This window comes from Thamnophis sirtalis, unplaced genomic scaffold, assembly GCF_051295495.1.
Source record: "Thamnophis sirtalis isolate CommonGarterSnake01/CBP01778 unplaced genomic scaffold, rThaSir2_p1.2 scaffold_10, whole genome shotgun sequence".
Classification (NCBI taxonomy): Eukaryota; Metazoa; Chordata; class Lepidosauria; order Squamata; family Natricidae; genus Thamnophis; species Thamnophis sirtalis.
Window position 1 is genome coordinate 36,786,974 of NW_028261390.1, and position 144,179 is coordinate 36,931,152.

The window sequence follows — 144,179 nt, forward strand, 5'->3', positions numbered from 1 at the left end:
TTCCTGGGTGGCCTTTAGGCTCCACGGGTGGTAACGGCCCAAAATCAATGATCAATTTTCTAACACTGTCCTCCCATTTTATAGTAGGTGCCCACTTGTCCAGCCATGCAAGTCTCAAGATAATTGACTCCTGCATTCTAGGAGCCACAATGAATCTGAGGAACTCATAGTGGCGGCCTATCTTCAACTTTACTAATTTGGTGATCTTTGTGGCCGGAGTGCCCCCAATTAGGGTTCCATCTACTTGCTCAAACCGAGTAGGTGGGTTAGGGGTCTTGTGCGTATACCTAGCTGCTCCACTATTGACATGCTGATTAAGCATCTAGCACAGCCGGTGTCTATGATCACCCCAACTTCCCCTTCCATCCCCATTCTTGGCACTTGGAGTTTGTATTTTATCATAAAGGAGGGAATAGGTGCACTCACCATTGGGTCATCTTTGGCATTTTCAGCCTCCTCCTCCTCCTCCAAGGTGCCAGAGGCTTCTCCAATAGCAGGGCTCTCCGCCTCCATTGGCTGGTGTAGTAAACGGCTCTTTTCTGGTGGCTTTCTGGGTTTTTTCTTCATTGCACTGGCAGTTGGTTGGCGCTGTTGTGGAACAGGAGCTGGAGCCAGGCATTCTGTTGCTCTGTGCCCCATCTGCGGTAACACTTTATAAAGGCCCCACGAGGGGTTGGTGGAGGCTTTTCAGCTCGCTGCCTCTGCGTACGTTGGCCCAAAGATTTTTTGGCAGGGGTTCTGGTACCAGGCTTTTGATAGGTGTTAATCTCGTGGTCTAGTATGATTGCAGTGGTGTACCAATCTTGGAGACGTTCTGGGATCCCCCTTATGGCAAAAGCTTCTTTCAGTTTGGAATCTAAGGCCTTGTAGTCCAAAAGGCATGACTTTGTACTGGAAGCTTCCCAGGGGAGTGTTAAATGCGGTTTTCCACTCATCCCCTTTTCAGATTCGTATGCGGTAATATGCCTCCAGAATTGGGATAATGTTCCAAGTATCCAGGGTTCCAAGTATCATGTAGAATTAAATCAGAGTCCAAAGCAAAACAATCGTTAAAGTTCCAATTTAATAAATCAGACATCTTGGTATATTGCTATGAAATCCCAATTTTAGAAATTACATCAGAATCCCACCCAGTTAAAAGTTCATGATCTTGTCCCCACACCCACAATCCATCACATGGTCCAATCTTCTTGTTTCACGCTAGCACCTACGCCCAACTGCTTCCGATCAGGTGCAAAGGTGTGGAGATAAAAGATGACAAAGCTAAATAAAAGTTAACAAGCTTGTACTCAATCCGGATAAGACCGAGTGGCTGGTGTGTTTCCCTCCTACTAATTGGCCAAGTTTTCCATCTCTCAGGCTGGGGGGTCAAAGTACGCCCCTCAGACAGGGTTCGCAATTTGGGAGTCCTCCTGGACCCACAGCTGACTTTCGAACACCACTTGTCGGCTGTGACCAGGGGGGCATTTGCCCAGGTTCGCCTGGTGCACCAGTTGCGTCCCTACCTGAACCGGGAGGCCATCACAACAGTCACTCGTGCCCTTGTGACCTCTAGACTGGACTACTGCAATGTGCTCTACATGAGGCAGCCCTTGAAGAGCATTCGGAGACTTCAGCTTGTCCAGAATGCAGCCGCGCGAGCGATCGTGGGTGCACCTCAGTTCACCCACGTAACACCTATCCTCCGCGAGCTGCACTGGCTGCCTATTGGTCTTCGGATACGCTTCAAGGTGCTAGTCGTCACTTATAAAGCCCTTCATGGTATTGGACCTGGGTACTTGAGAGACCGCCTGCTGCCAATTACCTCCAATAGACCGATCAGATCCCACAGATTAGGCCTCCTCCGAATTCCATCCCCCGGCCAATGCCGACTGGTGACTACCCGGAGGAGAGCCTTCTCTGTGGCTGCTCCGACCCTCTGGAACGAGCTCCCCATGGAGATTCGAACCCTCACCACCCTCCAGGTCTTCCGCAAAGCCCTTAAAACCTGGCTGTTCCGACAGGCCTGGGGCTAAAGAGCTTTTGCCCCCCTCCTCGAATGGTATGGTTGTTGTGTGTTTTTAAATTGTGTATTGTTATGTTCGTCTTTTTATCTCCTGTCTGTACCCCCTTCCCTGACTGAATTGTGAGCCGCCCTGAGTCCCCTTCGGGGAAAAGGGCGGCATATAAATGTAATAAATCCAAATCCAATCCAAATCCAATGACCTTGAGCTTCTAGAAAGGAATTTTTTATTTTGAAAACAACACATTCTACCCCTTGCTATCCCCCCCCCTTATTGAGAGTGTGGCAGGCCAAATATTATTAAAGGAACCACTGCAAGCCTGACAGTAGATAGGCTAGACTTATATTAACAATATTGCTACATACATCCAACCTTTATTGCTTTATGTATGTATGTCATACAAAAAGTTTGACCCTTACATTCCACTTTATTTAATCCTATCTGTAGTCAATTGATTTTTATTTAGTATGAAGTGTGTACTATTTCCTCCTATAAATATAGAGACAGTTACATCTTCAAACTGAGTAAAAATCAATTTATCTGATCTAATCAGGGAAAAAATATGTTTTATGTTGCAAAGATTATGGTTTCTTTCTTTTTAATTCTATGTTCAGCTAGTATTACAAACTGGCATAAAACTATTCTAAAACAATAATTGATGCATGTCATATACGGTATCTCCAGGGGTGGTTTCAAAACTTTTTACTACCTTTTTACTACTGTGGACATGGCTTGTTTGGTGGGCTTGTTAGTCATGTGACAGTGGTGTGGCTTGTTGGTCATGTGATTGGGCAGGTGTAGCTTCATGGTCATGTGATTGGTTGGTCATATGACTGGATAGGCATAGCTGGTTGGTCATGAGACTGGGTCGACATGGCCAACTTGATATCACTCACGTCAAGGGGCACATTGCCTGGCCTGTTCTCGCCTCAAAGGGCTCAATCAGATACAATTCCTCTGAACAAAATATACTATTTAATCCTATGTATATATGTCATATGTGTACATACCATATTTTTCGGAATATAAGAGGCACATTTTTTCCTCCTAAAAGAGGGTGAAAATTATACACTGAATGTAGTCCACCCACCCACCAGCCCCAACCCTTTGGACTCTGCCTCCCAGCAATTTACCTCCTTGCAGCAAACGGAGGCTTGTGGAAGCTGCAATAGGCTGTAATAATCCCTGCAACGTGAAACAGTTGATGATCAGGATAAATTGAAAGTGAAACTTGCTGTTTGCTCCACATGGCAAATTGCTGAGAGGCAGAGGCAGACTGTTTTTCTTGTGCTAATCAGGCTGTTTGCTGCAAGGAGGTAAGTCAATATCATAGAATACCTATAGAATGCCTATAGAAGCACTTCAAAGTGCATGCCGACTTGGCCCACCATACAGCGAAACATGTCCTGGTTTGTGGCTGGGAGGCATGCTGGCCCTTTAAAGTGCGCCACCCCGGCCATACAGCAGGGCGGCGGCATGCACTTTAAAGTGCCAGCGTGCCTCCCGGCCACAAACCAGGACATGTTTCGCTCTATGGCGGGCTGAGGGGCATGCCTGCCATACAGTGAAACATGTCCTGGTTTGTGGCCGGGAGGCACGCTGGCACTTTAAAGTGCATGCCGCCACCCAGGGCCAGCCATACTCATGAGCGCGGCTTGGAACGGCGAGCTCTCCGGTGGTGCCGGTGGCGGCGGCAGCAGCAGCAGCAGCAGCAGCAGCAATGGCAAGAACCCCACCGCCAGCAGGATTCACCAAAAGCGGCGCAGGCGGCAATGGGACATGCTCGGGGAAGGGAGAGCCAGAGCCGCCTATCCGGATTTGCGCTCCAGCCGCTGCCACTGCTTCTGCTGCTGCTGCAGCAGCAGCCACCAGAGACTCCTTCCCCTCTGCCACCCACATGGGGTGGGGAGTAAGCACACGAAAGGAGGAAAAGGAAAGAGCGATGGCTCCAGGACCCAGTGACCCACAGGAGTGCCGGAGGAACCGGCCAGAGGTAGGAGTGGAAAGGATTTCTTCACCTCCGTACCACCCTCCAGCGGCTTAAAGGGGCAGGACCTGGTTACCAGGCAGCCAGCGCTGCAGTGGCAACCACGTTACCAGGGGCTTTGTTGCAGACACAGCTGGGCTCGGCCTGAGAAGCGATGCCTCCAAAGTGCTGTCACCTGAGGCTGCCTCGCCTTGTTTCCTCTGCCCTGCCAGGTTGCGGAAAAATGAGCAGCTTGATTCTCCGCTCTTATTTTCCTCAGCCTCCACTATTGGTGTGTGTGTGTGGGGGGGGGGGTTAAACCATCGCCTTGCACCAGAATTGATAGGAAATAAAAGGCTGAATTGTTTTTAGCCTACTTACCTCCCCAATATGCAAAACATCACTTGGAGTTAAGTAAGACCTTTAAATGATATTTGCTTCAAAACACTTAAGAAACTTGGTTTCCCTACCTTTCAAGGAAGGCTTGACTTTCCCTTTTAGCGAGTTTTTTCCTCTGCCTGCCCTCGCTGTTGTGGGGCCTCCTCCTGCTTCTCCTGCTTAACATCTGGCTTTCCTCTATCTCGGCCTCTGAACACCTGGCCTCTTCCAACTGCAACCTCGGGGCTCCTGGACTCGCCACCTCAGCCCCATTTGCTCCGACCATTGCCACCCGCCACTGCCCCTGGAATACCATCTCAGATAGCGTCCGCTTAATCCACCTTATTACGGCGCCTTGGACTTTGGATGGGTGGGGGCACTTACAGTGTGTGGGGAAGCCCTCTGACATGTCGGTGACACCCACAGTTTACCCCGTGGTGTATTTGTGGTGCATTTGTTCTGTGGAAGGAGTGACGGAAGATGGCAGGTGGGGACTTAACGTTTCTTCAACCGATGCACCCCCCCCTCTTCTTCGATCTGCCTCAGCCACCCTGGACTTTGGACCTTTCCAGGCCTACAGGAGAGGGGGAAGACGAGACATTCTTCTGTATACCATCTGTAGACCACCGCTGGTTCTCAACCATTTCGAACTCTAAGAGTCATCTGCACAACTATTAAGACCTGCGCAAACCTTTTGTATGTGGAATGTGTGTTGTATGTATGCTAGTGAATGATCCCACTTTTTAAAATTAATTTTAACTTTTATGCCTTGTTTTATTGTACCTATCTTTTTAATGTTATAGTGGGGTATGCATGTTGAGAATGGCTGCTTGGTATATATGAGGGGATCGAGAGTGCGGCCTGGAGCCCCCTCCACTGAATGCAGAAGCAGAAGTGGATGGGGGCCCGGACCCGCCTCTCATCCTGGAGTGCATGGGGTAAATGGCCTGCCAAGGAGAGCGGGGGCCGTGGGAGGGGAGGAGGGGTCTACGGGGATTGGGACGGGCTGAAGCATTCCAGTTACGTTTGGGAGAGGCAGGTATGATGGGAACTTCAGGGCTGGCCCCTACCGTGGAAGGAGAGTTCACTACGTCACAGCTTCCATGATAACCATGGACTTGACCCAGGTAATTCAGGGTCCAACCGATATAGCGGGACATACGCTCGACCTCGTGTTTTTCTCGGGGCAGTGGAGATGTGATCTGGAACTGAAGGGCATGGTCAGATCACTTCCTACTGAGGCTTGACTTTCAGAAACTATTCCCCCACTGCAGGGAGGTGGAGCCGATTAAGTGGTTCCACCCCAGGCGCCTGATGGACCCATTGGGATTTCAGACGGAGCTTGGAGAGATACCTGACTCCCTTGCCCACAATCTGACAGAGTCCTTGGTTGCTGCTTGGAATACAGCAGCAGCTGGGGCTCTTGACTGGATTGCGCCTTTGCAGCCTCTCCACAGCAGTGGATCCAGGAGGGCTCCTTGGTTTACCAAGAAACTCTGGGAGATGAAGCACCAAAAGAGACGCCTAGAGTGACGTTGGAGGGCCAGTAACTCCGAATCTGACTAAATACAACTAAGAGCCTTTATTAGGACCTATTTAGTGGCAATACGGGCAGCAAAATGTACTCATTTTTCCGCTCTTATTGGGTCCGCAGAATCTCACCCGGCCGCCCTGTTTAGGATAACCCACTCCCTCCTGAAAGGGAGGGATGCGGGGGAACCCTTACAGGGAAGAGCTGAGCAATTTGTTCAGTTTCTGTTGGACAAATTCGCTCAGATTCGGACAGACCTGGACTCCACTTGGACAGTACCAGCAGAGATGCCGAGGGTGGGCCTTGATCTGATTTTTTGGAGCGAGTTCCAGCTTGTCACTCCTGATGAAGTGGACAAGGCTATGGGAGCGGTGAGTGCCTCCACCTGTTTACTGGACCCGTGCCCCTCCTGGCTGGTTTCGACCATCAGGGAGGTTACACGAGGCTGGCTCCAGAGGATTGTTAACACCTTTCTACAGGAGGGATCTTTCCCGCAGCCTTTAAAGGATGCGGTGGTAAGACCCCTTCTTAAGAAGCCTTCTCTGGACCCAGCTATCCTTAAAAACTACTGTCCAGTCTCCAACCTCCCTTTTGTAGGGAAGGTTGTTGAGAAGGTGGTGGCCTTTCGACTCCGACGGACCTTGGAGGAAGCAGATTATCTAGATCCCTTTCAGTTGGGTTTCAGGCCTGGTTACTCCACCGAAACTGCTTTGGTCGCGCTGACCGATGATCTCTGGTTGGCCAGAGATAGAGGACATTCCTCTATCCTGGTGCTTCTTGACCTCTTCTTGACCTTCGATACCATCAACCATGGTATTCTTCTGCGATGACTGGGGGAGGTGGGAGTGGGAGGCACCGTTTTACGGTGGTTCTCCTCTTACCTCTCAGACAGGTCACAGTCGGTGTTGGTTGGAGGACAGAGGTCGACCCCTAGCCCCTTAAATATGGGATGCCGCAGGGCTCGGTCCTGTCCCCCCTCCTATTTAAGATCTACATGAAGCCGCTGGGTGAGATCATTCGCCGGCACGGGATTAAACACCACCAATATGCGGACAATACCCAGTTGTATCTGTCCGCCCCGTGCCAACTCAGCGAAGTGGTGGAAGTGATGTGCCAGTGCCTGGAGGCTGTCAGGGTCTGGATGGGAGTAAACAAGCTTGCACTCAATCCATACAAGACCGAGTGGCTATTGATGTTCTTCATGGGGTTGCCCTTAAAGTGCATCCGGCGACTGCAGTTAGTCCAGAATGCAGCCGCGCGAGTGATAGTGGGAGCACCGCGGTTCGCCCACGTTACACCCATCCTCCGCGAGCTGCACTGGCTACCTGTCGATCTCCGGGTGCGCTTCAGGGTATTGATGATCACCTTTAAAGAACTCCATGGTAGTGGATCTGGGTACTTGAGAGACCGCCTTCTGCCGATCACTTCCCTCCGACTGATTAGATCGCACAGACTGGGCCTCCTCCGAACTCCATCCGCCAGTCAATGTCGACTGGCGACTACACGGAGGAGAGCCTTTTCTGTTGCAGCTCCGACCCTGTGGAACGACCTCCCCGTCGAGATCCGTACCCTCACCACCATCCAGACCTTCCGCGCAGCCCTCAAGACCTGGCTCTCCCATCAGGCCTGGGGATAGGTTCCCAATTTACCCGCCCGAGTGTTGACTGTTGAATGCAAGTTGTGTTTTATTATTTTCTTTCTTTTGTTCACATATTGTTTGTCCTTGATATTGCACCCCCTTCCCTGTGATTGTAAGCCGCCCTGAGTCCCCTCAGGGAAAAGGGCGGCCTATAAATCTTAATAAAATGAAATGAAATGAAATGATGTTGCCCCCCAAGGATAGTCCAGATATTCCATCCCTTAGCCTGTGGGATGAAATTTTACACCACTCAGAGAGGGTCCACAACTTGGGTGTCCTCCTGGATTCGCAGCTGACATTAGAACACCATCTGTCGGCTGTGACCAGGGGGGCTTTTGCCCAGGTTTGCCTGGTGCACCAGTTGCGACCCTACCTGGACCGGGAGGCACTTTGAATGGTCACTCATGCCCTCATCACCTCAAGGCTTGATTACTGCAATGCGCTCTACATGGGGCTTCCCCTGAAAAGTTTTCGGAGACTACAGTTGATCCAGAGTGCAGCCACGCAAGCGATATCGGGTGTACCTAGATACACCCATGTTACACCTATCCTCCACGAGCTGCACTGGCTTCCTATCGGTCTCCGGACGTGCTTCAAGGTGCTGGTTATTACCTTTAAAGCCCTACATGGCCTAGGACCTGGCTATCTGAGAGACCGCCTCCTGCCACATACCTCCCAACAGCCGATAAGATCTCACAGGCTGGGCCTCCTCCGGGTGCCGTCGACCAGGCAATGCTGGCTGGCGACCCCCCCGGGGGAGGGCCTTCTCTGTAGCTGCTCCGGCCCTGTGGAACGATCTGCCCGCAGAGATCCGGACCCTTCCCACTCTCTCGGCCTTCCAAAAAGCCACTAAAACCTGGCTGTTTTGGCAGGCCTGGGGCTGTTGACCCCATAAATGGGGTCCAGCCCCATCTAGGTTTGAGTGTATGGTGTGTTGTTTTTAAATCTGTTTTTCTCCTCTCCCTATATTTTAGTTTTTTATTTTATTCTTGTATTTGTAATTTGTAAGGAGTCCTACGGGATTGGGCGGCATATAAATTTATTAAATTACAATTACAATTACAACTAGTTCTAGTCCATCTCAGTAACAGATGATATTTCTTCAGGCAACCGGCAAACTATGATTGAGGTTTAAGGATTAGATTCTGAAACGTTTTGCTAAGATGGCAAATCATGCCCCCTCCCCCAAACAATTTTGTCCTGTTTAGTTTTGTACTGTTCTTGGTTATTTCCTGTGAGTTTGTATTTTATCCCTTGAATAAAAAAAATGGAAAAAATATGTGAAGTTACTTAGCCTAATATACTAAGGTAACACATCTTGTTTACACATCATGATCAGTTCTAAACTATGGATTTATAGATCACAATTGCTGTGTTCATACAATAGGTTAAGCCAAAAACAAATCATAGATTATTTGATTGAGCCAAACCAATATGTCCCTTGATTTATACTTTATAACAAAATGAAGCCCCTTTGCCTTAGTACATGTTCATACATCTTATTCAGCCCTAGGCAAATGAAAGATTATTTCACTACTTGATATATGGAAAAAAGGAAGTCGCCATGAAGTTTTAAGACACATTAACTTGCTGTCAGGAATCTTTCCAATATCCCACAAAGAAGACATGATTTTTTGTTAATTTGTTTAAGCAAACAGTTGAAGTTCCTTCAAGTGTTTTGGAATAGATTCTTCTACATATAGCTCCCATTTCTTATTTAGTTGATGATACTTCTGTTAACATTAACCCATTGTAAAAATAACACCAATTGAATGTTTTACCACAATCAACGCATTACATGACTGGAGTGACGTTAGCAGCAGGGCGGCTTTTGCCTCTTGAAAGCAGGCAAAAGCTGCCCTGCCACCCCGGCGCTATGTCCGACATAGAGGCGGGATGCCTCTATGTTGGACATGGCGTCCTGCCTCTATGTCGGACATAGCGCCGGGGGGCAGGGCGGCTTTTGCTCGCTTGCCTCACCAGCCATAAACCTCACTGCACGTCACTGTGATTGAGGTTTTCTATGTTTTTTGCCAGCTTCCAACAATTCCTTCTTCTGGTTTTTGGTTAAAAATGCCCATTGGGGAAAATGGACGTCTTTAACAATCACAGTGATCACTTAATGACCACAAGGTTCAGTTAAACAGGTCTCTCTCTTTCTCGCTTTCATCTCTTTCTTTGTCTCTCTCACTTTCTTTCTCGTCTCTCTCTTTCTCCCACCCTCTCTCTGTCTCTCATCTCCCTCTACCGGTTTCTCATCTCTCTTTCTACCTCCTCTTTCTCTCTCTCATCTTTTTCTCCCTCTCTCTTTCTCATCCATCTCTCTTTCTCCATCTTTCTTTCTCTCATCTCTCTCTCTCCCTGTGTTTCTCATCTTTCTCATTCTCCCCCCCTCTCTTGTGTGTGTGTGCACGCGTGTGTGCGTACAAGCCTGATAGAGGACAGAGCCATCCACTTCCTTGGCACAGAAAGGGGTTTGAGACTGCATCATGGCCCTGAGTGCCAACATCACAACTACCCCTTCCTGTCAGCCTCTATTTTGCTGCTTGCTTTTCAGCTGCCATTGAAACAGGGAGGGGGGCATGGTATTTGGGTGTGGGAAATATTCTGTACAGGAGAGACTGTAAGAAGGGAGTTGTTCTCACCATCTACTGTGTATGTAGTGGGGAGGGGAGTTTCCCGCCAAGGCCAACTGTCCGGCATACGAATCTGATGATGGTTTCTGAAGATGTCTCCCACATGACACCTGTGGAGTAATTGGATTGGACTATGGGCTGGGGTTACCAAGGGGAGGGGAATGGATCATACATTGATATCTATGCTTGCACGCGCTTTTCTCTCAGATCCAGCTTTGCTTAGCTTCTATTTACTTATAATCAGTAAAAGTACTCTTAATTCTGCAAAATGGAGTTGAGTGGTTTCTTTCTTGGTTATTAAGTGAAGCAGCCTCTACATTAAGCTGGATCTCATCTCGCACCCATCCCGGAGCTGACAAAACCTAAAAGATGTCCCACCGGGGCAGCAATCAAGAAAAAGATATGGGAGCAGCTGCATCCTCCTGCCCTTGAGAGATGGAGCAAATGGCTGGCCTGCATTTGGAAGAACGATCCGTTCGGCCCAGGTGGACATGGGGAGTGGGACAGAAAGATGACCCCGAAGAACCTCTGGCTGGAATTACTATGAGGAGACCGAGACGACCAGTGGCTGACTGGCGTGACCCCAAAGAGGAGAACCTTATGATTTTTTAATTTTTTGTTTGTATCCTCCTTCCCTGGTTGAGTTGTGAGCCGCCCTGAGTCCCCTTCAGGGGAAAAGGGTGGCATATAAATAAAATCAACATTCAACATGTCCCAGGCGATGAAACTCTTTAAAGGGGCTTGGGAGAGGTGCCGGGCCCGTGAGAGTGGACTAGAGAGAGAAGCCGATCTCCATGAAACAGAGGAGAAGTATACAGAGGCTTTGTTCGACCCGAGAGAAGCCAGGGGGGCAAGGGTGGAACTGAGCAAGATGACCCAGCTTCGACCCCAGTCACTGCAGTTAGAAACATCCCTAGAGGAGCGGGGGGGGCACAGATGCCAGATAGCTAAAGTTCCTGCTTTAAGTGTGAAATTTGGGGGGAATCAAAGGATCTAGGATTTTTCGTCGTTCAAGTATGGAATTATATGCAAATGTACGGGGACGAACTGCCTAATGATGAAGCCAAGGTAAGAGTGATTACTATGACTTTGGAGAATAAGGCTCCGGCATGGATGGTGGGCTTGTATAATGCTGATTCCCCCCTACTGAGAGACTATAATAGATTTATGGCCGCCCTGAGAAAGCGCTTTGATGATCCACTCACAGAGCGTAAAGCAAGAATCAAATTTAAAACTCTTACTCAGGGGAAGAGACCAGTAGCTGAATATATACAAGAATTTCGTGAGATATTAGCCTTTATGAGGGGTTGGTCCGAAGAAGCATTGTTAGACCATTTCACTGATGGGTTAAACAAAGAAATATTTCACTGCGTGAACCCGTGGACTGCAATCCTGGTATGAGGTGGCTGCTGATGTGGAGATTGACTTAGCCAGAGAGAATTACCAGGAAGATAGTGAAAGCGAGAAAATTCTGCCTGCCAACACCCCCCCCCCAGGAGCCCCAAAAGGAGGGAAAAGTGGGTCTGCAAGCAAACCAAAACCTTTGTGTGTTTCTGCTGTGGGAAGGAGGGGCATCGTGCCACAAATTGCCTCATCAAGATGACCCAAAAGCCCCCTCCTTAGAGAGAGAAAAAACTGGAAAAACCTCCCAGCAAGAGAAAAGAACCTGCCATGAAGGGGGAGGAACCTTCTCAGCGATTCCGCCCTGTTGAGAGGGAGGAGGATTCACCCTGCTCTTCAGAGGAAAGCGAAACCGATTCTGATGATGGATGCCTGGTAAGTTCCCGATCAGGACCCATGACTATTCCAGTTGAGCTAAGGGTGCCCTCTTCTGGTGCACAAGAAAAAATTCTGGCCCTTTTAGATTCCGGATGCGCACGCTGCATTGTAAGCCCAGAAATAGAAAAACTGGATTTGAAACTTAAAACTCTGAAAATCCCAATTGCTTTTTGCCAGCTGAATGGGTCAATTGCGGGAGGGAGCCCTGCTCATTTTGTAACTGAACCTATTGATATGTGGATGGGAACAAACCAAGAGACAATAAGTTTTATTGTGGCCCCAGGAATGGACCGGCCCCTTATATTAGGATTGCCCTGGCTTCGTAAATGGAACCCACACATAAATTGGAGGAAAGGTTGGTTACGCATCCAGTCTGCTACGCCCCCTGAGAGAGAAGGAGGGGCTTCCAAACTGAATAATGCAGACCCCAACCTGGCAGCCAGAGGGCAAGAAAAAATTGAGGGGGAGGAGGAAATCCCGAAGGAGTATTGGGACCTGAAAGAGGTTTTCAGTGAAAAGTCTTCTGATAAATTACCCTCACACCGTGCCACTGACTGCAGCATTGATATTCTCCCCAGAGTGAAACTCCCTAAACCTCAGATTTATTCAATGACCCCCTAGGGAAATGGACGAATTGAGGAAATTTATTGACAAATATTTGAAGAGGGGATTCATTGAACATGCTAGGCCCTGAGTTGCTTCTCCTGTCTTGTTCAGAGAAAAGAAAGATGGATCCTTTCATTTATGTGTTAAGTACAAGAACTTGAACAGGTTATGTGTCCAGAACCTCTACCCGCTCCTGTTAATGAAGGACATGTTGGCTCAGCTGGGTAAAGGAAATTTTTTCACAAAATTAGATCTATGAGAGGCCTATTACAGAGTCAGAATTAAAGAAAGGGATGAATGGAAAACTGTGTTCAACTGCCTCCTTGGCTGTTTTCAATTCCACGTGCTGCCATTTGGGCTATAGGGGGTGCCAGCCATTTTCATGCAATTAATTAATGAGGTTTTGCATGACCACCTTTACAAAGGCATGATGGTCTATCTTGATGATATCCTTATTTACATGGAAACACGTGAAGAACACGTGAAGCTTGTCCATTCAGTGCTAAAAAAAACTCCGAGCGGCAGAACTATATGCTAAATTGTCTAAATGCAAATTTCATCAGGAGAAGGTGGATTATCTGGGATATCGCATCTCCCACAATGGCATAGAGATAGACCCAGCAAAAGTCCAAGCGGTCACTGAATGGGTGGCCCCATGCACCTGCAAACAATTGCAAAGTTTCTTGGGTTTTGCTAATTTCTATCATCAATTTATTCCTTCGTTTGCCAGAATTGCCCTCCCAATTACGAACCTCCTAAAATCAAAGGGGGAGGCCAAACCTAGACCAGGCAAATCCTTGAATTGGTCTATGGAATGTCAAGCTGTGTTCGAGAAATTAAAACAACTTTTTGCAGCTGAACCAGTTTTAAAACACCCAGACATGGATTCGCCATTTGTGGTCCAGGCAGATGCTAGTGATGTTGCAGTGGGGGCGGTCTTGCTACAAGCAAATGCTGATGGAAAACTACTACCTTGCACCTACATTTCTCAAAAGCTAACTGAAACAGAGAGGTGATGGGCTATATGGGAAAAGGAGGCTTTTGCAGTCAGGTGGGCCTTAATGACATGGTGACATTTCTTGGACGGAGCCAAATATCCATTTGAAGTGTGGACTGATCATAAAAATTTGGAGGTGTTAAAGACTCCCCAGAAATTATCTCCCAAACAAATGAGATGGGCACAACATTTCAATAGGTTCAATTTCACTTTGAAGTATATCCCAGGAGGGAAAAACTTCATGGCTGATGCTTTGTCCCTGCTTCCACAATATAACAGCTCAAAACTTAGTGTGGTCTTCCCAGTCATCCTGGCGAAAAGCCTCGCTGCTCCGGTTGTTACCCGAAGCCAGAACAGTTTTGATTTGGAGATCACAAAGGACCTTGTTTCTAAACTCAAGGGGGGCCTTGAGTCTGATGAATGGTTTAACCAACATTCGGATGTGTGTACCATAAAAGATGGTCTAGCTTGGATTGGGGCTAAATTGTATGTTCCCGCGACCATTAGGAGTCTGGTTCTTCAACGTGCCCACGATTCACGCATGGCTGGTCACTTTGGTTTTGTGAAAACCCTGCATCTCATTAAAAGACAGTTTTGGTGGCCCTCATTAAAGAAGGACATTGAGTTTTATGTGGCCAGTTGCCCCACATGTGCTGCCGCAAAATGACCACTGGGAAAACCCCAGGGTTTGCTCCAAGGTGTGGCCCGTCCTGAGGCACTTTGGAAGGAAATATCTATGGACTTCATTGTTGAATTACCGGAGAGTCAAGGAAATACTCTAATTTGGGTCGTTACAGACTTGTTTTCCAAACAGGTTCATTTTATTCCTTGTTCCAAGATCCCATCTGTTAAATCCTTGGCTAAATTGTTCATTACACATGTATATCGTCTACATGGTGTGCCGGACCACATCATCTCTGATAGAGGGGTCCAATTTACCTCCTTGTTTTGGAAGGAATTTTTGAAGTTGATAGGCTCCGCCCACCATCCTCAAACTAACAGAGCTTGTGAAAGGACTAATTCCATTTTGGAGCAGTACCTCCAATGTTTCATCAATTACCAGCAAGATAATTGGGTGGAGTTGTTGCCTCATCCTAAGGTAGCTTATAACTCAGTGCACAGCAGCACGGGATTTACTCCATTCAAAATAGTGTTCGGTCATGATTTTGTACCCATCCCCAAGGGAAAAACCACAAGTTCTGTCCCTCTCCGAGTGGAGTGACCAACTCCAAGAAATCATGGTGTACCGAGCGCTGGATGCGGCTCACTGGACACATAGGAAACAGGCAGATAAGAAGAGAATGAAGCCGAGGGACTATAAAGTTTGAGTGATCAAGTGTAATTGTCTACCAAATTTCTCCAAACCTCGCAGAAATCTAAGAAACTGGGTCCCAAGTATGTTGGCCCATTCCCGATTGTGAAGGTCATAAACCCTGTGTCGGTACGTCTGGAGTGGCCTAAGTATCCAAACCGTGTCTACCCGGTGTTTCATGTCAACCTTCTGCAACCGGAACACACTTTTCCGTTGCATGCCCCTTTGGCAGCTCCACCTGCCCCTCTTCTGATTGAGGGAGAGCAACATTCTGAGATTAAAGAAATTTTGGACTCTAGGAAACAGAGAAACCACATTCAGTATCATGTTTCATGGAAGCATTTTCCTCCCTCGCATGCTGAATGGGTTGATAAGTGAGGGCTCCTCGGCTTCTATGCAAATTCTACTCTACCTACCCGACAAGCCTTGGCCTCGATTGATTTTGTCCTTTTTTCCCTTTTCCCCTTTATCTTGTGTTATGTTGTTTGTATGTTTGTCTGTTTTCTTTTGTTTCTGCAGGGATAATTCCTTTTCCTGAAGGAGGGCTGGATGTCAGCCTATGTTTTGCTGCTTGCTTTTTGGCTGCCATTGAAATGGGGGGGGGCTTGGTATTTGGGTGTGGGAAATATTCTGTACAGGAGAGACTGTAGGAAGGGAGTTCTCACCATCGTAAGCGCATTTAGCGGGGAGAGGAGTTTCCCACCAAGGCCAACTGTCCGGCATACCAACCTGATGATGTTTTTTGAAGGTGTCTCCCACATGACACCTGTGAAGTAATTGGATTGGACTATGGGCTGGGGTTACCAAGGGGAGGGGAATGGGTCATACATTGATATTTATGCTTGTGCACGCTTTTCTCTCAGATCCAGCTTTGCTTCTATTTACTTATAATCAGTAAAAGTTCTCTTAATTCTGCAAAATGGAGTTGAGTGGTTTCTTTCTTGGTTATTAAGTGAAGCAGCCTTGACATTTCCTCTCCAACCTACTCTTGTTGTGGTCACATTGTCTTCTTCTTCCCCCCTCTTCCACGAGCTTGTCATTCCCCTTGCGGTGCCTGCAGGGCTTGAGACTTTCCTTTCTTCTCTTTCCTAAGGTGCGGGCTTTAACAGAGGAGAAGCAAAAGTGACCAAATGGTGCAGGTTCTCCCAGAGCAACAGCTGCTTGGTTTGCCCTGACAGATTGCCTTTTTATTCCTCCCCTCACCTCATTTTTTTAACTTTAGAGGCAGCATATACAGGCAAAGCCTGAGAGGCACACATGCATGGATCACCCTGCCCCCTCCCCTCTGCTTTGCTTTTCTGTCCTCCTTTTCACTTGACAGCCTTTGAACACATGTTTACTGTTTACTGTTTATTAGGATTTGTATGCTGCCCACTCTCGAGAGACATGCTGAGGAGGAGCAATTTGTCCAGCCCTTTTTCTTGCCAATGTTAGCGCCATGTAGAAACAACCGCTGCCACTGCCCTTCCCTCAACCTGCTGCTCAACCTCCCTCCTGCCTTCACCCAAAGCCTTGCACCACACCAGGAGACTGAAGTTGGAATTTCTTTTTCCCCTATTGCCCCCTTGGCACAGGACTGTTTCTCTCTGCCCCCTTTTCCAGCCAAAAAAACATGCCAGCAACAGCAGCAGTGACTGGGGAAACTAGTTCAGGGGCATGGTCAGCCTGAGTGGCTGCTGGTTCTGTGATCGGCTGAACTGGGTTGAACTGGTAGGAACCCAACTCTGGGTATCTCCATTGCTAGTATTGATGAAGCATTTATGAAAAATGGTTAAATGTACATCCCAATCGATGTGCCTTCTCTAAGATGTCCATGGTTTTGTTAGTTCTTTGGTAATGTTTTAGATTCGGGTCCCTGGTAATGATACAGTTGGACAAAGAGGCATTTGGGGCTTGAGTGTCCCTAGAAGTATAGAGGTTTCACCCATCACTGTTTTTCTTTTGTTGTTTGACCTTTGTTAGTTAGATCATTGAGAATTTGGTTTATGAGGTTGTGGGCCATAGTTTCTGTATTGGATTGGAGTTGAGATGTAGGTTTTGTCTTCCAATAATTAGTTGGCATTTTATTGTGTTCTATTCATAATAACTATGGTTTGGCCTCTGATCAAATACCTTCACTGAGTGAAAATCTATCATGATTAACTACTACCATTTCCCATATTTTATAATTCATTAATATTAGTTCTCCTTTTGAGGTACTATAAAATTTCTTTCCACATAGTGAAAAATGTGAATATGTCTATTCCTACTCACTGTCTAATTCTGGTTTATCTCGTAAGTGTTGAATGATAACAATAATAAAAATACTTTTGATTTTGGTTTTTGCATTTATAAAGCTTTAGTTATCATCAGTCACATCTTCCATGACTTCATGACTGAGAAGTCCATTAGATTTCCCATATGTCAAATGATTTATCTAGTGCTCATTGTCTGAGTGCTCCATATTACAAAAAGTGATTATTTGGTACTGAATGGGTAGGATAGCCATAGAAAACTAGATATCTTATCCTTATCATCATACTGAATTTTGAACAAAGGTTTTCATAATGAACAGAGAACAGCCAACCTAGCTAGTAGCACATATTTTATTCTACACAAATATGCTTATATAAAGCAGACTCATAATCAAATACTGTGACTAGCCCAGAGCAGAGTTTTGGCAACATAGAAGAAAGCTTGTATGTATCGTATGTATATCTAGCTTTATATAGATTATTCAGAGAATTATTATCTTATAAGCATACCAAAACCCTATTACATGAATTTCTGCATAGAATACAGTTTATTTCATAACTATTCAACTAAGGCTTCATAACAATAAAGTTTATGAATTAATTCTAGTTTTGCACAGTCATAAGCTAATTTAGCTCACTTTTTCAAATTATAATAAATAAGTTATTTGGTAATATTGTTTTTATTTAAACAATGATAAACCAAGATAATTAGAAAATTATCTTGGTTTACCATTGTTCAAATAAAAACAATATTATCTACACTGCTTGCACAGAATCTCAAGGAAACATAGATTTTGCAATGAAACTGATAACTATATTACTCAGATACATGTAATACTGATTGCAGCCAATAACTGATCATTATGGATGTATTTGTGCAAGTATTAATCGTCTAAAAATGACACTGAAATCTATCTTCTAGTCCTAGTGCTAGGTTTAACAGATGATCTTGGATGAAAGCAACTTTTGTGTTAGTACAAGGGGTGAACACCCTTTTTGCATACTTTGATGGCACATTAGGAAAATTTAAATAAAAAGTTATCCAAGAGAAGGGGTAACATAATGAAGAGAGCTATTGTGGGTTTCTTTATAGTTCCAGTAGCATTTGATTGGCCTTCTATCACTTCCTGACTTTTAATATCAGTATTACAGGATATTGTAAGTATATGCATTTCCCCAACTATCTGTTTCTCCTTCCACTGATTCTCATCACAGAAACCAATATGTGTGCTAGCAGTTTTGCTCCATGGTAGGTAGGCCCTTCAAACTTCTGATTAGTCTTTGATATCTTTAAAGCAGTTTCCAGTGAACAGAACATACCTTCTAGCAGATGGGCCCATGAACTTTCAAGTTAATAAAGGCAACATTGCGAAAATAAAAACTATAACGTTTGTTCTCTCACATTGGTTTCACAGAAAGTGTGGTTGTACTGATTCCTTGACCCTAGTAGAATCTGGCCTTTTGCCAAAAACAATACAAACCAGCATGTTCAACAAATTTGTTTATGAAACCTGAAAATACCCATAAACAGCTTAATAACATAAAACAAGTTTTTACTGTTAATCTCATTATGTATCTTCAAGGTACATTGCATTCACACATTGAGTGAGTAATTTTTTATTTGAAATATTTTCCATTTTTAGAAAGAAATGAAACATTTACTTCCTGCTGAGATAATGTTAAATATCTCACTGAGACTATTCTGAATGATGGAATGAACCTTGAAGTAATAACTTAATACAACAGCTGTGTAATCAAATATACATTTGTTTTTGAAGGGAAAGGGATGGGCTTAATGACCACCAGAAAGCATGTTAAAAGTAACTTGATTTCCTGACACCAGTTTCTTTTTTTACAAAGAATAAGATCAGCAAGCCAGTCAAGGAAGCAAAAGTAACATTTTTACAGTTGAATAACCATGTAAATGTATTTATTTTGTTTATGTTATTTTCCTGGTTAGGCTGTTTCTAAAGTTATAAGTGGCAAATTGTAGGCTTAAGCCTACAATTCTCAAGACAGAATTATTCTACAACTAATTTTAACTTGCATATATTGTATGACAATATTTGTTGCTTGGAAGAATGGTTGCAGTGAATTTGATTTTTTTTCTTGTTATTTTTTCTGCATTTTTTTCTTTTTTATAATTGTAAATGTTTCTGGATTCTAACAGTACTTTAACTAACTAAATAAAATTCCTTGCTTATGCAAGGAACCAGAAAAATTCATAGCAGGAGAGGTGGCCTTCATAAACATCTTTAGGATTTAAATACTAATAATTTCAATTGTACCCAGTAGGGAGCTGAGAATCAGTCGAGATATATCATTATAGGCTTATGAGATCTGTGTAGCCTGCACTAGTTAGCAAACTGGCTCTTGTGTATTGCACCAATTGCAATTTCCAATGGATGGTAATTCATAAATAAAACACATCACAATGATTAATATGGTATGTAACTAAGGCACATATAATTGTTACTAAGTGCAACTGCAGTTTTTCAAAACACATTTTGCCTAATATGAGCCTCTTTTATGAAATGGAATGTAATCATATATATATAGCAGCATCACCTCTATTCCAGAATCTAGATTTTTCTATCAAAACAGCACCCCCATCTTGTTTTGATTTAATTTTAGCTTATTCTTTGTCATTCAGACCATTATTCAAGGATGCTAATTGTTTCCCTGGAATTAGACAGCAAGAAGCAATAAGATATGTGATCAGTATACTAATTCAAAACTCAGACAAAATACAGCCTGGTGAGATATTGAATCCTGATGTAGCCTGATGAGATATTGTATGTCAGTTAATTAATATCTGAACAATTGTCTTCTAGCATCATTTTCTGGGTGCATCCCAACAAAAAAGATTAGAACCACTGCAGGACAGTGACCTCAGGTCTAAACCCTAGTTGATTTCCAAGAAGGATACCATGACTGATAATACCAAATGCTGCCAAGATATTCAGAAGAACCAGCAGGATTGCACTTTTCTCATCAAACATATATCATCCATCAAAGCAACTAATACAGTTTCATATCCTGGACAAAATACTGATTGAAATGGGTTCAAGTAATAAAATTGGAATTCCATATTAGCTACTTTCTTAATTGTATGATCTAAGAATGACAAATAATAAATATTCTTATGTCTCTACCAGATCCTTTTCAAGTTTTTTTTTGTCATGAAAACTTTTTCCATAAGTCCTGTTATATCTTTGCCTTTAGCTAACTTTAAGTACTATGTGTTCCTTACCACATTTTTATATTGTCTTCATTTCGTTCTATCTTTTTTCTGTATGCTTCATAGTGCCTCCAGCAGAGTAGATATGTGATTACTCTCTCTCACATAAAGCCAAGATTTGCAATGCATAAACTCAGTTGTTTTGGTGCAGAAGGAGAAAATAAATGTAAAATTGTTTTCATAAGCAATTAAAAAATAATATTCTGCATTTTCTGAAAAATTCTGCACACCAATAGTATTATAGTGATAATACTAATGCAAACATATTTTGAAACATTTTCAGTAAGTAAAAGAAAATACAAAAGTGTTGCTGATTGCTTAAAAATGTATTTATAATTTTTATGCTTATGGAAGGGATGTTGCTGTGATGAATCTTAAAGAAAAAAACTTAACTGAAGAGTTTTTAATCTGCAGGTTTTGATCAGTATTTTTTTCTTGTCTGGTTACACAAATCTAATTTGCAAAAAAATAATAATCATTAAATGTTTATTGTTGGTTCTCCTTCATCAAATAAATGTTTGACAAGAAACATGTTTCAGAACACAAGCTAAATTATTTGGAAGTTGCAATGTCTCCATGTGAAAAGGTTCTCATGAACCATGAAATGTTCTTTGTTGCATTATTTAGTAGTTATAAATGTCAGGTTAGTGCTCAGAAAGCATCATGAATGCTACAAATGGCATTTCAGAATTGCATCTGCCAGAGTTCACGTCAGTACTCCTGTCAATGTCGTCTTAAGTAAAACAAGTCTTTGAAATAGGCAATGGGAAAAATGTGCAAAGATAAATTTTGTAGAAAGAAAAATCTTATCAATAAATTTTACATGAAACTCATGATCCAAGTCAATTATTTTAACAACAGAAGATACAGTAGAACCACTCATCAATATATTATAAAACACAAACCACACTACATGTTGTTGAAGAATTGCAATCTTCCTTCTCTATATTATTGTGAATCTTTTAGGCAAAACTGAGGAAATTGTTTGATATGTCTTTTAGTGCCAATGGTCTTTGGTCTATTTTGTATATAATATAAGAATATTAGGAATTAAGAACACTGGAAACCCAAACTTCTATTTAGTCCAGAATTTCTCCATTATTCTGTTTCTTATGATATAACCTAAAATCAATAACATTTTACCTCATATGAAATGAGAAGATCCAGACCTCAAATATTTAAGAGAGATTTGGATGGATTTTTAGTTTAGATTTTCACTTGAGTTCATGTATTGGATGACAATGATAGGTTTTTAATTATTTTCTCTAAATCAATACCATTTGTCCCTTGTCAACCACTGACATTATTTACAATTACAACAAATATTGGCATCTTGATTTGGACCAGCAGCATTTTCAGGTTCAAAGACACAAATTTATTAGAAATTATCACTAAATCTAATTAAAAAAGAGTCCAGAATTAATATTTATAAATACCAAATAAATAAAGTTGACATGCAACTTTAAAGATTAAATTAATCAGGAATGGAAATTCACATATCTAAGTCTTTTTATAGTCCTGATCAAAATTGCCAATAGTTATTGTATTTTGACATTCAATAAAAATAATTTTGTGGATATTTTATACTCCATGCATTTATATAAAAAATAATTAATAAACCATTGTGATGGGTATCACATTAATTGAATGATTGATTGATTATGTACCTTCATTAAAGCATCTGTTTGTGTTGTCAATTTATTTTGTACTAAGTATAAATTATATACTTAGGGGCAATATGCTGACTCTGTAAACCGCTTAGAGAGGGCTGAAAGCCCTATGAAGCGGTATATAAGTCTAACTGCTATTGCTATTGCTATATTAATTTGACTTTAATTTGAGTTTAATATATGCAGATATTGAGATTCTTTTATACTATATATCTATTATATGGGAATGGATAGTTTAACAATGAAAATGGATTGGCCACACCATTCTTAATCTTAGAATATATTGCTTCAAAGATATACTCAATTGTTCAGTGGATTGTTCAGCTCGATCTTACATGCAATGTATCTATTATAGGTGTGTGTGTGTGTTTGTGTGTGTGTGTGAGAGAGAGAGAGAGACAATAAAATAAAACCATCATTTATTGAATCTGATGTGTAAAACTGCAAGTATGAAGGTATAAGGGTATGAGAAGCTCTTTGTTTGTTTACAATTTTGATTTAAAAGGCCAGATAAGACATAGCAATTATGGGAAGCATATAGAAAACAGAATCCATTTTAAATATGTATTGAAATTATTTTCTATAAAAACGTAAATAGGTTGGGAAGAAGGAGTATTTTTTAAAAATATATAAAAATGTTCCTAGGCCCTATAAAATAAGATTGCTTAACAGATGCAACCTGGAATATTCTATACTGGTGGATCTCAAGAGATAGACAGAAATAATGGAGGAAATGTGGCTCCTTAAATAGTCATGACCAATGCCAAAAAAAAGGCTTGATAGAAAGAATAGCATTTTGAACGGAACTTGCTTTATGTATTTTGTTGAAGTAGCTTCCTTGACTTGGTTGTGCAACAGGTCAAAAGCTTCCAAAACTCCTAAGTACGTTTACCCTTTTTCTGGTATTACTGCTTTTATCAGCTCTTTATTATCAAGTTTGAATATATCATCTTCAACCATTTTTCCTGCCTTAACAACAATTGTACATTTCTCAATGCCAAATTGCATCTCAATCTCTCTACTAAACTACTCAGTGTTTTTCAGCAATGATTCTATTCAGCTGTTGTTATTCCAAACAATTTTAAATTATCCATGTAGAGAAAATGGGAAGTTATCAACCCTTTTTAGCCAATTCACAGCCACAGTTTGTTTGGTTAAAAATGTTTGTGAGTGGCATCATCGAAAGTAAAAATAACAGAAGTGACAATGACTCACCTTGGAAGATTTCTCATTTGATTTCAACTTCACCAACTTCTTCTCCACAGGCCATCAAGAGTTGAAAAGGCTTCATGGAAGTCTTCAGTAATTTCTCGATGGTGCTGTTAATTCCAAAAATGTATAACAATTTCTCAATCCAGCTCTGTGGAACAGAATCAAAAACTTTTCTTTGAACTCTTCAAAATCAGTTTATCAATCATCAGTTGGTCTTTGTTCTTCTTGAATTTTTTCAGCACACTTTAGTTCTACATGCCACATATCCTTGTTTTCCAAATATGCATAAATTTAGTTTGCAATAATAACTGTAAGTAATTTGTATGTTATCAGCAGGCAAGTTAGATGCCTGTAATTTTTAGATTTATTTCCCTTTTCTGCAACCTTCTCAATCAAGAATTTCTTCCAGTTAGCCATTTTTTGCTTTCTGATGTTTCCAGAACCTGATTCATCTTGTTTGTTAATCTTGCATGCAGACTTGTTAGTGATTTGAGTCAGAATCCATGCAGCATATCTAAACCAGGAGCACTCCAGTTCTTGCCTTTTTTTGCTTGTTTTTTCACATTTCTGTTTTTATTTGAACATCTTTCATTCTAATCATTTTTACAGTGTCTTCAAACTGCTTGATTCACTTTGCATTACCATTTGATTCTTGTTTCCCACAAGTTCATCCCAAAATTTAGGTATTTTCTTTATTAGAGTTTTCAGTTGTGGTAGCCTTATGTCCACTTTCAAGGGTGTTATCGAAATAAATTGGAATTGGAATAGGAAAAGAAAAGAAAAATCATGCCATGATTTATTGATAAAATTTCACTTCTAAAAATACTCCTTTTTTATATAATCCTAGCATGGTGGGGGGAAAATCCTGTTATTCTAGCATGGAGAAAAATCATCAAAATACAGCCATGAGAAAGAGGGAGAGAGAGGGAGGGAGGGAGGGAGAGAGGGAAAGAGAGAGATCACATCCACAACAATAAACTACTATAAAATAATTTTAAAAGCAGCAATAAAACACTTTTTATATGTAAAAACTATTATAGTAAAAATATCCCAAAAGATCTATGATAACTATTCAGGAAGAAAACAGTTTTAAAACACAATTTAAAATATATTATAGTTAATAAAATAATGCATTAGAAGCCTGACAGAATTAAGAGGTTATAGCTTGTGTACTTTTTCATTAAAATGAAGTATGTAATATATCTTATAGGATGACAACTTTTTAAAAAACTGTTAGAATCATCAGCTAAATGTCATCTGGGTAATTCTGTGTGAAACAATGAATATGTGCTAATGTTTCATTAGCTATACTAGTAGTTTCTTCAAAGTAACTCTAAAACTAAATTGGGTAACAAATGCGCTGTCCTTATTTTAACATGTAGTTTTTTGTCTGACAAATTGTGGATCTTTCAAAAAATGTTTGATCATTGCACAAATTCAGAAATACACACACACACAAAACTAAAACTCTGACCTTGGGTTGATAAAACTAAAAATAATAGACTAGAATATCAGAGTTGCAAGGGAAGGTCTTGAAGGTCTTCTAGTTCTCTGCTTAGGCAGGAAACCTACACCACTTCAGACAAATGGCTATCCAACATCTTCTTAAAAACTTCCAGTGTTGGAGCATTTACAACTTCTGGATGCAAGTAGTTCCACTAATTAATTGTTCTAACTGTCAGGAAATGTCTTCTTAGTTCTAAGTTGGTTCTCTCCTTGATTAGTTTCCACCCATTGCTACTTGTCCTACCCTCAGGCTCTTTGGAGAATAGTTTGACACCCTCTTCTTTGTGGCAGTGCCTGAGATATTGGGACACTTTTATCACATCACCCCTAGTCCTTTTTTTAATCAGACTAGACACACCCAGTTCCAGCAATAGTTCTTTATATGTTTAGCCTCCAGTTCCCTAACCATCTTTGTTGCTCTTCTCTACATTCTTTCTAGAGTCTCAAGATCTTTTTTACACTGTGGCAACCAAAACTGGATGCAATATTCCAAGTGTGGCCTTACCAAGGCATTGTAAAGTGGTATTACTACTTGACGTGATCTTGATTATATCCCTCTGTTTATGCAGCGTAGAAATGTTTTGGCTTTTTTGGCTGCTGCAGCACACTACTGGCTCATATTAATATTTATTATTTTAAAATATTATGAATAATTTAAGCACAGCCTCAAGTTGGGCTGAAGAATGAATAAGGAGTCAGAGCTTTGTTTAGGATGCCCTATATTCACCTTTGGACTGAGAAGCATGACCTACATGTGTTTCTTTTGTTTATTTTTCTATAAATATCATTCCTTTTTTAAAAAAATTCCTATTCAAAATCTATAAGCAAGCACACCTGCATATTTAACAAAAGAAAAAACAAATGAAGGAAAAATAAACTCTTCAGTTGATTCCGCACTCAACTAGCTTTTGGCTTAAAAGAAAGTACTGTTCAGGTGTTACCTGAACTTGAGATGAGTGGTAAGCAGCTCCCTTTCCTATCACAGAGCTGTTACATTTAATGAATATGACTCCAAATGCCAATAAAGATTCCAAGGATCTTCAAAAATGTATTAGGCAACAAAAACTCTATATTACATACATTTATAATTATATTAGAAATAATGCACTATACTCACAACAAATATGTATTTGTAACTCCATGTTTGACAAATTAATGGCATTCCTAATATGCTTAATGTCTCTTTACTTACATCAACCCATTCCACCTGGTCAAGGAGGGAGGGAATAGCATATCCCATTGGTCAAGGAGTTTTGATTGATGGGATTTAAGAAGAGGGCCTACTCAGCTTCTTATTAGATCCCAACAGGTGAGGGAGCCCCACCTAATACTTAGCTTTGCCAAGTAACATGGGGATCTAAAAGTACAACACAAGTGGCCATGGCTGGTGACCTGAGTTAACCTCCTTGTTAACTGCCTTGTTAACCTCCTAGCCATTTGAATTTTGTACCTTTATTTTTATCTTTACTCTGAAGTTTTTGAATCTGCTTTCAAAATTTATGCATTTATTTATGTATTTATATGGTTTTATTATGATGTTATAAACTGCCCAAAATATTTGTGGTAAGATGAGTGACATAGAAATTTGATAAAATAAATAAATGCTTATTTTAATACCAAGTCTAGGATGAAATTTGAAATTTGTTATGGAATGAAATCAGTGGTGCAACTCAGCTGGTTCTATTCGGTTCAGGTGAACCGGTAGCGGTGGCGGCGGTAGGTTCCACCCACCTGCTGGAAAATCATCACATCTCATTTTTAACACTCCGCACATGCACTGAAGTTTCTGTGCATGTGCAGAGGTGGCGCATGCGCTCACATTTGTGAACCAATAGCGAAGGTAAGTTGATTTTACCCCTGAATGAAATGATGTTGAAATATAAATATGAATTTCTTTGCCACCATAGTTCTTTGTGGTAGGGCAGTGTTTTTCAACACCAGCAACTTTAAGATGTGTATACTTCAAATCCTAAAATTCCCCAGCCAGCATAGCTGGGGAATCCTGGGAGTTAAAGACCACACATCTTAAAGTTGCCAAGGTTGAGAAACACTGTAGTAAGCCATTTCAGTAAATATGCCTTCAGTTACATTTATCTGCAAGCTTGACAGAGTATCAGTGATGTTAAATTAGTGTATTGAATGGACCATTTATATTACTTTGAAAACCTATGTCAGTCTATATTTTTCCTAAAGCAATATATGCTACGCAACAAAACTATATGGTATCAAGAGGATAAAACTTTTTGGGAACATTGGCTCTGTCAAAAATACATTTCAATATATGTAAGTTTTAGAACTGCCTCCACTTTATTTTACTGCTACAGCTTGGCCTGTTGGGAATTATTTATACAATGTGGTGACAATTGGTTCAACATTTTAGCATTCACCTTAAAATGTTAAATCAAAGCAGTGAAATACAATACAGTTACCAGACTCCAATTCACATTTGAATGCACGTGGTAGTACATATCCAGTTTGAACTAATAGATTCTGATCCAACAATTGATCTATGTGCTTTCAGCATGAACCTCATTCTCTGCCTATTCCCAAGAATCAGTATTTATATATTATACATTATTATAAGTGCAATCAAGCTGTGATATATGAAAAAGTTTCAAATACCTTATCGATTGGAAAAAATCTGTGAATGTGAAATGAATCTTCTCCATAAAAGAAATATTAAGAGGATGAAAAATTATTAGTATTATTATACAGTTCTCCATTGTTTCATCACCTTTTCAGTAAAGGATGTAATATTTTTGCTAATGCCAGTTGTTTCTAAGCATTTTATGACCCAACTATGTGGCAGTGAGTCAAATGCCTTTTGGTAATCAATCCAGACCATATTCAAGTTTGTTTTTCTGTTCTTACAATTTTCTAATATCATTTTATCAATTAGGAGCTGATCTTTTGTGCCCCTGCTCCTTCTTTTGTTGCCTTTTTGCTCTATTGGCAAGATGTTGTTTGTTTGCAAAGATTATTATTATTATACAATTGTATCACAGCGGCCAGTTGTTTCGCCGGATTTGGCATTGGTTACTAGTCGGGCCCCACCCAGGGGCCTAGGACGTCATAACGTATTTTCGTAATATGCGTGCAGATCCAAGCAGTGCGGCTTTTTGCATTTGACTGATGGTGATTTTGTCAATTTTTAACTGTTTTAAATGTAATTCCAGTGCTTTTGGAATAGCACCCAGTGTGCCAATTACCACTGGAATTACCACTGCTGGTTTGTGCCATAGTCGTTGAATTTCGATTTTTAAGTCCTGGTATCTTGCGATTTTTTCATGTTCCTTCTCGGCGACCCTGCTATCACCTAGTATTGCGATGTCTATGATTGTGACCTTATTTTTCTCAACCAGTGTGATGTCTGGTGTATTATGCGCCAGTATTTTGTCGGTTTGTATACGGAAATCCCACAAGATCTTGACCATCTGATTTTCGGTGACTTTTTCAGGCTGATGTTCCCACCAGTTTGTTGCTGTTTTAATATTATAATTTTTGCACAAATTCCAATGGATCATTTGTGCTACTGAATTGTGCCGCAATTTATAATCAGTCTGCGTGATTTTTTTACAGCAGCTGAGTATGTGATCAACAGTTTCATCAGCTTCTTTGCAAAGTCTGCATTTGGCATCATCAGAGGATTTTTCGATTTTGGCCTTAATGGCATTTGTGCGGATAGCTTGTTCTTGCACAGCCAGGATTAGTGACTCTGTTTCTTTCTTTAATGTACCTGTTGTTAACCATAACCAAGTTTGTTCACTTTCCACTTTATCTTTTATTTTTTCCAGAAATTGGCCATGCAGTGCTTTGTTCTGCCAACTCTCCATTCTTGATGTTATCACATCTTTTCTGTATTCTTGTTTCGTCTGTTGGGCCTTCAGTAGATTTTTGTTCTTTACTTCGATTAATAGATGTTCTTGACTTTCTTTTAAATAATCAGCCAGTGCATGTTTTTCTTCTTCAACTGTTTGCTTCACTTGTAATAATCCTCTGCCACCTGATTTTCGGGGCAGATATAGTCTATCAGTATCACCACGTGGATGTAAACTGTAGTGCATTGTCATTATTTTCCTGGTTTTTCGGTCCAAAAGGTCCAAATCAGCTTGTGTCCAGTTAACTATACCAGCTGTGTATCTTATAACTGGTATTGCCCAGGTATTTATGGCCTTGATTGTATTTCCACCATTCAATTTAGATTTCAAAATTTTCTTAACTCTGTTGGTGTACTCTCGCCTGACAACAGTTTTTATTTCTCCATGCTTGATGTTATCCAACTGCAGAATGCCTAAGTATTTGTAGGCTTCATTTTCTTTGCATTTAATTAATTGGCCATTGGGCATTTCAATTCCCTCACATGCAGTGATTTTGCCCCTTTTTATGGATACAGTGGCACATTTTTCCATGCCAAACTGCATTGAAATATCGGTGCTGAATACTCGGACTGTGTTTGTCAATGATTGGATTTCTATTTCTGACTTTTCATAGAGTTTCAAATCATCCATATATAGTAAATGCGAAATTTTTTCAGCTTCTTTGGCTGTTTGGTAGCCTAATTTCATTTTTTTTAAGATTACTGATAGTGGGATCATTGCGATGATGAAGAGAAGAGGTGAAAGTGAATCACCCTGGAAAATTCCTCGCTTGATATTAACCATTCCGTAGATCTCATTCCCTACTGCCAACTCAGTTCTCCATTGTTTCATCACCTTTTCAGTAAGCAAAAGAGAGGGGAAGGAGAGAAGGGAAAGGAGAGGAGGAAGGAAGGAGAGAAGAAAGAGAAGAAAGGGGGGTAGGAAGGAGGGAAGGAGGGAGGGAAGGAAGGAGGGAAGGAAGGAGGGAAGGAAGGAGAGAAGGAGAGAAGAAAGGAGGGAAGGAAGGAGGGAATGTAGGAGAGAAGGAAGGGGGAAGGAAGGAGGAAAGGAAGGGGGAAAGGAAGGAGAGAAGGAGAAAAGAAAGGAGGGAAGGAAGGAAGGAGGGAAGGAAGGAGGGAAGGAGAGAAGGAGGGAAGGGGAAGGAGGGAGGGAAGGAAGGGGAGTAGGAGAGAAGAAACAAGGGAAGGAAAGAGGGAGGGAGGGAAGAAGAAGTAGGACCGTTGTAAGATAAGATGGATCTATGGGATGTTAAAAAAGCAATCTTCAAGTATATTGTTAACAGTAGGGAAAATTGTTATAAATACATATTATTAATAACAGTTATGAGATCATATAATTGTGAATGTATATATGAAATTGATAAAAAAAAATAAAAAAAAAATAAAAAAATAAAAAAAAATAGTTTAAATTGTATTTCTGGGAGATTCCTGAAGACAAGTTAGGCTGCTTTAAAAGCTGAGATTTCAGCAGACTTTTGATTTCAGGTCATCTTTTGTTAATGCAATTAACCCATGCCAAGGTCTTTCATATTAACATTTTTTTAGAAAAAGGGAAGCTTTGAAGCACTTCTTTGTTCATGCCTTTCATCCTGTATCACACTATTGGACACCTCAACAATAATAGAGTGTACTATTCAAAGATGTTTCATAATTGTAAAGCAGTAATTAAGTTTTACAATAATTAATGGATGTAGCATTTGCTTGATAAAAAGGCAACCCAGAAGTAGTCTTGTGGAAAATAAAATTGTTTGCTTCATATTATTTATGTAAAAAAAGATAGAAAGAAAATCGATATTGTAAATTCTCTCTATTCCTTTTTTGCCTTTGAAATATTAATCAGCATGCATGAAGGAACAATGTTGGAACAAGAAGCAAATATTAGACCTTACAAATTTAAAGAGCATATTCAGCATAATAGGTTTGACCACATTTGCCTAATAAATATTTATATCAGTGACAGTCTCATGATAGAGTCAGTAGGGCTTTTTTTAAAAAAAGATAATATATTGATATCAGGCTAAATTATTGTCATTATCATCATCATCTCCTCACTGACTGCTAATGTGCAGCTCTTTGGATATGAAAGCAAAAGGGTAGTGTTTAGATGTTTGTTGTTTAGATGTTTATTAATATTTGTAGGCCGCCCTTTTCCCTGAGGGGACTCAGGGCGGCTCACATAAAATCAGGGAGGGGGAATACAAACAATGACGTAGACACATATAATAAAAATAATAAGCAACATACATTCATCATTCGGGAGGGGCGGCTATCCTTATCCCCAGGCCTGACGGGCTAGCCAGTTCTTGAGGGCTGTGCGGAAGGCCTGGACAGTGGTGAGGGTACGAATCTCCACGGGGAGTTCGTTCCAAAGGGTCGGGGCTACTACTGAGAAGGCCCTCCTCCTTGTAGTTGCCAGCCGGCACTGGCTGGCCGATGGAATACGGAGGAGGCCCAATCTGTGTGATCTAATTGGTCGCAGGGAGGTAATTGGCAGAAGGCGGTCTCTCAAGTATCCAGATCCACTACCATGCAGGGCTTTATGGGTGACTAATAGCAAGTGGAGAACAATGCTTACATAGCAACCACCTGTATCTCATTAAAGCAGATGCATCTTTTCTCAGGATCTCATGAACTGTAACACAAAATTATGTTATACATAAGGATTTGCATAAAAGTGCTGCATATACACCACCATGAATTCCAAAAAATCTTTTTCCCCTTCAAGAGTTGAACAATCCATTTTAACTATAGTAGGAACCCTAATTCAAATTTCAGCAATAACTTTAATGGAAATTGTATTTTAAATAGGTGAGTGTGGAAGAAAATCCATGCAGTGACCAACATGATCTTTTCCTTCCTATTTTTCCTCTTCTCTGGGATTTTAAGACAGCCTAAAGAAAGTGGCAACATCCACAATTTCCAATTATAAAAGGAAAATGCTGAAAACACAGGTACCTAGATTTGATTGGGAAAGAAATGTGGTTGGTGGCGGGAAGAGTAGAAAGAGAAAAGGTGTAACTGAGGAAGTGAACTGTCAATTCAATAGGCATCTGGTACTAAAGGCAGACTTGAACCTTACCAAATGAGCAGAAGTTAATCTGAAAGATAAGCACAGCCCAGCACAGAGGTGGGTTCCGGCCAGTTCTAACCGGTTTGGTAGAAGAGGTTCATCAAATCTGCCATACCGGTTAGAAGAAGTTCTGGAACACCTGCCCTGGCCCTGTCGCTTGCTCGCCCCACCCATTCCGTCGCAGCTCACTCGCTCCCCCGCCCGTCCGCACTAAACTAGCCCAGCCCACTGCTCACTGATTGGTTGGAGTCCAGCCAATCAGTGAGCAGGCTGGAGTCGACCCGCCCACCTCTAACACCCATTTAAAAGCATGGCGCCAATGGCCAACATCCCAAGCAGCTGTCACATCATGCTTCCTGATTGGGTTTTCCCTTCACTTCACCTTCCAGCAGCTTGCCTCACCCTTACCCTCAGGTAAGCAACTAAGCGCGAGGGCGGGGGTGGGGGCGGTGGGAGGCTAGCATATGCCAGCTTGTGGCTTTCACATGCCATGTGGCTGAAAGGGATATGGCGGTGGCGGGAAGCTAGTGTATGCCAGCCCATGGCTTTCACATGGGAAGACCTTCAGGCTGTATGGGCTAGCGTACACTGCATGGCCAAAAGGGAGTGGGCGGGTGGCGGGAGGCTAGCATACGCCAGCTCACAGTTTTCGCGAGAGAAGGGCTTTAGGTCTTCCCTCACGAAAGTCACAAGTTGGCGTATGCCGCATGGCCAAAAGGGGGTTTCCTGCTACCCCCCAGTCCCCAGCCTCACCTGGCTGGCTAAGCTGACACGGTTGTCCCTTGTCCCTTCAGTCCATCTTACCTATTGCTTCGTTGCCTGCCTGCTCCCTGCTGCATCCATCACATTGGAGAGCTGCTGATTCTGCCTGCTGGTAAGTGACCCAGATTTTTTTTTCTTTTATGCTTTTAATGATTTTTTAACCAATATTTTATTTATTGTGTATAGAATTTTTAAAAATCATTTTACTTAAAAGTATTGAGTATAGAATTTTTTAAAATAGTTTATTTTAATTTATTGTTGATAGAATCTTTTTAAAAATTGTCTTAGACTATTTTAAAAAAGATTCTATCCACAATAAATTAAGATAAACAATTTAAAAAAATTCTATACTCAATACTTTTAAATGTATTGAGTATAGAATTTTTAAAAATTGTTTATTTTAAATTATTGTGCGTGGAATACTTTAAAATGGTTTTATTCTAAATTATTGTGTGTGGAATACTTTTAAATGGTTTTATTTTAAATTATTGTGTATAGAATATTTTTAAATGGTTTTTAAGGATTTTTTTATTATTTATAGAATATCTTAAAAAACATTTTTAGGGAATTTTTATTTATTTATTGTTTATAGAATATGATTATTACAAGAAATGTTATTCCTTTTTGCAAATGTTTTATTTGTGATGTAATATGTTACTTTTAAGTGCGCAGGTTTGTGCATGGTTTATGTGTCTCAAAGTGGCTGCTTTTCTATGGGCAGTTCAGGTTGGTGCAAGGCAGCTTTGCCAGATTTTGTGTGTTTCTGTGTGATACCTGGTTGTTTAGGAAATTGTGCGATGGGTGCTGTTCTGTGAGCTTCCTGGCACTGTCCTTTATAATTTCCCACAATGCCTTGATGATTTTTATTCCAGTGGCTTTGTCTTTCCTATCCTTAGGGTTATGGAAAAAAACTGGTTTCGTCTGCAGTCTTTTGGGGGGAAATTGTTATTTTTTTGTGTTTTCCTGGCACTGTCATAGTTTGTGTGTGGGGGTGTGTAATGTCCTGCAGTTATCTACATATTAATAATGATCAAGTACTAATAATATTTCCTTATACATTTTAGTTTATAATAATTTGTTTTATCAATTGCTAACTAACAGAAAAAGAAATTAGAAATCTAAAAGTAAGAAAGAAAACACCAACTATCTACTCATCATAGGGCCTTAGTCTAACATGATGTCATGTCCTCTCCTCATCTATCCTTGAAGGCTGATAGGGATGATCTCTATTGATAGACAATTGACCTATGAATCTGGACACATAGAAACATTAGAATGTATGTTTCTGCAATGCCCATACTACAGAGGAATTCTGCTGTCATTTCACCATTATTGCATAAATATCCAGGGTGAATAGGACAATTTTACAATTTTACAGCTCCCCTGCTCTCAGTTACTATTGTTGTGTATTGAAGAAAGTCCTCGCTGTTACGAATGACAGCTCGGAAGCAGCCAGGCGCGTCTTAGCCAATCAGACGCGCCTGTCAGTTGCCGAGCTGTCATCCGCGCGAGCTGTAACACGAGCCTGCTGCCTGCTGTATAAAAGGCAAGCCGTTTCAACAGTTAACTGTCTTGTTAGAGCAATCGCCTTGCTGATTGCTACATTGTTTCAGCTGCCTCAGCTGCTGCCGCCTAGCCAGCTTTCACTTGTTACATTGTTGCGAGTTACTGTTACAAATCCTTCAGCTTCTGAATAAACGGTTACAGTGTTTCACAAGAACCTGCCTGGTTTCTTAAGTTATAATAACCATCTTGCTACAATATACAATACTACCAGGTTTATCACAAGATGACCTATGTCACAAATCAATTTTAATATGTATCTATACTGTCATAGGTGACGCGGTGGCTCAGTGGCTAAGATGCTGAGCTTGTTGATCATAAAGTTCAGCAGTTTGAATCCCTAGCACCGCGCAACAGAGTGGCCTCCCATTACTTTTCCCAACTTCTGCCAACCTAGCAGTTCAAAAGCATATAAAAATGCAAGTAGAAAAATAGGAACCACATTTGGTGGAAAGGTAAGAGCATTCCATGTGCCTTCGTCATTTAGTCATGCCAGCCACATGACTACAGAGACAGCGCACTCTTTGGCTTTGAAACAGAGATGAGTACCGTTCCTTAGAGTCGGGAATAACTAGCATGCATGTGCAAGGGAAATCATTACTTTTACCTTTATACTGTTATTTTAGAGGATTTGTATTATGATAAAGTTATTGCCCTGCTTTTTATGCCCATTTATTGTTTCTATCCTTTCTTTTAGACTTTTTGTAAATTATTTTTGGATTTATGATATTTTTAGCTTTTTGTGTAATTTAATGTTTATATTTTATATTTTTTACATTTTAAAACTTCTTGCATCCCACCTTCCTTATGCTGGTCTTTAATTGTAACAAAGATTGATTTGATTTGAACATCTTTTGAAAATTGGAAGATGTATTTTGACACACTATTAATTTTCATTAAGTGTCAGTGGGATAGCAGATCATTTCTCAGATCAGCAACTCTCCTCCCTATTCACATTCAATTTTCCACATGTCCAGTACACAGTCAGGACTGTGGAAGCAGTAGCTCTTCAGATGCTGCTGAAAATGCTTGCCATTAGTCTCAGCCAGGATAGCCATTGGCCAACAGTGAAGGCTGCTAAATTTTAGTTCAGTAACCTCTGGAAGTCCAGACCTTTTTCTTCCTTGTACATACCATGATTAGCATTGTGTCTTATGATGGGTTATATGGAAGACAATCAAGAGAATCCAGGAGTTTACCTCTAGGTTACTTTCATCTGAATAATCTGGACAAAGCCAGAATTCAAGAACTACAATATGATTTCATCCATTTTTATTTCTTAGACATTAACTTGCTCTAGACAGAGCAAATTACCATATTTTTTCAGAGTATAAGACACACCGGAGTATAAGACACACCAAGATTTTGAAGAGGCAAATTTTAAAAAAAGGTTTTGCACTCTGCAGACCTCCCAAGAACTGTCCGTTTTTTGTGAAAAAGGGCTGGTTTTTGTCAAAAAAAGGGCATGCATAGCCTTTAGGAGGCTTATAGAGTGCTCCTGAGGACTGGGGGGGCAAAAATCAGTCTCTTTTTTGCTCATTTTTGCCTTCCCCAGTCCCCAGGAGCACTCTATAAGCCTCCTAAAGGCTAGGCATGGCCATTTTGGTGATGGGTGTGGGGTTTCAGGAGGCAAAAATGTTGTATTCAGTGTATAAGATGCATCCAGATTTTCAGCCTCTTATATGGTATAACTTATATGGTATTTTAAACTAGAAGAAGGTACTAAAACATGACAAAATGCCGTAAGTTTGACCATGAGATGGCAAAAGTTAGATGGAAAAAGATACAGCTATCAAAAATGAGACTTCTATTAGAAACCGGTTTGAAGTAAAAATGTATTTACAATAAAAGAATTGCATTATTGCTTTTTATTTTTAATTAATATTTTACAAATAATAATTCTATTTATATTTATATATATTTAGTTTATAATTTATCTTATAGTTTATAATTTATCTTATATTACTTTGCTGTGTCTCAATTATCGTATAGTTTTTAACACACTATTTCTATGTACAAACTTTGCATTTTTTAAACTCTATTTTCTCTGTTCTTATGTATGTTTTGGTAAAACAAGCTCATTCACTCACTCACTCACTCACTTATTCATTCATTCATTCAATTTATATGGCTGCCAATTTCAACAAGTGACTCTGGATGGTAAACATAAAAATTAAACCAACTGGGTAGAAACAACTAGGAGAAAACAGTCTCTCTGGTAACTTTAAAGCATGAAGGGCTTTAAAGTTACCAGAGAGACTGGTAGCACCTTGAATTGCACTCTAAAATATCCTGGCAACTAATTCAGCTCACAAAGCTGTTGTATTACAAGGCCGTATTCAATACTACTCACTACTCAGATTGTTGCATTCTACACCAGTCTACACCATGCAGCTTTGATTCTTGAAGTCTTCCATATTCCACAGTCATTTTTCTAGCTTGTAAGAGAGCATTATGCTATGATAGCCAAAGATTAGGAGCAGTCTGGTAACATATTTTCAAACTAATATGCTTACTTGTTATTCAACAAAAAATTGGATAAGAATTTTAAAAGTCATATCTTAGGAAATGCTTTACTGCGGGTCTGGAAAAAATATCAATATAAATTAAATGATAAGTTACCCATGTGGGCAATTCCTAGATATGCAATTGAAAATATGAATATAGCACAAAAACAGGATAGAACCACCTACAGACAACTTCTCACTTTGGAAAAGGGGGTTCTACAACTAAAATCTTTAGAGGTATTGAAAGAGGAGAAGGTAGTTCAAACATGGTTCCAGTATGGCCAATTACAGGCCAGGTGGAAAATAGACCAAAAAACTGGTTTTATCCAAGTTGAGGATAATTTGTTTAAACAAATAAGAGATCAAAGTTTAATGCATATAAAGAGGATATATAATGTACTAATACAGATGGATTCGGAAACGGAATTGGTTAAAGATTGTATGATAAAGTGGGCTCAGAATATTGAAGAACCAATAATGTTGGACACGTGGGAAAGAATATGGGTAAGAAATGTGAAATTTACACAAGCACAAAACCTGAGAGAAAATTTTTATAAGATGTTTTATAGATGGCATTTAGATCCTAAAAAGCTGGCTTCTATGTATCCGAATGTACAGCCTAAATGTTGGAGATGTGGTTCTCTCGATGCTACATATTTTCATATATGGTGGACTTGTCAAAAGGTTAAGGCATTTTGGATAAAAATGTGGTGGATCATGCAAAATATCTTTAAAAGAAGGATAAAGTTTACTCCTCAGTTATTTTTACTAGGTATATGTACTGACTTTACAGCGGTAGAGACTAACTTGGTTCTGCACCTAATAATGGCAGCAAGACTGTTGGTGGCGCAATACTGGAAGAAGGAAGACTTGCCTACAACTCAAGAATGGACATTGAAAGTTACAAACCTAGCCGAGATGGCTAAAATATCGGCATATCTTAAAGACCATTCAAATGAGAGATATAAATGAGACTGGAAAAAATGGATTGACTATACACAAAACAAATACGGGACTAAGAAATTCCAGATAGCCTATGCTTAAGATTAGGAATAATCTAAACTGCTCAAAGTTAGTGCAACAGGAAGAAGCTGAGTTCAACGCAGAGATGTTATTGACTTCTTTTTTTATTTCCTTTGTCTTAATATATTTTAGACTGTGTTTGTTAAAAATCTATACCGTGTACTTGCTCTGGGAAGTCGGGGGGGAGGGAGGTGGGGTGTTAGGGGGAGGGGGGAGGGGGGATATTTAGTATGTGTCAGATTTCAAAGTAACGTGATTGCATTTGTATACTGTCGCTCTTTAATTCCAGTGTAAAAATAGGACAAGCTGAATATATTAATAGATAGTAGAAATACACCGAAGGGAGGAGTAGAGGGATAGAAGAAAGAAGGGTAGAGAGGGTGGGAGAGAGGATTGGAGGGAGGGTGAGAAGGAAGGGAGGGAGTGTATCGGGAGAGAGGAGTGGTAGAGGGGGAGGGGAAGTAGGGTAGAGGGGAATGATGGAGGGAAGATGTAAAGTTGGAGGGGGGCGAAAGAAAGGGTGTATGGAGGGTCGAAGAGGTACATTGGGTTTCTATTTTGGGGGGTATTATTGACAAGAGGAATGGCTGTGTTTATTGTTTAATGTTACATGGCCCCGGTTGTGCACAGTATATATGTGACTGTACGAAAATGAAAATGGAAAATAAAAACACATTTACAAGAAAAAAAAAACAAAAAACTAAGAAAAACATGTTTTATGAGCTGCACCTCACTTCAGTGGCTTATTTTTACACACACACACACACACACACACACACAGTTAGAAGCAACTACCGTATATGGGAAGAGTTTCCTTCTGTTTTTCTTATTTATAAAATGCAAGGCTAAAACATCAGTCGTAAAAGGTTTGCTCAGGAGCTCTAAATTAAAATCTAGTGTGGTAATGAAGGTCTACAAAAATAATTCAGATTATAAAAGTAAAAATGTATAACAAATGTTCACTTTAATTCCTTTAGCCAAATAGTAAGAAATTCACTATATCTTTTGAAAAATAAAGATTTGGATAATCAGAGTTGAGTCAAAGTTTTGCAAAAAAAAAAAAAAAACCTCCTTGGCAATAAAACTATTTACCATTCCTGAATCTTAAAAGTGCATTAAAGTGCTATATATTTTCACAGATTGTAAAGGCTGGACTAAGTGACTGAGATATTCTTGTATACTATTGTTCCCTGCCCAAGATATTTGGTTGGTTTTAGAGACATTTAGCTTAACTTTTAATGTCATGGTGTAGCTGCTTGGTAAATATTGCTGGAGCTATAATCTTTCTGCCATGGAGATGCCTTAATCCTGTGATCAAAGGTGAGAAAAATAATACAGACAATATTCATCAGGGATGCCAACTAGAGTGATTTTATTATTATAAAGATATTGATTCTATTTTATTACAGAGAATAACAGAGTGAATAATTTAGGATCGTTGTAAAATGCACAGGATAGCTATTCTGTGTCTCTGTGTGTGTATGTATTATTTCTTAATTCCAAGGCTAGATTGCACAAATCTATCATACATTTATCTAAAAGACTTATTTGGACATCTTTCACTGCTTTTGCACCTTTCATCTCTTATCCTTGCTCCCACATCTCCTAAACTTATTAATTGGGCTTTGCTTTTTAACCACACTTCTCAAGAGGATTTTAAAGGAGATTGTCTTTCCCTGCCTCTTTCCTCTTTATTTGATAAAAACCTTGAATGGTACAAAAATAATCGCTTCTTTTCAAGCCCTTTTGGAATCTGGAATCTAGATCACCCTTTGTTTATACTGTACATCTAACATAACATTATTTCTTAGCATTATCCAGTTCCTCTGCCAGCTACTTTCTCTCAGATTCTTCCTCCCCTATTGTTGGGCTATTGGGACTATCTATTCATATCCTTTCCTCTCTGCAGATCCTTTCTCCTTCCTCTTCTGTCTTCAGCATTTTTGTTTCTTCTTCCCAATATTACATTATAGTAAAAGAACTTCTGTAACACACGCATGACCACAAAACAAAATTTGCTTCATAAATTTTGGCTAAAAATATACTTGATCACATGTGTTTCAGGAAGTTTAGAGGTAATGAACAGTCTCTGTTAAGGTAATTTGATTTGTAATATTCCAGCAGGTGAAACGAATAGTATGACAACAATATAAGATTACCACAGCAGATACAGGGAAAAAAAATATCATAATTACATAGTCCTCCCATCTCAACCCTGTTCCTTTAAAAGGACTATTTGATGTAAATTTTTCTCTCCATGCATTTTACAATGACAAATCTGTTGTCTTGACGTGGTCTTCAGCTTGTTAGTTTTATTTTCTGTCTTTATCATATCTCACAATACAAAGAATAAAAACATTAGATAAAGCTTGCTTGCACTATATCAAGTTTTATTTCATTTAATTCTATAACTTTTATTGATAGCTCTTGCAAATTCAGATAGATTCCAAAATAGGATCTAAGAAACATAAACATTTTTCCATATCACTTATCCTAATTTGAATTCTTTCATAATTTTTCCCAAACATATACTGCCTATTGTTTTGAAAACGGAAAGTGAAATAAAATGAAATTATTTCTAATATTTCAGAATTAAATAATTTTAACAAGTCTTCTAATAATATTAATTTTCATCATATTAATTATTGCTTTTTGAATATGAAACAAAGTCCCCAGTTTAACATTGAATTTACTCACCAGAAAAGTGGTGTTGCACTTTGACTTCCAAATTCAAAAGGACTGGGGAGAAGATACAGATGCAGTTTTTGTCAGTAAATAACCCCTTTGCTGATATATTCTGGTTCTAGGCAATTAATGGCTGAAGATTTAGGATTTTTCCTCCAAGACAATTTATAAAAAATACTTGCTAACTATATGACTAAGATAGCAAGAATTAACTTCATTCTTATTCTTTGCAATGCTAGATATTAAACAGTACTATGGTTATTGCTGTATGAAATTGCATTTTACAATTCCATGAATGATCTCTACTAACATTTAGAGATCATAAGACTATGACATCATTAAGACTAACAACTTAAAAAAATAGATAATGTTAACTTTAATTACACTTTGCTTGAAAAGATAATACAATACAACACAATACGATAGCAGAGTTGGAAGAGACCTTGGAGGTCTTCTAGTCCATCCCTCTGCCTAGGCAGGAAACCCTGTACCATTTCAGACAAATGGCTATCAAACATATTCTTAAAGACTTCCAGTGTTGGGGCATTCACAACTTCTGGAGGCAAGCTGTTCCACTGATTAATTGTTCTAACTGTCAAGAAATTTCTCCTCAGTTCTAAGTTGCTTCTCTCCTTGATTAGTTTCCACCCATTGCTTCTTGTTCTGCCCTCATGTGCTTTGGAGAATAGTTTGACTCTCTCTTCTTTGTGGCAACCCCTGAGATATTGGAACACTGCTAGATAATAGGAAGAGTCCTGTCTAGATATGAGTTAAAGTTCAGAAATATTTGATATGTTAACAATCAAGCAAAATTCAAGACAATTATGCTGTCTCCCCAGATAGAAAAGTAAATTACTGTCTTTAACAGTTAACTTTAAATTGACCAATAGATAAGGTGACCAGATTTTAACATTGGTAACGAGGGACACCATTGACCGGTGGGGGGGGGGGGTTGATTAAATTTTTTTTTTCACTTAACAAATGTGGCAAGAAAAATTGTAAAATGGGGCAAAACTCAATAAATTTCCCACTTAACAACATAAATTTTGGGCTCAATTGTGGTCGTGCATTGAGGACTACCTGCACTTATCTTCAGTGTTACTTCATTCTGCTGTAGCATTAAATTTCATATAAAACAAGCTTGTTCTTTCAGAATTGTGGAATTGTTATATAACTGTCTACCTTTAGAAAAGTTTCTCTTGAGTTAAACTCAGCTCCTATAATTTTATTGATGTGTCGTAATTTTCTTAGTAGTATGGAAATTGTCATTGTTGCTTTTGGACAATTTTTAATATCCCACTATCCCCCACCTCCTCTTTCTCCTTTTTGTCCTTTCTCCTCCTTCCCCCCAAAAAGAGAAAGAGATGGGGAAAGAGGAGGTGGGGGATGGGATCCTTGCTGCTTTCTGAGCTGCATTGAGGTGCCACGAAAAGAAAGCATTCACAACCCCCCACCCCATCCCCAAAAAAGGATCATCAAGGAGTTGTGGAAATGATGTTGAGTGAACTGCACCTCAGCTGTCAAAATCAAAAATGAACCTGCGGAGTCTTTGAGAAGAGCTTTGTCAAACTTGATCATCAGAACCCGCAACTAACTAACTACATATTAACAATCCACTTAGAGATCATAGGAGGAGAAACTCATTTCGGAGCACCTGGCTTCAGCCAAAAACCCCGGATTGGGAGCAGCAAGAGCTGGGAAGTCACACTTTGCACAGCAATCCTGGCAGGTTTCCTGCTGGGCAAAAGGGCGATTTTTTTGCCTGCTCGATGCTAGCTTGCAAGTCACCCTCTCCTCCCGGATTTCTCTCTCCCTCCCGCTCCTGCTTCGCAGCATCCTCACTTCCCTTGGCTGCCACCATCCTCCCGCAGCACGCCCTTCCTGCTGCCGTCCTTGGACTGAGGCTCAAAAAGCAGCAAAGCCCAGGTGAAGCAACGCTTTGGGCCCGCCCCGCACAGCCGAGCAAAGGCGGCGGGTTCTTCAGGTTCCCCCCTTTCTCCACCCAAGGACTTCAGAGAATAGCAGGGGAGGCTTAGGAAACCTCCCACAAAAGGTCCACTTCTGATCCTTTTAAAAAACAAATATATATTATTTTTGTACACAGAAAAATGTACAGAATGTTTGAAAATCATAAAATGTGTGAGCATTGCCAAGTGGAGGGCGACAGCTGCAGGGTGTGGGAGACCGTGCCAGTGACTGCCGTGGCACAGCAGAAACATGAATGGGAAGAGGGGCTATTAGGAGGTGGGGGATAGTAGGATCTTTGCTGCTTTCTGAGTTGCACTGAGGTACCACGAAAAGAAAGCATTCACAACCCCCCACCCCACCCCCCAAAAAGGATCATCAAGGAGTTGTGGAACTGATGTTGAGTGAACTGCACCTCAGCTGTCAAAATCAAAAATGAACCTGCAGAGTCTTCGAGCAGAGCTTTGTCAAACTTGATCATCGGAAGCCGCAACTAATTAACTACATATTAACAATCCAATTAGTGATCTTAGGAGGAGAAACACATTTCAGAGCACCTGGCTTCAGCCAAAAAACCCGGATTGGGAGCAGCAAGAGCTGGGAAATCACACTTCGCATGGCAATCCTGGCAGGTTTCCAGCTGGGCAAAAGGGCGATTTTTTGCCTGCTCGATGCTAACTCGCAAGTCACCCTCTCCTCCCGGATTTCTCTCTCCCTCCCGCTCCTGCTTCACAGCATCCTCACTTCCCTTGGCCACTACCATCCTCCCACAGCATGCCCTTCCCGCTGCCGTCCTTGGACTGAGGCTTAAAAAGCAGCAAAGCCCAGGCGAAGCGACGCTTCGGGCCCGCCCTGTGCAGCCGAGCAAAGGCGGCAGGTTCTTCAGGTTCCCCCCCTTTCTCCGGCCAAGGACTTCAGAGAACGGCAGGTCCCCGAACATGTCAAAGATGCTGGGCGTGCCACGTAAGTTCCTGCCCCCGCCCTCGCGCCCGCACCTGTTCTTTTTGGAGGCCTGGCATCTTGGGCAAGTCCGGGGACCTTAGACCTTCAAAATTCTGGAAAGTAACATGTGAAAGACGCCGGCTGCACCGCATAAATTTCCACCCTCGCGCCCGCATCCGTTCTTTTTGGAGGCCCCGTATATACATGTAAAACCATGTGCAATTCAGTAAGGCTTACTCCTTAATATATTAGTTCAGGACTTAGAGCTTAATGACGTCGGTTTTTCCATATTGTATCTTTTCAATTTACTACTGTATAGCGACGTTGTGAGCTATAGTGCAGAATCCCGATGCTATCGCGAGTAGGATAAGTCTTCCCTTGAATATCTAGGCTTTCTGCTTTCCGAAAGCATCGAACTGAGAGATTAAATATTTGTCTCAACGGATTGGGATGAGTGACATTCTCATCCCTACAGAGACGGCTATTCTTTAGGCGAAGCTACAGCGCTGTTTGTCCTCCTTCGGAAGCCGGCTCTTGTGATGTTTGCGAGCCAATCAAGAGTGTGGCTTTGAAAACCTGTGGCGTGATTGTGCTGCGCGGGAGCAAGTGTCTCTCCCTGAATATGGAGGACGTAGTGTATCCTAGAAAATCAGTAAGACCTGCTGGCAGCCCGTATCTGCCACGGTCTTGCAGCCTCTTTACATTGGTAAAGATAATTTTTTTAAAAAAAAAATCAGGACTTTTTAAGAACGTTGCGGGACGCAGGACAAATTGTGCAAAATCGTGACTGTCCCGCAAAAATCGGGATGTCTGGTCACCTTACCAATAGAATATAAATATGTATGTATGTATGTATGTATGTATGTATGTATGTGTATATGTATATGTATATGTATATGTATATGTATATGTATATGTATATGTATATGTATATGTATATGTATATGTATATGTATATGTATATGTATATGTATATGTATATGTATATGTATATGTATATGTATATGTATATGTATATGTATATGTATATGTATATGTATATGTATATGTATATGTATATGTATATGTATGTATATGTATATGTATACATACATACACATACACATACACATACATACATACATACATATATATACACACACACATACATATATACATACATACATACATTTCTATTAGTATGATCAAGGGTTGTGGTGGCTCAGTGGCTAAGACACTGAGCTTGTCAATCAGAAGGTTGGCAATTCAGCGATTCGAATCCCTAGTGCCGCATAACAGAGTGAGCTTCTGTTACTTGTCCCAGCTTTTGCCAACCTAGCAGTTTGAAAGCATGTAAAAATGCAAGTAGAAAAAATAGAACTACCTTTGGTGGGAAGATAACAGTGTTCCATGCACCTTTCCGTGCACCTTTACCACGGGTGAGGGTCGGAGGGTCGGAGCATTGCGGTCATGACAGGGAGAGGCAGATACGGCGGGGACTTTAGGGCAGGCCATCATCGGGGAAGGAGGGCTCGCTGTGTCATAGAGATCCCTCCTTCCGGCCCTAGGAGTCCCACTCCAAGGCCAGATGGCGCGGGTGTTCAGGACCCTGGTCTCAGGCTGCTGTCGCTAAATGCCAGGTCTGTTGTTCATAAGGCCCCCCTCATCCGGGACTTGATAACTGATGAGGGCGCAGACCTGGCATGCATTACTGAAACATGGCTGGGCCCTGAGGGAGGAGTCCCCCTCGTCGAGATGTGCCCAGCCGGATTTCAGGTGCTACACCAGCCGAGAGCCCAGGGAAGGGGTGGCGGTGTGGCTATTGTAGTCCGGGAGTCTTTAGTACCTCGTAGGATCCCTGCTCCGGAGCTTGTCGGGTGTGAGTCCCTGCTAGTGAAGCTGGACCTCAAGGGTCAAGTGGGTTTGCTGCTTACGTACCTGCCTCCCAACTACGTTGCAGCAGCCCTCCCCTCGCTCCTCGAGTCAGTAGCCGAGCTAGCGGTTGAGTTCCCTAGACTTATAGTTCTGGGGGACTTTAACTTGCCTTCGCTCGGTGAACACTCTGATGGAGCGCAGGAGTTCATGGCTTCCATGACAGCCATGGGCTTGACTCAAGTAATTCGAGGCCCAACTCACTCAGCGGGTCACACGCTTGACCTCGTATTCCTCTCGGAGCAGTGGAGTTACGATCTTGGTCTGAGGGGTAATGAGATTATACCCCTGTCGTGGTCAGACCACTACCTACTGAGGCTAGACTTCCGGAGGCCAAACCTCCACCGTAGGGAGGAGGAACCGACCAGCTGGTTCCGCCCCAAGCGACTGATGGATCCTGTTAGGTTCCAGATGGAGCTTGGGGTTATTCCTGATACCCTCGCCCACAGTTCGGCGGAGACCCTCGTCGCTGCCTGGCACTCGGCAACCTCGGAGTCTCTCGACCGGATTGCGCCGCTACGGCCCCTCCGGGTCAGCGGCCCCCGGAGGCCTCCTTGGTTTACTGAGGAGCTCCGGGAGGTAAAGCGCCGGAGGAGACGCCTAGAGCACTCGTGGAGGTCCGATAGGTCCGAGTCGAAACGGGCACTTTTGACAGCATGCACCAAGGAGTATATTCAGACCCTAAGAACAACAAAAAGAACATACATTGCCTCCTTGGTAGCGTCCGCCGAGTCCCGCCCAGCCGCCCTGTTTAGGATAACCCGCTCCCTCCTAAATAGGAGGGAGACGGGGGACTCCTTACAGGGTAAGGCCGAGGAATATGTCCAGTTCTTGGCGGACAAAGTTGCCCGGTTTCGAGCGGACCTGGACTCCACCCCAGTAGATCCAGCCGAGACACAAGGAGAAAACTTGGCAAACCATCTCTGGGTTGAGTTTCAGGAAGTTGCCTCTGGGGATGTGGACAAGGCTATGCGAGCTGTGAGTGCCTCCACCTGCATACTGGACCCGTGTCCCTCCTGGCTGGTTGCCAACAGCAGTGAGGTGACACGAGGCTGGATCCAGGCAGTTGTTACCGCTTCTCTTCGGGAGGGGTACTTTCCCACCGCGCTTAAGACAGCGGTGGTGAGACCCCTCCTGAAGAAGCCGTCTCTGGATCCAGCTATTCTTAATAACTATCGTCCAGTCTCCAACCTTCCCTTTGTAGGGAAGGTTGTTGAGAAGGTGGTGGCTCTCCAGCTTCAGCGTACCTTGGAGGAAGCTAACTATCTTGACCCCTTCCAGTCTGGCTTCAGACCCGGTTACAGCACAGAAACCGCTTTGGTCGCATTGACTGATGATCTCTGGAGAGCTAGGGATGGAGGCCATGCTTCCATCCTAGTTCTCCTGGACCTCTCAGCGGCTTTCGATACCATCGACCATGGTATCCTTCTGCGACGACTGCGGGAGATAGGGGTGGGCGGCACTGTCTTGCAGTGGTTCTCCTCCTATCTCTCGGACAGGTCGCAGTCGGTGTTAGTGGGGGGGCAGAGATCGTCCCTGAGGCCCCTAACCTATGGGGTGCCGCAGGGGTCGGTCCTATCCCCCCTACTATTCAACATTTACATGAAACCGCTGGGCGAGATCATCCGAAGGCACGGGATAAAATATCACCAATATGCGGACGATACACAGTTGTATCTGTCCGCCCCGTGCCAACTCAATGAAGCGGTGAACGTGATGAACCGGGGACTGGAAGCCGTTAAAGACTGGATGAGAGCGAACAAGCTGATACTCAACCCAGACAAGACCGAGTGGCTGTTGTGTTTCCCTCCCAAAAATTTGACCACCATACCATCACTCAGGCTGGGGGGACAAAATTTAAACCCCTCAGAAAGGGCCCGCAACTTGGGAGTCCTCCTGGATTCACAGCTAACTTTTGACCACCATCTCTCAGCTGTGACCAGGGGGGCATTTGCCCAGGTTCGCCTGGTGCGCCAGTTGCGGCCCTACCTGAATCGGGAGGCCCTCACAACAGTCACTCGAGCCCTTGTGATCTCTAGGCTGGAATACTGTAATGTGCTCTACATGGGGCTGCCCTTGAAGAGCATCCGAAGACTTCAGCTAGTCCAGAATGCGGCCGCGCGAGTGATCGTGGGCGCACCACGGTTCGCCCACATAACACCGATCCTCCGTGAGCTGCACTGGCTACCTGTTGGTCTCCGGGTGCACTTCAAGGTCTTACTCACCACCTATAAAGCGCTCCATGGTAGTGGATCTGGCTATTTGAGAGACCGCCTTCTGCCAATTACCTCCCTGCGTCCCATCAGATCGCATAGAGTTGGCCTCCTCCGTATTCCATCCGCCAGTCAGTGCCGACTGGCGACTACTCGGAGGAGAGCCTTCTCTGTTGCGGCTCCGACACTATGGAACAATCTCCCCGTGGAGATTCGTACCCTCACCACCGTCCAGGCCTTCCGTACAGCCCTCAAGAACTGGCTAACCCGTCAGGCCTGGGGATAATCTTATTTCGCCCCTCCAGAATGCTGAGTGAATGTTGAGTTTTATTGTCTAATTTACTTTGTGCACATTTCTTTTTTTGTATTGTCCTACACTCCCTTTCCTTTTTTTGATTGTAAGCCGCCCTGAGTCCCCTCAGGGAAAAGGGCGGCCTATAAATAAACTACAAACAAACAAACAAAACAAACAAACTTTGGTATTTAGTCATGCCAGTCACGTGATCACAGAGGCATCTTTGGACAGAGCTGGCTTTTTGCCTTTGAACAGAGATGAGCCCCACCCCCTAGAGTAACAAACAATTAGCACTTATGTGTGAGGGAACCTTCACCTTTACCTTATTAGTATGATATAAAGCTTACTTTTCGGACATTGGCTATTATCTGGAATGATAAATCTATGTCATATTAATTATATTTTCAAAGCCTATTTGAAGGGGATTTATATTTTCAAAGCTTATTTGAAGGGGAAAATGTTAGTAGTTAGGCCACATATAAATTTAATACTATATTAATTTATTATGATTATTAAGAAAAAGAGTGGCAAGAACATGAATGCTCCTTAAATCAATGGAAAGGTGCTTTGAATGGGATGTCATCATGTAAACATTAAATGTTATATTAGTAGCATATAAAGATCATAACCTACATATTCAATATCTTTTAAAATTTGTAAGATTTGTTCACATTTATGTTATATTATCGATTTTAATCCCAGCAACAATCTCCAATTGTTTATAGAAATAAAGCATAGGTTTCTAATTTGAAATTTTTCTTGGATTTCTAAAGTAATGCCCCTTACAAATTTTAAACAATCTAAATTTTTGAGCATAGCCAATACTCAATTTTGAATGAGTGTTCAACAATAAAGCAATTAATGTATATCATAATAAGGATCAAATTTAAATTTACTTTCCAACATCACCAATAAATAAATATTAAAAAAACTAAAATGCTGCAAATGCCCTGACAAACTATAAACAGAATAAAGTAATAGCTTTCAAGCTGTGCTCATAAAGTCTTTCAGAAAAATCACAGCCCATGAGAAAACTATTACCCAGTTCTTCTCAGTATTTTATTAAGATATTTGAAATATCTAGCATTGCCAGGTAGCTTAACACAGGAAATCAACTAACAGTGTATATATTAATTTAAGACAGACACACAGACATGTTGAGTTCATATTTATTTTAACTACATTTCTATTTGCTATAACTCATAAAGATTTAAACCATTTATTTGTCCATATTAATCCGAATTAAGAGATAATTAAGAGATAATCTGCAGAGATTTTGAGTTGTTTTGATTCAGCAAATTTTTTAAAATACAAATAGGTAATAAACATTGTAAATTTCAAATCAAAGTTATTACAAGAAGAGATATGGGATATTCTTGATGAGTTTGCAATGATTCTGTGTCAGTGAAGAAATAGTTCCACAAATGTTGTCTCACCAAATGGATAGGAATAGCACATCTTAACATAATTTATAAAATTGAAGGAAAATATTACTTAATTAAAACACTTGAACAACACTGTTTCTTGAAATTAAAAACAGACCCTATCAAAAGCTTTCTGTACACATATCTGCTTATGAGTGTAATATATTTAAAAATAATACAATATCACCTGAAAGCTAAGGCAAAATGTTCATAGATGGACAATTGAAGATAATAAACAGTGAACGCTTTATGTCAGAGTTTCTCTCAATACGTTGCAATGTGAAATAATACATAGCGTATTTTTCGGAGTATAAGACGCACCTTTTTCCATCAAAAAAGAGGCTGAAAATCTGGGTGCATCTTATATACTGAATATGGCATTTTTTTGCCTCCTGAAACCCTACCCCTTCAACAAAATGGCTGTGCATAGCTTTTAGAAGGCTTTCGGAGAGCTCCTGGAAACTGGGGAGGGCAGAAATGAGCAGAAAACAGGTCATTTTTTGCTCAAGAGCAGTCTATAAGCCTCCTAAAGGCTATGCTTTTTTCATTAATTTAATAGTACCCAATATTTTTTGAAGTAATAATGACCTTGGGTAAACTTTATGACTGCCATGACATTTGACCATAATGGGCAGGCTCAAGAACTACCTGCATAATTTCACTAGAGAAAACATTTTTAACAGCAACCATAGATTATTATAATTTCAATTGCTAACAATAATACAACTTTAAGTTCATTGAAAATTAATAGGAAGATAGATGTAGCCATATAGTAATAATCAGAGTACCAGGCTGGAATGGGAACAAATTTGCATGTCAGGTGTAAGATTTGCAAGTATCCTGGAACCCATAAAAAATGTTCATGGATGACATTCAAGCAGAAACTTCTTTCCAATCTTGTTCACAATAGTAGTCAGTAAATAGGGAAGGCATGACAGTCTTAAAAATGAATATGTCATTTTCAAGTGACTTGACAACTCCCTTAATCATTTTTTGTTTTTATTTTTTTTTCAGGTCAAAATAATGATCAGGTCAAGAATTTATTTTATGTATACAATTTTTTCCATTCATTTCAAAGAAAGAAAAAGATGTAATCTAGGTTGGCAAATACAAATAAGTTACTATATTTTTTTCAAAAGTGAAAGGAAAAAAGTATTATTAAAGCAAGTATTTTGGTACACTATAGAAAAGTATTATATACCTATTCTTCTGAACTCTACTGTATAAAGCAAGTTTTAAAGACCACAGATGTGGGTTTTAAAAAAAATATTTTGATTTTGATATAATGGACCTGAGATCCATTATATTCTGCCCACCCAAGACTGATGTATTTGTAACCTTAAAGCTATAAACATTTTGGTTAAACTCAGTGTCACTGAAATGAAAAATAATTGTTCACTGCTAGCTATAAAGTAAATAAGCTGATTTTGCCAAGGGCAACACTTAACACAAATAGCTGGCAAGTTAAAAATCATGGATATCGTAACCTAGCTAATTAAATTCTGCATCTAATGGAGTGAAATGTATTGACAGCTCACTAAAATGAATTAAGAGAAGCAATAACTGCATGTTGTGGCATGTAATAAATGTTAGTCAGGGGGGTTATGCAATAAGAATGTCATTGTTAAATTATTCTGGGTCAATCCATTAACATATAACACCCAATTACTATTCTTTAATCACTGCAGACATTTCTGATATTGAAAAATAGTTTACTTTGGTCATTCTTTTAATTTTATCCACATCTAAGAAATTGAAAACTTATTAAATAGTGGGAAAGACAATATATTGATTTCAAATAAATAGCATTTTATATCAGTTCAGATAGAATTAATTTTGCTTTTAATCATCTAGGTTATAATTTTGTTCATAGAATAAATATATGTAGGTTTCAATAAAATAAATAAAATTCTATAAAGAACAATGAACACCTTCTTTTGAGGAGTTTTATAGAACTTTTTATAGAGAATGTGCTTAGATAGTCTAGGAATAGGCAATATATATATTCTGCTTTCTCTGCAACTATCAGTTTCTTACATATGGCTGATAACTTTGCAGGATCCCTTGACTTATCTGTTTTGTAGCTGTTGGGTAATTTTACTATAAGCACATTCACATTCACAATATGTGAAATTCCCCCTGCTCCATCACTCTTGTATCATCTACAGAAGAAAAAACACCATATTTTTCAGAGTATAAGATGCGCCGAAGTATAAGACACACCTAGCTTTTGGGGAGGAAAACAAGAAAAAATCTGCCTCCCAGCAATTTGCCTGCTTGCAGCAAACAGCAAACAGCCTGTTTCAGTTTCAGTTTAGCCTGATTAAGGGGAAAAAGCCTGCCTCTGCCTCCCAGCAATTTGCCTTCTTAGAGCAAACAGTCTGTTTCAGTTTCAATTTCAGCACAGGCTGATTAGCACAAGGAGCTGATTGTCGATTTGATTGGCCTTCCCACAATCAGCTGTTTCAGGCTGCAGGGATTGCCATAGACTCTGCATGCCCCATTTTCAGCCTCCGCATCCCATTTTCAGCCTCTGCACACACCATTTTTGACCTCCACATGCTCCATTTTCTATCCATTATGGGTGACAGGAATCATAAAATGGAGGTGCACAGAGGCAGAAATAGACTATGGCAATCCCTGCAGCCTGAAATAGCTGATGGTTGGGAGGCCAATCCAACCGATAATCAGCTGCTTGTGCTAATCAAACTGTGCTGAAACTGAAACAGCCTGTTTGCTGCAAGGAAGCAAATTGCTTGGAGGCATAGGCCAATGGGTAGGGGATGTTGGGTGGGCAGGAAATGGTGGGTGAGGGGGTGGAGAGGACTACATTCAGTGTATAAGATGCACCCAAATTTTTACCCTCTTTTAGGGGGGGAGTGTGTCTTATATTCTGAAAAATATGGTAAATGAATAGACACATTAGAATAATTTTAATTTTACCAGACTTTCACCTTGTGTTGCATGTAGTCTTGAAGAATAAAAAAACCCAAGAGTTACCCCATATAAACTCTGGGATCTAAAAATCAAACTCTCCTTTTCAAGGAAAAGGTCAAAATGTACTGTTAGGAATATATCACACTAATAGAGAAAAAACGGGCTGGGAATACAGATAAAAAAAGAATCAATGAAAATATTTCATCACAAAACAAGGAACAATATTTTCCTCTTAATTCAAAAGACACAAGCATTCATTCAAATAGCAATTAATAATACTAAACATTAAATCTTGACTTCTTGCAACATTTAACTTTCTATACGAATTTTGTTTACTGTATCTTTTTACATTAAAAATCAAGCCATTCACAGAACATAGACTGTAATGATAAAAATCCTCCATGCTGCAGTTCATGATAGGAAAAAATAACTTATTAATGCAAAGAAATGTTGCTATTGCTATTCATATATAATGCCCTCATCAGCATTATTACATCACAAGTTGTTAGTCCAGTTTTGTACTAAAAATTTGATTTGTTCAAAAATCATATTTTCCAATAGCTGTAATAAAATTATGCTGCTTAATTAGTTCCATTTTTATTTTTAAAAAGTAAAGCAACCTTGATGTTGGCAGGGCTAGTTTGTTAAGTCAAGGTTTTACCAAGGTGGTTAGGAAATAATTTCCTCTGAATGATTTGGTCTGTTTTGCTTGATAGAGCATGGAAGGTGATATGCAGGGAATAAGTAAAGGTTCTTTTTTAATTTTTATTTCAAAAAAAGGATTAAGATAGCAAATATGCTTGCCTAATAACCCTGGTCAGAATATATTTCTTAGCTCATTTCAGTGAATATTAAAGAGAATATAAAATACAAAAACACAAAGAGGCAGGAAGGGAAAACAGTTGAACTCCACTGTATAGATTGCTAAGGAAAGGCAAAGTGCACAATGTAAGAGACATTATAGTGAAGTAAAGGAACTGCGAAAGAGCAGTGTATGATGGGTATACAAAAGTATGTCCAAGTTATGAATCAGAACCTTTATACAGTATGAATCATATTTTGCAAACATGTAATGCAGTTTTGTGTAGAGTGATAATATTATATAAGAGGGAATATCGTTCACAAAAAAGTGCATTATAAGTATGCGGGACCTGGAAGCTGGAAGCTGGCTGCCTGGAGCTCTACCACCACAGGCCTTGTGAGAAAAGCCAAGTGAGAAAACTTTCTGACAATGAGAATGAGAACGACTAACCAGTGGGCCGTTGTCATGGTTGGCCCTCCCTCCTGGTCGTCGTCGTCGTCCCTGGTTGGGAAGCCGAGCCAGCTTTGCGAGGGACTGAGAGAGAGAGAGGGAGCGCCGGGACCGCGGTCGATAGTGGGCTGCCGCCACTGTTGGGTCCTAGAATGAGCCTGCCCACCACTTCGTCCCCGCTGCCGTTGTGCAGAGGGCCACCTATCTGGGCTTCCTGCGCCGCTTCCAGGCCCCCGTGGAGGAGGAGGATGAGGAGCTCGCCCCCCCAACTGCTGCTGGCTGCCCCAACTGCCTCGGACTCACGCTGAGCATCTTCCCCGCGGGGCTCAGATGAAGGCCCAGTCTCAGGCCAGGCTGTGGCAGGCAGTGGAGGAGAGCCCCATACCAGAGTTGGAGACCCGGAAAACACTGACCCGAACTCTCCCCTAATCCCACAGATTAGGCCTCCTCCGAATTCCATCTGCCAGCCAATGTCGGCTGTCGACCACTTGGAGGAGGGCCTTCTCTGTGGCTGCTCAAGCCCTTTGGAACGAGCTCCCCATGGAGATTCGGACCCTCGCCACCCTTCAGGCCTTCTGGACAGCCATTAAGACCTGGCTGTCCCAGCAAGCCTGGGGTTGAGTTCCCCCTTACTCAAATTTGCTGTGCTTGCTGTGTTTTTTAAATTGTTTGCATCACTGTCCTGTTTTTTTCTCTTATTTTTCTGTATTTGTTCCCCTTCCCTTGGCTTTTGTTCAGCCGCCCTGAGTCCCTTCGGGGAATAGGGCGGCTTACAAATCGAATAAATACCAAATACCAATACCAGTCGATAACGCCCCCTGTTTGGAGGTTCCCCTGCTGCAGTTAAGGGCCTTTTGGGGGACAAGACCGTCGGAACCGCTGAAGCCCCCCTTGAGACATCTCACCCTTCCTTCTCTTTGGAGTGTCGGAAGCCTCAGTGCTGCCTCTCAAGCTACTTTCTCCCAAGTGCCAGGCTTTGCTGATAACAATGGGGGGACTGGATAGGCACCCAGGTTACAGATCTGCCTCCATCTCAGTTCAGCTCCCCTCCCTCCTTCCTCCCTCCCCCTCCTCCTCTCCCCTCCCCCCTTTCCCTTTCGGGACATTCAATTTTTTACCATTCTTAAATTATTTTAATTGCCATCTATTTAGGAATGGCATTTTTTAGCTGGTTTGCTGGGTGTATGAGTGTATGAATGTGAGAGAAAATGTGCCCACTTTTAATTTAATTTATTGTATTTTAATAACTATTGTGGAGTGTGTCTGAAGAGGTTTGAGGTTGAGGTTTGAGGTTTATTTTATTTATATGCCGCCCTATTCCCTGAGGGACTCAGGGCGGCTCACAAACCCAAGGGGTGGGAGGTAAACACAAAGAAACTACAACAAAAATGGTAGAGGGGAATTTAAAAAACAACCAACAGTCACACGATTCGAGAGGGGAAGGGAACTCATCAACCCCAGGCCTGCCGACACAGCCAGGTTTTAACGGCTTTTCGGAAAGCCTGGAAAGCCTGGTGAGGGTCCGAATCTCTGCGGGGAGCTTGTTCCAAAGGGCCGGAGCAGGCACAGAGAAGGCCCTCCCCTGGGTAGTAGCCAGATGACATTGGCCAGTAGATGGAACCTGGAGGAGGCCTAATCTGTGGGATCCAATGGTCCTTTGGGAGGTAATTAGCAGCAGGGGGTCTCTCAAGTACCCAGGTCCAATACCATGAAGGGCTTTATAAGTGACGACTAGCACCTTGAAGCATATCTGGAGACCAATCGGTAACCAATGCAGCTTGCGAAGGATAGGTGTAACGTGGGTGTACAGAGGTGCACCCACAATCGCTCGTGCAGCTGCATTCTGGACAAGCTGAAGTCTTCGAACACTCTTCAAGGGCAGCCCCATGTAGAGCGCATTGAAGTAATCCAGTCTTGAGGTCACAAGGGCATGAGTGACTGTTGCGAGTGCCTCCCGGTTCAGGTAGGGACGCAATTGGTGCACCAGGCGAACCTGGGCAAATGCCCCCCTGGTCACAGCCGACAAATGATGTTCTAAGGTCAGCTGTGGGTCCAGGAGGACTCCCAAATTGCGAACCCTGTGAGGGGCGTAAAATTTCACCCCCCAGCCTGAGTGATGGAATGCTTAGCCAATTTTTGGGAGGGAAACACAGCAGCCACTTGGTCTTGTCTGGATTGAGCACAAGCTTGTTTACCCCCATCCAGACCCTGACAGCCTCCAGGCACTGGCACATCACGTCAACCGCTTCACTGAGTTGGCACGGTGCGGAAGATACAACTGGGTGTCATCCGCCTATTGGTGGTATTTTATCCCGTTCCGCCAAATGATCTCGCCCAACGGCTTCATGTACATGTTAAACAGGAGGGGGTACAGGACCAAACCCTGTGGAACCCCATATTTCAGGGGCCTAGGGGTCAACCTCTGCCCCCCAACCAACACCGACTGCGACCTGTCCAAGAGGTAGGAGGAGAACCACCGAAGGACGATGCCTCCCACCCCCACCTCCCATAACCGCTGCAGAAGGATACCATGGTCGATGGTATCGAAGGCCGCTGAGAGGTCAAGAAGCACTAGGACGGAGGCATGACCTCCGTCCCTGGCTCTCCAGAGATCATCGGTCAGTGTGACCAAAGCAGTTTCCATGCTGTAGCCAGACCTGAATCCAGACTGAAAGGGATCCAGATAATTGGCTTCATCCAAGGACTGTTGGAGCTGAAAGGCCACCACTTTCTCAACAACCTTCCCAACGAAGGGAAGGTTGGAGACTGGATGGTAGTTATTCAAAATGGCTGGATCTAGAGATGGCTTCTTCAGGAGGGGTCTCACCACCGCTGTCTTCAATGGTGGAGGAAAGAAGCCCTCCCGAAGGGAGGCGTTCACTATCACCTGGATCCAGCCCCACGTCACCTCCTTGCTCTTCGCGACCAGCCAGGAGGGGCACGGGTCCAGTGCACATGTAGTGGCACTCACTGCTCCCATGGCCTTGTCCACTTCATCAGGAGTAACAAGTTGAAAATCAATCCAGAGATGTCGCTCAAGACCCTCCCCCGGTACCTCGGCTGGCTCTGCGCAATTGGAGTCCAGGTCTGTCCGAAGCCGAGCAACTTTGTCCGCGAGGAACTGGACAAACTCCTCCGCTCTACCTCGTTTGGGATTATCTGCAACCCTCCCATTCAGGAGGGAGTGGGTTACCCTAAACAAGGCGGCTGGGCCCGACTCAGCAGATGCAATCAGAACGGTAATATAGGTGTTCTTAGCTGTCCGGATTGCCAGAAGGTATGCTCCAATGCAAGCTTTTAATAGTGCTCGGTCTGATTCGGATTTACTGGCTCTCCAGTGGCGCTCTAGGCGTCTCTTTTGGTGCTTCATCTCCCGGAGGTCCTCGGTGAACCAAGGAGCCCTCCTGGATCCACTGCCTCGGATCAGCCGTAAAGGCGCAATCCGGTGGAGAGCCTCAGACGCTGCTGAGTTCCAAGCAGCAACTAAGTTCTCCACCGGACTGTGGGCGAAAGTATCAGGCACAACACCAAGCACCGTCTGGAAACCCTGAGGATCCATAAGATGCCTGGGGTGGAACCACCTAATTGGCTCCTCCTCCCTACAGTGGGGGATTGGTCTCCGAAAGCCGAGCCTCCGTAGGAAGTGGTCCGACCATGACAGGGGCAAGGTCTCACTACCCCTCAAACCAAGATCACAACTCCACTGCTCCGAGAGAAATACGAGGTCGAGCGTGTGACCTGCTGAGTGAGTCGGGCCCTGAATTACTTGACTCAAGCCCATGGCTGTCATGGAAGCCATGAACTCCTGCGCTCCATCAGAGTGCTCGCTGAGCGAAGGCAAATTGAAGTCCCCCAGGATCATAAGTCTGGGGAACTCAACTGCCAGCTCAGAGAGTGTTTGATTGGTGAATATGGTAGGACCGGGAGTGTGACCTGGAGTCCCCTCCACTGAGTGCAGAAGCAGAAGTGGATGGGGTGCCAGACTCACCTCCCGTCCTGGTGTGAATGGAATACGTGGCCTGCCGGGAAGAATGGGGGCCATGGGGGAGGGTGGTCTATGGGGATGGGTGGATGTCAGAGCATTTCGGTTATGACTGGGAGGGGCAGATATGACGGGAGCTGTAGGGCTAGCCATTACTGGGGAAGAAGGACTCGCTGCATTACAGCGATTCCTTGTTCCGGCCCCTCAGGCTCAACTCAAGGACCTGCTGACAGAGGAGTACAGGGCCCTGGTCTCAGGTTGTTGTTGCTAAATGCCAGGTCGGTTGTGAACAAAGTCCGGGATTTAATATTAGACAGGGAGGCAGACCTGGCATGTATAACCGAAACCTGGCTGGGCCAAGAGGTAGGAGTCCCCCTCTCAGAAATGTGTCCAGATGGGTTTCAGGTGCTGCACCAACAACGACACTAGATAAGGGGTGGGGGAGTAGCAGTTATCGTCCGAAGGTCGTTAGTTCCTCGCAGGATCCCTGCCCCAGAGAGTGTGGGGTGTGAGTCTCTCCTCTTGAAGTTGGACCTAAGGTCTTAATTGGGCTTGCTGTTGACATACCTGCCTCCCAGCTGCATCACGACAGCCCTGCCTGTGCTGCTAGAGGCAGTAGCCGGGTTGGCGGTGGAGTTCCCCAGACTAATAGTACTGGGGGACTTTAATCCACCGTCTCTTGGTGAACACTCAGATGGGGCACAGGAGTTCATGGCTTCCATGACAACCATGGACTTGACCCAGGTAGTTCAGGGTCCGACTCATAGAGCGGGACACATGCTTGACCTTGTATTTCTCTCGGGGCAGTGGAGACGTGATCTTGAGTTAAGGGGAATAGAGACCTTGCCCTTGTCATGGTTAGATCATTCCTTGCTGAGGCTTGACTTCAGAACGCTACTCTCCCATTGCAGGGAGGTGGAGACGATTAAGTGGTTCCACCCCAGGCGCCTGATGGACCCAGAGGGATTTCAGAGGGAGCTTGGAGAGTTACCTGACTCCCTTGTCCGCAATCCAGCCGAGTCTTTGGTCGCTGCCTGGAACATTGCGGCGGCTGGAGCATTGGATCGGATTGCTCCTTTGAGGCTTCTCCGCAGCAGCGGATCCAGGAGGGCACCTTGGTTTACCGAGGAACTCCGGGAGATGAAGCGCCAAAAGAGATGCCTAGAGCGATGTTGGAGGGCTAGTAACTCTGAGTCTGATAGATCACTATTAAGAGCCTTTATTAGGACTTATCTAGTGGCGATACGGGCGGCAAAATGTACGCATTTTTCTGCTCTTATTGCGTCCGTGGAATCTTGCCCAGCCGCCCTGTTTAGGGTGACCCGCTCCCTCCTGAAAGGTGAGGAGGTGGGGGAACCCTTGCAGGGAAGAGCTGAGGAGTTCGTTCAGTTTCTGTCGGATAAAATCACTCAGATTTGGACAGACCTGGACTCCGCTTGGGCAGTACCAGCTGAAATGCTGAGGGCTAGTCTTAATCAGATTTTTTGGGATGAGTTTGAATTTGTCACCCCTGAGGAAGTGGACAAGGCCATGGGAGCGATGAATGCCTCCACCTGTTTACTGGACCCGTGCCCCTTCTGGCTGGTTTCGACCAGCAGAGAGGTGACACGAGGCTGGCTCCAGACGATTACCAACACATCTTTGCAGGAGGGGTTTTTCCTGCAACCATTAAAGGAAGCAGTGGTAAGACCCCTCCTCAAGAAGCCTTCCGTGGACCCAGCTATTTTGAAAAACTATCGTCCTGTCTCCAACCTTCCTTTTTTAGGGAAGGTTGTTGAGAAGGTGGTGGCGCTTCAACTCCAATGGACCTTGAATGAAACAGATTATCTAGACTCCTTTCAGTCTGGTTTCAGGCCTGGGTACAGCATGGAAACTGCTTTGGTCACCCTGACCAATGATCTCTGGCGGGCCAGGGATAGAGGATATTCCTCTATCCTCGTGCTTCTTGACCTCTCAGCAGCCTTCGATACCATCGACCATGGTATCCTTCTGCGGCGCCTAGGGGAGGTGGGAGTGAGAGGCACCATTTTACGGTGGTTCTCCTCTTACCTATCTGACAGGTCGCAGTCGGTGTTGGTCGGGGGGCAAAGGTCAACCCCTAGGCCCCTCAAATGTAGTGTGCCACAGGGTTTGGTTTTGTCCCCCCTCCTATTCAACATTTACATGAAGCCGCTGGGTGAGATCATGCGACAGCATGGGGTAAAGTATCATCAATTTGCGGACGATACTCAATTGTATCTTTCTGCCCCGTGCCAGCTCAGTGTAGTGGTGGACGTGGTGTGCCAATGCATGGAGGCTGTTAGGATCTGGATGGGGGTGAACAAACTTGTGCTCAATCCAGATAAGACTGAGTGGCTTTGGATGTTGCCCCCAAAAGACTGCTTGGACAGTCCATCCTTAACCCTGGGGTGTGTGAAAATTTACGCCCCTCAGAGAGGGCTCACAATTTGGGGGTCCTCCTGGATTCGCAGCTGAAACTGGAACATCATCTGTCGGCTGTGACCAGGGGGGCCTTTGCCCAAATTCGTCTGGTACACCAATTGCGGTCCTGTTTGGATCAGGAGGCACTTCAAACGGTCACTCACGCCCTTGTCACCTTGAGGCTGGATTATTGTAATGCGCTCTACATGGGGCTACCCTTGAAAAGCATTTGGAGACTGCAGTTAGTTCAGAATGCAGCCGCGTGAACAATATTGGGTGTGCCGAGGTACACCCACGTTACACCTGTCCTCTGTGAGCTGCACTGGCTCCCAATTGGTCTCCGGACTCAATTCAAGGTGTTGGTTATCACCTTTAAAGCCCTACATGGCTTAGGGCCAGAGTACCTTCGAGACCGCTTGCTGCCACATACCTCCCAGTGGCCAGTAAGATCCCACAGATTGGGCCTCCTTCAGATGCCATCAGCCAGACAGTGTCAGCTGGCGGGCCCTCGGAGGAGAGCCTTCTCTGTGGCTGCTCTGACTCTCTGGAACCGGCTACCCCCAGAGATCCAGACCATACCCACTCTCATGGCCTTCAGGTAAGCTGTAAAAACTTGGCTGTTCCGGCAGGCCTGGGCTGTTGACCTCACTGTTGAGGTCCAGCCCCGAGTAGAATGAATGTATGAGGGTTTTGCTGTTTTTAAACTGTTTCTTTTCTCGTTATGTGTTTTTTTTTCTCTTATTTTTTGTAAGCTGCCCGGAGTCCTTCGGGATTGGGCGGCATATAAATATATTTAATAAAATAAATAAATAAATAAATAAAAATAAATTACTATGAAAGGGGGCAAACTATGAGAGATAGAGGAAAACAAAAGTTGACGGTTTCTCTCTGTTGAATCTTTTCTACTTATCTAATAAAATATATTTAGTCAAGAATAGCTTTTTTGCCATTAGTGGCTTCACTCTCTCTTCTAGAAAATTTAACCCTAGTGAGTCTGCAAGAATCACACCATATACAGTTATGCCAAGGTAATCAATCCATATATATGATTATAGGGCTGCATTATATGAATAACTATAACCTAATAGATTACACACTCAACCTTTTATACTAGATGTCTATGGAGATTCGGAGTTATCTAGGTCATAGTTGTCCCTACCAAAGCATCTTTGGGACTTTTATGCTAGAAAAACTATTTATTTAAAATGAATGTGTTGTTTAACAGAAAGGGGAGTAAAGGAATGGATAAAGAAGCAGAGTACAAAAAAATATCTTTTTTAATGGTACACTGCAGTGTGGGGATAAGAACAGAGAGTACTAATTGTTCTGATAAGCTGACAGCACTATTCTTATAGCAACAGATACACCTTTATCTAGGTCATTCATTCATATAGACTTCAGATTCCTAGGTGCAGGTTCTAAAATAGAGCAATAGAGTACTCCAGGTAGGCCAATAGAAATATTTTAGGAAAGAAATTATGCACGGCTCCTGCCTAATCTTACATTTAAAATTATTTCTGCCTTCCCTGAACATTCACAAGCCTTGTACAGGTGAAAATAACTTTAAAAACACTGTTGATCAGGCAACTAGAAGCAATTGGGGTAAGCAGTGAATTTGAGTATCATTACTTTTGAAGGAGGATTGTGACTACTATTTGACTGATATTCACCAATAGGTTAGGCTGTTAAAGGGATCACAGCAGTCTGTTAAAAATGTGCATATTTGTAAAGATTAAATGTTTCATAAGTTTTGTACAATAAAATGAAGTATGTATTTCTTTTCCATTAGTGTATGCATGTGTGTGTAGCAGGGGTGGGTTTCAACCAGTTCGCGGCGGTCCCTGCGAACCGGTTGGCCGGGAACGGCAAAGGGCCCGCGCACCCGCCCACGCTCCTTACCCGGTTTTGACGAGTTCTGCGCTTCCACGCATGCGCAGGACGCATACAGCGCCTGCGCGATCCTCCAGGAGCAGCTGGAGCATCGCACAGATGCTAGTACGCATGCATGCACTGTGCGCGTGCACAAGGACACCGCCGGCCCCGTTCCAACCGAACCGGTTGGAATGGGGTGAGAAACCCACCCCTGGTGTGTAGCTATAGCTATAGCACTTAGTGCTTCACAGCCCTCTCAAAGCAGTTTACAGACTCAGTACATTGCCCCCAACAATCTGGGTCTTCAATTTACTAATCTTGGAAAGATGAAAAGCTGAGTCAACCTTGAGTTGGTAGGTGTAATCAGTATATTAGGTAGGTATGTCTTAATTTGACTCATTCCTTAAATAATACCAATTTTCAGAAAGATGTTAGTGACTGGCTGTTCTTACAGGAAGAGTGAAGTTGTTCTCAATTGGAAATAATTATTACTCCCGTCTATAGTTGGATATATTATTTCATTCACCAAGGGAGGAGAATCTCCTCTCCTATGGCACTTTGGAGGAAATGAGTTACGGTAGATGCAAAATTGCTAATAGGAGAAAAGACCACATATGTATATCATAAGAAGGAAATTATGGTATAAAAATTGTCTAGCTTTGAATAACCCAAATTATGTTCTACTGATACCTTATTTGCTCAGTTATAATGTCTTTAGTTTTTCTTGTACCTTTTTCTTGTACCATATAAAAGATTATGGAGCTTTTTCAGACGTTTCCCATCCATAAAGATTCCCCAAAACATAATGTTGAAAACATAATGCACTAGTCTATGGGTAGTTCTCCAAATTTTTAATCCTCGTTATAAATACATTTGTTCATGTGTTTGTTCACAAGTGAAACCCCTAGAACTGCCATTGTACATTTACAATTTTCTTTTCAATAACCATTAAATATTTTACAGTGAATGAAAGGTTGGGGAAAAGCTCAATTCAGTATGGCCAACGTCGTTCGATTAATTGTTCAGGTGAGAATTATTTTACAAAGCAAAAGTTTAAAAAAACTATTTCTCAAGATGAACTAAAACAACATGGATAGGCTTTAGCAATATGATAGATATATTTTCATAAAGATTGTACTTGTTTGCAAAAGTGTAGGCATTTTTGCTAAAATTGTATATTTAAATTAAAACCTCAGTGAACAGAAGTTGACATGTCCTCTTTACTGTGCAAAGTTAAACATACAGTCTGAAATTTTGAATGCATCCTTATTATTAATAGCCAGTTGTTTACCAATTCAAATTTAAAAAAGAATAATGAATACACAAGGTGCAGAAATTAACACCTTGTTTAGAAGAAATGTTTCCTGTAGCCAGCTTTCTATTTTTCTTTTGGATTCCCCCTCACCCCCTTTTCCTTGAAGAATAATTTTCAAATCTGAATATCGTGAAAGTTATTCCAAAATCTTTATATTCTTTTTTTTAAATACTTCTTGGTGAATTATTATAAGTATGTTTCAGATCATTGACTTTCTGCAATATCTAAATTCAACTCTGCTTGCAAATATTTTGCATGACAAGGTTTAATGTCTGCCTCTCTCTGCAACTATAAAGCTACTCCCGCTCCATTTCAAAAATAATGATTTGGGTAAAAAATGCTTTGTGGATAAATTTGTAACTTAAGAAGACTTTCATCCCTTTGATGTTTTTCGTTGTTAATTTCTGAGACTTCCAATCCATAATAACCCTTTTATTCTATTGTTGTATCTAACACTGTACCTCCAATACTGTACCCTGCCAGAAGATTCTTTGTCTCTAAATGCATGATCTTACTTTTAGAAACTTTGAATTGCAGTCTCCACATTTTTAACTTTACCATTTTAATTTTGATTATTTTTCAAGCAATAAATCAAAAAGGAACAACAAGTAAGATTGTTATAGTAGTGGCATCTTCTCTGTCCAATAGCCACTCCCAATATAGAATTTTAAGTACAGTGAGTTCATAGTTAAATACAAAAATATTATTATAATATTGATCATTTTATGTTTTACTTCTTTCATAATGATTCCTGATGTGTGATTTGTTTTTACAAACGCTGAGTCAGGACCCTTATTCCACTATCCTTTATAATTTCAAGGTTGCTTTCCTGATTGCGATTGCACATGTGATTATTTGAGGTGGGGGGTATATAATGTTACCACTTTATGCCTGCTAGCAGTGGTTGAATTTGTTATTTTATCACTACAATGTATTATTCTAATTGTTGGTCTTTAGGGTACTCTGCATTATCACTGTAAAGACTGGAACTTTGTTTTTCTGATTTAAACATTTGAACTGCATTGAAAAATAGATTTTTTTTCTTACCTTTATGGATATCTAAGTCTCAAACATTCAAGTGCTATGTTGTATCTCATGCCTTTTGATTTGTTCAAAAATTAACTGAGTGAATAAAATATAAGTTCCCAGCTTCACATGTTTCCAGCTGTTCTTTTATGTCTTTCTCTTTAGAAATTCTTGAAAGCCCTAAAAGTGTTTCATCCTCTACTGCTTTCCATCTTGATTCTTTATATTTCACTTTTATTTCTTAAAGAGTGAAGGAAATTTCATGTGGCTTTTCAGGGCCCAATCATTGAATAAAATAATAAATGTTGTATGAGACTTTTCAGATCTCCAGGATGCAAAAGGATTTGTGTATTTTATACTGGCTTTCAGGCGTACCAAATTTTCTATAGTAATATCTTTCACATTTATCTGGAATATAACTGAAGACTAAATTTTATTCCATGGTCTAAAAAAATATCTTTCAACACGTGCCTTCCAGATTTGCTTAACTATAATTTTCAGTAACAATTGTCTGAACATTAGCATTTCTTCAGAAATTAGCATTCCTTCAGAATCTAGAGGGTGCTAAACTGGGGAGATTGTATTATGTATATGCAAAGTGTTGGCTCGATTGGTGTGCTTCCAGTGCACTTTTGAACACTGAACATGCTGCTTGAAATACTGTGATGTCTTGGTAAAGATATTTGAAGTGCACACTGATGTATTCCGTGATATTGTGGGGATGCTTTAAAATAGCCATGTTGGACCTTCTATCTGATGTGGTGGAACTATAACCACTACTTTTAAACATCAGGTTTTAAATGACAAGGTATCTCAGTGTTTTCACTAAGCTAAGGTGACCAGATTTTCAGATTGGTAAAGAGGGACACCATTGACCGGGGGGGGGGGGGGGGGCTTGATTAAAAATTTTATATTTTGTCAAACAAAATAGGACAGGACACTGAAACCATCATAAATACGAATCTGTTGCCAAACATCAAAATTTTGATCACGTGACCATGAGGATGCTGCAACGGTCACTAAGTGTGAAAATGGTGATCAGACACTTTTTTCAATGCCATTGTAACTTTGGTCACTAAATGAACTGTTTGAGGCTTGCATTATAATGCCTTATGCCAGCTTACATTTTCAAGAGAGAGAAGCTAAACTCCTTGTTAGAATTGAAATAGAAATGAATAGAGTAGAGTAAAATAGAATAGAATAGTTTATTAGCCAAGTGTGATTGGACACACAAGGAATTTGTCTTTGGTGAATATGCTCTCAGTGTACATAAAGAAAAATAAAATAGTAAGATAGTGGGATCCTTGCTGCACCAAGCCTTCACTAATCCTCTCACTTTCATCAAAAACAGTAAAAATCAATCATGCTTTTTTATTTCTATTTATTATTTTGCTATGGCCACATATGAATATATATGCACATTCCAAACAGATTTTCTTACTAAACAGCCACCATTCTCATCCATAGGCCACTAAATGCCTCACCAACCTTTTCTGTATTCTTTCATTTCCTTCCATCCATTTTATTTATTTAATACAGACTAGATTAGGCTGTCAGCCTTAGTCATTCTTCTAACATGACAACAATTCTTACCAACAAGCATGGTATTGGCACATTTTAGCTAATGCAACCTAAACATAACCAAAGCCTATTTCACTTCAAGTATGCTAACTTTATTCTATGCCTTCCCATGCATTACATGGCTTGAACGTTCACGGATCGCCACCAAATTGCACAGGTGGTTGTTCTACCAGATGGACATCCTTACTTTTTCTTGAAAACGGGAGAGAGGCTGCCTTTCCTAGTCTAGCCTATGAGGTAGGCTGGGTTAAAAAAAAGCGAGTGTCAGGGAATTCTGCGACTGCACCACCTCTTCCCTGCTCTTGCTTCTCAGGGAGCCCCCTTTCCTCTCGCTGAGCAGCCCGTTCTCGGAACAAAACGCCTCCCCGCCACCACTGTCCTTCCACCAAAACGGAGGGAGAGAGCTTGCACGGTCCGCCGCACACCACCCTTTCCCAGCGCAACCCCCCTCGGCACTGTCCCCACCGACTGCCAGGCGTATCCGCCTCTGAGCCTGTCCGCGCAGTCACTCCCTTCCCCGTCGCGCCCCCCACCCAAAAACAAACCACCAGCGCTCCTCCCGCTCCCCCACTCCCCAGGCCTGCAGCACCCTCAAGCGCGCCTCGCTCTTCAGCTGGACGCCGCCGCGCATTTCCCCCCGAAGTTCTGCATGCGAGGGCTCCACCCAAGCTTCTAGTGCCGGAGACTGCAGGAGCCCGAGAGCTGAGAAGGAAAAGGCCAGAGGGAAGCGCGCTCCGTCTCCAAGCCCAAGACTTCTCAGCAGCTGCCCACCTCTGAGTTCTCGGCGGCAGATGGACAAGAGGAAGTGGGCAGGCTAGCTCAGAGCGCAAGAACCACCCTCCGCGCCGCAGCCATGTCTGGATCAGCCCTCTGGAATTCTGCTCACTTTCTGCCTACTTTCTCCTCCGCTGGACCCCAAAGTTCAAATCCTCCCTGCTGGAGGAATTCCACTTATGGCCTCAGGTCTATTTACCAGTTAGAGGGTCTGGAATTGACCGTTGCCAGTTGGGGGGTGCAGAGGAACCCAGCAGACAGACGGGAGACCGGGGGGGGGGAGGAACAGATCCCGTCCAGGGTAAAAAGAGGGAAAAGTGGAGAGCCTACCCTGGACGGGATCTCTTCCTCCCCCCCCCCCGGTCTCCCATCTGTCTGCTGGGTTCCTCTGCACCCTGCGATGCCTGTCTGGGTTGGCTTCCTTGGACACTCAGTCTCCATCCCCACCACCACCTTCCCTCCGACCAACTGTCAGATGGTGCAAGCTCTCTTATTCTTCGCTACAAACAAAACACAGGGAAGCCGGCATCGAGTTTTCGGTGACTCCGAGGTGTGCTAACTGAAATGTGGTCTTCCTTCAGTCTCTGCTTGGAGCCTCTGGGATGATCGTTGGCGGGTGGGGGAAGCGAGGGCGGAGCTGAGCCGGGGAGGCAGAGATGAGAAGTGAGGGCTAAATGCAAAGTGGTAGATAAGGGAGGTTCATAGCAAGGGTCCGCTGGCAGGTAGGCTTGGGCGGGGCGAATGCCTCAGGTCAGGGGAGCGAGAATTGGCGGGGAGGAAACGGAGATGGCCGAGCCCGGGGAAAGCACCGGGGAAAGAAGAGATCCCGTCCAGGGTAGGCTCTCCGCTTTCCCCTCTTTTTACCCTGGTCCCCCCCCTGGTCTCCCATCTGTCTGCTGGGTTCCTCTGCGCCCTGCGATGCCTGGCGCCTCGTGAACATGGGTGGTGGCGATGTGACGCCTTTGCAGGTGCCTCAGTTGCCCCTGATCGTGGGTGGATCTCAATTGATGAGGAACTCAATAATCCTGGCACATAAAGCTTTCCCCCCCCCCTTGGAAACTGAAGCTTGTTTAAAGAAAAAGGGAAGGGTGGGCAGCTTCACGGGAATGAGTAACTCCGGCGGTGGGAATCAGGTGGGCGGTGGCGCTTCCCTTGCAAACGGGGATCAGCGCACTCACCGCCTCCCCCTCCTCAGGGAGGAGCTCTGCAACGGGACAGACGAATGGAGGCGGAGATCGCCCCTTCCTCCTCCGAGCCCCCAAACCCCGTCTTCCCTGGCCTGCACCCCTGCGCCCAGGGTCCTTTGGGTTTGGGGGTAATCCGAATGGGTGGAGCGGGGGATCCCCGGGGCGGAGGCCTCCCGGTGCAACGGTCTTCCGCAGCTCCGGAGCGAACCTTTGCCTTCCCCACCCAGGATTGCAAGGCTGGAGGCCTCGGCAGCAGCCCCCACACCCCCAGCCAGCCAACCCTCATACCATGAGTTTACCGGCCAGGTATCCATTGAGCTGGAGGGCAGGCACTGTGGCTTCCTCGCCGCTAGTCTCGCTGCTTTCCCTGGGCTCGGCTCCATTTCCTCCCCGCCCATTCTCGCTCCCCCGACCTGAGGCCTTCGCCCCGCCCAAGCCTACCTGCCGGCGGACCCTTGCTACGAACCTCCTTTATCTACCGCAAGGAGAACCGATACACGTGGCCGCCTCTTTTCCCTTCCGTGGCCACTTCCAGCCTGCCTTCTCACATGCTGGTCAAGCGCTTCCCGCCCGTCCTTCGCTTTGGGGATGCTTCGCTTGATGAGAGCCCTCACTTCTCATCTCTGCCTCCCTGGCTCAGCTCCGCCCTCACTTCCCCCACCCGCCAACGATTATCCCAGAGGCTCCAAGCAGAGACTGAAGGAAGACCGCATTTCAGTTAGCGCACCTCGGAGTCACCGAAAAGTCGATGCCAGCTTCCCCGCTGCGACTGGCGTGGACGGCGATGAAAGCTCGGGCTCCGCTCCTCTGTCTGTGGCTGCGGCTAACAGGGGCGACCAAGCGCTTTCCTCAAAAACCCCGCCTTCCACACACACCCAGCTTCCAAAATCTGGGGAGTTGCGAGGAGGGACGATCTTCTTCCCCTCTCTCAGGTTGCCCGGTGCCTCCCCCCAGTTCCTCTCATGAGTAGCTTGCAAGGGAAGGCCTTCCCTTCCCTTGCTAAAGGCCGCCGCCGCCCACCCAAAGTGGCAAAGCCTCCCGATTCCCACCGGCACCGGAGTTACTCACCAGGGCAGTGCACCAAAAGCAAACGGCGAAGGCGAAATGAAATGGAGACTCGTGGGAGTCATGACTCGCGTGGTGTGCTTACGCGGACTCCAGCCAATCAGTGAGCTGGCTGGGATGGAAAATTTTAAACATGCCTCATGCGTGCTTAAAGTTTTCCATCCCAGCCAGCTCACTGATTGGCTGGAATCCAGGCCAATCAGTGAGCGGCAGGCTGGGCTGGCTTAGATTTTTAGTGTAGATAGAATAGATGGGGGAACGGAACGAACGAGCTAGCGGCAGCTGATGATGGGCGGGGGAGCCAGCGAGCGTCCAAAATAAAGCGGGGTTTTTTGAGAAGCGGGCGGGATGTGGGAAAAATGATGAAAAATCGTGCCTGTCCCGCCAGATGCGGGACATCTGGTCACCCTACACTAAGCATTCCTCATGTTTGATCTTATTGCACAGGTTGCATTCCATAGTAAAACTGCTAAGCCATAACCCCTGCATTTACTGACAATTCTGCAAGAAGCATTACCAGTGAATCCACAGTTATGCTTGATTTATGGGAGGAAAAGCCCTCAAAATAGATGTGCTAGCGTTCAATAGAATGAAGCTGTACAAATGTGCCTTCTTGTATAGTAATCATATGATTGTTCAATTGTCAGTACTCAATAAACTTAGAAACAATATTTCCACCCATAAAATTAAATTCTGCCTACAGACCAGTGGTGGGTTTCAAAAATTTTTGGAACCTCTTCTGTAGGTGTGGCCTGCTTTCCGGGTCCACTGGTGGAACCTCTTCTAACCGGTTCGGTACATTTGACGAACCGGTTCTACCGAATAGGTGTGAACTGGTAGGAACCCACCTCTGGTTGGAGGGGACCTTGGTTGACTTCTAGTCCAAACCCCTGCTCAAGCAGACCCTACACCATTTCAGACCAACATTTGTCTGAGCTACAGGTGTAATTGGAGTCTTTTTCCTTGTGTAGAGGACAACATTCTGTGCCTTTCTTCCATTGACAAAAACCCCCCAAAAGTCAGGTTAATTGCCACAGATGCGTGTGCCATATTTACGAGATGCACTGCTACTATAGGTAGAAAGGTCTTCCCAGTGGTGATTGGATATATGACTTTGCACATGATTTCTCATGTCTGATTGTCTTTTCTTCCATGTTGGCTACATGTCAAAGCAGCCCACAAAGAGAAACCTGATGATGGCCACTTTCCCGACAGTTTTCTTTATCTGAGCAAATATCCTTCTTCTTGCAGAAAGCTTGTAAAGGGGTTTCTGAAGCCTCAGGATGGCAAAAATATTCATTGGTAGCCTTCCTTTCCTCCTTAGCCCATGAAATACACTCAGGAGTGCTTTCAACCTTCCTGGGTCCCTCTTTGACTAGCTTCCACACACAGCTTCTCATCCTGTCCCCAGATGCTGTGAAGAATAAAGCTCTTCCCTGTAGAAAATCTTCAGGCCTGATAAGGAGGTCCTGCCAATCTAAGAAATAACTAAAATAAAATGATTTGCACCAAGCACAGGTCATTTATATCCGTGCCACATTCGTCCAACAGTGGATTTCTCAAAGCAGCCCTCTTCTGTAGTGGTTGGTTTCCTGATACAATTTGATGATATGGCTGTGCAGGATGACAGAATGGTAGAGTTGGAGGCAGTGGTGGGTTTCAAAAAATTTTGGAACCTCTTCTGTAGGTGTGGCCTGCTTTCTGGGTCCACTGGTGGAATCTCTTCTAACCGGTTCAGTAGATTTGACGAACCGGTTCTACCGAATAGGTGCGAACTGGTAGGAACCCACCTCTGGCATTGGCTCATTTCAATTGTCCCCATTTGGAAGGAGGGAAAATCTCCACTCCAGGGGTTTTCCCAAGCCTTGGCTGGGGAGAAGGAGGGGTAGGATGCACTCACACTTAGTTGTCCGGAAGGCCATCGGAGCTGACTGTGTTCATTCCTCTTTTTTCCATCAATATTAAACATGTTGTGCAAGATTGTCTATAATGTGTATTCTCTGGTTCCCTATTAGATTTTCATGAAGAAACACCATAGATGATCACTTGAACAGCTAAATTGGACAGTTGTGAGGCCACTGGGAGTTTAGAGCAAAACATAACGCCTTGGTTAATTGGATGAATGCGCATGTGCAGGACGGGAAATGGCTACCCAAGCTAAACGCTGGGCTTACAAAGAACAAAAAGAGCGAATAACCTGCGGATTGAGATCCCGGCGATCGGCGAAAAGGAGTCCTGGCAGGAGATTAACGATTGGGCAAGCCGAAGAGGCATCTGCCTACATGGGGGGCTGCTGCTGGATGCCCCCCGGACGGTTTTTGTGATCCCATTCTGGCCTCGGCGGTGTTGAACACAGCGGGTGAGCGGCGGGCGTTCTTTCTCAGCTGCGCAGCGGCGGGCGTTTTTCCCAGCTGCGCAGCACTGCCGGTGAGACCCTGGTTTCGGGGCTTGTATTTGGACTGCGCTGGGCAGTGTGCTACATGAGGCAGCTTGCGCCTCACCCTGAGGAAGGGGTGGCTGTATTCCAATGGCAGAGTGGTCGGGACTGGGCGGCTGGTTTTGCCGCCGCCGCTACAGTTTCCCCAGGCCGCCTCCCCCTCCCACCCCCCTTGTCCCTCTGGTGCGGTTCCTTCGCTGCTCGCTGTTGCCGCTGCAGGCGGTGGGCAGATGATGGCGGCGTTTCTTTCCATTCTTGGGTGCCTGCAACATCTTCCGACGGTACCCGCCTGGTTTGCTGAACCTTTGGGGACTTTCCTGGACTGCCTCCGCTCCAGAGGGGAAGAAAACAATCTGGGCGCCCGTAGAGACTGGACGAACTGGGCGACTGACTACAATTGCCACCGCCATAGCCCTTCCGGACGCCTCCCCCTCCCCTCCCCCTGTGGCTCAACCTTTGTATTATCACTGCCCTCGTTCTCTCCTAAACTCTGTTTGTTTGGACTTCTTCCCCTGGTGGACTGGGAGAGTTTCTCCTACAGCCTGTCATCAATATTGTGGAGCTTTTGTCTACTTCCCTTGCTGGTCATCTGGTCATTCTCCAGCTGTGTTTTTAAACACCAAGTTTTGCCTAACCATAGTCCCAGGGCCTCTGGACGTGCTATCTCAGCCCCAGCTGCTTTGACTATTACTAGCTGCAACCGCCCTAGGAATACCAATACCATCTTGAACAGCACTTATTTAATTTCATCTATCATAGTGCCTTGATTTTTGGACAAACGGGGATGCCCACTGCGCATAGGAAGACCTTCTGCTCCCCTCAACCACCTTAGACTCTTGGGACCTTTTCAGCCTTACCGGAGGAGTGGGCATTTAGGAATGCGGTGTGAATAGTATGTCTGATTGATGACTGTACCCACTTTTTAACTTCATCATTGTTGTATTTTTTGTGTTTTAATTGACCTATGTGGGGAATGCATGGATGAGTGGCTGTGTTTGTGTGAGAGGATGATTGATTCGAAGGACCTGTCGGGAAACGCGGCCGATCCGAGGCAGTGGATCCAGGAGGGCCCCTTGGTTTACTGAGGAACTCCGGGAGATGAAGCGTCGAAAGAGACGCCTAGAGCAACGATGGAGATCCAGTAAGTCCGAGTCAGACCGAGCACTTTTAACATCCAGCATCAGAGCTTACCTCCGGGCAATTAGGACGACTAAAAGAACACACATTGCCTCTCTGATTGCTTCCGCTGAGTCGCGCCCAGCCGCCTTGTTCAGGATAACCCGTTCCCTCCTAAATAGGAGGGATATGAGCGATCCTTTGCAAGGCAGAGCTGAGGATTACGTCCAATTCCTCGCGGATAAAGTTGCTCGGCTTCGGGCAGACCTGGACTCCAATTACGCAGAGCCAGCTGAGGCACCAGGGGAGAATCTGGCAGGACATCACTGGATTGATTTTCAAGCTGTTACCCCTGAGGACGTGGACAAGGCCATGGGAGCTGTAAGTACCTCCACATGTGTACTGGACCCGTGCCCCTCCTGGCTGGTCGCTAACAGCAGGGAGGTGACACGGGGCTGGATCCAGGCGGTTGTTACCGCCTCCCTTTGGGAGGGGTACTTGAGAGACCGCCTTCTGCCAATTACCTCCCTGCGACCAATTAGATCTCATAGATTGGGCCTCCTCCGAATTCCATCGGCCAGCCAGTGCCGGCTGGCAACTACAAGGAGGAGGGCCTTCTCAGTAGTAGCCCCGACCCTTTGGAACGAGCTCCCCGTGGAGATTCGTACCCTCACCACCGTCCAGGCCTTCCGCACAGCCCTTAAGAACTGGCTAGCCCGTCAGGCCTGGGGACAAAGATAGCCGCCCCTCCCGAATGATGAATGAATGTTGCTTATTATTTTTTTACTATATGTGTCTACGTCATTGTTTGTATTCCCCCTTCCTGATTTTTATGTGAGCCGCCCTGAGTCCCCTCAGGGAAAAGGGCGGCCTACAAATGTTAATAAACATTTAAACATTTAAACATTTAAAGGCGGCGGTGGTGAGACTCCTTCTGAAGAAGCCATCTTTGGATCCAGCCGTCTTAAACAACTATCGTCCAGTCTCCAACCTCCCCTTCGTGGGGAAGGTTGTTGAGAAGGTGGTAGCCTTTCAGCTCCGGCGGCAGCACGGAAACTGCTTTGGTCGCATTGATCGATGATCTCTGGAGAGCCAGGGATAGAGGTTATGCCTCCGTCCTAGTGCTCCTTGACCTCTCAGCGGCTTTTGACACCATCGACCATGGTATCCTTCTGCGACGACTGCGGGAGGTGGGGGTGGGAGGCACTGTCCTATGGTGGTTCTCCTCTTACCTCTCGGACAGGTCGCAGTCGGTGTTGGTCGGAGGGCAGAGATCGACCCCTAGGCCCCTGACTTATGGGGTACCGCAGGGTTCGGTCCTGTCCCCCCTCCTGTTTAATATCTACATGAAACCGCTGGGTGAGATCATTCGACGGCACGGGATAAAATACGACCAGTATGCGGACGATACGCAGCTGTATCTGTCTGCCCCGTGCCGACTTTCAGGGGAGGAGCCTGCCGCCGCCGGTGGCTCAAAGGAGCTGCCCTCAGAGTTCTGGTCTGTATATCTAAAAAATCTATAGATATCTCCCCTTTCAGGCAAGAAAGGGGCAGGGAGGAACTCAGTCGTTAGAATCTCTTTGTAGTTCACAGCCTTTTGTTTTTCGCTGTGAACGGAAAAGAGGTTCAACAAAAGCTGAGTTTTTTTTTACTCCAGCCAGATCTTCTCAGCTGTTTTTTTTTCAGCTCAAGGCAGGTTGTCTCCCCCCTCAGGACAAATCAAAGCTATTTAAAATCGATCCGAGCAGCGACCATTCCTGAGAACCTTTTTGTTTATTATTATTCAAAATACCAGCTTCAATTTTACAAAAAACTCCTTTGTTTAACTGCTTTTCAAAATGGCGATTTTATAGCTTTCGCATTTGATATATGATATACTTAACTAGCCCCGTTTCCCTGAAGACTTCTCTTTACTAACTGCCAAAAGTTTACTGAAAGTATTTTATCTTAAATCAAGGTGAGCAGAGACTTTGTTTGTTTTCTTTTTTTTTTTTTATTATGGCTCCCAAGTCAAAGCAACCGAAACGTTTTTCCAACAATACATCCCAAGCAATTGCTATAAAGCCGCAGCCTTTGCCTTTTATGCCCTCTACTGGAGATTTGTTAACGAAAGAATTTCTTTTTGAAACTCTTAAAGAATTTAGAGCGGAAATGAAGCAATTTGTTTCGGAATTATGTGATAAACTTGATGCTAAGATTGCTCAAACAAAGGAGAATATGATTGAGGTTATAACTGTAATGACAGATTATATTGCAGGAATGGAAGATAAACTGGAACTTTTGGAAGAAACTAATTCTAATCTGACATCTAAAATCGAAATGTTGCAACAGGAAGTTGAAAATGCAGAAAGACAACTTGTTATGACAAATTATAAAAAGACTGTGTTTGCAATAAGAGTTAGGGGATTGCGTGAAAATGAACAGGAGAATTTGAAACAGACCTTTTCTGAGGCTTTCAGTCATTTGGTGGGAAGTCCGGGACTCAACTTTGATTGGCAGATCCAAAAAATTTACCGCCATAATTCGTGGACAGCAAAATGGAGACAGCTTCCGAGAGATATAATTATATATTTTGCTACAAAAGAATCCAGAAACGTGATACTACAAGAGTTTTACAACAACAGGCTGCGAATTGATGGACAGGATTTGATCGTCTTCAAAGAAATACCACCCCAAATGTTAAGATCCAGGAGAGACTATGCTTTTCTAACCAAAGAACTCAGAAATAATCAAATAGAGTACAGATGGGAGGTGCCATTTGGTATTACGGTTACATTTGATGACCAGAAACATCGCCTCAACTCTGTTTGGGAAGCCCGAGATTTTTACCACAAGATCCTGAAGGCGGGACTTCCTGAATCACCTGGACACGGAGAAAGACAAGGAGAAGTAGAAGAGAAACAACCAAACACACAACTACAAGGCGGGAGGTATCGTTTTTCCCCTCCGGAAGGGCAGAAGAGCAGAGAACAAGGATTTAGTTTTGCTTCCAAAACATTTGCTTAATTTTAAGTTGAATAATACTTTGTGACTTCTGTCTTATATAAAATGGTATAGTGGTATACCGATGAAGAGACATTAAGGCTGAAAGAAATGATGCTGATTTTCTCGGAAAATATACTGTATGGGACTTTAAAAAAAAGACTTGATGGATAACTTTGAACTTTTATATAAATTGTTTATGATTTATTCTCTAGGGTGAGGAGGGCGGAGATTGTGATGTTTCTGGATTGTGGCCTAGGTTGAATGGAGTTGGGAAGTGTGGTGCAGACGGGAGGGTAGTGGAGGTTCAATTAGAGCTTATTCGGAGCCAGAAAGTAAGTTGATTTTTATAGAAATTGTCATTGTTATTTGAATATAATGCCTGGAAGGATATATTCAGGGAGTTTGAAGGAAGGCGGAGCAAATATGACAGGAGTACGGATGATATAAAATATATATATGGACACGGGTAGAGGCAGGATGAGAGGAGTTAGAATGGAAACCGTGAGAAATATTTGAGGTGTTTAAATTGCTTTATAGAGAAGGAGGTAAAAGGGACAAATTAAAGGTTTGGAAATGGACACATATTTAGATAAAGAGATAAGGCCCCTAGCTACAGTAGAATTTTATTTGATTAACTCACTTGGTTTCAACGTAGTTTGAAATCCTGCAAGTAATAAATTAACTGAGACTAGGAATGATGCACATTGCTTAAGTTTTAATAATGATGGGAAGCTGAGCTTAATGTAGAGAGTTTATTGATTTTTCCCTTTTTTTCTTTTTCTTTTTTTATTCCTTTCTTTTTTCCTTTATTTTTAATCTTTTAATTCTTAATCTATTTGGTTTTAATACACTCCAGACTGTGCTTGATAAAGAATTATGCCGGGAATGGGATCTGGGAAGTCGGAAGGGGGCTAGGGAGGGGGGTTCATGGGGGGGAGGGGGGGAGGGTGGAGAGATAGTTTCAATTTTTAAAACAATAAGAATGCACTTGTATACTGTTGCTCTTTATTCTTTTTTTTTCTTTTCCTTTTCTTTTCCCTTTTTTTTCTCTTTTCTTATAATTTTAGTGTAAAATACAAATTGAATAGATTAATGAATAGTAGAAATACACTGAAGTGAGGAGTAGAGGGAAAGAAGAGGGAGGAGTTAAGAGGGAGTGAGAGGGGAATGTAAGGAGGGTGAGATGGAGGGAAGGGGAGAAAGGAATGTTTGAGGGAGAGAGGAAGTAGAAGAGGGGAATGCTGGAGGGGAGAAATGAAAGTTGGAGGGGGAGAAGAAAGGGTGTATGGAGGATCGAAGTGTTATGTTGGTTTTCCATGGTGGAATAGAAGATGAGTTGTGTTTATTGCTTTTTTAATTGCACAGTATATAAGTGATTGCATAAAAAGGAAAATGAAAATGTCCGCCCCGTGCCAACTCAATGAAGCGGTTGACATGATGTGCCAGGGACTCGTGGCTGTTAGGGACTGGATGGGGGTTAACAAGCTTGTACTCAATCCAGATAAGACCGAGTGGCTGGTGTGTTTCCCTCCTACTAATTGGCCAAGTGTTCCATCTCTCAGGCTGGGGGGGTCAAACAGTACGGCCCTCAGACAGGGTCCACAATTTGGGAGTCCTCCTGGACCCACAGCTGACTTTTGAACACCACTTGTCAGCTGTGACCAGGGGGGCATTTGCCCAGGTTCGCCTGGTGCACCAGTTGCGTCCCTACCTGAACCGGGAGGCCCTCACAACAGTCACTCGCACCCTTGTGACCTCTAGACTGGACTACTGCAACGTGCTCTACATGGGGCAGCCCTTGAAGAGCATTCGGCGACTCCAGCTTGTCCAGAATGCAGCCGCACGAGCGATCGTGGGTGCACCTTGGTTCACCCATGTAACACCTATCCTCCGCGAGCTGCACTGGCTGCCTATTGGTCTCCGGATACGCTTCAAGGCACTAGTTGTCACTTATAAAGCCCTTCATGGTATTGGACCTGGGTACTTGAGAGACTGCCTGCTGCCAATTACCTCCACCAGACCGATTAGATCCCACAGACTAGGCCTCCTCCGAATTCCATCCGCCGGCCAGTGTCGACTGGCGACTACCCAGAGGAGAGCCTTCTCTGTGGCTGCTCCGACCCTCTGGAACGAACTCTCCATGGAGATTCGCACCCTCACCACCCTCCAGGCCTTCCGCAAAGCCCTTAAAACCTGGCTGTTCTGACAGGCCTGGGGCTAAAGAAACGTTGCCCCCGTCTCGAATGGTATGATTGTTGTGTGTTTTTAAATCATGTATTGTTTTTATGTTGTTGTTAATTTGTCTGTATCCCCCCTTCCCTGGTTTGAGTTGTGAGCCACCCTGAGTCCCCCTTCGGGGGAAAAGGGCGGCATATAAATGAAATAAACATTCAACATTCAAACATTTCCATAGTGGGTTTGTATATGATTATATGGACTGTGCGTATATGTTTACTTTTATTTGGTCATGTTCTCATCAAACACACATACATACATAATTGTGAAGAGTATTCTCTTATACTACACTACAAGACATATTCCAGGAAGAATCAGAATTTGCATCAAAAGTTATGAGTATTGATTACCTTAAAACAATTAAGCTTATTTTCTTGGATTTGACAAACAGGACACTTTATAAGGACAACCATTCATTTGGTGCATAGTGCAAAATGTAAGGAATGTAATACATGTAGGATAGAGACAATGTTTACAAGGGTACCATAGGGAATAAAGTGACTCACAATTTTAAAACATACAACTAGCCAAAATGGCCTTTCAAAAATTTCCATCAAGTGTATGATCAGACAAAATAGGTTAAAAAGCTGCAATTTGTTCTCCCTGAATGATCATGGATTTCTCCTTCTACGTATCCCAGGTTACTAATTGTTTATCAAAAATCCTTGGAGGTATTTAATGAAAAATAACTGGTTGTGAAAACAATTATCATGTTTTATTAACTTGAATTATAAAATGCTTTTTAGAACAGATCAATCATCAATGCAGCAATTATTAAATACCATTAAACGGTATCATTTTTCTTATTAGAAAGAACCAAATATAATAATGTATGTTATTACATCCCAATTTTTATGTATGTCAGATAAAACCGCATCTATATTATGTACACATTAGAATGAATCTTGTTCAGAAAGAGAAAATAATCAATAGAACAGTAAAAGGTCCTGTAAGAAAAGATTAAATGAACTTGATACATTTAGAACATAGAATATAGAATAATAGAGTTGGGAGGTACCTTAGAAGTCTTCTAGTCTAACTCCCTGCTCAAACAGGACACCCTGTACCATTTTAGACAAATGGTTGTTAACTCTCTTTTGGAAATACTCCAGTGATGGAGCAACCACAAGTTCTGAAAGCAAGTTATTCCATTAGTTGATTGCTCTAACTGTTAGGAACTTTCTCAGTTCTAGGTTGCTTTTCTCGATTAATTTCTAAGTCTACTGCTATTGCTATATCTATTTAAGGGTATGGAAAGGGGGGAAGAAAAGGGCAGAAAATCATGCTGCTTTTCAGATAGCCAGATGCCTGTTATGCAGAAGAGAAAAAATATGTGTTAAATAATCTCTTACATTTAGAAGCAATTGTCAATGGAATCAACTGCAGTCCCTAATATTTGTGCTAGGTGATTGAAATTGAAGACAAAAACATTCAAATTCACTGGATATTGTTGAACAGCTATTGATTAAAACATACTAATTCTGAACTTCCTGTAACAAGCTGGAGTTTGAAGTATCTAATCATTTCATTTGAAATGATCAAATCAAATGATTTTTTTAAATTTTAGAAAATTATGAAATAACCAGAAAATATTATAGAACATTGAGGGGAGAAGGAGAAGATAAATTAATAATTTAGATGAAGTATGGAATTGTTGTATGCTATAGATTATTTTATTTTATTTGTAAAATTAATTTTAATGTCAACTATTCCATCCTATAGCTTAATAGAATAATATTTCATTTTTGAAATTAATATGGAATGGAGATTTCAGCATATGCATTTGGCAGAAGAACAAACTTATTCTTCCAGCTAAACCTGAAAGAATAAAAAACAAAAAAATAAAGAAATGCAGGTAATAAAATCTGACAAATTGGAAATGGGAGAAAATTTATCATTAAAAAAAATCTAATAATGCCTGCTAGCACTTTTTAATCACAGCTACTGAACCACTGTATCTTGAGGAACACTGCTTGTTTTAATTATTTATTGGGATGGTTTATTTGGAAGAAAATGTAATTATTTTGTGACACTTCAATCACTATCAGTTTGTTTTGTTCCCTTGCCAATGCTAAGAGGAAGGTTATCTTCCTATGGAAATTCTGACATTTCTATAATTGGCTTTCTGAATCTTCCAAGACACTGTAAAATATTCATATTATTACATTTGTGCACAAAGTGGAATTAAGATATTATTAAGATTGATGGCAAATCATGGGAAACCATAGCCGGTCACAAGCCCGGATAAATGGGGAGTGTTGGTTCCCGTGGCGACGGAACCGTGAAACAAGGTGAGAACCCAATGGCAGGACAACACACGGATAAACAACTTGTAATCCGTGACGTTCTGCCTTTGGCCTTCACAATGCAACGGTCACTGCCTTGTGGATGTTGACATTTACGAAGATTAAGTCCAAGTCCAAGTAAGATGGCAAATAATGTTGATATTCTACATGTCTAGTTTTGATTAAATGTTCCTGTCTCCTTAAAGGGCTGCACCATTGGACAAATAACAAGCACAGTATATTCTTCCAGTCAGCATCCCATGAAGAGTAGACACACTCTTTGATGATTCTGATTATTATTTGTCCCAAAAGTACCATTGGCAGGGGGGGAGGGAGTGATTTTTTAAAAAACACATTAAACTGTTTTCAGTATTTACCTTACAAGCTGAATTCCTATTATGTTAAATATTAATTTATAAAATGAATATTGAATCATCAGAGTCATAGACACACAGACTATCTAATCACAAAGTTAGCATCAAGAAATATAACTTAGTCTTTTAGAAAATGCTTCTGTTAATATTAACAACAGCTGCAGTGTTCTGTGAATCTAGAATATTTTTCATATTCTTCTGATAGCTGTAGTGTTACATTGTAGGAACAGTAGGAAAACAGGTAATGACTTCTATACACAACTACTCACTATTTATTTGAAAGAAAAAAATATTCAAAAATGAACCAAAGGATACTAAGAGTACTATATGCTAATGCCAAATCCATCCTTGTAATGCCAATAAAAGCAAAGAGTCTCTTGCTTTGGTCTGAAAATCAGCAATTAGATACAAAACCATTCCCTGAATCACAATAATTGCAAAGCAAAGCCATTTCAATCTGTATCAATTGATGTACTTTCAGATTTAATAACCAATATTAAACCAATTATGCATTTGCAGATATACAATCTTTAGAATCATAGCCATCCATAACAAAACAAAAATAATTTATCAAACCAGGTAGAGGTAGTTCTTGAAATATAACAGGTCACTTAACAAACATTTACATTTACAACAGACAGCCCAAAACCATATATGGCCCTGTTTCAAAGTTTGAATGGCTGCAGGTCCTCCACAGTTATTTGCCCTTACAAAAGATATGTGCATGCTGCCTCTTTTCTACCCATCCCACCTAACAAGACTGCACAGCACTTACGCCTGATTCCTGTGCCTACTGGAAGCAGCCAATTTCAATACTCCAACATTTCCTTGAGGAAATGGTGGCTGCTTTCAGAGTTTCCTATCCCAATCAATTGTCCAGCAAGAGACTTAAAACCTTTTCCTGGCTCTTGCTAGTTCTTTGGGAAACCAGACTCTGCATGCTAAGGAGAAAGCTTCATAAAGAGGTTCTCCAAATTTTTCACTTGCTTTAACCCCATTCGTCCCCCAGCAAGTCACATTTCTTCAATTAAGGGACAGACTCATTGATCTTTTTCTTTCCCCCTAAAGGCATGTAGCTGGGTTCTAAAGGCATCAAACACTCTGGGATTTAAAAGACGTTTAAAAATCTAGCTCTATCAGCAGCTCTGGGCCATAGCAATTTGTGATCCTAGTTTTTTATCCATTTTGTACTTTTCCTTTTATCATGAAATATTTTATCTGTGGCACTTTAAATCAATCTTGATTCAGTAATCTTATAAATGGAATGATTTACATTTCTTATGCCTAAATTGACAATTTTTGAAGGAATAGAATACAATTTACAAAGTGACATCTAGCATAATAATAGTAATAATAATGATAGCACAATAACACACATTCTCTAAAATACAACCTAGTATTTTGTACTGATTGTGAGTAATTATTGTATCTGAGGTAAATAAATATTATATATCTGTTCCATTGATTTTTAATAAAATCTGCCACTGTAAAATCAAGCTAAATTTCCTCATATTGTGTTGAGCCAAAGCACAATTTAGACAGGCAGACAGACAGATCTTGCCTCAGCAATATAAAGCAATTTAAACAAACTTCATGAGAATCAGGGAGACTAGAGCAATAAATGTTTCCATCAACAATAATTTGAAAGTGGAAAACAAATCCACAAAAATGACATAAATTCAAGATTAATGGGTAATGACAATTCTTTAAAAGCAAAATTTACATGACTGCAATAGAAAAACTTGATAATTAGTATAGAAATATTATGGTAGAATATGTATTATTCTGTTTGGCTAAGGTTATCTGTTAAGAGTTATCTGTTCTTGGTGTGTATTTGGAAGAGAGGGGGAAAGAGTTCTTTAAACACATATTAAAGCTTTATTATGACAGTCTAACTTCCCAGGGTTGCCTCTTTTTTGTGTTTGTATATGATTCATGGATCTCCTCAGGTTACAAAGGCTTAATAAAACAATGTCAGTCATTCATTCTGTTTCAGACTTCAAAAAGCCCACCAGAAGTGCAATGTCAAACTTATAAGTAAATAGTACTGAATTGATAACATTATAATGCTAATAATTTCACTCATGCAACAGAGATGAAAGACATCATTTTGAACAATAACTTTTTAAAACTGAACACCCCATTCTGTGGTAGAAGAATGCATACTATGAATGTAGAAAATCCCAGGTCTATTTCTTGCCATTTCTATGTATGCCAGAAAGACTCTTGTTGAAAACCCTAGGGAGATGGCGCCAGCTATTGTCCATAAATTGGGCAACTTTTCTATATCTCTATGACTTTCACACAGATTTGTGTAAAGTTTCAAAGGCAGGAATCTGTACAAAGAAGACTTGATCAAATCATCTGTATTTGTTCATTTACCAACAAATGTACATACTTGATTCAAGTCAAGCTGGGCATGTAGAGCATAATGTGAAGCAAGGTGATATGCTGAAGGAAAACAAGAGTCTTTGACTCACCAGAGGGATTTCAAGATTTAATAAAGTGTATAATGCTGTTAGGCTTTGCAGAATTTCAAACACTGCATGTAGCTTTCCATAAAGGGGAAAAAGCTGATTGTGGGAGGGTGTTATCACTTCCAAAGCCTTATCTATCAATTCTGCTCCTGTTTCACCTTTTTCCTCTATTCACACAGCTAAAAAAGCAGACTGAACTGTAATTTCTTTTACAGATTTTTTTTAAAAAAAAACCTATTCTTAAATCTTGCTTTTGTTTTCTTGAATCTGATCCTTTTCTTCACCCAAATCTATACACTTTTATCCTCTTACTTTCAATTGATTTCAGACAAGAAAGCAAATAGTAAGAGAATGAACAAATAAGTGTCGTTTTTTTACAAACAACATGGCAGTTACATTACTCTTTGATTGATTAACTGAGTGATTGCTTTGATTATATAGCCATATAATTGGCATAACATGATATTATGCAATTTGTAATTTGGCATTATTCTACAACGTTCTTAAATAGGCTACCTTTGTCAACAAAGCAATCAAAATAAAGCCAGTTATAATAATTCAAATAAAATACTACATTTTAAATATCAAATACATATCAAGTATTGTGTGTTTGCAAATACTTTTTTTCCAATTACAAAGGAAGGAAAGTTACCCCTAACATTTTCCAGTATCCAGTATCTTCAGCAGATCTGCATGGTAGAGAATAAGGGTTCCCAAACTCTACAGCTCATCAACCCCTTCATAAAATTTTATTTATTTATTTATTTATTTATTTATTTATTTATTTATTTGTTTGTTTGTTTGTTTGTTTATTTATCTTGTATGCCGCCCACTCCCGGAGGACTCCGGGCGGCTCACAAAAGACAAGGGAAAGGGGGGAAACGAGACAAGACAACATATTAAAAACAAAACCAACATTCACAATTTCTGTGGAGGTAGATGCTTCTCAGCTCCCCCCAGCCTGCTGGAACAGCCAGGACTTGGTGGCTTTGCGGAAGGCCGGGAGGGTAGTAAGGATCTGGATCTCAACAGGGAGCTCGTTCCAGAGGGCCGGAGCTGCAACAGAGAAGGCTCTGCCCCGGGGAGTCGCCAGCCGACATTGACTGGCAGATGGAATCCAGAGGAGACCCAACCTGTGCGATATAATTGTTCTGAGAGAGGTAATCGGCAGGAGGCAGTCTCTCAGGTACCCAGGTCCGATGCCATGTAGGGCTTTATAGGTAGCGTCCAGCACCTTGAAGCGGATTTGGAGACTAATAGGTAGCCAGTGCAGCTCATGGAGGATAGGTGTAACGTGGGTGTACCTTGGTGCACCCACAATCGCTCGCGCGGCTGCATTCTGGACTAATTGGAGTCTTCGAACATTCTTCAAGGGCAGCCCCATGTAGAGCGCATTACAATAATCCAGTCTTGAGGTCACAAGGGCATGAGTGACTGTCTGAAGGGCCTCCCGATCCAGGTAGGGTCGCAATTGGTGCACCAGGCGAACCTGGGCAAAGGTCCCCCGGGTCACAGCCGACAGATGGTGTTCTAGAGTCAGCTGTGGGTTCAGGAGGACTCCCAAATTGCGAACCCTCTCTGAGGGGCGTATAATTTTGCCCCCCAGCCTGAGAAATGGAACAGTTGAACAATCTTTGGGAGGGAACATCAGAAGCCACTCGATCTTGTCTGGATTGAGTGCCAACTTGTTTGCTCCCATCCAGACTCTAACAGCCCCCAGGCACTGGCACATCACTTCTACTGCTTCGCTGAGTTGGCACGGGGCAGACAGATACAGCTGCGTATCATCTGCATATTGGTGATACTTAATCCCGTGCCAGCGTATGATCTCACCCAGCGGCTTCATGTAAATGTTAAATAGGAGGGGGGACAGGACCGAACCCTGCAGCACCCCATACTTGAGGGGCCTTGGGGTTGATCTCTGCCCTCCGACCAACACCGACTGCGACCTGTCCGAGAGGTAGGAGGAGAACCACCGCAAAACGGTGCCTCCCACGCCCACCTCTCGCAACCGTCGCATAAGGATACCATGGTCGATGGTATCGAAGGCCGCTGAGAGGTCAAGAAGCACAAGGATAGAGGGGTGACCCCTATCCCTGGCCCGCCAGAGATCATCGATCAGCGCGACCAAAGCAGTTTCCGTGCTGTAACCAGGCCTGAAATCCGACTGAAAAGAGTCTAGATAATCGGCTTCATCCAAGGACCGTCGGAGTTGCGAGGCCACCACTTTCTCAACAACCTTCCCTACAAAGGGAAGGTTGGAGACTGGACGATAGTTGCTCAAAATGGCTGGGTCCAAAGACGATTTCTTCAGGAGGGGTCTCACCACTGCATCCTTTAGGAGGGGTGGGAAGATTCCCTCCTGGAGAGAGGTGCTCACAATCGTCAGGATCCAGCCGCGTGTCACCTCCCTGCTGGTCGAGACCAGCCAGGAGGGACACGGGTCCAGTATACAAGTGGAGGCACTCACCGCTCCCATGGCCTTGTCCACTTCATCAGGAGAAGCCCGTTGAAACTCAATCCATAAAGCATGCTCAAGACCCTCCCCCGGTACCTCAGCTGGTATCGTGCAATTGGAGTCCAGCTCTGTCCGAATCCGAGCGACTTTATCCGTCAAATACTGAACAAATTCCTCAGCTCTACCCTGTAGAGGGTCACCCACATCCCTCCCTTTCAGGAGGGAGCGGGTTATTCTAAACAAGGCTGCTGGGCGTGATTCGGCGGATGCAATAAGGGCGGCAAAATGCGAACATTTCACCACCCGTATTGCCACGAGATAGGCTCTAATAAAGGCTCTCATCAGTGCTCGGTCTGACTCAGATTTACTGGCCCTCCAGCGGCGCTCTAGGTGTCTCTTTTGGCGTTTCAGATCCCGGAGTTCCTCGGTGAACCAAGGAGCCCTCCTGGATCCGCCGCCTCGGAGAGGTCGCAAAGGCGCAATCCGGTTTAGAGCCCCCGCCGCCGCTGTATTCAAAGCAGCGACTAAGGACTCCACCGGATTGTGGACGATAGTGTCAGGACCTCTCCATTAGGTAATTAGGAAAGAAGACCACGAGACTCCATGAATAGAAATCAAGTGTACTTTTACTAATTATAAATGATTAAAGGCATAGCAAAGCGAAGTCTGATTATTTAGGCGCGAAAGCGATTGATATATAGAATAGCCCATTCCCCACCCCTTGGCATCACAGTTACAGTCCAATCATAATTCTTCCAAGTGTCAGGTGTGAGATAACTTCAAAAGGTGTCACGAAGATGGAATGTCGGTGCCGTTAGTCCTGGCGGGAATCTCCTACGCATGCGTAGTCCAACAGGCAGCGGAGCTCCAGAAACTTCCTCCAGCACAATTAGTAACCCCACCCAAATACCATGCCCTCCCTCCCCGTTTAATGGCAGCCGAAGCAACAGCAAAGCAGAGGCTGACATCCGGCCGTCCTCCGGAAAAAGGCATTCAGGCCTGGAAAACGACAAAACACAAACAAACAGACGAACAACAAAAACAGAAGAGAAAAAGATGGGGGGAGAAAAAGTCAAGGCTTGTCAGGATAAGCAGAATAAAACTGTCGAAGCAGTCGGGGAGCGTGGACATGGGACTTGTCCACCCATTCGGTATGAGAAGGAGGAAAATGCTTCCAAGCTACTAGGTACTGTATCCGATTCCGCCGCTGTCTAGAGTCCAATATTTCACGAACCTCAAAATGCCGTTCACCATCAATCAACAGGGGGGCAGGCGGTGGGTCCACAGGCGGACGTAAAGAGGAGACACGAACTGGTTTAATGAGGTTAAACATAGAGAATTCAGTTCCGTTCCTGTTTGAAACCCACCACTGATAGATAGATGATAGATAGAGATTGATGATAGATAGATAGATAGATAGATGATAGATAGATAGATAGATAGATAGATAGATAGATAGATAGATAGATAGATAGATAGATAGATAAATGGATAAATAAATGGATAAATAAAATAAAAGCTACTTCTCAGGCTTAAATAAGACTTCTTACAGAAGACTTCTTATTTACATAAAATAACTGCAGCACTTCAAATGTCTGAATGACTATCAAATAACATTATGCAATTTAGAGGAAAAAATCAGAAAGAATTTTTATGCATTTAAACAGCCAGGTGATGTTAACAGCTGGGCTCCACAGATGTCATTAACCATCCATAAATGATGACTGTTCCATCACTTTGGCAATTATTTTCCCCAGGATATTCCTTTTTGCCTGGTTTGCATCACTATGCTTCTTGGTACAGCTGTCAAGACCTACGTATGTGTTGTCAATCAAATGTTTTGCCTGTGAAGTAATATATATATATATATATATATATATATATATATATATATATATATATATATATGTATGTATGTATGTATGTATGTATGTATGTATGTATGTATGTGTGTGTGTATATATATATATATATATATATATATATATATATATATATATATATATATATATATATATATATATATATATATATATATATATATATATATATATATATAACTGATAACGGATAAGAGCCTGTGGGCTAATGGCTAAGATGTCTGCCTAGTATGTAACATAGCCCAGGTTCAAATCCCAGTAAGGGTATGGCTAGCTGATGAGAGCTAAATAGCTTGAAATAGATCTACTAGTCTCCCTTTATTTATTTATCAGCACAAATTTAAAAAAAGAAACACATATGTATGTATGTATGTATGTATATACATATATATATATGGAGGGGGAGATTTTACCTTTTGACATATTTTCAGAGATTACATATAATACTGCCAAATCACAGATTAATTCAAAATGTTTTTTACCAACACAATAGTTTTCTTTTCCTGATCCTTTTGGAAGTTGGTCAAAACATAGCCTCCAGCCTTATCACTGAAATGTTTATTATTGGGATATTGTTTGAATCTAAATAAATTTATACTGTTGTATGGTGGATGATTTTATTTACTTGTACCCCTGAATCATAATATTATGATTGTTTAAATACATATTGTACAAAAACATATGCAGAACACATATTCTAGGCAATTTCAGAAGCCAAAGGGCTTCTGAACCTTGTTTTAAGGCTACAAAGAACCAAATGGCCCCAAAATCCAATTGCATTATTATCATTTTAGCTTCCAAAAAAAGTGCTTTGGAGACTTGAATGTTATTCTGAAGGCAGCAGGAATCTATTCTTTTGGATTTAAGTACAGGACATTTTGGCCTTCCGGTGGCACCGTGGGCGCTGACGGATGTTCCTCTGGACGTTCCAGCATCAAGATCATGTTAAGCTGCTAGAACAGCGTAAATCATCTGTCTAGCAGTTTGAAAACTCTCCCCTCAGGAAAAGAGAGGGAGGTGAGAGGCTGGGCAAGGATAGAGCTCCCTTAAATCCCCAGGAGCAATTCTGGGGCTTGAAAGTGAGAGCCCCCCTGTAACCCAACAGTGCTCCGCTCTCAGGGACGCATCTGCATTTGCAGAACAAGGCACCACGACCATCCCTGCAATCAATGTTTTAATCTACATTTGAATAAGAAGCAGGCAGAGCAAAGACAGGAGCAATTACAATTGCAAGTACAAACCTTAACTCCGACGGAGTATAAACTCCTTCTGTGAAAATTAACGGGATAAAAGGGAAGATGGCGCCCGAACATCAAAGGGCATGGCGAAAGTGAAACTTAAGAAGCAAAGTATCTGTTAAGTGTTTGCCAATGTTGTTAAAAGAACCAAGAGCTTAAGATTAAACAAAACAGCATTGGTTCACTAACAAGCTATAAAACTTAACAAATCTGGGGATTACGTGGACTTTTTGGACTTAGCAATTTGGCTGCTGAAAAGTGTGATTTGAATATTTGGAAATGGATTCAAAGCAAACCAAATTAACTGCTTCTAGGAGCACAGGTAGCTCTCCAGCCCAGTCAAGCGCCTGAGCGCTTTTAACATCCAGCATCAGAGCTTATCTCCGGGCAATTAGGACGACTAAAAGAACACACATTGCCTCTCTGATTGCTTCCGCTGAGTCGCGCCCAGCCGTCTTGTTCAGGATAACCCGTTCCCTCCTAAATAGGAGGGATACAAGCGATCCTTTGCAAGGCAGAGCTGAGGATTACATCCAATTCCTCGCGGATAAAGTTGCTCGGCTTCGGATGGACCTGGACTCCAATTGCGCAGAGCCAGCTGAAGCACCAGGGGAGAATCTGGCAGGACATCACTGGATTGAATTTCAAGCTGTTACCCCTGAGGACGTGGACAAGGCCATGGGAGCTGTAAGTACCTCCACATGTGTACTGGACCCATGCCCCTCCTGGCTGGTCGCTAACAGCAGGGAGGTGACACGGGGCTGGATCCAGGCGGTTGTTACCGCCTCCCTTCGGGAGGGGTTCTTTCCCCCCGCTCTAAAGGCAGCGGTGGTGAGACCCCTTCTGAAGAAGCCATCTCTGGATCCATCCGTTTTAAATAACTATCGTCCAGTCTCCAACCTCCCCTTTGTGGGGAAGGTTGTTGAGAAGGTGGTAGCCTTTCAGCTCCGGCGGTCCTTGGAGGAAACCGATTATCTCGATCCCTTCCAGTCAGGATTTAGGCCGGGCTACAGCACAGAAACCGCTTTGGTCGCATTGATCAATGACCTCTGGAGAGCCAGGTTTGGAGGTTATGCCTCCGTCCTAGTGCTCCTTGACCTCTCAGCGGCTTTCGATACCATCGACCATGGTATCCTTCTGCGACGACTGCGGGAGGTGGGGGTGGGAGGCACTGTCCTACGGTGGTTCTTCTCTTACCTCTCGGACAGGTCGCAGTCGGTGTTGGTCGGAGGGCAGAGATCGACCCCTAGGCCCCTGAATTATGGGGTGCCGCAGGGTTCGGTCCTGTCCCCCCTCCTGTTTAATATCTACATGAAGCCGCTGGGTGAGATCATTCGACGGCACGGGATAAAATACCATCAGTATGCGGACGATACACAGCTGTATCTGTCCGCCCCGTGCCAACTCAGTGAAGCGGTTGACGTGATGTGCCAGGGCCTCGAGGTTGTTAGGGACTGGATGGGGGTTAACAAGCTTGTACTCAATCCAGATAAGACCGAGTGGCTGGTGTGTTTCCCTCCTACTAATTGGCCAAGTGTTCCATCTCTCAGGCTGGGGGGTCAAACAGTACACCCCTCAGACAGGGTTCGCAATTTGGGAGTCCCCCTGGACCCACAGCTGACTTTTGAACACCACTTGTCGGCTGTGACCAGGGGGGCATTTGCCCAGGTTCGCCTGGTGCACCAGTTGCGTCCCTACCTGAACCGGGAGGCCCTCACAACAGTCATTCATGCCCTTGTGACCTCTAGACTGGACTACTGCAACGTGCTCTACATGGGGCAGCCCTTGAAGAGCATTCGGCAACTTCAGCTTGTCCAGAATGCAGCCGCGCGAGTGATCGTGGGTGCACCTTGGTTCACCCACGTAACACCTATCCTCCGCAAGCTGCACTGGCTGCCTATTGGTCTCCGGATACGCTTCAAGGCACTAGTCGTCACTTATAAAGCCCTTCATGGTATTGGACCTGGGTACTTGAGAGACCGCCTGCTGCCAATTACCTCCACTAGACCGATTAGATCCCACAGATTAGGCCTCCTCTGAATTCCATCAGCTGGCCAGTGTCGACTGGCGACTACCCAGAGGAGAGCCTTCTCTGTGGCTGCTCCGACCCTCTGGAACGAACTCCCCGTGGAGATTCGAACCCTCACCACCCTCCAGGCCTTCCGCAAAGCCCTTAAAACCTGGCTGTTCAGACAGGCCTGGGGCTAAGAACTATTGCCCCCGTCTCGAATTGGTATGACTGTTGTGTATTTTAAATTATGTATTGTTTCTGTGTCGTTTTAATTTTCTGTCTGTATCCCCCCTTCCCTGGTTGAGTTGTGAGCAGCCCTGAGTCCCCTTCGGGGGGAAAGGGCGGCATATAAATAAAATCAACATTCAACATTCAACATTCACACAAATTACAATCTTTATTACCCCCAGCGGAAGCATTAACACTTGAAGCTCTCCAAGGAGCTTTAAAGGAACAAGTCTCTGGTTTAGAAGGAAAAATTGCAACTGCCTTTAAAGATGTTTCTGACAAAATTTCTGAAATTAAGGCTTTAATCCAAACTTGCAATCAGCAAATAAGAGAAGACATAGTGGACGCATTTAAGCGTTTGCTCGGTTATGTAACCTCATTGGAGGATAGGGTGGAAGAAATTAATCAGTCCAATGTGAATTTGGAGAGCAAAGTTGATGATGTTGAAAGCAAGATTGAAAAGTCAGAGGCAGAAGTCACAATAATACAATATAAAGCGATGGAATTTGCTTTGAGAATAAGAGGCCTAAAAGAAAATAACCAAGAAAATTTGAAAGAGATTTTTGAAGATGCCTTTGCTCAACTAATTGGTGAATCCAGGGCAAATATTGACTGGCAGATCGACAAAATTTTACCGCGTTAATTCATGGATTGCCAGACAGAGACAACTACCAAGAGATATTGTAATCTATTTTGTCACCAGGAAAACAAGGAATGCAATACTACAAGCGGCCTATAAAAACAAATTGCAGATTGCAGATCAGGAGCTGATAGTATTGAAGGAAATTCCCCCTAAAATGTTGAGATCTAGAAAGGATTATGCATTCCTAGTGGGTGAATTCAGAAATCGCCAGATACAGTACAGATGGGAGGTCCCAGCTGGATTGGTGGTGAACTACTTAGGAGAAAGATACTGTCTTAAATCAGTTTGGAAGACAAGAGATTTTTACAGCAATGTATTAAAGGCGGGATACCCTCCATCTCCAGGCTCTAGAGGAAGAAAAGAAGCAGGGGAGGCTAGACATGAAGATATCCAGGTACAAGCGTGTACTGCTCAAGCCCTGAACTTATTTAAGGAGACAGAAGGAATTATGGAACAAAGACAAACCCAAGCGGCTACCAAACGTAAAGAACAATAATTAAAGATGCAACAAGCTCAGACAACAATCCAAGAAACTACAAATACAAATACAGAAGCTGTGGTGGGAGCTAGACCGAAGATGAAATTCCAGCAGGATTTCCAGGTGGCTCTTTAAAAGCTTCAGGGAGCTGAAGATGACAATTAAATTTTTAACCTGGAATGTTAATGGTTTAAACTCACCACAAAAAAGGGGAAAAAAATTCCATTATTTGAAACAATTCAAAAATGATGTAATTTGCTTGCAAGAAACACATATTAGAACAAATGACCAGAAATATTTGATGAATGCAAGATTGGGACTACACTTTGTGGCATCTGCTTTGGAGAAGAAAAATGGTATAGTTATAGGCCTAAGAAAGGATTTAAAGGCTGAATTAATTGAAGCAGATCCTCAAGGAAGATATATTGCAATTGAACTATTAATAGAAGGAAAGAAAACACTCTTAACGGGAGTATATGCTCCCAATCAGCAACAAGAAAAATTTTATAAATTGCTCCATACTAAATTAATACAATGGGATTATAGATCGTGTATATTATTGGGTGATTGGAATGGAGTATTGGACACCAGGAAAGACAAGAAGGGACTTTTGCAAAATACTCAAACATGAGCAAGATTGCCTAAATCTTTCTTTGACATGATGGATGATATGGAATTAAGAGACATTTGGCGAGAATGGAATGTTAAAGAACAGGACTTTACATTCTTTTCTGATAGGCACCAATCTTTCTCTAGGATTGATTTTGTATTAATTACAAATGATTTTCTTTCTAGGGTGAAGGAGACGAAGATATGCCCGAGAACCTTAACAGACCATAACCCGTTTTGGATGGAACTGGAATATGGAGAGGGATCTAGGAGGTCTTGGAGGTTAAATGAACTTTTATTTAGATATGAGAGAAATGTCATAGAATGCAAAAAACTATTGAAAGAATATTTTACTTTTAACATGAATAAGGGAACATCTATGGAAATGGTTTGGGATGCAAGTAAAGTATATATGAGAGGTGTTTTAATAAACTTGAATAACCTATATAGACGCAGACAGGGGAAAAATGAAGGCAACTAGAAGAGGAGATAAAAAAGAAAGAGCAGGGGCTAATCTAATCTTATCATCTAATCCAGATGATAAGAAGACAAAAGAGGCAATTACTTTATTGCAAGCGCAATTCAATATGTTGATGTCAGACCAAGTAGCAACAAACCTGCTATATGCTAAACATAACACTTTTTGCAATGCAAATAAACCAGGCAGATGGTTAGCATATATGTTAAGGAAAAAACAAAATTCTCGTACTATAGAGAAAATAGAATACAAAGGTAAAGAAGTCTACCAACAGGATACGATTAAAAAGGCTTTTTTAGAATTTTATATGAGACTGTACGCTGGGGATAAAATACAAGGTATAGATATAGATAGATATTTGGAGAAAGAGAAAATCCCCATGCTTACAGATGAGCAAAGGGAAAGGCTGAATCAATCGATAACCACGGAGGAAATCCTCCTGGTAATTAAGCAGTTAAAAGTTGGGAAGACCCCTGGAACAGATGGATTGACAGTGGTTTATTATAAAAATTTACAATTAGAAATGGTAAAACCTCTTAAGGAACTATTCAATAAAATTCTACTGGAGGGAAGGGTACCACCATCTTGGAGAACAGCCTTTATTTCCCTGATTCCGAAAGAAGATCAAGATCTCACTCAGCCAAAAAACTATAGGCCTATATCACTACTTAATACAGATTATAAAAATTTTGCTAAAATATTAGCAAATGTTAGTTATACAACAAATCATTCACAATGATCAATCTGGTTTCGTACATGGGAGACAAATGAAAAGTAATGTAAGACAAATTGTTAATATATTGGAGTATTTGGGGAAGAATAACCAAGTCCCCACAGTGCTTATATTCTTGGATGCGGAGAAAGCATTTGATCGAGTGAATTGGCAATTTCTAATGAAAATAATACAAAAGATGCAGCTTGGAGAGTATTTTACACAATCTATCAAGGCAATATACCAGAAACAAACAGCACAGATTATAGTTAATGGTAGTTTAACAGAATATTTTAAAATCGAAAAAGGAACAAGACAGGGGTGTCCCCTATCTCCATTATTATTTATCTTAACTTTGGAGTTATTGCTGAATAGAATACGTGGGTCAGATGATCTACAGAGAATTAAGATTATGCATTACAAATACAGAGTACGAGCATTCGTGGATGACTTGGTTGTAACTTTAACCCAACCGGGGAAATCAGCTATAGGTTTAATGAACATAATTAATCAATATGGTCAAGTATCTGGGTTTAAAATAAACCTAGGGAAAACAAAGATGATAGTTAAAAATATGACTACAAATCAAAAAGAAGAATTAGAAAGAGTAACAGGATGCGAGATAGTAAAAAAGGTTAAATATTTAGGAGTTTATATTACAACCTCAAATGGGAAATTATATAAGTTTAATTATGAACCATTATAACAATAGCAATAGCAATAGCAGCAATAGCAGTAGACTTATATACCGCTTCATAGGCCTTTCAGGCCTCTCTAAGCGGTTTACAGAGAGTCAGCATATTGCCCCCAACAATCTGGGTCCTCATTTTACCCACCTCGGAAGGATGGAAGGCTGAGTCAACCCTGAGCCGGTGAGATTTGAACCGCTGACCTGCTGATCTAGCAGTAGCCTGCAGTGCTGCATTTAACCACTGTGCCACCTTGGCTCTTGGCTCTATGACACAAAATACAGACGGAGATGAATAAATGGAAAAAATTACAATTGTCTTTGCTGGGAAGGATAGCAGCAGTAAAAATGAATGTTTTGCCTAAGTTTCTATTTCTTTTTCAAATGATACCAATACTCAAAAAAGATGCAAATTTGGAAGAATGGCAGAAAGGTATTAATAACTTTGTTTGGGCAGGGAAGAAACCGAGAATAAAATTTAAAATAATGCAGGATATACGTGAAAGAGAAGGTTTGAAAATGCCCAAGTTAAAATTATACTATGAAGCAGTAGTTTTATCAACAATTAGCAATTGGATCAACTTAACAGAGGATAGAATATTGAATATTGAGGGATATGATCTGGTATATGGTTGGCATGCTTATTTAATATATGATAAGAAGGTGGACAAGATCTTTAAAAGCCATATTTTAAGGAATGCTCTACTGGAAAAAATATCAATATAAATTAAATGATAAGATACCTATGTAGACAGTACCCAGACACGCGATAGAGAATATAAGTATAGAACAAAAACAGGATGTTATTACATACAGAGAGCTTCTTAACATAGAAAGAGGTGTACCACAGTTAAAGCCTTTGAATGTACTAAAAGAGGAAAGGGTAATTCAAACCTGGTTTCAGTATGGACAGCTACAGGCTAAATGGAAAAAAGACCAGAAAATTGGTATCATGCAAAATGAGGATAATTTGGTAAAACAAATTAGGGACCAGAGTCAAATGCATATAAAAAGGTTGTATAATATATTGATAGAAACAGATTCTGAAACAGAGTTAGTTAAAGACTGTATGATAAAATGGGCACAAAACTTTGAAAAACCAATAATGATGGAAACATGGGAAAAGATTTGGGTAAGAAATGTAAAATTTACATAAGGCCAAAACTTGAGAGACAATTTTTATAAGATGTTTTATAGATGGCATCTAGATCCCAAAAAGCTGGCTTGCATGTATCCGAATTTACAATCCAAATGTTGGAGATGTGATTGTGTTGTATTATCATGTATGATGGACTTATAAAAAAGTTAAAGCATTTTGGATAAAAATATGGTGGATTATTCAAAACATTCTTAAAAAGAGGATAAAGTTTACTCCTCAGTTATTCTTGTTAGGTATAATTACAGACTGTACAGTTATAGAGACTAATTTGATTCTGAATTTAACAACTGCAGCAAGACTGTTGGTGGCGCAGTACTGGAAGAAGGAAGAATTGCCTACTATTCAAGAATGGACATTAAAAGTAATAACTTAGCAGAGATGGCCAAAATCTAACCATACTTAAAGGACCATTCAGATGAGAAATACAAGTTGGAATGGAAAAGATGGATTGACTATATTCAAAACAAATATCGGACTAAGAAATTTCAGTTAGCTTATGAATGAATGAATGAATGAATGAATGAATAAGGAATGTTATAATTTACTTAAGGCTAGCTTAATAAAAGGGGAGTTAAAGTACAAGAGAAGGTAGGATGCTAAAGTTAGTTAGCCTATGTTAGTGTATGATTCTTAAATGTTTATACCCTGTATTTTGCTCTGGGAAGTTGGGGGGAGGGAGGGTTGGAGGGGGGGTAGGGTTGGAATGGAGGGAGGGAAGGGGAAATATTTGTAAAATTTATTAAAACTCTTTAATAAAAAAAGTACAGGACATTTCATGTTGGTAGACTGGACATCAAGCAGGCACCTAATCAAAGAAGAAATTGCTTCCCTGGAGATCACTCCACAGAAAAATAAACCAGAAAAGTGTGAGTCCAACTGGTAGTGGTTCAATTATATCTCTTCTAGATGGCACCTCAGAGAAACACATAAGCAAAACAGCATGTGGACAAAATTTAGTACAGTAGAAATGCTTAGAGCAATGAAAATATCATTCTGATCAATGGATTATACAAGTTACACTGCATGAAGTGACTGTGGAAGCCATTAAATATTTACTATTCCTTGAAATATAGTTTCTAAATGCCACTATCTCAATTAGACAAAGAAAACATTAGGGTTATGCTGCTGCCTAAGAATTGTTTATATTGTAAAAGGCCATATGTATGACTGAAAATCTTAGTCAAAGCACTATATCATACCTAAAATTGAAACATCTATTCTGCAGCTAAATTTAATTGTCTTCCACCAGCAGATGTTTCTAATCTTGATTCCAGACAATCCTTTTTGGAATTTAGATTTTCCTCATGTGAGATGTGAATAGTTGAGAAAGTAGAACATGATGGAATGTACTTTTCATGATAGTATTAGAAACAAATTATTGCTCCACGTTTGACGTTATTTCAGGTAGGACAAAAGATCCACTATGTTGCATATCCCCTTTCTGGTTTTGACAAGATAATAACTATATATCTTGTTGCTGTTCTCATACTATTTGATATTAACATACAAATAGTTAACATCAAAAATTGACAGCAAAATGTATTATGTGTTCTATAATGTTTTATGAATTGCTACCCTGTTCCCCTGAAAATAAGACTTCCCCAGATAATAAGCCCAATTGGGCATTTGAATGCATGTGGTAAAATAAGCCCTCCCCCGAAAATATTGCAACACAGCAGCAGCCATGACATGACCATGCTCACCGCCTCCTACACCTCAAAAATAATAAGATTTCCCCAAAAATAAGGCCAAGTGCTTATTTTGGGGATCAAAAGAAAATAAGACCCTGTTTTTTAACTTCTCTTTCCCTTCATTTTGATTGAAAAAAATATGTCCACCAATTTTATTTTAAACAAACAATGATTGTTCTTCTAATAACATTTTAAATTATGTAGTAAGAAATCCAGTAGATCCTATGTATCCCACAACAAGCTTTCCATAATACTAAGAAATATATTTGCTAAATGGTACTCCTTATCTGGGGTCTGGCTAAGATGCTGATCTTGTTGATCAGAAGGTTGGCAATTCAGTGGTTCAAATCCCTAGTGCTGCATAACAGAGTTAACTCCAGTTACTTGTCCCAGCTTCTGCCAACCTAACAGTTCGATAGCAGGTAAAAAATGTAAGTAGAAAAATAGGGACCACTTTGATGGGAAGTAACAGCACCTTCAGCATTTGTCATGCCGGTTACATGACCACAGAGACGTCTTCGGAACAGTACTGGCTCTTTGGCTTAGAAACGGAGATGAGCACCACCCCTAGAGACGGAAACCACTAGTACACATGTGCGGAGGAACCATTACCTTAACCTTACTTCTTATCTAGAACCATAATTTAAATCTCATTCTCTCCATGCATCACAGACTTACTGAAAGGCTTCAATATATAGGTCTAGGCTTTTTTAATTTGACTAGAATTCTTCAGAAAGCAGGAATTCTAGACTGTCCCAACATGTAACTGCTTATATTGATAATTACATTATAATTATATTGCTTACAATAGTATAATATAGTGCCATGCAATACAGTACAATACAATAACTATAGTGCTTATATTATATTAAACAACTTATTATTATTTTATTATTATTATTCTTTCTATCAGCAATTGCATGTATGCACATTTATTGTTTGATGAAGGAAAAGAGTAAATGTACACTGTGAAAGGAATCATGATTGCCGTCACTTAACTCCATTTGTATATTAATTGATTTTTCCAGAAATAAGATTAAGATGCATTGAGACAATTAAATTGCCAATAGAGTCGTGATAGGGTTTATTATCATAATTAATATATCAGGCTTACAGTAATTTTATATTTATTTATGTCTCAAATCACATTCCTGGTTTCTAGCCTTGGTGCTTTGGCCACTGTACCATTTGTTATTCTGTAAAATGGCATGATATCATTTCTGTCATGTCATCTTTTGTTTCCAGCTTCCTGGTTCTGTAGAGCTTAACCAACAAGGGAGTGCATATGTTTATGGAACATTATAATTCCTGAAACATTATAAACAAATATTTATAAATATTTTAAAAGCAACGCTTTAGAACTTTTATTTACTATAGATTTTCTTAAAAAATTAGCAGCTAATTTGGCTACATATTTCAGTGAATAATCCCAGTGAGACAGTGATGTTACTTTGGTTTGTTGAATGCCAGATATTTTAGCACTTGGTCAGGACTTACAATATTTATTAGCAACGATTTTAATAGTAAAAAATATTTTTCTCAGGAGCAAATGAGAATCTGAATTTATTTTTAGATGCAAATCTTTTTCAGCTCTTTGATTTATTGCAAATAACATTCTCAAAACTATAACAGCAAAGCATTCTAATTATATTAGCATTCATTTTATCTAAATGCATATTTTTAAATGCATAGAAGGAAAAGAAAATCAATGATCAGGCTTGTTATTTATTTTTATCCTGGAAGTGGTCCTTTTATTTCCAGCATATTCTCCCAAAAACTTTTCTATTAATTTCAAGATCCATTTTACTCTCTTTTAAAAAGTTTGTAAATTGACAGCCAGGGCTATACTTCCCTCCTTTTCAAGTATTTGGCACAGCAAGCATTCCATCTTAGAAAGAAAAGCAATATGGTGTGACCAAATGCTTAATCTCTGGTTGTCTGACTAATGGTGAGGAAATCCATTAATTAAAAAAAAGAAAGGAAGAAAGCAAAATGCATAATTGAGAAGGAACATACAAAAATAATTCTTAGTTAAGTGAGATTGCATATAAATGAGTTGAAAACAGATTTCCAAGATATTATTAGGACAGTTTTTGAACTAAAATATGTGCAAAGAAATACAGAGCATATTATCATGCCCATTTCCCCCCCAAAAAATTAAAAAAAAATAATCTGTCTAATTAAGGGTTGCATATTGACTTCCTGTATTTCAAATTCCAGATCTGATAGAAGACATGTTGTTACGTGGTATTTCATGTATACTTCCAAGGGCAACCTATGCTAAAGGAACCATTTTCCAAAATGATAAGCCCATATAATATAGCAGTTAATTACAGAACAGTTATTGAATTATATTGGGTAAATATGGTTTAAAATCCCACTCTTCTATTGCTCTTTTAGGGGAGAAAGAATATGTTATACATTTGAAATAAAATACAACATAAAATGTTTATGATAAAGTTGCATCCAACTGCATTCAGTAAATCTTGTTTCCTGCTAAGATCCTGTATTTTAATGTATAAATCAGTTTGCTTTGTGTATCATGCAATTTAGAATGGAATTCATTCAAACATTATTATTAAATAAATAATCAGAATATACATGGAAGTTTATTTTGTTAGTTCTGTATTCTGCCTTTGTTATGGGTTCTCAAGGCTTAGCTTCTATTTTTTTCTAAATGAAATGGAGAGATAACTTGGCTTGAGTTTTTGTATAAAATAATACACCAAGTATTGATTAAGACATGGGCTAAAAAGCAGAAGGCAGTGAATTTTGTCCCATATTAGGCACAATGCTAACTAGGTGGCCTTGGACCAGTCACTCTCTCTCAACCCTAGGAAGGATTCAATGGCAAATGAAACTTGCTATACAAGTATCTGAAAACTTGCCAAGAAGACTTTAGAGGCTAGTCCAGGGAATCACCAGGAATCAACAATGATTCAAAGGGACAAGAAAAGAAAATAACTACCGTACATACTTTATGAAACATCATTTCATCTTTAAAGTTTTATTGCGTATTAATACCTCTGCCTCTGCTCTATTTTTAAAATATTGGTAAAATAGCATTTTCCCATATATGCAAAACACTTTGTGAGAGAGATGGTATCTAGAAGCTTTTGAGTTCTTCCTTAAAGTATTTTTATCCCAGTATTTTTGCTGTTACAAGTTTTTCATGTTTTATGATACTTTTTGATTTCCTTTGATTTATTCAAGCCATTAATATTTTCATAACAGTATGTGAGCATGGTTTGCTTGACAATACATTCCATATCTCTGTATTTATGAAGTTATTTGTGTTCCTTTCTTCCTAAAACCACCCTCATTTTTTTCCATTTGGGTTCCCTTATTTTAAGCATATATGTTGAATAAACAAGGAGAAAGTGAATATATGTTGAATAAACAAGGAGAAACCTTGTCTCATTCAGTAGCAGTTTTAAATATTGCCACATATTTCTACTCTACACTGTTTTTATGTAAAGTAAGAAGTGTGCACAGATATTATCATATTGTCAACAAATTACTCTCTGAAACTGCACAGTATCTGATTGTAAATTATTAAAGATATTAATGTCTCTTATGAGTGAATGCATTCACAGTCAAAAGATTGACCAGGGACCAAGAATGTTTTCATGGTCAGAAACAATAAATGGTGGTAGTTTCTCTTCAAATCATAAATTGTTCACTGTGAAGCAATAAATGCCACATTTATCACAATTTTACACATATTTTTTCAGTTTGTGAACTGATTGCCTTATCTTATTGTTTACATTTGCAGATAATTAAACCAATTTAAATAAAGCTAGAAAATAATTGTTAGAATGGCATGCTGAATAACATCTTAATGATGCTCAGTGTGAACCAGAACATTATTAACACACATAGGACTTTTCTTGAATTGCAATTATATGTATCTAGATGATAGTTATTTATAATTATTTAAATAGCAATAGCAATAGCAGTTCGATTTATATACCGCTTCATAGGGCTTTCAGCCCTCTCTAAGCGGTTTACAGAGTCAGCATATTGCCCCCAACAACAATCCGGGTCCTCATTTTACCCACCTCGGAAGGATGGAAGGCTGAGTCAACCCTGAGCCGGTGAGATTTGAACAGCCGAACTGCAGAACTGCAGTCAGCTGAAGTAGCCTGCAGTGTTGCATTTAACCACTGTGCCATTTCACCTTAAAGCTGAAATGATATATTTATTTTAAATACCAGAGGAAGGTTAGGTTGAGAAATAACAGTGTGCAATACTACGGTATCATGAATGAACAAAATAAGTAGAAAGAGATGGATTGTTTTTGACAGCTCCATTCATTTTACTTTTAAATCATTATTCCTTTTTTTCTCCTGTCACTCATTCCTGTTTCATTCTTTTTTCTTATTTGTTTTGTTTCTACATTGATTATAATAGAAACCTAATGCAAATAAGATGCAAATCAATTTAGATGCTTTAAGCCAAATTGCATGTTTTTACCAGGCTCTACACTATATCTATGCACATTAGATTTGACACATTTTAGATAAAATAATCAAAAAGACTCTATTTTCTAAGCAAGGGATCTCCAACATTTTGGCTTGCAGGAATGTTTGGAATCTGAAGTGCCAAGGACAGAGATGGAAATATTTTTCAGGCTTTCCCATTCTCAAAATGTTTGTATTATTAGAGCTAGCTAACCACAAAACATATTAAAATGGAAATTAATAACATTTTAAGAAATTAAATTGTCAGATATAATACAAAGCCAAGATTGAGATTGAAGCTACCAACATAAAACAGTTCTTTTTAAACCATCAGTAGCATTCTGAATAGCTAACTGTATCATTCAATATCCCTTGTACTATGAAGCAACAAATCTCTATACATAATTTAAATTATGGTTTATTTAGTATGATCACTCATTCATACAGAAATATATCACAGAACTGAACTGTATACCCTAAAAATAATGTTAAAATCAAGACATTCCAAAAATCCTTCAGAAGGTCACATATCCAAACTATTGTTTTGATCAGGCCCTTCCAAATTCTTGCACAACTAGTTGTTCTGAAAGTCTACCCCTGAGGAATGCACATATCCACATACATTTCTCTTTGTGAGATATATTCTTGTTCTCTAAAGCTGTTATTCGCTACCTTCTGAATATCAAATTGTCATGTACATAAGATTTTGCACTACACCATCTCTTCCCAGCATTCTTCTACAATAATTCTTTTTCAGACTATTTGTCACTTTAGGAACAGCAGAAAAGAAGACATCATTTCATATTGAATGGAACAAGGTGAAGGTAAACCATTTCAATATTTTATTAAGAAAACTATATGAAGAGAGAAGAACTGATTGACAATATATTGATGGGCTCCTTAGGTTTGCAGCACTCAGCATGTCACTGAGTGAGGATCTTTCTAAATACCAATGCATTTTATACAGCTAGATTTTATATGGTTAGATTATAATCGTCAGGGCGTCTAAACACTGATATTGCCATACTGTGCAGGAAAAGAAAATCCAAAGCTTCAAATAGAAAAACATGGTGGAAACATGGGACATAAGAAACATGAATATAGGAAAGTTCAACACAATGGAAAATTAAATGAAATAGCAAAATAGAAATTAAGATGGACTGGAATTAAACACTTTCAGTCAGACGATCATACAGTTTACTATTATGGACTGTCAGCATCTAATGGGGGAGGGGGCATTACAGCTGGGATGTATGTTTTTAAGAAGGCTAATTGCTTCACAAAGAGATGAAGGAAACTTTTTTGTTTCTTTTTATCATGTACCATATTTTCAGGAATTATTGTAAAACCAACAGAATGTCCAAACTTTCCTGTTTCTACATCTCTTCTAGAGCTATTCACTAACAACCACATTAGTGAATAGTGTTTAGCTACCAGCCCTTCCTTTTTCCTTCTTTCTCTCCCTTTCACTAAGAGATGTAAGAAAGGAATTTGGAATCCATCACTGGGTGTGTGGGTGCAGGGCAGTTTTGGCTGTCTGAAACACACACACACACAGGGATGGAAAAACATCGCACCAGAAAGATCTTTCCGACCTAACGGTCAGGACTTACTATGCAAACTCATGTAACATGAACTATGTGAGCAAGCTACGCCCACACCTGCCCCTTCTCCCCCTTCTCCCCTCCCTATGCTGTGCTGTAACCTTCTATTCCCCCTCTCCCCTCCCTATGCCATCAATTGGGCTAGACCTTATATGGGTCTTACCACCTCGCAACTGGCTCCTTTGTTCTCAGCCCTTACGTTGGGAAAAGCCCCAGGTGACTTGATCACCCTTTCTGAGTCACACAAAAGTGTTCTCCACTTAGTGGAGGAAGCCTTGCAGAAGGTATGGGTAGACCAAATGCAAGCAAATGCCCCCTTAGCTATAGCCTTACTCAATACTCCCCAGCTACCAACAGGTGCGTTGTTACAAAAAACATCTCAAGTATTGACTTTGGAATGGTTCCATCTCTCCCACACCCAAAGGAACTCAGTCAGCCAAAAACCAGACCAGTTTGCCACCCTTATTTCTAAGGGCAGGCTCCGCTGCAAACTCCTGACAGGGACAGAGCCCACAGCCCTGTATGTCCCTTGTTCCCTGCAAACATGGGAAATACTATGTGCCACCTCAGAGCAGCTCCAGCTCACTTTGGTGGACTGGCTGGGGGAGGTTTCCTGCCACCTCCCCCCTAGATCCAAGGCTCAGCCTTACTAAAGCCCTCCCGCTGCAATGGAAGCCTCCTTCAATGGCCTTTCCTATCAAAGATGCTATAACTGTCTTTGCCGATGGGAGCAAACATCAGGGAGCATGTGCCTGGCAGGAGGATGGTACATGGCACACCCAGCTCACAGAGCCACAAAAATCTGCTTAGAGAGCTGAATTGGCCGCTTCCATCTTGGCCTTTCAGTTATTTGACAAACAACCGTTTAACTTAATTCTTGATAGTCTTTATGTGACTCAGATTATAACCTCTTTGTATGAGTCATATCTCTCTCCTTCTATTGATTCATAACTTTTGTCTTTGTTCCTCGCTTTACAAGGTCTTATTTCCTCTCGCTGTCATTTTTTCCATGTCTCCCATATCCAAAGTCATCAGCCTTTCCCTGGGCCTCTCCAGGAGGGTAATGATGTTGCTGACGCTGCAGCATCAGCTCCCCCGCCCCATGTCAATGTTTGTTCTGCTGTCACACCTTGGGACAGCCACTCTTACTTTCATCAGAATAAAAAAGCTCTCATAAAACAATTTGGCCTTACGTCGGCTGAGGCATCTGCAATCATTCAACAATGCCCTACTTGTAGCCGGCAGTCACATTCCCTCCCGATGGGAGTTAACCCCAGAGGGACAGAATGTTGCCAAATTTGGCAAATGGATGTGACTCAATATCCATCCTTTGCTCCTTGGAAGTATCTACATGTAATTATAGATACATTCTCTGGCTTCTTGTTTACTACCCCACAAAGGGGGGAAGCCACGAAACATGTCATTAATCACTGCATTCAAACCTTTGCATCGCTGGGACGCCCAAAAGAGATAAAAACAGACAACGGGCCCACTTATACTAGTGCAGCCTTTGCTGCCTTCTGTAAACAATGGGACATTGTGCATAAATTCGGCATTCCATATAACAGCCAAGGTCAGGTGCGCCAATCAGACTCTTAAGCATTCCCTTGATCGCTACATTGAAACAAAGGGGAAAGGGCCCCCTAGCCTCCCGGCTTTGCAAAACATTTTTAATCTTTGTCTATACACATTAAACTTTTTAAATCTCACCTGTCAGCCATCTTCCTCAGCAGCAATTCGTTATTTTGCAACTCCACCTTCTGCGGACTCTCCTCGACCACCTGTCTACTATCGCTGCTTGCCTGACCTGACGTGGCGAGGACCTGCTGACCTGATTACCTGGGGAAGGGGCTACACCGCAGTCCAACTAAAAGACAAAGTAATTTGGGTCCCAGGAAGGCACGTAAGACCACATTTGCCCAAACCACCAACACAAGCGCAGGAGCAGCCTGATCATGACCCACCAGCAGGAACCACAGCTTGAGGCTGTCTCTGTCTTTGACCTGGAAAACAGGGCAGAGCACCCTCCACCCTACACTGCCCTGACCGGCTGCCTCATGTTTCGCCGCAAGTCCCCCTACTATCGATCATGGTGGGAGGAAGTTTCCAAGCCCATGGACTGCAGAGCGTTTTCATATCACATGGTTATATTTGCTTTATTGATGGTCATTTTGTTTTTGCTTATTTGGGCTGGGGAATGTGGGGCAGTTCCTGCTGGGGCGGAGGATGCCTCCACCCCACATCATTGGCCCAAACGCATGGTGGATTGGCATGTACATGAGTTTCATCTTCTTATACATAACCTTACCCGTATTAATAATCTGTCTGATTGCTGGGTTTGTACGCACCGCCCTTCCTCTAATGCACAGGGCTGGCCCATTCTAGTCACTGGAACCTTAAACCTCACAGGCTGGAATGTTACTGTGCTATATGATACCACAAGTGATCATACACATATTCTTTACGATTCTGCCCAGTATATTTTGACTCATCGGGTTTTGCCCCCTCTTGCCCCCATTTGCATTACATGGTGGAATGTTTCGCATGAAGGTTATCAAGCAGTAAACATTGGGGGTATCAACAAGCAAATCCCTTTGACCCGCTTTTCCATTGGGGATTATCCCCACTGCAATGCTACCTTTAAAATTATGGAAACTGGCTACGATTGTTCAAATTTATTATTACCTGAGCATTTTAATGTAGAAAAGATAGTAAAATTATAGATTTATATTCTAACAAAAGAGGGATGGTTGCCTTTAACAGAATACAGGAACAAATCTGGGGCCATCATGGGTATTATTTGTATGGGTTACCACCTGGCCTGTATTGGCTTTGTGGTCACTGGGCCGGGAAAGTGTTGCCCCCTGTATGGAATGGTACTTGCACTATTGGAACTCTGGCACCTGCCGGAATAACAGCACATCCCATGTCTCAACCCGATAGTGCCTGGGAAAAACAATTTGGATGGGCTAGACAAAAGAAAGCAATCGATCCAGCCTTAGGTTATGATCCTGACAATACCTATCTGACAGAAGGTGAAAGGTTTATTGCTATAGCCCTACCACTTTTGGGTGTTGCATGGAATGTTAAACAACCGCGTATTTTATCTGCTCAAATGGAAACCCTAGCTAACACCACGATATTTGGGCTACAAGCCCTGCAGGCGGAAGTCGACTCTTTAGCCGGAATTTTAACTCAACATAGATTAGCTCTGGATTACCTGTTAAGCAAAGAAGGAGGCCTATGTGTTTGGTTGAATGCTACCTGTTGTCATTATTTGAACCAGTCTGGAGAAATTGAAACCAGTGTGGAAAAATTACATGATATCGTTCAAGCAGTTAGACAAACATATAAGGCCTCGGACTCCTGGTGGGATTGGCTGACCTCTTGGCTACCTAATTTTAGCTGGTTGGGAAATGTTGCCAAGACCATTATAACCCTTGTTGCTCTGCTGATACTGTTGTGTTGCTGTATTCAATGTGTACCCTCTTTATTAACTATGTGTAAAAATATACTCTCTAGCTTGGCTCCACAGAAGAAAATTCACATTGTCAACCACATGGAGTTACATGAACAGTCAACCCCTTTCATGGGAAAAGATCCCTTCCACATGCCCAGCGACGAAGAGGGAGACGCTGCCTTTTAAAAACAAAAACAGAGGAGATGTTGGAATCCATCACCAGGTGTGTGGGTGCAGGGCAGTTTTGGCTGTCTGAAGCACACACAAACAGGGATGGAAAAACATCGCACAAGAAACATCTTTCCGACCTAACGGTCAGGACTCACTATGCAAACTCATGTAACATGAACTATGTGAGCAAGCTACGCCCACACCTGCCCCTTCTCCCCCTTCTCCCCTCCCTATGCTGTGCTGTAACTTTCTATTCCCCCTCTCCCCTCCCTATGCCATGCTGTGATTTTCTATTGGTTTGTTTGTAGAATGCTGTGACCTTTTTATTAGTTTATTTGTACCATATGTGATTATATATGCCTTTTGATACGCTCCTTTTGATGATGCTGTAACTAACTTTTCTAATAAAAGAGACCCTCAAAGTACATTTGGGGCCCGCTCATCCCGAGGAATTCTGCCTGGTGTTTTCCTTTTGATTAGGCGAAGAGACATGAGCGGCCCTCCAGTGTGGCTACAACGCCGCATTTGGAGTCCCTGTAAAGCCTTCTGTTGTCCTTTTACAAATCTCAACAGCTGTCTCTCTGCATAGGTGTTTCATCATGCATCTCCTTTTAGGTATTCTGCCCAGTCCTTCCTGATCTGGTGCTTTCCCTTGCGTCCCTATCTTTCTTATCTGCTTCTAAGTAAAAAACATCCCTTTCACTTCTTTCCCAAAGAAGCATCAGGTAGATGTTCTTCACTTCTTCCCCTGGGATCAGGAACAATCACCTGCATACCTGAACAGCCCAGCAAACAAAAATCAATGTGTCTCTCCATTCACCACCATCCTGCAGTCTGCCCATACGCATGTATTGCTTTTATGCCTCTCTACATCTTTTTCTCTTTGTATTTATTTCTCTTTTTAGCTCAAGCTAACAACATTTCCTCCAACAACTGAGGTGGTGTGTTTCTTCCCAGAGCTTTAGCTCCCAAAATCCATATCCCATAGGTTTAACCAATCAAAATACTGTTTCCACAACAGTCCTGGATAGCAGCCTGGGATGTTCATCTGACTTTGGGATAGGATTGTTGCTTCTCCCTGTTTTTCTTCTCTCCTTAAGTTTATACCAATATAGCAGCAGCCACCTGGCCTCAAATCCATATGCTAGAAAGACATACAATACAAAGAACAAGCAGCGTCAGGAAGGATATGGCAAAATAGCATTTAGGTACAATAAAATCACTGATTGAATATCCCAAAGGTGCTTTCTTGATTATTTTTTTAAAGACGTTTCTCTTCTCATTTGAGAAGCTTCTTCAGCTCTGACTGAATAGTGGGGAATGGAAAGATTTATATTCATTGCAGACCGCTGATCATTTGCATTCTTTTTAGAGAGTTGTTGAAACACTTAAAGGTTTATCTGTGTCCTCAGTGTCACCTGACTAGTGTTTATGATTCCTGTAGTCTGCAATTTTTGTTCTGAAAATCCAGTCACATTCCTACACCATTTGAAGGTACATAGCTAAAAGTCTGTAGAGGTTCTCAGTCATCCAGTCATGATTGTCTCAAAGGTGCTTTTTTAGGAGTCATCTGGACTTTCTTGTTTTTTAGTGATTGATTACTATTAAATGGATCTGTGGATAACACATTAACAATGATGATTAATCAAGTTAATGTTCCAACCATTGATGTAGAAGAAGAGGATGCTGACAAAATTTATAACAATATTATGCAATAATATTCAAATAGTTAATAATCATTCATATGATATTGTGAACATATTATGAATGATATTATAATTCTTATAATACTGGTCATTCTAAAAAAAATGCAAATGAGCTGAATTTCTATATGCAATATATTGCCCTAAATTTGCTTTATAAATTGATGAAAATTGTTGCCCAAGAAGCAAGATTCCAATTCCAACATGGATGATAAATATGAATTTTGCCTAACAATTTGCTTTTCTTTGTATTTAAGAATGTACCTATTCCTTATTTTTTGAGATCACAATGATGATCGGTAAAGATTTCAGTGTATAAATATTGCAATCAGGTAGTTGAGATGCCTTTTAAAATGTACATTCACTCTTACAATTCCTTTTAGCAGCTGGATACTTGTGAAAGTTGGCAGTTTCTTCATTAAGATTTATTATTATGTATACAACGCATCCTTTTCAATGCCATTGCCATTTTTAACTCAAAAAAAGCTAATAACTTTTCAACAGAAAGTGCAACCTGTTTGGATAATCTAAAGCAACTCACTAGCACACTCACCGCCAAAGCTAATAAATGCTCCTCATGTCTTCATATTAACACACCTACCAGCAATGTCAAGATGTTAGTTTAAAGAATTTCAAATCTGCAACAGTTCAATAATCTGGTTAGCAAGAACTGACTGTCAAAGCTAATTAACTGTCTGAAGAAGATTCTTTATAAACGAAATCGCTTCTGTCTGAACACATTTCCAAGAAGAATAAAATCACTATTCTGTCTTTCCTTGTCTTCTTAAGCACACTTACCACATTTCTAATAAAAGGGAAATAACCAGATATCCTTTCAGCATTGTCCCAATAGTGCAGTTTTGTTACTTATGATACAACATAAGCAGTTCATAGCTTTAGAGTGGTTTCCTTGCAGCCATTATTAGTTCTATTGAGTGACTTATAAGAATATTATTCAGCTTTAAGGATGCTTTGTACATTCAAATGCATATCTCTTCTTCTGACCTGAAAGAAAAAAATGTGCATATTCACACAAATGCACAAAGAAACAGTTTAGCAATTTAGATTTTAAACATCTTAATTTTCATGCTGAATTGCAAGTAATTTCCTTAGATTCCTTTACTATTTTCACAAATAATTCAAGGCAATAAAAACCTACTATAATATTATTTGCTTTTCCCACAACAACAACAACCCTGTGAGGTGAGTTGGGCTTAAAGAAAGTGACTGGCCCAAAAATCATTCAGCTGGCTTTCATACATAAAGTGGAACTAGAACTCACAGTTTCATGGTTTCTAACTTAGTGACAGTGGTGAAATTTAACTCCTTAAATATTGCTTTTCTTCCCATTACATTCCATGTCAATTTTTGAGTTTATCCTTATTTATTTGAGATCCTAATACTCCTATATGTATTTCATTTTCAATTCTAAAGAATATTTTTGAGGATAAAATATAGTTATCACATTTAGTAAATGTAAATATATCATCACTAGCATATAATTTCAGTTTAAGTTTCTGGGTTGCTAATTTAATTCCTGAAATTTTATTTTCCTGACATACAGCATCTTCCTTTTCAATAATTCCAATGTCAATAAGAATGAGGAAGGGAAAAAGAGGGTAAGCTTGCTGTCAGGCCTGCAATTATATTCCTTTTAGAATTTTGGCCTGCCACACTTTCTCTTATTTCATTATGCTGTTTCTTTAGTATAGTCAATGGGAGGGGGGAATAGAAGGAATAGGATTGTGGAATGTATTCCACTGGGTGGAATTCTGATGTCATTTCCAGTATTGGGATTAACACAGATGTGCCTAAGATGTCTGTCTTATTAAATTGGAACAAAAAGAATCGTTTTGCCTTGGACTCTGATTTAATTCTGCATGATACTTGGAATGCTGACATTATCCCAATACTCTCTTCAAAATAAATCACCAGCACCCCCTCCCTCACGTGAGGGATGCTGTTTTCCCAATGCAAGCCACAAGGTCAGCGTAAAATATCAGCAAGCAATTAGGAGCCAGCCTTTTGAGATAAGAAGCTGAGATGAGATGCAATTCTTCAAATCTTCTTTAAAAAGAATTCTTTAAAAGTTTCGCTTTTAAAATTTGTTGTGGCTGGCAAGAAGCCCAGCCTGTGGGGGATGGAAAGAAGAGGAATGAACACAGTCAGCTCCGATGGCCTTCCGGACAACTAAATGTGAGTGCATCCTACCCCTCCTTCTCCCCAGCCAAGGCTTGGGAAAACCTCTGGAGTGGAGATTTTCCCTCCTTCCAAATGGGGACAATTGAAATGAGCCAATGCCAGAGGTGGGTTCCTACCAGTTCGCACCTATTCGGTAGAACCGGTTCGTCAAATCTACCGAACAGGTTAGAAGAGGTTCCACCAGTGGACCCGGAAAGCAGGTCACACCTACAGAAGAGGTTCCAAAAAATTTTGAAACCCACCACTGATCCTTGGATATGATTATTCTACACTATCATGCTCATATTTATAAAACTCAGTGCCTCTGTGAAAGGTAAAGATGACTACTGTGTTTGTGGTGCAATCAGAACATTGTGGGTGTTGAAGTTGTTTTAACGCAAACCAAAGATGCCTTTTAAAAAACAAGTTTAGATCATATTCTTATGCATGCCAGTGCTGTGTGTGAGGTAATTTAAGGCAGTTCTGACAAGTGTTGTCGGCATCTTCATATCCAGTCACATGGGTGGCAAGCCACTCCCACAAAGGAGGCCACACCCACAGAGTAGGATCGAACAATTTTTGAAACCCACCACTGGCCAATGCCCTGCAACTGAGTTGAAGACAGAATCCCTAACAAGGTGGGATTTTCAACCCAGCCAGAAAGAAGGGATTTGGCCAGCATCTTCCACTTGCCAGCCACCAGAAATTGGGTTGCAGCTAGTGGATGAAACACCACTAAATTGGGCTTTCTTCCCAGAGTATGGATGGTTAACATTCCAGTGGGCACCTCCAGGACTATCAACATGGGAAAGTCCCCCAAGCCAGCAGAGGAGCTCTTGGGCCAGAAATCCTCCAAGCCAGCAGAAGGGCCCTTGGGCCAGAAATCCCCCAAGCCAGCAGAGGGGCCCTTGGGCCAGAAATCCTCCAAGACAGCAGAGGGGCCCTTGGGCCAGAAATCCTCCAAGACAGCGGAGGGGCCCTTGGCACATAAACCAGCCATCATTGGGTGAACTGCAACCTGTGAATCAGGCACCCTTGGGATAGGTCTTAATCCCAGGTCATGGATGGAAGGGATTCCAATTGGTACCTGCCCTTCCTCAGCAGATGGCACCATGGCAGACAACTGGGCAGTGGCCAACCAAGGGATTGACCTCCCCACCGGTTCCAGTCTCTCCTGCAATGCCTCAAAAGGTTCTTGCCCAACCTTCCTACAGAGAAAGGTTCTTAACAATGGAAGAAGGGATTACCAAGGGGCAAGCTACAGAATGGATGGTGGAAAAATGTGATGAGGTGGTTCCTAAGTTTAGAGTTGTAACTATATCCCTTTCCTCATGGGGGCAAATAAAATGCCACCTTTGCTGTCAACTTGGCCACAAAGTGTCAGAGTGCCAGCCCCATTGCCACAAATGTGCGCAACAACTGCCACGGCGGAAAAGAGAAGGCCCCAGATGCCACCACAAAAGAGTCATCTGGCCCAACAACCTCTAGAAGAGGATCCCCAACTTAAGGTGATGAAAAGTCCTACTAAGGGGGTGGCCTCAGAGGAGGTAGAGGGTAACCAACCTCTGGGAGAGGATCCCCAACTTAAGGTGACGAAGAGTCCTACCAAGGGGGAGGCCTTGGAGGAGAAAAAGGGTCAACAACCTCCGGAAGAGGATCCTCAACTTAAGGTGACAAAGAGTCCTACCAAGGGGGAGGCCTCAGAGGAGGAAAATGCTGAAGATGACCCAATGGTGAATGCACCCATCCACCCCTTCATCTTCCAAGTCAACCTCCAAGTGCCCAAGATGGGGTTGGAGGGGGAAGTTGTAGCAGTTGTGAGCACCAGTTGCACTCAATGCTTAATCAGCACGTCGATTGTCAAGCAACTAGGCATAAGTACAAGACCTCTAGCCTGTCCCATTTGGGTTGAGCAGGTAGATGGAATGCTAATTGGAGGGGCCCAACCCACGCTAGTAACTGAACTGGTGAAGTTACAAGTTGGCCTCCACTGCGAGCTTCTCAGATTCATTGTTGCTCCAAAGATGCCGGAGAAAATAATCTTGGGGCTTGCATGGCTTGACAAGTGGAAACCTACGATAAAGTGGGAAGACGGTGGTAGGAAATTGATGATTGTGGATGAGCCAATACCACCGATGGAGAAAAAGGGCCAGCCAGGGATGATTGAATCCAAGAGCCCAGAACCTGCAGCAGAGACAAAAAAACCAGCTGTCCAACAAGAACCCAAAAACTTGTTGGGCGATGTTTTGTCGAGAAAACCGCAGCATGATAGTAATGGAAGCCAGCATAAGCTGATGACAGCTATGAAATTGGCACTCCCAACAGATCAGTCTGGACTGCTACAACGAGTGGCCAGCCCTAACAGACCATGGGAAGAGGTCGCAATGGACTTCATCGTGCAACTCCCAGACAGCAGTGGAAACAGAGTAATCGGGATAGTTATGGACTTGGTTTCTAAGCAGGCGCACTTCATCGCTTGCTCAGAGTTGCCGTCCGCAAAGAAATTAGCGAAAATGTTTGTGAAACACATTTATCGCCTGCATGGATTGTCCAAAAGGATCATTTCAGACTGCGGAATCCAGTTCACAGCTAAGTTTTGGAGCCAGGTCCTGAGATCCATTGGATCCACACAAGAACTGAGCTCAGAGGTTCTTCCCAGCATGAACTGCGCAGCAGAGAGAGCCAATGCGGTAATGGAACAATACATCTGGTGTTTTGTGGACTATCAGCAAGACAACTGGTCAGACTTGCTACCCTTCTCCGAAGTGGCATACAACAATGCGGTTCACAGCAGCACTGGATTTACTCCTTTCCAGATTACCAGTGGCATGGAATTTGTTCCCATGCCTGAGCTGCCTAGAGAACCTCCCTCCTCCAGTTCTTTGAATGAAATGATGGACATACTAAAGAAAGGTTGGGAGAATACGAAGAAGGCTTTAGCAGATGCAGCAGAAGCCTACCAGAAGCAAGCTGATAAACACCGCTCACTCCAAAACCCCTTCCTTGTGGGGGACAAAGTTTTTGTCTCTACCAAATACTTAAGATTAGGAATGCTTAGCAAGGAATTTGGTCCAAAATTTCTAGGTCCATTCCCAATAGTGAAGATAGTTAACCCATTTACAGTTCAGCTCAGTCTACCCAGAAGTCTAGGGAAATTTGGCCCGGAATTTCATTGTAACTTGTTGAAACCAGTAAATGGGTCTAGCATAAGAGCATTCACCCAAACTTTCTCTCCTCCTATAGAGATAGAAGAGGAACCACAATCTGAGGTGGAAAAGATTGTAGACTCTAGGTTGAATAGGGGTCACTTGCAGTATTTAGTTTAATGGAAGGGTTACCCTTTGTCTGAAGCCACTTGGGTGAAAAGTTGGAACTTAAAAGTGGAAAAGTTAGTAGAACAATTCCACAAGAACTTTCACGATAAGCCAAAGGGTCCCCTGGGGAGGGGGGAGTAGGTGGTTAATTTTTTATATGTTAACTTTTATGTTATTCTCTTTTCAGGAAACGTTTTTCTTCTGAGGAGAGGCCGCTTGTCAGGCCTGCAATTATATTCCTTTTAGAATTTTGGCCTGCCAGACTTTCTCTTATTTCATTATGCTGTTTCATTAGTATAGTCAATGGGAGGGGGGAATAGAAGGAGTAGGATTGTGAAATGTATTATTTTCATTCTTTACTAGAAGCCAAGGTCATCCTTTGTCTCCGCACTTTCACACCTGACGGGAAGCAGGTGGGTGGAGATGCCAGCATGGAAGAAGTAGATTGGACCATGTGATGGATTGTGGGTGTGGTGACAAGATCATGAACTTTTAACTGGGTGGAATTCTGATGTCATTTCCAGTATTGGGATTAACACAGATGTGCCTAAGATGTCTGTCTTATTACATTGGAACAAAAAGGATCATTTTGCCTAGGACTCTGATTTAATTCTGCATGATACTTGGAATGCTGACACTTGCCTTGTTTCCTTTAATATAGCAAATTTTGAGATTCAGCCAGAAATATTTCCATTAAACTTCATGTGCCATGCATTTGTTCAACAAGCACTGAACTGATAATATATATGATAACAGCTGCAAGTATTTCATACACCATTTATTGGAAAAGATTTCTGAGCGCTCTATGGAAAAATGGTTAATTAAACTGTGGGAATAAGCTTTGTTGTCTAGAATAATTTCATATCTAAATAGTAAATATGATGCACAGTTTTATTTAGAAACCATTTCTAGAGTAAAGGTTTACACTCATTAATGGTATAATAGAATATATTAGCCATATAACAGTTTAAATTTTCGGATTAAGACTTATTAGTTATCAAGCTCTACTGCATTGCTTATATTGGCTTATTTTTCTCTTTTCTCCATTTTTACTACTCTTTCTATATTCTTTTAAATCTGTATTTATAATAGCATTATTTTTATTTCTTCTTTGAAATAATAATAAGAAATGAATAATAAAGCAGAACAAGCACAATTTGGGCTAACAATGGGAAGTGTCCTCTTCAGCTTTTCCTTGGTTGGCAATCAGAAAAGAACCTGGTATAGTAATAATGTTTAATGTGAATAAATGAAGAGAAACTTCATTTATGAAACATTTAAAATGAGTGTTTTAGTCCAAATAAAGAGGCACAAAGAACTGAGCACATCTTCCTTTATCACTTACCTCTGAACCAACATCTGCCAAATAGGACCTGGCATTTAATCACAATAAGCACCAGATGGTAGCGTGCCAGTCAAAGAAGATACAATGCCACTAATCAATATATCCTGCAGATCATGTTACCTCAGCTAGTAATGAAATGTCTACAAGAAAAGAATCAAGCTCAAAGAACATCAACAATTCAACCTTGAGCAACATATATTCTCCACTGTTGGCAATTTCTGAAAATTTCCAGTTGATGAAGCTCTTGTTGACCTGCTGTCATTTCAAATGACTAGAATCAACTTTATGATTGCATTTTAGTTTGAATGCCTGTCTCTCTGTTATCTAATTAGCCTATATATGTTGGTTTCTCTGTGTATATATATGTAGAGTATGGGCATGTGAGTATGCATAACATGTATGCATTTTTATGTTCTTTCTAGTTCTGCCTTTAAGAAAGACATAGGATTTATATTGTGGAACTGATTATTTGAAAAAAATAAGCTCCTTATTACATGGCAACCTATAATGAGTCTTAATGAAGCCTGCAAACAGCTGTTGAAAATTCCACTTAAATGGGCCTTTCTGCATATCAGTAGCTTAGGACATTTTTTTACACTTCAGTTGCTGAATCATTTGCTCATCATACATATAATTTGAAAAATGAAAATGGAACACTAACGCAGCTTAATCAGTTTTCATTACATATTTTATTTTCATCAGAATTTTAATATGTTCTTATTGAGTAGGTACATTATGAAGCATCATATCAAGCCTTCACCTTTTTAAAATAATGTTCAGTTACTGAGCAGAAAATGAATGTTACTATACCAATATTCATTGCATTCATGTCTTTACTGAGAACATTTTTTTTAAAAGATGGATGATCTGCAAATTTCTAAGAATTAAATCGAGTCAGTAATGTTCTGTCTTCCACTATTAATATTTAGAAGTTCAATACATAGTTTAAATTATCATCATCCTTTTATATTATGATTGGGATCAAAATAAATGCATGAAATCCAGATTTACAGTGCATCCTTGTATACATTATTCAGAGTTAAGTAGAAATCAATGGAAGAAGTTAGTCATAACTTAGGTCCAACTTATTGGAAATTCAATTCTAATAACGTGATTTAGCCTAATATAATAATAGTACATTTATTTTGGTTACTAACCAAAATTGTGTGAATTTACAAAATAACAAAATAATTAAACAGTTTCTATTTCAAATAAAAATAAAAAGAGCATAGAATTGTTACAGAGTCAACAACGCAGTTTACACTCTAGTTTTACGGATCTACAGATATTTAGCCACATTTAAGGACACGAAACTGTACTAGTTTGAATGTAACTATATCTAAAATAAATGAAAACTGGTATTTTGGCAGTCATCCCAATAACTGTGTTTCAGTTATTTTATGGTTATTTCATCATCAGCTTGAAAAATAATAGATGCTGTTTATCTTTTGTCAGCATAGTTTAATACTCAAGTTGAATAGTCTGTTTTCTTACCCTGAGATTCAAAGCCCATTTCAAGGCCTCTATTACAAAATTTAAATTAAGAAAATAAAAGAGAATATCTTTCAATAACTGCTATGTCATAAAAGTATATATCTTTCAATAACCAATGTACTACTATCAATATCACCTTGTGTTAACTGTGATATCCAGGTTCACAGTTTCATAAAGTCTCCCTCCCACACAATCCAAAGTTACAGTAATTATGATTATATTGTTTATGATATATTCTCTACCACTCAATCAGAACTAAAGAAGCTTCATAGATCTGCGTGAGGAACATGTCTGCCGAGCTCACCGCTCCGGTTTCCGTACAGGAGAAATAACTAGTAGAGAGGAGAATTGAGCTCTGAAACTGAGCCGAGAGAGGCTAAGGTAGAGTGAATTTTCAGCGGTTTTGGAGCTGGCAGTGGACTGGCGAGTTTTTACTCCCCAAGGCTGCCGCTTCTGAAAGACGCCGACGCCGCTGACGCCGCTCAGCGCCGTGACTCAGCTGGCTTGAGAAACCCGACACCCCCGTGTTTACAGCCTGAACGCCGCGGCTGCAACCGACGCTGTGCCGCTGGCTTGCCGATGCCAGCTCGAGAACGCCGCGGCTTGAGAACACCGCGGCTCAGCTGTTATAAGATCTCGTGGCCGAACTGCTAGGGGAGTCCTGATCCTCCCCCGATATTGCTGGCTGCCGCTTGAGAACGTCGCGGCCCAGCTGTTACAAGACCCCGCGGCCGAGCTGGTAGGGGAGTTTTTTGACCTTCCCCCGATTATTGCTGGCTGCCGCGACCACTGTTGTCTGTTGGTTCACTGGCTCGCTGGCTGTGAGACTGCTACGGCTTAGCGGCTTGGAAGACCGTACGGCCCAACTGTTTCGGGGGGAGCCTGACTTAATTACGATCACTGCCCCGACTACCATAACCATCTTTATGTCGTTGTTGGCCTGATAATTCTTTGGTTTGCTGAGGCCCCTTTGAGAACACCGGAGCCCAGCTGCTGAATGGGGCACCCCCCCCCCTTTCCACCTTGGACGAAGCTTTTGCTTTTCAATCTTGGGCTTAGACTACTAAGGGGGCTGGTACGATCGGTACGACTCCTATTGTGAACTGACTTCTGCATATTGGGCCTTTGACTATGATGATTGGCCTTCCGGCTCTGTTGCTGCTGCTGATATTTAGATCTACTCTGCCTTTACGCTGTAACCAAAAGAAGAGAACTAGTGAGGGAGGAAACTGCTCGAGGGGACGGAATTGAAGGAGAGTGTGATTGGTGATTAGAACATCTTCCCCCTGTCTTTTTCCATCAGAGACAGACACTCTTTCCCCACCCTAAGACTTATCCTAGAAATAACACCAAGGGGATGGCTGGAACTGAACTCAACCATCAGACTTTCCCCACTATGGTTAGCCCCTGGACTCCCCCTGTTACAGCTGCTGCCCAGACCTACCTTGTCCCCCATCCTCCCCTCCCTTGGACGATATTGGTCTCCTTAGCGGAGCTCCCATTAAGGTGCTACCCTCCTCAGGAGAGGTGGAAGGCACCTTGGGACTATTACAAACTGCGCAACTTTTTCTTATATTTCTTTTAATCGGTATGTTGAGTGCATGGGATTGTTTGAGATGATATGAATGATCTCACTTTTTATTATTATATAGTTGTATTTGTGTTTTTAACTTTTTAGTGAGGACTGTTTGTGTGAGAGCTTGGGTATGAGTGATTCGGAGGACCTGGCGGGATATGTGGGGGCCACCGGGGTGGTTGGGGGGGCTATATCCACGGGAGAGGGTCGGAGCATTGCGGTCATAACAGGGAGAGGCAGATATGGCGGGGACTTTAGGGCAGGCCACCATTGGGGAAGGAGGGTTCGCTATATTACAGAGATCCCTCCTTCCGGCCCTAGGAGTCCCACTCCAAGGTCAGATGGCGCGAGTGATCAGGACCCTGGTCTCAGGCTGCTGTCGCTAAATGCCAGGTCTGTGGTTCATAAGGCCCCCCTCATCCGGGACTTGATAATTGATGAGGGCGCAGACCTGGCATGTATTACTGAAACATGGCTGGGCACGGAGGGAGGAGTCCCCCTCGTAGAGATGTGCCCAGATGGATTTCAGGTGCTGCATCAGCCGAGAGCCCAGGGAAGGGGTGGCGGTGTGGCTATTGTAGTCCGGGAGTCTTTAGTACCTCGTAGGATCCCTGCTCCGGAGCTTGTCGGGTGTGAGTCCCTACTGGTGAAGCTGGACCTCAAGGGTCAAATGGGTTTGTTGCTTACGTACCTGCCTCCCAACTGCGTTGCAACAGCCCTCTCCTCGCTTCTCGAGTCAGTAGCCGAGCTGGCGGTTGAGTTCCCTAGACTTATGGTGCTGGGGGATTTCAACCTGCCTTCGCTCGGTGAACGCTCTGATGGAGCGCAGGAGTTCATGGCTTCCATGACAGCCATGGGCTTGACTCAGGTAATTCGAGGCCCAACCCACTCAGCGGGTCACACGCTCGACCTCGTATTCCTCTCGGAGCAGTGGAGTTATGATCTTGGTCTGAGGGGTAATGAGATCATACCCCTGTCGTGGTCAGACCACTGCCTACTGAGGCTAGACTTCCGGAGGCCAAACCCCCACCGTAGGGAGGAGGAGCCGACCAGGTGGTTCCGCCCCAAGCGACTGATGGACCCTGTTAGGTTCCAGACGGAGCTTGGGGTTATTCCAGATACTCTCGCCCACAGTTCGGTGGAGACCCTTGTCGCTGCCTGGCACTCGGCAGCTGCTGGGTCTCTAAACCGGATTGCGCCACTACGGCCCCTCCGGGTCAGCGGCCCCCGGAGGCCTCCTTGGTTCACCGAGGAGCTCCGGGAGATAAAGCGCCGGAGGAGACGCCTAGAGCACCTGTGGAGATCAGACAGGTCCGAATTGAACCGGGCACTTGTAACAGCATGCACCAAGGAGTACACCCGAGCCTTAAGATCGGCAAAAAGAACATACATTGCCTCCTTGGTAGCGTCCGCCGAGTCCCGCCCAGCCGCCCTGTTTAGGATAACCCGCTCCCTCCTAAATAGGAGGGAGACGGGGGACCCCTTACAGGGTAAGGCTGAGGATATGTTCAGTTCTTGGCGGACAAAGTTGCCCGGTTTCGAGCGGACCTGGACTCCACCCTTGCAGAGCCAGCTGAGACACAGGGGAAAGACTTGGCAAACCATCTCTGGGTTGAGTTTCAGGAGGTTGCCTCTGGGGATGTGGACAAGGCTATGCGAGCTGTGAGTGCCTCCACTTGTGTACTGGACCCGTGTCCCTCCTGGCTGGTTGCCAACAGCAGTGAGGTGACACGAGGCTGGATCCAAGCGGTTGTTGTTGCATCTCTTCGGGAGGGGCACTTCCCAACCGAGCTTAAGGCAGCGGTGGTGAGGCCCCTTCTGAAGAAACCGTCTTTGGACCCAGCTGTTCTTAATAACTACCGTCCAGTCTCCAACCTTCCCTATGTGGGGAAGGTTGTTGAGAAAGTGGTTGCTCTCCAGCTTCAGCGTACCTTGGAGGAAGCAAACTATCTTGACCCCTTCCAGTCCGGCTTCAGACCAGGTTACAGCACAGAAACCGCTTTGGTCGCATTGACCGATGATCTCTGGAGAGCTAGGGATGGAGGCTTTGCGTCCATCCTAGTTCTCCTTGACCTCTCAGCGGCTTTCGATACCATCGACCATGGTATCCTTCTGCGACGACTGCGGGAGGTGGGAGTGGGCGGCACTGTCTTGCAGTGGTTCTCCTCCTACCTCTCGGACAGGTCGCAGTCGGTGTTGGTGGGTGGGCAGAGATCGTCCCCGAGGCCCCTAACATATGGGGTGCCACAGGGGTCGGTCTTGTCCCCCCTCCTATTTAACATATACATGAAACCGCTGGGCGAGATCATTCGGAGGCACGGGATAAAGTATCATCAATATGCGGACGATACACAACTGTATCTGTCCGCCCCGTGCCAACTCAATGAAGCGGTGGACGTGATGAACCAGGGTCTGGAAGCTGTTAAAGACTGGATGAGGGCAAACAAACTGGTGCTCAACCCAGACAAGACCGAGTGGCTGTTGTGTTTTCCTCCCAATAATTTGACTACCGTACCATCAATCAGGCTGGGGGGACAAAACTTATACCCCTCAGATAGGGTCCGCAACTTGGGAGTCCTCCTGGATCCACAGCTGAGTTTTGATCACCACCTATCAGCTGTGACCAGGGGGGCATTTGCCCAGGTTCGCCTGGTGCGCCAGTTGCGGCCCTACCTGAATCGGGAGGCCCTCACGACAGTCACTCGAGCCCTTGTGATCTCTAAGCTGGAATACTGCAACGTGCTCTACATGGGGCTGCCCTTGAAGAGCACCCGGAGACTTCAGCTAGTACAGAACGCGGCCGCGCGAGTGATTGTGGGCGCACCTCGGTTCGCCCACATAACACCTATCCTCCGCGAGCTGCGCTGGCTACCTGTAGATCTCCGGGTGCAATTCAAGGTCTTACTTACCACCCATAAAGCGCTCCATGGTAGTGGATCTGACTATCTGAGAGACCGCCTCCTGCCAATAACCTCCCTGCGTCCCATCAGATCGCATAGAGCGGGCCTCCTCCGTATTCCATCCACCAGTCAGTGCCGACTGGCGACCACCCGGAGGAGAGCCTTCTCAGTTGCTGCTCCGACGCTATGGAACAATCTCCCCGTGGAGATCCGTACCCTGACCACAGTCCAGGCCTTCCGCACAGCCCTCAAGACCTGGCTAGCCCGTCAGGCCTGGGGATAAATTTTCTTGCCCCTCCCGAACGCTGAGTGAATGTTGTGTTTTAGCACTTTTTGTTATTTCACTTTTCTTTTTGTCGTATTTTGTCTTTCACTCCCCTCCCCTCATTATTGTAAGCCGCCCTGAGTCCCCTCAGGGAAAAGGGCGGCCTATAAATGTTAAATAAAATACAAAAAAAAAAATAGATGAGAAGTGAAACATCTAAAAATAAAGCCCAGTTGCCTCTTGAAAAAGCACCTTTAGGACAACAATGACCTGGATGAATGAGAATCTCCATGACACTTTCTGAACTTCTATGATTCTGTGATACCTCTCCATATTCTTCTCTGATGGAGATCCATCTCCTATATGAGTATATTCCTTCACCACACTTTTGTGCAACCACGTTGGTTCTCTGATAGCCCTTCTTTTCTATTATTGTAATTATTTACAATTGGGATTTGAGTATCTTTTTGAAAATAACCATTACTCCTCTTATTCGCTTCTTCTCTCATTGAATGTTAGTTATTTTAATTCATTATAATATGGTTTTAAAGTCTAATGCCTATGTTTGATACATTAATAATATGAAATATATAAAAATATGTTTTGGCTATTAGAGATAGATATCATGTATTTCCTTTTGCAAACACATGCTGCCTTGAACCATTAAATTGAACCTGCCTGCCAAAAATGAATCACGGGCAAGCCTAGGGCTTCGGTTTTTAATTAGAAAATGCATGCGTTTAAACATTGTGGAATCAAATAGTGCATACTGTTGTGAAGGGACATGATTCTTAAGCAGAAATGTTCTTAATTGAAGTGGTGAGAAATGGCAAGGAGCTGCAGGAGAATGCACGTTTAATTGGTGACAATGATTATTTCAGACTTTTGAGGATCATGCAATCTTTTGAAAAAATATACTTATTTCAAAAATTTGTATGTACATTTGTGGCAAATTAGTGTTCAGTGTAATGTATTTTATTTTATTTTTGTTTTTCTCTTACAGTTTCTCAAAGAAAAGTCCTTGAGTTGAAAGAATATCAATAGACACACAGCGCCTATATTTATAAATGCATTGCATTGATTGCATCAATTTAATATTTATAAACAGGTTTTTTTATTATCTCCTTATATTATTTTTTACATGGATATATCCACTTGGATTAAATGTTTTGGCTACTGCCATTCTATTTGAAATGCTAATGCCCGTATCTCTCTTGCTTCCACAGCATCCAACATATTCATTTTGCTCTTTGCTTTTCTTGCTGACAAGGTATGAACATAGGACTCAGTTTAACTTCTCATAGAAGAAGGAATGGAATATGCAGAATTTGCCAACAGAAGAAGTCTTAGAAAGGTTATGATTGATAAATTACCCGCAGAAATAATTCTGGAGAAATAAAATTAATGGTGGGAGAACTGGCTGGGAGCTAATATTGCTACAATGACTAAAGCTGGCTAGCCAGCTCATGCAGCTGCTGAAAGTGGACCAGTGGACAAAGAGTACTTAGATGTGCTAGAAATGTCACAAGAAGATAGGTATGGGGAACTTCTATTATCCCACATATTATATGAAAGTAACTATAGATATAATGGTATGGTGGTATGGTATTATGATCCAAAACAATGCAATGGTATTATGGCACAAAACAATGCTTATTAGCTACATCGTCTGCACTGAAGTTCATTTCAGTTAAAGTAGCAATCAATGGTATCCTAGGGGATATTTTTAACATAAAAAATAGCATAGCTTTTGTTAATTTTGAATCAGCTTTCAATAGCTTCTTTCAAGGCTGGGGAGTAAATGATGTTTCTGTCAGTGCTGTTGTTTTCACTGCAGGAGCTAAGTTATACACCTTTATGATTTTTATGCTTGCTCCCTCCAATTTGACAAACAGCAAAATCCTGGCTCTTATTCATCTGTCCCCTACAGTCATATGTTAATAACGGAGTCAAAAGACACACTTGCTTTTGGTTTACTACATTAGAGTGAAACTAGCTGGTGGCAGCATGCATGGTGTCTACCTAAAAAGACAGATTGTTGGCTACATGACAGCTTGGTGGTTTAAGCAATGCTAAGGCCCTTTATACCCTGCGGTAATCCTACAGAAGAGCTGGGGATCAGCCAAGCCTCAAGTATAAAGAATGTGTCTATTGTGCTTATTTGTGACTTCCTTTGTCAGCTTCTTTTTTATATTTTGTGACAATATTATATTTTTTGTAAAAAAGGAAAGCCAGAAAAAGGAAGGAGGCACTTAAAAAAAAAAAGCATGAGAACTAATTGTGATGGTTATTCCTACGTATGACTGCAGGCTTGATTTTTAAAAATATGTCTGATGGGTTTACCCCATCTATTACATGATTGCTATATTGCTGGGGGGGGGGTGTTAATCTACGTGGAGCAATTACCCTAACCCTAACCCTGCCTTCTTCCTCCGAGAGCCGCTTCTTTGCCAGCCTCTCAGCTGATCGGTGCCAGGCAGCTCCCGTGACACACGGACCCTGTGTGCAGGAAGCGAATGCCAGCCAGCATCCCTGCCTTCTTCCTCCGAGAGCCGCTTCTTTGCCAGCCCTAGGCATGCCCTTTGTGACTTAAGGGAGAACGATGAAGGAGCCGGATTCTCCCTTCCTGCCGTTTGTTCTTTGCCAGGGAATTCAACGCTTTGCCTGCAAGGATCGTGGGAGAAAAGGGGGATTTTACGGGGAGAGAAAACCGCCCTGGGACTCCCAAGTCCTAAGAATCCAAACTCCGAGATCAGCTCCGTTCTTCTGGAGGGGAGTGGAAGGAAATATTTTTCCCCAAAGAAGAAAAAATCCATATCCCCAGATATTTGTAAGAGGATTTGAGCAGATTTTCTTGTAAAAGGTTTCGGTGTTATTTAGGAAGGGTGGATGGATGGACGGATAGATGGACAGTATATCAAAGCAAGCGGCTCTGGTTCAAGAAGGGCTCTGGTTCATCTCAATGGGCGGAAAGTAAGAGGGAGGGACCCTTCCTCCCTCCCTTCCATCTACTTTATTGAACTCCGTGGGAGGAAAACCTCTCCTGCCGCCTCCCCTTCCCTTCCTGCCGGACTTCCAAGCCAGAGAAGGGGCGAAGCAGAATCCGGGCTGCTGAGCGGCTGCCAAAGGGAAGGGAGGGTTAGGGCAATCAATAGCAGTAGACTTATATACCGCTTCATAGGCCTTTCAGGCCTCTCTAAGCGGTTTACAGAGAGTCAGCATATTGCCCCCAACAATCTGGGTCCTCATTTTACCCACCTCGGAAGGATGGAAGGCTGAGTCAACCCTGAGCCGGTGAGATTTGAACCGCTGACCTGCTGATCTAGCAGTAGCCTGCAGTGCTGCTTTTAACCACTGCGCCACCTTGGCACTTCTCCCAATAGCCCAGGGCCGCCTCCTCTTCCTTCCTCGGTGGTTGGGAGACCGCTGCGTCCCTTTCAGTCTCCCTGGGAGCCGCCAGGGTTGCTACGGCTGGAGACGAGCGCTGCTGGGGAGAAGTCAGCGGGAGGGGGAGGAGAAGGGAAACTTCTGCTCGGGACGCCTTTTCCCTCCTCTCCCCCGGATCTCTCCCCGGCAGCGCTTGCCCCGCATGGCAGCAAATCCCAAAATCAGGAGGAAAAAGAAGAGCGGTTTGCACCGCGTTTACTATCATTTCAGGACGCCCTCTGCCTCCTGACCCCGTTCCAACGGCCAGCGGAGAAGGGGTTGGAACGGGGTCAGGAGGCAGAGGGCGTCCTGAAATGATAGTAAACGCGGTGCAAACCGCTCTTCTTTTTCCTCCTGATTTTGGGATCACCGCCGGGCGGTTGCTACTTCTCGCCCGCAAAGAGCAGGAGGGGGACTTAAGGGGATTCACCGCAAGGTACCGTGCCCGCTTTTGTTTCTTTCCCTTTTGCTGCATATGAGGCTGTCTCCCCCCCCCCCGCCCGCGACAGGCAAGGGCATCACCTCCTGCTCTTTGCGGGCGAGAAGTAGCGACCGCCCGGCGGCACCCCCTCCCCAAAAGGAGATTCCCTCGTTGCATGGCGTTTGTGGCAGCCGAGAGCGCGGAGGACGCCGCTCCTCCTGCCGCGTGTGTCGTGTGTGTGTGTGTGTGTGTGTGTGTGTGTGTGTGTGTGTGTGTCGTCTCCCAGATAAAATGCACCACTTGGGTTGGCCCTGTTAACTGGAGAGAGAAAGGGACGGTGTTTTTTTTTTTTTTTTTAAACCAAAATGCTTCGGCAGTGAAGCCCTTTCACAGAGCAAAGCAGAAGAAGACAACTACTCTTGTTGGCGTTTGCTCTTAGGAGGAAGGCAGGCGGAGGGAACCAACCCATGCTTTTTAAGCCAGCGGAGCGAAACCTCACTGCACATTCTCGGTAAGGGAACTGGAGACACAATAGTCAGCGTGTCAGGTTGTGTAAGCTGAAGAGCGATGCCTGTGCACTGTCCCTGCTATTTACGCACCCCTGGCATTTGCCCTTGGAAGTGGCCAGGAAGAAGCAAGAGGCGAGAGGAAGCGCAGGCGGTGCTCGGCAGCCCGGATTCTGCAGCTCCTCACCTTCTCTGGCTTGGAAGTCCGGCAGGAAGGGAAGGGGAGGCGGCGGCTGGCCTGAAAACGGAGCCACAGCCACGCCGCCGCCTCCCCCTCCCTTCCTGCCAGACTTCCAAGCCAGAGAAGGCGAGGAGCTGCAGAATCCGGGCTGCCAAGCACCGCCTGTGCTTCCTCTCACCTCCTGCTTCTTCCTGGTCGCTTCGCCCATAGCCAGGGGCGGGGTTTTCACGAAGGCGTCCCGAAACCCAAGCAGGAAAAGGGAGAAAAGGAGCCCGAGCCACCGAGCCAGCCCACTTGCCGCGAGGAAAGTGGTGGTCCCAAGCTCTCCCTTTAGTTAATCTGTGTAAAATATTTTCCGTATACCCCGCCCACTTTTACACCCCGCGGGGGCGTGCTGTGTATGTAAAAACGCATATAACCCGCGGGTTATATGGGTGAAAATACGGTAGTAATTGCAGACAGTGTTTCCACTATGAGTCTTTCCATTGTCATATTAAACTCAAATACTTTGGCCCACCTAATGGGAAGGAAGGACTCATGGGAGAAGAGCCTAATGCTGGGAAAGATTGAGGGCAAAAGAAGAAAGGGACGACAGAGAATGAGGTGGCTGGATGGAGTCACTGAAGCAGTAGGCCTGAGCTTAAATGGACTCCAGAGGATGGTAGAGGACAAGAAGGCCTGCCTGGAGGAACATTATCCATGGGTCACAATGAGTTGGACACACTTTGCAACTAACAACAAAAATGGCTTCTTGGAAGGCTCCCAGTAGTTTGATTCTGATATACAAAATGAAGGTGGTATAGCATTTTGAAATAAATATTTTGGATATATAGGGATGCATGCAAAACACCTCATTTTCAGAATGACTGTGTGGGTGATACATTTGAGTGTCATTTCAGCTTTGCAAGCTGCTTCTGGTTGTCTTTCTATATCAGTGTGTTCATAGCTAATTACCTTTAAAAAAGGTTGTGAAGCAGGTTTTTCAAAGAATTCTCACAGGTCTCTTACTGAATATGCTCAATTCTCATTGAATTTGGTCTACTTTGGTATAGGGTTGAGCTAGGAATTGTGGTACTCCTTTATCAGATTTTGCCCATGAATTTTTGGGGAATGTCTTCTGACAGTTGTCACTCCCTTTTGTAATAAGGACGGCTGCTTCTTATATTTGAGAATTAAAAACTGTTGTTTGGTTAATCTCATTCTTCTTTCAGGAGATAGTTTGGGGTTGCAATCATAATGAAAATAATAGTATACAATTATTTTTAAAAATCCTACTTACCTATCAGATAAAGACTACAGTAAACAATTGCATATCGTTCCCAGCATTTGGTCACAGTCACTTTCGTTAATCAATCTGGTTTATACAATGAATATATTTTCAAATGCTTTTATATAACTATACAAAACTTCTATTTAAATGTCAGCATGATGAATATTAATTATTAAGGAAGCCTGGTGGAAATGTTACTGCTTTTTTTCATATTTGTCTCTTTCTCATTCTTCCCATTTCTTGCCTTTCTGTTCATACCTTGATTCATGGTAACATCTAGTTAGTTATTCTGGGAAACAGATTGATGTATTAGTTGTATCTTTGTATCTATTTAATAATAGAAAAATTAATAGTAATTGCTTGAGTGTGCTAGTTTGTAAACACAGAAAAAATGTAATTCTACCATATGGACTGAAAAATCCTAAAGGACATGGATTGGCAATACAAAAAGAAAAAAGAAACAGAAAAAAACTTTTCTGTGATAACTAGTTTGTTGAAATGGAGGATAATGAGGAAATAAAAATATTTAATGTTAGAAATTAAGCAGCTGGGATGCAAATGTAAAACTAAAATCCTAAAACCAAATAGTTTTCTGATTGCCCATTTACAACACTGCTTATCCTACTAAAAACTTCATATAACAATTTGAAAGATTTTTTTTCTCTTAGTGCTATCACATAACTGTGTGGGTGATACATCTGAGTGTCATTACAGTGAAAAAGATCAGCAGATGTTCTGAAAATTTATCCCATAGGTATATTGAATATCATAGACAGGGAAAAAAATTTGCATTGGCAGAAGAACTGTGAAGTAGGAGAACATTTAGGGAAGGAGAGATTTATGTCTTTAAAAAGATGTTACTTTGTTCTGCACTTAAAAAGTGTTCTTGAATCTTTAAATAGCTTCTGTTTTTTTCTCATGCCCACCATTATAAATTTTAATCTGCTTTAAAAGAAACTAGAGAGATATTTAGCACATGATATGAAACCTCATTAATGCCTCTGAAATAGAACAACTAACATAAGTGACCCTCAAGTGTTTCTTCCTTCTGTTAGGCCAAATCAGCTGAAATAAAGAGGTCATACCCTTGATGCAGGCAGGCCTTCCCCCACTCTTTATCCCCATTGTTTCTTTAAAAAAGGAAAGACTAATCTTGACTTAGAAGCCACAAAGTACGTATTAAAATTTTCTGAAATTTTATAATTTGTAGAACTTTTGGTGTTCTCTGAGCTTTTAGAACTTTTGTAGAACTTTTGGTGTTCTCTTGTTTGCCTGCAGATGCTTCATTAGGGCCAAGGTGGCACAGTGGTTAAATGCAGCACTGCAGGCTACTGCTAGATCAGCAGGTCAGCGGTTCAAATCTCACCGGCTCAGGGTTGACTCAGCCTTCCATCCTTCCGAGGTGGGTAAAATGAGGACCCAGATTGTTGGGGGCAATATGCTGACTCTCTGTAAACCGCTTAGAGAGGCCTGAAAGGCCTATGAAGCGGTATATAAGTCTACTGCTATTGCTATTACTCTACTAGGTAACATCATCAGTGCAAATGAGTGTAAGGTTTCAACCCTGTTTATATACAGTAGCTATTGCTCCACCAGATTTAATGGTGGAGTATTGGTTAGAGCATGGTTTTCTGCTCAATTATTTGCCTGGTATTAATCCCTGATTTATGTTGCTGGAGATCAGAGGTGGTATTCTGCCAGTTTGGACCAGTTCGCCTGAACTGGTAGCAGAAATTGTGGCAGGCTCTATGCCATTTAGGCACCTTTTTTAGCCAAAGCACATGTGCGGAAGGCTGAGCATATGTGCAGATGGAGCACATGTGAGCAGAGGGAGGGAGGAGGAGAGGGAAGGAGAGAGAGAGAGAGCGAGAGAGCTCACATTTGTGAACTGGTAGGGAAGTTAAGTGAATAGCATCTCTGCTGGAGAGGATCTATTCTTTTTAGTATTTTAATGGTATTTTTTGAATCACAGCTGACATATTCCCAGCTGAAATTATGGCAAAGTCTTTCATGTCTTGGGACATTAAAGAATTTCCATCATGTATTCTCACTGCTATTTGTTGTTCATGGTTGCACTTTGTGTATCCTGCACAGACCACCTTACTAATATTTTCCAACAAACTAGATACCCATACACACTATGAAAAAGTGCTTAACCAGTTAATCTACTACAGCACAACAAACATAAGTTATATAAAGGAGAATACTGTATATTAAAAAACAATTTTGAAACAACCAAAAGATTTTTGCAATCACATAGCATTACTGTAATACATACACAATTAATTTAAAGCCCTCCAAAACATATTTTGTAACCCAAAAGATCCAGTAGTCAAAGGAAAAAAAAACAAGAGTTCCTGTACAACATATAATATAACGACTGTGACAGTCACTGTATAGAATTTCCTGTTTATTTTCCTATTTGTTTTTATTTTTCTGTATAGAAAAGTAAAGCATACAAACATATGTGCAAATTCCTCCTGTGCCTATTGTCTTGTACTATATTTCTATTACTATTTATACTGTTCAATGTTCCCTGCACTATATTCTACTATTATTGTACTATAATGTAGGATTATAGGATAATCCTATATCCCAAAAGAAATGAACCTTGACTGCTCTTAGGATGGATGGATATTGAAGCGGAAGCTCAAATACTTTGGTTACCAAATGAGAAGAGATGACTTATTAGAAAAGACTCTGATTTTCAGAAAGATTAAAGGGTAAAAGGAGAAGGGTACAGCAGAAGATGTGATGGTTAGATAATGTCTTCAATGCAATGAACAATGAATTTGGGCAAACTCAGGGAGACAGTGGAGGACATGGGACCCTGGTCTGCTATGTCCATAGAATCACGAAGAGTTGAACATGGCTTAGTGATTGAACAACAATCTATACTATTACTTCAATGCTATATTACAGTACTATATATACAGTATACAGTATATTATAGTACTCAAGTGTACTATTACTACAGATATTTTACTATCACTCACTGTGTTTAATTCTTGAAGACTCTGCTCTATCTTTAAATCTTCTCCCTCTCACTTACTCCCTGTTTTTCTTCTTTCTTAATGGCCAACTGGTAAAACTGGCATCTTCCCAACACTATATTTGTATTTATATTTGGTTTTGCTGTGATTCTTTCTTTTTCCATGCAATTCTTGTAGCCTGTCATTTGTATATTCATTTTTAGTATTAACTCACTCTCTTTCTTGTCAGATAAAACTTGTTCCTCTTTTACCATTTCTTTTAAAGCATCTTTTAGACACAGTATAGCCATAGAAGCAAACATCACTACTGACACTGTTATTAATTTCTAATTCCATTTTTTAAATATTATTCATTATTTCCAATATTTTAATATTTTTGTGTTTGCTTCTGCAGCACATATACTATAATTTTGCAGGATTTGGGGAATCAGGTTTGTGTACTCTTCTCCTTTCAGTAAAAGTTTTAGTTCCCTTTTAGTGCCTAGTTTTCAAAATTATTTGTCTGTTTTATATCTTTTAAAAAATTCAGACGTCCATTTTCTTTATAATTAATTCCAAAATCTTATTTCAAATTTATCTGAACCCTTAGCCATTTATATTTTTCTAAAATCAAACCCTTAATTAGCTTTTTGCTGTTTATTTCAAATGTTTTAACTTATTAAGTTTGTAATTAAAATGTTCTTTCATTAAGGATTGAAGGTAGATTTGCCCAGTGTTTTCAGACTTGGTAATCCAAAGATTTCTAATAGCTGAAAAGTAGCTAATAAGCAGTTTCCAGCTGGAAAAGGAATTATGAAGGCTTAAAGTCTTTTTTAATGCAATAACCACAATTTGAATAAAATGACTATACCTTCATCTTAAAACCTGCTAGAGACTGCTGTCTCCTTATTATAAGTAACTGTTTGGTAATACTTGAAGAAATGTTAAATCGTCTCTTTGTCCAGAGATATTCAATGAGATGCTCTACTCACTAATTATTTATCTTTGCTGCAGTTATCGGCTCTGCCTTTTGCAGTCTGCCATTCTCCCCCCCTAAGAAATGTTTAGTGTTGTGGTTATGAATTTTGAAACTAAGTTCTTTATATGTTCATTTTTTTCTTTATTATTTCCTATTTTTTATTTCTTTCCTTTCTTTCTATTCTCTACTTTTTCTTTTCTTTTCCACTTTTTGTTCCTTATTTCCTATTTTTATTTCTTTCTTTCTATTTCCTATTTTTTTCTTTCCTTTCCACTTATTGTTTCTTGTTTCTTTTAGTTAGTATTAGTTTTTGCTACAGAAATTGTATTTTAATAACATTATTGTTGTTATTGTTATTGTTATTGTTGTTATTATTGTTGTTGTTGTTATTATTATTATTTGATTAATCTTTGGTGAGATTCACAGCCTTTAGAGCTGGTTGGTAGCTCAACAGCTCGAGTCCTAACCAAGAACCTACGATTGGTTAAGGTAAAGTCGGAGGATATAAGCTATTCCAAGTAGAGTGGTTTTTTTGTAGAATTAGAATGTTCAAGTCTGATAAATTTAAAATTTCCAAATAGCGAGGTAGGCCTTTAAGTATTGCTCCAAGGGCTCAAATTACAATCGGGACAACACATGATTTCTTTTTCCACTGCCACTCAACTTCAATTTGCAAGTCCCAGTACTTTGTGATTTTTTTTGCTGTTTATCTTCAATTCGTGCATCTCCAGGTATTGCAATGTCAATGAACCATACTTTTTTTCTTTTCAACTATTGTTATGTCAGGTGTGTTGTGGGCCAAGTGCCTGTTAGTCTGAATTCTGAAGTTCCACAAGATCTTGACTTTCTCATTCTCTAAAACCTTCTCAACCTGATGTTCCCAGTGGTTTTTGCTGTACTCAAATCCAAACTTTTGGCACAATTTCCAGTGAATGATCTTAGCAACACGGTCATGGCGTTATTGTTGTTGTTGTTGTTGTTATTGTTGTTTTAAAAAGGAAGGTACTGCAGGAAAATATACTCAGCCAAAGTAACTTCATTAAAATTACATGGTAAATACAGAGGATCAAATTAATCTTCTGATGATAAAACAGTAAGCCCTGAATTAAACAGATGTCAGTTTAGCAGAATGCAGCTAGAACATACAATGTCTTGTATGCATTTAAATCATATTCATAAATGTGTAAAATATGTTGAAGAGGGACTGGAACTGTTTAAAATATATGTGCATAAAATATTCAGATTTAATGAACATTCTATATTAAATGTCTGATTTAACAGACATTTCACCTCCCCCAATTAATCCATACATTCAGAAATTATGATGGTCACAAAAACATCCACTTTTTGTGAAATGATTTTTTTAGAAGTAAAATGTTAAACACCTGTCCCTTTAAAAAGTATATACTAGAAGCACATGCTATAGAGCCCTGATGGTGAACCTATGGCACGCCTGCCAGAGGGGGCACACAGAGCCCTCTCTGTGGGCACATGCCCCATCACCAGCTGCTCTTCTGGTATTCATAGTGTGCATGCGTCCGGCCAGCTAATCTTTGTGCATGCCAGAGTACTAAAAAGCTGAAGACCAGCTGGCTGGTGCACATGTGCATGCCATCCAGCTGGTAATCGAGTTTCAAGGGCTCCGGCATGCTTGTTCACATATGCTCGCACTGGACACCAGAAGACCAGGGGGATGGCATATGCATACCCAGTGACCAGCTGGTCTTCGAGTTTCCTGGGCTCTGGTGAGCATGTGCATGAATGCGCGTGCACACATTCTGGTTTGGGCACTCGGTGCCAAAAAGATTCACCATCACTGCTATAGAGTGAACTACCTTTGCTATGATAATATAAATTACTAATGCATATACAATACAATACAATAGCAGAGTTGGAAGGGACCTGGTCTTGTAGTCCAACCCCTGCCTAGGCAGGAAACAAATGGCTATGCAACATCTTAAAGACTTCCAGTGTTGGTGTATTCACAACTTCTGGAGGCAAGCTGTTCCACTAATTAATTTTTCTAACTGTCAAGAAATTTCTCCTTAGTTCTAAGTTGCTTCTCTCCTTGATTAGTTTCCACCCATTGCTTCTTGTTCTACCCTCAGGTGCCTTGGAGAATAGTATGACTCCCTCTTCTTTGTGGCAACCCCTGAGATATTGGAACACTGCTATCATGTGTCCCCTAGTCCTTCTTTTCATTAAACTAGACATACCCAGTTCCTAGACATACCCAGTTCCTGCAACTGTTTTTCAAATGTTTTAGTCTCCAGTCCCCTGATCATCTTTGTTGCTTTTCTCTGCACTCTTTCTAGAGTCTCCACATCTTTTCTACATCGTGGTGACCAAAACTGAATGCAGTATTCCAAGTGTGGCCTTACCAAGGCATTATAAAGTGGTATTAACACTTCACGTGATCTTGATTCTATCCCTCTGTTTATGTAGCCTAGAACTGTGTTGGCTTTTTTGGCAGCTGCTGCACACTGCTGGCTCATATTTAAATGGTTGTCCACTAGGACTCCAAGATCCTTCTCATAGTTACTACTATTGAGCAAGGTACCACCTATACTGTACCTGTGCATTTCTTTTTTCTTGCCTAAATGTGGAACCTTACTCTTTTCACAATTGCCCAATGTTCAAGTTTGTCAAGATCATTCTGTATCTTAAGCCTATCTATTCCTGCCAGCTTGGTGTCATCTGCAAATTTGATGAGTTCCCCATTTATTCCCTCATCCAAGTCGTTGATGAAGATGTTGAAGAGTACTGGGCCTAAAACAAAGCCTTGGTGTACTCCACTGCATGCTTCCCTCCATGTAGATGCAGTTCCATTGAGGACTACACGTTGAGTGCAGTTTGTCAGCCAGTTATGAGTCCATCTGGTGATGATGCTGTCTAACCCACATTCTTCTACTTTATCTAGTAGTAGGTTATGGTCTACCTTATCAAATGCCTTACTGAAATCCAAGTAAACTATATCGACAGCATTTCTCTGGTCCACTAATTTCCTCTTTGTCAAAGAATGCAATAAGATTAGCCTGGCATGATCTGTTTTTGACAAATCCATTTTGGCTTTTGGCTATTACTTTGTTTACTTCTAGGTGTTCGCTAATTCGTTGCTTGATTAACTTTCCAGAATCTTTCCAGGTATTGGGGTCAGGCTGATAGGTCTATAGTTTCCTAGATCTATTTTTTTTCCTTTTTGGAAGATGGGAACCACATCAGCTCTTTTCCAGTCCTCTGGCAGTTCCCCAGTGCTCAAGGATGTCTGAAAGATATAGTTCAGTGGTTCTGAGATCTCACCTGCGAGTTCCTTTAGAACCCTGGGGATGTAATCCATCCAGTCCTGCTGATTTGAACTCATCTAAGGTAGACAGGTGCTCACTTAACATTTTCTTCCCTATTTCAATTTGTGTTCCTAATCTGATTTTTGTGGTGCTGTTTTTGATATATTGGATTATTTTATCCCTTTGTGTAAAGACAGATGCAAAAAATTAGTTAAATAGTTCTGCTTTCTCCGTTTGCTTGTCACCTTCTTGCCACTTTCTCCCAGCAATGGACCAATTGTTTCCTTAATCTTTTTATTGTTTTTAACATGTTGGAAGAAGCTTTTTTGTTATTTTTTACTTTTGTGGTAAGCCTTTCTTCATTGTGAGCCTTAGCTTTCCTCACTTCATCTTTACAGGCTTGAGCTATTTGCTAATATTCTGCCTTAGTTATGTCCCCCTCTTTCCACTTTTTATACTTAACTTTTTTGTCTTTCAATTTGTCAGAAAGTTCTTTATGCAGCTATGCTGGGTTTTTTTGTGGAGGGAGCTGTTATTTTTCTTCTTCATTGGTATTCTGCTAGACTGGGCTTTTGTAATCTCATTTTTCAAAATTTCCCAGGCTTCTTGAGTTGTTTTCTCCTTGAGGATTCTCATCCATGGAATTCTTCCCAAGCTCTCTCTAAGTTTATTGAAATTAGCTTTCTTAAAGTCCAAGACTCTAGTTTGACTTTGGTCTACTATTTGTATTTGCATAATGTTGAATTCCAATATTGCATGGTCACTTGCCCCCAGGGTTCCTGTGGCTTCAACACTTCTATCATTTCCTCTCTGTTAGTGAGAATTAAGTCCAATATGGCTGATGCCCTTGTTCCCTTCTCTACTTTTTGGGAAACAAAGTTGTCTGCTAGGTTTGTTAGGAACCTGTTGGATCTTCCACTTGGTGCAGAGTTTGTTTCCCAGTTCATGTGAGGGTAGTTAAAATCCTCCATTACTGGAAGAAGGCGGGGCTTAGCAGTGAGAAGATGGAGTTTCAGGCTATTCCTGAAATTCCTCTATACCGAAGGATTTTTGGACGGGTTCTTTGAACTCTAGCTGTCCCGTAGACGACAGTGAAAGGTGAGGGGAGACCCAGTGACCTCAGAGACGTTCGCAAAGTCTCGGGGGGGGGTATTAACCCCTCGTGCCAATTCCTTTCTGGATTAGCTCTGTGCTAACTGAAACTGCAGGTTGCCCCTAAGAATGGCAGAAGTGATGTCATCTGGTAAGCTGATTTTATTATTCAAGAGAGACTGTCCGCACTAAAAGCTTAAGCTAATTGAAACCAAAGAACAGAATAATCTAGCGGCGAATTGGTATTTTTTTTAATGGATTTATGGCTGGTGGCTACCCTATCTCTTAAATACTTCAAGGAATTCTTCGGCAGCCCTCCCCACTAACTCTTTCTAAGTGGATCGTAAAGTCAATTTCCTACTAATTAGCTCTTCACGCTCTGACATTTTTATTACTTGGCTGTGTTTACGATCAGATAAGATTGCACAGTTTCCAACGTGCTTTTACTTATAATTTTTAACTGCGACACATCATGGCGTCTCAAAATACCTCTAAGATTTCACTCCAGATTCTTTTCTCCGCATGTCGAGAGCTTTTTGACTCTTACCAGAGATTGGAAAGAAAATTGGATCTGATTTTAAAATATGAAGGAAAAACTGAGATCGTTGAATGTTTAAATGTTCCTGAAATACAAATGGAAAATGTGAGAAATGGCGTCTGGGCTATCACAGAGGAAGAAAGGAGGGGGGGAGCTATAAAGAAGATTCATTTAAAGAGACAGAGTGCAGAAGAAATGGAAACTCCACCCTTGAGAATTAAAGTCAACTTGAAAAATTTTACAAGCCTGGGACAACATCATTATTTCATCACTGACATTCAGAGCCAAAAGGTGCGAAGATATCTTTGTTTGGACTGGTTTATAAAAACATTTGGTAAATTTATCCAATAATGGCAATTGGTTTGAGGAAATCTTGCTATTGGAGGGACACAGGCTGACAGATGGAGAATATAATTTAAAACTAGCTAAATCTGATTAATTTATCTTGTAATAGATATAGCTGAATAATAATTTATATTGATGGTAATGTATATAATGTGGAATTGGTTGATAGATTGAAGAATACAATTGAAAACTAGCTAAATCTAATTGCTCTTTTTGTAATAGATATAGCTGAATAATAATTGATATTGATAGTAATGTATATAATGTGGAGTCGATATGATAAATAATAATTGGATATGAGAAAACACTTTTGGATTATACATAAAGAGTATTAATTACAACAATTATCACCATTATAAAAACTAAATAAAATACATATAATCAAATGTTAATCAATACTGGGAAAATGATGTGATATATGATATGATTAAATATTATGAATGTCCAGCTAAAATAGGATATGAGGATTTGATATTAATAGAGGATTTTACAAGTAAGCAAATGAAATGTCAGCATGTGTTATGGATTAATTTTTTGGCATAGCTAAGGAGGAAGGATGTTTAAATAACCTATAGGTAACTAAAACTGGGGGTATAATGATGCTAATATGGTAAACATTTGAGTCAAGATATTTGAATTAATATGAGTTAATGGAAGAGAAGCACCAAAGCATGTTGTAACCAGATGATATACTTCTTTTTTTTTATGATAGATACCTGTGTTTCGTATTTTTTTTTCCTGCCTTGTCCGTTGTCGTTTTTGTCCTTTTTTGTCTTATTTTTTTTCTTTTATGTTTTTTCTTTTTGATTTTTTCTTTTCCCACTGGTGTGGGCAGGTACTGTTCAAGATTATTACTTTTATTAATATCTTGTGTTTAAATGTTTTATTCATTTTCATTTTCAATTTTGTACATTCACTTATATACTGAATATTTGCAATAATAATAATATAATAATAAAAAAAGAAAAACCCCAACCTAAACACAACTCATCATAAACCCAACCTATCACTTTCATACACCCCTTCTTCTCCCCCTCCAACTTTCCTTTCTCCCTCCAACGATCACCCCTCTTACTTCCCTTTCCCCTCCTATCTTCCTTTCTCGCCTTCCTCACCCTCCTTCCCCTCTCATCCTCCTTACATTCCCCTCTTCCTCCCTCCTTACTTCTCCCTCTTCCTTTCCTCTACTTCTCACTTTGGCGCATTTCTCTATTCCTAAAAAAAAAAAAAAAAAAAAAAAGAGAAAAATAAAAAGAAAAGATAAGGATCAACAGTATACAAGTGTATTCTTCTTATTCTATATATTGAAACTATATCTCCACCCACCCACCCACCCCCAATGAACCCGCCTCCCTAATCCCCTCCGACTTCCCAGGTCCCACACCCGGCACAGTTCAGTACCATTCACCTTCTAAAATATCTTATTAACAATAATAATGAAAATAAAATAAAAAGAACACTCCGAAAAAGAAAAAAAAAGAAAAAATAAATAAAAAAAAATTAAAAATCTTTTGCATTATGCTCAGCCTCCCATCATTCTTAAAATTTAAACAGTATAAATCATTCCATTTATATTTTGTCCTCGTCCCTTACTTCTTTGATATTTACCCCCTTCTTCCTGTAGACTCTCCAGATAGCCTTTCTTAACCTTATATTCAAATATTAGTTTATACAAAAATCAATTTATCTTCAAATACAGAGCAGTCTAGTCATACTTTCGCTACTCATCTTCCTACCCTTCGTTTCTCATCTCCATTCCTCCCAAGCCCAAATTCCATAAGATTAGGATCTCGCTCTTCACTTTAAGGTCCTGAGCTTTTTATGTTATACTTCAAGCATGTAAATCCATAAAATGTGTGCCCAAAATCCATACCACTTCATTCAGTCCCAAGATCCCTTCATCAATATCCCGCTCCACCTTCCCTTCTGCCCCACTCCTCCCGACTCCATTCATCCCAAACCGCAATTCAAATAAATCTTAGTCCCCGCTTTCCTCACAGAAAACAATTCATGCGCAGTTTGGATTGAAATTCAAATAAGTCTTATAAAAGTCCCGTATAATATCTGTCCAAAATAAGCAATGCTTCTTTCCATTCCCCATCGGTACACAGCTTTGCCATTTCATACCAGACAGAAATCCTAAAATTTTAATCAGTCCAAAAGCTTAGAAAGTATTTTAAAGACATCGCTGGATCTATATTCTTTACTCTTCTGCCCTTCCGGAAAAAGAAGGCAACCCTCTGCCTTATAACCACGTGTCCCGCTGCTTTGAAAATATGACTAAATCCTCAGTTTCCGCTCTTCTGCCTCTCCAGTAGGGGGAGAACAACTCCCTCCTTCTTGTAACCAAGTGAATTGCTGCTTGTCTTTCCTTCACCTTGTCCTTCCGCATTTCCGAGTGAGTCAAGAAGCCCCGCCTTCAGAGTTTTATAATAAAAGTCCCGAGCTTCCGAAACAGAATTAATACGAAATCTTTGATTTTCGAGTGTAACTGATTCCAACTGGAGCTTCCCATTTATACTGTATTTTTTTTCTAAGTTCTTGAGTTAAAAAAGTATAGCCTCTCCTTGCTTGCAGCATCTGGAGCGGGATTTCTTTAAAGACAAACAAATCATGGCCATCGATTCGGAGCCTGTTGTTGTGAAACTTTTGGATGATCGCATTTCTGGATTCTCTTGTGAAAAAGTATATAATTATGTCTCTTGGAAACTTTTATTAATATCTTTAAATAATAATTACAGTCAAATGAAAATGGATATATGATAATGCTTGAGTTAATATGAGTTATGTTTGTTGACCGTGGAGGAAATGTACCAAAACTTGTCTGTAATTGATTGATACATTTTTTACAGATGTAAAGAAAGATGCTGTACTTGTTTTAATTAAAATTAAAAAAAATTTTTTTTTAAAAAAAATCCTCCATTACTATTGTGGTGTGCTTCCTACATACCTTAGTTAGCTGACTAGCAAAAAGTTCATCTACTTCCTCTGCTTGGTTGTAGTATAGACCTATGGCAATGTCATTACACACACACACCCAACCTTTAATATTGACCCAAATGCATTCAAGATAGTTCTCATTATTGTTGTGCTCTATTTCTGTAGAGATGTAGTTGTTACTTATATATAGTGCAATTCCACCTCCTCTTTTATTTGGTCTATTTCTTTTAAATAATTTAAATCCTTCTAGCTGTATGTTCCATTTGTGGGTTTCATCCCACCAAGTTTCCATAATGGCAACAATATCGTATCTGCCCTCATTTACTTGAATTTCTAATTCACTCTGTTTATTCCTCATATTCTGTGCATTGGTGTATAGACATTTGAGTCCATTTTGATTGACCCTGTGTTCACTGTCCATATAACCTGTGTTATGTCTCACTGCCCCTATTTTCTTGCCACTTGTATGATTCATGCACATGGTATGGCACTCACTATTAAATGCTTGGTTTTCCTTGACAGCAGGTGTGATAATCTTACTCACACAAACGTCTATGTTACATGCACTGCAGTGGTGGGTTTCAAAAATTTTTGGAACCTACTCTGTGGGTGTGGCCTCCTTTGTGGGAGTGGCTTGCCGGCCATGTGACTGGGTGGGAGTGGCTTGCCGGTCATGTGACTGGATGGGAGTGGCCAAGACGATGTTACTGAATTCTTTGCCCCAATGGATGATCTACAAAAAGAAGATATAAAAAAGGAAATTTATTATTTTGTGCACTTACTACTTAAATAAGATTAAAATAGGTACACAAAACAATAAAAGAGCTACTTACAGAAGGTAAGTAGATTACTACTTACTACTTGTATTTCAAAGGGAATAAATACATATTTAATTTTACACATGTTAATACTGTTGGAATTGTGTTTGCACAACAGTGGAAAAAACAAAGATATGAAAATGAATAAATATTAGAATGTGCAGGAATGAATTAATGGACAATTAAAATCAAGAAGGCTTAGAATACTTTTTCACGTGGGATTTGTTTTATCAATTGCTAACTAACAGAAACAGCAATTAGAAATCTAAAAGTATGAAAGAAAACACCAATTATGTAAGGAAAGGTCACTAAAATGTATAAGGAAATATTATTAGTACTTGATCATTATTTTTTTGTTTAAATTTTTATTTCCATTTTCATTTTCATAACACACACTCACATGTATACTATACATAGCCCATATCATATAGTATTAAATAATAATTACATCAGTTCCTCTTGTCAACAATGCCCCACCCCCAAAATAGAAACCCATTATAGCTCTTCTGCTCTCCATACACCTCTTTCTTCTACCACCCTCCAACTTTCTATCTTCGCTCCATCATCCTTTTCTACTCTACTTCCCCTCCCTTTCTACTGCTCCTCTCTCTACAATCCACTCCTCCTTATCCTTCTCATCTTCCCCCTTTACCCTCTCTCCTATCCTTCTCTCCCCATCTTTCTTCTTTCCCACTCCTCCTCTCCTTGGTGTATTTCTGGTACATGTCAATATGCTTAGCCTATCCTATTTTTAAAGAAAAAGTAGTAATAACAATAGTAATGAGAATATAAAATAAAGAAAAAAAACAGTATAACTGCCCTCTCCTGGGCCATGCCCACGCCCCTGCGCGGCTCGCCTGCTGAGTAGAAGGAGGCAGCGGGGATCCATTGCTGCACGGCAGGCAGGGCAGAGGTGGGTGCGGCGCTGCCACACTTGCCCTTGGGGCTTTTCTTATGGGACATGTTGGCTGGTGCTGCTTCAAGGTGCCCCGGGCGCCGGCTCCTCTGAGTGCAGCCCATTCCCCTTCCCAAGAAGACTGTTTTCTTTTTTAAAACACCTCTGCAGACAATCTTGAAAACCTGAGAGGTTGCTTTGGGAGGGGGCAGACTGGCAGCATTCCCCCCACCCCATCCCTGGGTGCCTGCAGCCTCGGAGCCTGCAGCAACTTGCACAGTAAAGTCAATTAAGAACTTCTCTTGCTCATGAGAAGATTTTCTTTATTGTGCAAAGGCTTGCTTTAAGACTGCAGGCTCCAAGGCTGCAGGCACCCAGGGAGGGGGAGCAGGGGAAAATGCTGCCCATCTGTTCCCTTCCAAAGCAACCTCACAGGTTTTCAAGATCACCCGAAGAGGCATTTTTTAAAAATAAAATCCTAAAAAGCCATAAGATCTGGAGGGATGGGGGGAGGGAATCCCCAGAACCAGGTTGCCCAGCCAGTACCATGAAGAGGTCTGTGTGGGTTCCAGCGGTTACAAAGCAGGTCAGGAGGGGTATACGTCCCCAAATCCAGCAGGGAGCCTAAGCAAAGGAGGGGGTGGTGAGCTGGGCGGAGGAAGGGGGAAACTACTGCTACTGCTGGAGCTGCGTTGCCCCACTGGGTTCGGGGACATCTGCCCCTCATTTTTGCTTTGCAGCTGCCGGAGTCCTACATAGACCTCTTTGGGCAACCTGGCCAGGGGAATTCCTTCTAGCACCCCAAAGAGGTCTGTGCAGGGCTCCAGTGGCTGCAAAGCGCATCATGAGGAGCAGAAGTCCCTGAACCCTTGCCCACCGAGTGGTGGCTGGGTGCGTGCCGGGTGAGCCCCGCTGCCCCGGCCTCGTGGTGCCTGCCATTCACCTTGAAGGCAACATCCTGGAACTCGGCACTGCTGCTGCTGAGGGAGGGCTGTCTGGGCAGCACCCCCCATTAACCGCCCTCTCCTGGGCCATGACCGCTCCCCTGCCCAGCCCGCCCGCCAAGGAGGAGGAGGCGGCGGCAGCATGTTGCTGGGCGGCAGGCAGGGCATTGCTGGGCAACTTCAGGGAGATCTTTTGCTGGCGGCCAGGCTGCACCACACAAGCTACTGCCGCCCCGCCGGCCCATGATTTGCTGGTCAAATCCGAGGATGTCCTTTGCTGGTGGCCAGGCCATGCTGTACAAGCTATCACCTCCATCCCCACCTACGCGCCCATGCTTGCTGGTGGCCTGGCATCTTGGGCAAATCCGGGGACCTTGCAAAGGCCTTGCGAGGTCCCCAAACTTGTCGAAGATGCTGGCTGCGCTACATAAGCTCCCGGCCCTGCCCCCGCCTCTGCGCCCATGCTTTCTGGTGGCCCTGCAGCCATGTGCTATAAGCGAGCCCGGGATCCTTGCAAGGCCCCAAAAGGTCACTGGACTCGCTTATAGTTCATGACTGTGGCAGGCCTCTCCAGATGGCCTGCCGCTGCCCCCCCCCCGCCCCGTGCTTAGTTGCAGCTTACTTACCTCCTCAGAGTCAGCAGGCAGCAATAGAGAGCCAAGCAGGAAAAAAGTAAGTGGGTTTAGATAGGGTTCTTAGAGGCGGTTGGAGCGATTGGTGAGTCAGCCAATCAGTGAGCGGTGGGTGGGGCTAGGATAGTGTGGACAGGCAGGGGGAGCAAGCAATGGAGCAGCTTCCAGACGGGCAGGGGTGAGCGAGTGAGTGAGCGACAGCACCAGGGCAGGTGTTCCGGAACGTACTTCCTGGTCCGGTGACACACCGGTTTGCCAGAATCGGTGCGACCAGCAGCAACCCACCACTGATGCACTGATAACCCTATGAATTTTAGATTGCTGGGAAGAGAAATGTTCTGTATCAATTAATTCTCTGTCCCCGCTGTTCAGTTTAAATATTTATCCAGAAAATCTGTGAATTTAATGCCAAGTAACTCAGTCCCTTTCGTGGATGGGTTCAAACCATCTCTTTTGTACAGTTTTTCATTGAACCAGCTGCAGACATCATGACTAATAAAACCAAAGCCTTCCTTTTTACACCACTCCTTTAGCCACACATTAAACTCTGCTACACACTGGCTCTTCCCTTTTTGTTCCTTATATACTGGTAAAACTTCTGAAAAGATAAACCTACAACCTATACTACTAAGTTCATACCCCAAGCTCTGGAAATCATTCTGCACAGAAAATACATCTTTTTGGGACAGATTATTTGTGCCAAGATGTATAATAGCATCAACGTCACAGTCCTTACTTGCATTCTTGACTATCTTAAGAATACGCCTCTTGTCTCTGCTGGGAGTAGCACCTGGCAGACACCTGACATCTTTTAAAACCTCCATATCCTTTCCTAAATTTACATCCCTTATGATTGAATCACCAACCAGAAGGTGACTTCTCTTTTTGCATACCTTGCTCTTCTTGTGCGACTGATGTGTGATACCTGGTTCCCCATTTCACCTTTCCGAAGAAAGTTCTTCATTTTGGACCACGATCCCCTGCTTATTTCAGTCATCATTACCACAACTACTTTGACCTGTCTCTTTAGTGTCCCCATTAAGGTCAGCTAGGGTGCTGTATCTGTTATGCTGGGTCACAGCAAAAGCTTTGTGTTTATGGTTCACAGCTCTCACCCTGCCAGATCCCACAGTTGTCCAGACTGCTCTTCTTCTGCAGGATCTTTGTGGTAGAAGGGGCTAATAGTGTGGCATCTCCATAGAGTGGAATGGCCGAAATGGAGACCTAATTTCTGCTTGGAGAATACAGATTAGAGATTCTAGATAGGTAATCTGTCTACGTAGACTAGTAATTTATTTACAAAGAGGACATTATCCAAATTTGAAAAGAGTACTGTGAAAGACAGGTGCAAAATAGCTATTACATTGAACTAAGCTGGTCATTTTGAAATAAAATAAAATCACAATCTCAAGCACACTAATCCAGAATGTATTATTGGTATTTTGATTTATAGATATATGATTCACTACCTTGGTCCTCTTTGTATCTCTGACTCCCCCCTTGTAGCCAGAAGTTCCTATCACCAACCTCAGGAAAGTTCAAATCAATATAGTATCAGTTATTCAAACAAATGCTGAACAAATGGATATATTTCCTAAACATTTATCATAATTCTCTCATATGGTAATTGCTTAGTTAAGTAAGGACATCATGTGAGATATTTTGAAACCATGTTGTAGGTCAAATTGCAATGATAAAAAAGTACTTTTTGCAGTTAAAGAAGGCAAGATCAGAAATAGATACTGGAAAGAGCACTGGAACTTTATTGTATAATAACAGAATCTTAAAAGCTGCCAAAGTTTCTCTCTGCCTCTTCTCAGACCATGTACAATCCAGCTAGGTTTATCTTGAATTCCTTTCTCCTTTATTAGTGCTTTAATCTGGTAACAGTTCTTGTATTCCATATTCAGTGGCAATCT

General features: G+C 41.9%; 1 pseudogene; it reads left to right on the plus strand.

The window, feature by feature from the left end:
* Positions 1 to 3,647: 3,647 nt before the first annotated feature.
* Positions 3,648 to 91,339, plus strand: LOC148043851 (uncharacterized; annotated as a pseudogene).
* Positions 91,340 to 144,179: the final 52,840 nt, after the last annotated feature.